Genomic DNA, 122,918 nt, shown 5'->3' on the forward strand with positions numbered 1-122,918 from the left:
AGCATAAGAGATGGCTGCCAACTCTGCAGTGAAAACATTGCAGCCATCCAGAAAGGAGCGCTGTTCAATGCGTCCAGCGTGAGCATAAGCGAAGCCAACGTGACCACCTACCATTGAGCGATCAGTGTAGACTATTTCTCAGCCCCAGAACTCGCCGAGAACAGGGAAAATTTGGCAGCGGAGGGCCTTAGCATGAACTGAGTCTTTTGGGCCTTTCGATCTGTCCAGACAAAGCTGTGGTCGAGGTATGGACCATGGAAGTGTACGTGAGTGGACTTGGAGGAAAGGTGATAGATGGAAAAAATCGAGTTGAGAAAGAAGGAGCCATACATGGACTGCTATCATAATTCCTGTCCCAGGCCACCTTTGCAGGAGATGGATTACCATGATTGGGCAGAGGAGGCAGTAATTCAGATGTTCAGACGAGCTACAGACATGTGCAGCATAATGTGTTGGCGTCTGGTCTGCAATGGAGGAACCCCAGTCTCCATGAGTAGGCTGCTCACAGGGCTAGTTCGGAGGTCCAGTATTCGCAACTCTGAGGGCGATGCCGAACCATAAGCCGGACTCCCATAATCAAGGTAGGACTGTATTAGGGCTCTATAGACCTGCAGAATAGTAGAGTGATCTGCACCTCAGCTAGTGTTAATCAGGCAGTGAAGGGTGTTAAGATGTCGCCAGCACTTTTGCTTAAGCTGAAGAATATGGGGTAGACAAGTTAGCTGGGTGTCGAAGACCAGTCCTAAAAAACGACAAGTCTCCACTACGTTAAATATTTGGTCACCAAGGTTAAGTTCTGGTTGTGGTTGGACAGTACAACGGTGACAGAAATGCATGATGCAAGTCTTGATGGTTGAAAACTGAAAGCTGTGGGTGAGGACCCATGAGTGCGCCCTTTGTGTGGTTCCCTGCAGTCGTCATTCAGCAACACCGATGCTAGAGGAGCAAAAATCATCAGCATATGGGGAAGGTTATACTGAGGACTTCAAAGTTGTTGCTAGACTATTAATGGCAACTAAAAAAAGAGCAACACTCAATACAGAGCCCTGCAAGACCCCATTCTCATGTAAATGGGCTGAATTGTGGAAAGCACTGATTTGACAAAAAATTCTGTATGAAGATCAGTAGCAGGCCCCGAAGCCTCCTCTTGTGTAATGTAGAGAGGATGTGATACCTCATTGTTGTGTCACAGGCCAGTTTTAAGTAAAAAAAAAAAAAAAAAAAAGGTTTCGCTGGCCAGGTGGGTTTCTCTGAGCTATTCTCAGGAACTGATGATGAACATGAAGCCTATGAAGAACAGCTTGTGACACCTTCAGCCACTGGCTGGTGTCCAGATTCACAGCAGCAGAAACCTCAGTAGGTGAAGTCCCGAGGAACCTCTTCCTGGCAAGAGAAGCTGAAGAAGATTGGTACTTCTCCAGTTGAGGTATGGGGAATGATGTCACTAATGGCTGGGGGGGGGGGGGGGGGGGGCAGCAAGCATTGCTCCCAAAGAAGGTGGGATGGAAGTCACAGGAGAAGGAGAGCCCCAACCATCAAGAGGGCAGAAATAGTTTGGCAGCCCTGTGGGCCCGCTTCAAGAGGCGTAGTTGATGGGGATGCTGTTTAATAAAGGGTGTTGTCATTGTAGCCATAGCATATGATGTCATGCATGTAGGATTAAGATAGCCGTACCTCTTTCTTGCCTCTGTGTAGATCACCCTTTCAAAGATCTTATATTCCATTATCTTCTCCTATTTCTGATAGACTGTGTAATCTGGCGAACAGGGGGAATGGTGCTCTCCACTGTTGACACAAATGGGAGGAGGGATACAAGGAATGGTAGTGAGTGACGGTCATCTGCATTCTCGACATGTGGGGCTGGCATTACATCGAGAAGACGGGGAGGAGCATAGGGTTTAACATCACACCGAAATACTATCACCTTGACCCTTTCAGGCAATGGGTCACCATTTGCCGGCCGCGGTGGTCTCGCGGTGCTAGGCGCTCAGTCCGGAACCGCGCGACTGCTGCGGTCGCAGGTTCGAATCCTGCCTGGGGCATGGATGTGTGTGATGTCCTTAGGTTAGTTAGGTTTAATTAGTTCTAAGTTCTAGGCCACTGATGACCACAGATGTTAAGTCGCATGGTGCTCAGAGCCATTTGAACCATTTTTGATCACCATCAGAGGCCAAGATGAAGGCACCAGTAATAACCCTGTTGTCCTTAAACCCACTATATACATGTCTAACAAAGTGCACACTTCGTTGCTGTAGGTTGGCGTGCAACTCGTCATCGGCCTGCAAGAGGAAATCTCCATGGAATATAATCCCTTGGACTATGTTTAATCTCTTATGGAGGGTGACGGAAACTGGAACATCAACCAGCTGCTCACAGGAGAGCAATGCCCATGACTGGGAAAGTAGGTTGTTTTTGTAAGGACTGATCCATTCCTCATTTTGGACATTTCCGCCACTTCCCCAAACTTGTCCTCTAAGTGCCTGCGAAAAACAGAGGCTTAGTTGTTAAAAACGATTTCCCATCAGACCTTGCGTAAACTAAATGTTGGAGGAAGTATGTCTCTCCTTGGTCCTGCGTTTCTCCCACGGTATAGTATCTGTCAGCATTATACTGGCCTTTTCCTCGTGTAGAGAATGCTGGGGCCATTTGATCACCAGCATCGGACAACTTCATCCACTTCATTGCGGGTCATCCACCCTGATGCCACACACTCTGATCAGGGGCTCTCCCCATGGGCGCCACCCAGCCATAGCAAAGACCACATGGAGCGATGGCCATTGCAAGGAGATATGATGCCCCAAGAAGAACGGCATCTACTCCTTGGCATATGTGGGACGTTTGGCTCTTAGGCATCAGCAGCGCGATCCCTGTGTTGTCAGGGGGCTACAACGATGAGGGTACATAACGACCCCTCCACTGCGGACTGGTTGCCATGCTGGATATCGTGTGGAGAAAGATCAATTATTATCATGCGTGCAGGACATGACAGCACATAATGGATGTAAAGTATGTACCCGTAAGACTTTCTGGCCAAAAAGTCTGGTGATGGGTGAAATTACATTTCCATTGCAATAATAGGTGCAGGTAGTCTCAGTGTACGATGGATACATGATGCACCGCGTAAGGAGTCCTTCCCCAAACGGCCTGCACTTCTGTAGAATTAGGAAAGGTGGAGGTCAAATCCAAAATGTACACCATAACTCATGAAGCCGAAAGATAGGAGCCTCATACGACAGGCAGTAATACCGCGGGTCTGTTCTAGCCCCCGAACCCGCAGGGCGTGGCAGAACATGATGAGGGAGACTGCATTCAGTCTTCTGTAACATAAACTAGAAATGATTAAATTATAGGGTTCTCTTCCTATTAATGATAATTACCTCTTTTCTTTCATAGCACGACAATGTCGATGACGATTCGGCGGTCGTCTTCTTGAACATTGTTCGCGTGCATCCGAAGATTTGGCTTAATGGTTCGTGATGACAGACACGGGAATAGGTGTGCTTGAAACTCATAGAGTAAAATGCTTTTCATCATCGAGCTATCCGCCTTTTACTTGTCAGGCGCTTGTAGAACAAGATACATACGTACACCATGGCGGACGAGAACGGAAGAGCTGTGTTTGCAAGCATTAAAACAAGAGAGTTGTTATTGAAAGAGTTGAATGTATTGTGCTTTTAGTTTTTCCGCCGCCCTCTCATGTTATATTAATGCGGCGAATATGAATTAATGTATGTTTGGTGCATTCAACTGGCGCCTATATGAATAAATATAGTTCGTTTTTCTATACAGGTTAACCTTATACGTACATACACACTTTTCGTGAAATTTTTGGTTCACTGTTTCTGCCTGCTTTCTGTGGTAATTAATCTTGTGCAGCTGCCACTGCGTCTACGATGGCGATTTTTTCTTCATCTGCCATTCGCTAAGCTGCAGTTTCATCTACTGTCGCAGCTGTGGTGATTATGACATGGAACTGGGCAAGTAAAGTGATGCATCGTTCTGTGAAGACCATATTCTCAAAATTGAACTATTTCAGAAACGAGTTTAGAAAAAGGTAAAAATAGAGAAAATAATCTACCTGATGCTAAAAGCATTGCGAAATATGCAAAATAATTCCTTGTATAGACAACAGATATATATCCACTTTTAAAGAAGGAAAACCTAAAAACTAAATTATGATTTAGTTATCTGTATAAAGCAAGATTTCGTCTCATGAGCGACACTACTAACCTTCTTCAGTGCATAATTTAAAATGACCTGGAAAGAACTTTTTCAAAAACGTGCAAAATTTGACAGCTGTCTCTACAACACTTGTGGTTACCTCTGGGGTTGAGACACGTTCCTCAACTCTGAAGAGTGTCAAGTATTTTCAGAAGCACAGCAAACGACACTGGCATTATCAATGCTCTCCGCTGGAAAGAACATTATTCCAACCCTCCCAACTTTCAATGAAAAGATTAATAACTTGTTTGTTCCAAAAAGACAGAATACTCGACATTGTGTGCAAGCTTTGTATCGTGTACAAATGCTGTTTTTATAGTAAAATGGTATGTATTTCATATAAATGTCTCAATGGATGTCATGTACATGGCAGATTGTGAATTCCAGTTACAGTGTAGTCGCTAGACACGAATATTAGAAATCTTAGAACATTAATATATCAAAATAACAGAAATTCGCTTGCAAAATTATAATAGAAAGCAAATAGAAAATAATAAAATTAAATAGAAACCGGTACTGTATGAGGAGCAAGTAGCATCAATTATCAACATTAGAGAGGGTGGTGGTGGGGGGGTTTAAAGCATACATTCCAAGCCACATTGTCCACAGACATCTTGCAGTCTGCAGCATTCACATGGACACAAAAAACGAGGAACTATTGAAGCAGAATCACATAAAAATCATTGGGACACTCACTAAATAATTGTTTCGTGATAAAGCCAGAACCAAAATGAAACTATGAATGCAGATTTTGACTTTTGATGGATAGACTGAGAGAGGAAAACTTACTCTCTCGCCTGTTTTTCGTATACGGAAAATTATGAAAGACTTTATTACAACCTGACGCACCTTGAGCGAGACTCTACAAAGTTAACGGCCTGAGCAGATGTTAATGGAGCCTGGTAGGACGGCAAAAGCACGAGGTATTTTTATGGTTCTTAGCTCACAGAAACGGTAAGTTGGGAGTTGAAAGCAATTGGCGGCCAGCCCATCCCTCAGTAAATCTTGCCGGAAAGGCCCACAGCTGTACAAGGCAGACAAAGCACCCCCTTGTCGAGACAGGTCTCCAACAGAACTATGCCACTATACCTGCATTGGCGCCTTCAGCTGGGCTGGGGGCGATGGACTGAAGGGACGTGTCTACAGAGTGGAGTCGTAAACTGGGCATTGTGTGCAGAGCTGGGCTGGCCATATTCTAAGCAGTACCAGTGCTATTAAATGGCGTATAAATTACAACTAACAATACTTTATACACCTTTTAAAGTGGATTCACGGTGTTTAGAATATGAGCCGCATATGAAAACAATTGTGGTATTGTGACGGTGTTTGTATGATGCAACAAGCAACTGTCAGCAATATGTATATGAACATAGCCTGCTGCACAAGGTGCTTTATATTTTTAAATATTTTAGCGTTGACAGACCTTTTATAATGTGCTATTTTTTTCCACTTGAGATCCTGTGCGTGAGTTCAGCGTAAAATGAGCATGTTGTACAACAAAAGATTTTAGGACCTGAACATGATAGCACAGTCTATTGAAACCAGCTGTCTTAAATAAAGAAGTATTTTATGCGATCTTGGCTGTTGAATGGTTTTTAGAAAATGGCATGGCTAACAAAAACTTTGGACTCCAACTACCAGAATCGCTCTTTGGTCAGAAATAAATTAGGAAAAGACCATGCTTATATGGCGTTAATTAGAGTGAAAGGCTTAGAAGGTTGCGATTTGTGAACAACCCAAAAATTCTATAACATAAAAACAATAAACAAAAAAGTCTCTGCAGGCCATACAGTCTATGCAAGCGTGGCAGCGGGCGCTAAGCTAGTAAGTATATTAAAGATATGATAGTGTAACGACAGAAGAAGGCAATTTTTTCAATGTCCATTATTTCAGATCAACTGAAGAAGTACGCCATATTTGTGAATTTCCGATGCATTTTCAGTCGTACACTATCATTAGGCTTGATATTCATTTACCACATAAATAGAACGTTTACTTCAGAACAAGAAAGGGTGGAATGCAGTTAAAAACAAAATTCAAATGACCCATGGGCGAATGCTTATCGTTATCCTGACATTCCTTTGCACTATGTTTGGGTAGATGCTTAAAAACAGAAGAAGAAAGTACATGGTGATGATAAAATTATTATACTCGTATGTATGCTTGCATGTAGTGTCTCCAAGGGATACAGAACTTTTTCTTTTGTTTTCGATTATTCCTAAATCATTTGAAGATATTGCAACTTATAATGGAATTGTTTACAATACATTTACTGGATCATGTCATGCTTATGACCTTGTTCCAAACAACAAGGATTGGCATTAATGTTTAAATGAAGCAAAGGAACCGAATTCATGAAAGCAAAGGCATCATTTATTTGGTGTAATTTGTGTGAATTGAAAGTACCAGGAAAAGCCTTAGCATTGTGACTTGAATTTATTTGTGAATAGTTCTTATGGAAATACAATGAAGAAATTTTTCACAATAGAGCAATATTAGGTATTAATGATATTCTGAGTGGTCATAATTTGACATATTGATTACTTGGCTTACCTGTTCCAATGTTAATGCCAGAATTTCCTGAAGTAGATATTTTAGATACACTCCATAAAAAGTTACAGTTTAATGAACTTTACAAAAGATCTAGCTGTGAACCATGTACTATGACTGACCATGTTATTTGTGAAGTTCAGTACCATGACACCTATTCCAGTGTGTGTTGCTTAAATGCTCATGAAGTTTGTGGTAAAACGTTCACACAAACTGATTATACATAAAATAAATTCACTGAATCTTGGTTGCATTGCAGCAGCCTTTAGTGGTGTAGCTTCAATTTTTGTATTTAGAGGTGGAGTCATACACAGTGTATTTAAACTGCCCATTCCAATTTTGGAAAATTCAGTGCCCATTACAACATCAAACAATACCTATGGTCAATATATTAACTCATGTTCACCGATTCTTATTTATGAAGTTCCCATGTGTCCACTACAAGTATTGAAACTTATAGACAGATTATTTAGAGATCTGTGTAGAGATGAATGAAATTCACATAAAACTTTTGGAGTTTAGAACTGTTCTTATGTGTGCTGATTTTCGACAGATTTTACCAGTTGTTGCACATGGATCACATGCAACTTTGCTTGAGAACTGCATTACAAGTTGGAATGAGTTTCATACATTTCACCATGTTAGTTTAACTCAAAATACGAAGGCTTTGCCGCATTAAGTAGAACTTGTTTTTTTTTAAAACAAACTGATAACAACCAAACAAGGATATATCCACAGTTTGGTGACAATACAATTCAAATATCATAGTTATTAGCCAGTGATCAAAATAATATCGTTAATTGTATTTATAGTAATATTGCAGAAAACATTTTATCGCAGTGCATGTTAAATTCAGTTATTGTAGCGCCAAGAAATGCAGATTGTGCGATAACAAATAACGATATACTCATTCTATGCTAGGTGAAGCAAAAATTTATCACAGTTATGATAAAATAATTTGATAATGTATACAAAATTAATAATTACCATCAAGTAGAATTTTTGAATTCTTTGCCTGTAAGCGGTTTACTACCACACAAATTATGACAAAAATAAATTGCATTATTCGTCTTATTAGAAATATAGATATGAAAGAAGGATTAGTTAATGGAATCTGAATATGTGTCAAATTTTTATGTAATAATGCTGTTGACTGATAAGTTTTAATTGGAATCACACACAATAAGCGAATGTAGAGTCTGCTTGTACATATTATTTATGTTTTATGCATGGTGAATTATATGTTGCAACAAGTAGAATTGGATCTGTCAATGGTTTGAAATTTTATATTTGTGAACATAGCAAGCAAGGACATTCAAGAATGATGAAAGAATATTTACTACAAATATTGATTATAATTAGCTTTTGTATCGTTAAACTGTAGAATAAAGCATTTCTTCCCTCATTTTTGTCTTTCATTGTCTCATGCTTCTGCTTCTCCCTTTCTTATTCCTTTACTCACAGCGTTCATGTAAGACCTGTAGATATGCATAAATTCCAATTACTCATATAAAAAATTGAATTTCGTTACCTTATCAACACAACTTGTCGAATTTCAACCACAGGTGACAGTAATTTATTTAATAACACAAATTTCCAATTTCAGAAGATGATTGTACAAGAGTCCTAGTCTGTGCCAGTCCTTTCTGAGGTTAAGTCTACGAGGTGTATGGGACAAGTAATGAGACTGATTTTTTCTACCGAAGTTTTTATTTTTTCAACCAGCAATATAATCCTCTTCAAAGTAGTTCCATGTGGCAGATATACACCAGTGCAGACATCGTTTCCAGTCTTGGTAGCAGCGCTGAAAGGCTTCAACTGGTAGGGCCTCTAACATAACGCCAAATTCTTTTGAACGTTGTCCTGAGACATAAAATGACGTCCGCTTAAAATTTCAATTTCGGGAAAATAAAAAAGTCACATGGATTAGGATCAGGAGAATAGGTGGGGGGGGGGGGGGGGAGGTCTGTGTAACAACAAGAATATCAATAGAGCACTTGCTCGCGAAAGGCAAATGTCCCGAGTTCGAGTCTCGGTCCGGCACACAGTTTTAATCTGCCAGGAAGTTTCATATCAGCGCACACTCCGCTGCAGAGTGAAAATCTCATTCTGGAAACATCCCCCAGGCTGTGGCTAAGCCATGTCTCCTTTCTTTCAGGAGTGCTAATTCTGCAAGCTTCGCAGGAGAGCTTTTGTAAAGTTTGGAAGGTAGGAGGCGAGGTACTGGCAGAAGTAAAGCTGTGAAGACGGGGCGTGAGTCGTGAATGGGTAGCTCAGTTATTAGAGCACTTGATCGCGAAAGGCAAAGGTCCTGCGTTCGAGTCTCGGTCCGGCACACAGTTTTAATCTGCCAGGAAGTTTCATATCAGCGCACACTCCGCTGCAGAGTAAAAACCTCATTCTGCTAACAAGAATATCTTTCAGGGTCGAAAATTTCGTAATGGCAGTGGCTGCGTGACACAAGGCGTTGTCATGATGCAGCAACCACCTGTCTAGAATCCGATTTCACTCGCTTCACTCTTTCCCCGAGTGTTTCAAAGACATTTTTGTAAAACACTTGGTTGAGAGCGTGTCCAGGAAGAACAAAATTCTTATGGACGATACACCTACTATGAAAAAAGCACATCAGTGCTGTATTGATCATTTATTTGCTCATCCGAGCTTTTTTCGGTCGAAGAGATATCACAGTGTGCAACTCCTCACTTTGCTGCATTGTCTCAGGATCATACTCAGAAACCCAGGATTTATCACATGTAATCACACGATTAAACCATTCGCAGTCATTGGCAGTTCTCTCAAGAGGATGGACACACAGGTTTCTTCGGTTGTCTTTCCGCTCAGTTGGGAGTTTTTTCGGCAGCATTTTGGCACATACTGTGGTGTCACCGCCAGACACCACACTTGCTAGGTGGTAGCCTTTAAATCGGCCGCGGTCCGGTAGTATACGTCGGACCCGCGTGTCGCCACTGTCAGTGATTGCAGACCGAGCGCCGCCACACGACAGGTCTAGAGAGACTTCCTGGCACTCGCCCCAGTTGTACAGCCGACTTTGCTAGCGATGGATGGTTCACTGACTTCTACGCTCTCATTTGCCGAGACGATAGTTAGCATAGCCTTCAGCTACGTTATTTGCTACGACCTAGCACTATTGATATTGTGAAATATGTACCGTCCAGACCGACGTTAATCATTAATGGATTAAAGTTAAGTATTCCACCAGATACGTCCGTTTTTCTCAATTCTAATTCCCTTGTCATGTTCCAGACCTCACGCCAGCCTGCGTGAGCTAAAACGCGTGCATTTCGGCCTCCTTTACTTACACAGTGTTGGCTCTCCTGCCAACTACGACACATACCTTTCATTATCCTTAAGCGACAGCCTGATCTCACAAAAGCAAGCACACGCTCGACGTTTTCGTCGGTTATCTAAGTTGAATGTCTCCCCGAGCGAAGTTCAATTTGAACATGTTCTCGCCATTCCAAAAATGATCTGTGTGGGCGAAAAACTTGTGCTCTTGATAACAAATGTTCCCCATTGGCCTGTTTGAATTTTTCAAAGGTCGCACTCTCAGATTCTCCAAGTTTAAGACAAAACTTGATGACATAACCTTGCTTTAAATACGGCTGTTCCATTTTTGTCGCTCTCAGAAATCACATGGCTGCTGCACAGAGCTGGAATTCGGACTGTACATCGGGAATGAATTAACACACCGGTCTACAGTAGTAGAACAACACAACATTGCCGGTCGCTAGCATTGTTGCCAGTCTCGTTACTTTTCTCGCACACATCGTAGTTTGCTTGTGGAGTCACTTCAGCTGGTGAGTCAGCCTTCCTGTGTAGCTTGTCTGGTTTGAAGGAAGTCTAGCTTGCAGGAGTTGCGACTCAGAGTCGCAATAGTGTACTCTTACCACTTACCGAAGCTCATTTCAGACTAATGCGCAGTGGCTAGCACACTGGACTCGCATTCGGGAGGACGACGGTTCAATCCCGCGTTCGGCCATCCTGATTTAGGTTTTCCGTGATTTCCCTAAATCGCTCCAGGCAAATGCCGGGATGGTGCCTTTGAAAGGGCACGGCCGCCTTCCTGCCCTAATCCGATGAGACCTATGACCTAGATGTCTGGTCTCCTCCCCGAAACAACACCAACCCCCAGACTAATGGCTCGCCAAGTTAAAGACATTGTTGCTGTCTGAAGTGGCAGCTGTGCGTAGAAAATTTTGAACCCTGTATTCGCCATTATTCCTTAGAAATTTAATAACGTATATTCTTTGCTATATACACAACAATAAGGAATATTCCATTATTTTCTATACTTCCTTTGATGCCAGTAATATATTTTCCTTAATACCTTGTGGCATGGTGAATTATGTTGTTTACACGACTTACGGAAATTGTAGAGATTTTACTGATGTGCTATAGACTACAGCACACTGTGCTGACTTCAGAACGTAATTGGCAAAGCATTTTAGTTAGGTATTTTCAGTCTATAGGCGAATAAGAACGAAATGTGCCGATGAGTATGGCGACATAGCAAACGATACTACTATTTAGACAGAGATTGAGGAGAACCATAGACCACTAGCACCACAAAACATGTAAATCAAGTTGTAGCAGCAGTAACGATTTTTAATTTAAAAAGTGTTGCTATCATCAATAAGTATTCTTGCAGAGTTATTTTATCTTAATGCACCAGTTATTAAATTTTAGTGATTTGCAGCTACTTGAAAAAAATAAGAGAGTAACTAGAATGATCACTTGCAAATACTGTTAGATATAAAGTATCACAGTTTTTAAGGGTTCTACCTATCAGTAATGCCCTTGGATGGCAGTTCGAAATGGGTCATTGGCACGTTTGAATACGTATCTGCGTACAGTAAATTTTTATAGCTGTAATGGATGTTTATTCTGGTAGAGATCTTGAGATCACATTTAAAATTTTGAAAAGTGCAACAAATTCAGTTGAGAAAGAATTTTGTGAATATCCTTAGGTTTTTGGTGTATTTTAACTAATACAGGTTTTAAGGCACATTTGCAGGATGGGCGTGGATATATAGGAAAAACGTATATATAAGTTCAGAATATAAATGAAGAATTACATAAGATATTAATTAGTATAAGCGGTTGTATCGATTGTGGCGTGCAACCGCTGAAACATTAGAATAATCACGCAGCTCAGTTGTGTTGCCGAGGAGACGGCACCTTTTTGTTCTGGAAGCCGTCCTGATCGGACGCATATCTGCCATCGCTGCAGATAATTATTTGTCACACCGCCATTATTTTAAGAGATGCAATCTCACTAGGCCTACTCATAGTTGCACACAGCAACAGAATTGATATATAGGGTGAGCACAAAGTCTTGCCCTGATTATAACAATTTATTACAGAATAACCGTTTGATATAATAAGTTACATTTGATGCCGTTACATCGGTTAGTGTCACTGGTTTTTTTAAGACCACTTAACTTAGTAAATCTCAACGTGTGCGCCCTTGGTAGATCGGAGAATGTCGAGGCGGTATTCCAGTTCCCGCGAGGTGTTTCGTAACATGTGTTCTGTCACAGTACCCACAGCAGCTTGTATCTTAGCCTTCAGTTCGTCGACCTCAGCAGCTACTGTGACGAAGACCCACTCTGTAATAAATTGTTATAATCAGGGCAAGAGTTTGGGCTCACCCTGTGAATCTGTAATGAAAACACAACACACACCTCACAGCAAAAACTGTAAACACGCGTGCACATGAACCTAATTACAATCGCGACATTTATGGGGAGCACATTCCTTTCCAGTCACCAGTCGATCACTACAATAATTACAGTGAAAGTAATCGACATTACAGTGCCAAAGAAGAATAAAGTCTGATTAAACATCGGCAGTTTCAACATTTCATTCCATAAAAAGGCACAGTACATCCTGTAATTTTTCTGAACTCATTTAAAAATGCGTTCCCATGAGCATGAAGTGACCTAAAGAGAATTTATTACGTTGTAGGTCACATCCAGGGTGACGCAGCATCTGAGCATATAATGAAGCCGACAGATGCGTGACATATGAGCAATGTGAAACAGCTTTCTTGCCAGGTTTTGGCCGTAGTCGGTACAAGAACGTCTAAGGAAACAGACTGTGGAACCAGAGCCTTTCAATGCTAAACATGGCAATTTGCGCCGGTATTTTGAGGGATATTTGAATATGGGCCACTTTCTTGATGAACCTGTAGTTACGCGCAATATACTCCGCGCACTGAAAGCCTTTTAACATTAAAGAAAAATTACTGCACATTCCAGACAATGATGCAGAATATTTTCTGACTGTACTTGATTCTGGTGATATGTTATATGAGGATCAACGTATCACACGGCAAAACAGCTGCCACCATGTGGCATGCAAAACGCGCATGCTAGCCAACTTAATCCTAGCACGCCGGTCGCTGTCGGTTACGTAGCGCATCAGAATCAACAGCTTCCTTCCGCAAACCAATACACATACCAAAACCAGGAGACATACCATTTATGAACAATAATCACAAAATATCATACACAACAAATGACAAGACGCGCCGCAACAATAATAATGGAAATAACAGAAACTGGAACAAAAACAGAAACAGGTATCAGCCTGTGCAAAATCAACAGCAAAACTGGAACAGTAACTACGGTCATGAGTACCGAAATACTGGTCCACCACCTCAGTACAACATCAACACAAGTCCGTGGCAAATGCCGCCACAGCCTGTACAAAATCAAAATTTGGCTTTACCCACCAATCAGCAGGTAAGTCAAGGTGCTCAACCGCAAAAGCCACAACAGATTGGAGAGTGGAATACACAATACCCTAATGTAAACATAATGAAAGTGTCAAGTGAAACTCCACCTCCGCCTGTATCATCGGCTGCAGCAATTACGACGACGTCAAACTAAAGACAGTCGCTACTGTGTCCCAGGTCGCGGCTGAAGAAGGTTAGGGGGGCGACTTCAGTACGTCCACTGATGAACAACGCAATCATTATGTAGCAAATAGTTTTAAAAAGCGACCTCTGTTATTTATACGCTACAGTCATGATGAGAGCTTATCTTATGAACTATTGCAGGAAAATACATAATGTCGTGCATCTGGCAATGAAATACTTTTAGTTACAACTAGTCGTATAGTAGGAGGTATTCCAACCAGTATTGTTTTGGACAGAGGAGCGGGTGTGAGTGTTTTGTCGAATAATTTTTATAAGAAAAAGACTGAATTTGAACCTGTACCAAAGTTCCCTGTTCAAAAGTGTGAGATTTTAACTGATGTAGGTAATAAGTCTAGTATAGTTACGAAACAGATTTTTGTGTCCATTAAGACAGGTAATGGGATAGTACAATAGCCAATCTTCGTGGTCCAGAATCTAGTTACTAATTGTATTATAGGTTTATATATATGTTATGTGAGAAGGACAGTATTATTGACTTTTCGAAACGTGAATGTTTCCTTAGACATAAGGGCAGTGAAATCACTACTGTCTTGGATACAAGAACTCACCGACATGACAAGTATTGTCAGGGTACAAAATTCATTATTGGTGATGAACGCAATGAGCTTTATCAAGTAATATCTAAGAATACACAGGTCTTCACTAAACGTCCAGGTGTCATTAAGACATATGTTTATAAAATTGAAGTCAAACCTCTATTTTCTATCACAAAACCTATAATGTAGAACTATCTCAACGACCTGCGGTATGGCAAGAACTTAAACAGATGTTAAAGTGGAAGATCATCGAACCTTCCACATCTCCCTACTGTCCATTACTTGTTGTCAAGAAACCTAACGGAAATATTAGAGTGGTGGTGGACGCAAGTAGCATAAATGAATTTATACTACCTGTATGCACTAAACCAGAAGATTTAGAGGAACAATTACATACATTTTTAGATGCTAAGTACTTTTCCACGATCGACTTGACAAATTCGTTTTGGCAAGACGCAATCACGCCTGATTCTAGAAAATAGACTGCTTTCATATTCAGGAGCGAACATATCAATTCTCTGTTCTTCCTTTCGGTTTGAGCGTCGGTTCAGGCGTATTTTTAACTGCTTTGGATACTGTGCTTGGTGATGAGTTAGTTGAGACTGTTACACATTATGTCGCTGATCGTTTGTTAGTAGCTATGACTTGGAATGAACATCTTGACACCCTCGAAAAGAACAACTGAAGTCATTTCTAGGACTGTTCTTTCTTTTGACGTTTCCTATCACAACAACAGTAAGCATCTTCTAGATTTGCTTAAGAAAAATCAGGTATGGATCTGATCTGAGCACTGCAAGCATGAAAACATTTTAGCCCATCCAGACCGTAGTTTAGATTTTTGTATGACGTGTGACGCGTCATGTAGTGGCTTGAGTTGTTGCCTATTTCAAGTAGTTAAAGACGAAGAGGAACAGGTAAAAGTCATTGGATTTGCAAGTTGTACTTTACTTACTTATTCAACCACTGAACTTGAAACTCTTTCTACTGTCTGGGCTTTCAAAAAAAGTTTAACTGTTATTTGTATGGTAGACACAAGAAAATTTATACAGATCACCAAGCACTGACATTTTTGTTAACATGCAAGTTAGTTCGTCCTATGTTATCACACTGGGCTTTATCTCTGCAGAATTACTCATTTGAGATTGTATACATTAAAGGTAAAGACAATATCATTGTTGATGCTTTGTCCCGTCTTCCACAAGGCATTGATGGTTCTAACACTGTATTTGACTAACTATAGCGTCGGTCAAGGATTATTGACGTATACACAAAGCCACACAAAAACCAAATAATAGCACCTAGGAAAGGATTACATGCACTTCATACTACATAACACATTTTTCTGTAAAGCCAAGGCCATATACACACTCGTAACGCGAGAATCCTGTAGGTTCGATTTTAATGTGTTGCTTTAGACGCTTGTCCGTAAGTATACGTGAGCTTGCGCTTGTTTACTGATGTATCGAGATGTGTCCAATCTTTCCAATTTCAGATGACATCATTGCGAGAATGCAAAATTTGGTTCAAAAATCTGTAATGTCTGTAAACTTACGTAAATACTTGTATTCCACATAAAACCAAAATGTAATGTATGTATTTTTGTGTAATTATCTATATTGACGTAAAGCAAAATGTAATATTTGGGTATATAAATGTGATCAGAATTTGTAATATGTATAAAAATGTGTAAAACCACGAGATTTATGTGAAACGGACTGCTTCAAAGACATTCTACATATAGCGCAATGCCTGTAACCGCGATGAAGTATGTGTGAAAAATTGTTAAAAACTATCTCGATGAAATATTTACGTAAAAAAACCTTGTTAACGAACATTCTTTGTACATCTCCAGATAAACTGCGAGCGTGATAGAACTGTGCATGTGAAGTAGAATAACATTTGTAGTGCATCGCCTAACGATATTTACAGTGATGCAACTGTGCAAAATAAGGAATTGGTAAACCACTGAACCTACGGTCGCAAAGCACAAAAGCTCTGAAGACAACTCCAGGGATGGAGGAATTTTGGATGGGACTTCAGGGAATGTAATGTTCTCGGGATACGACGGCCATTCTCACCTGGATAAATCGAGAACTGATGCCAGCATTTTGCCATCCAAAGTCTTGCATCCATTCCTTCACGAAACTTTTGCTGTGGAATGGAAATCCACCGGTCTTCAATCACACTACTTATGACCTAGGAAGAACAGTATTACCATTAAAACAAACAGTGCAACGAGTGAATGTGTCCACATATCGGTTGTCAAATCTGTGAACAGTGACGTCGATATGCAATAACATTTACGTTAAGCAAACTACCAAAACAATGCTCACCTTTGCGCTATTATTGTATGTATTGCGTATATGAACTACAAAAGACGACACGTCGTACAAGGACAGCTAATTTGAAACAGAAATACAATTTAAATGTTATACTTTCCACGAGAGACAATGACAACTAACTAAATGTATTTTGCTTTAACATATGTAGTAGTTTTAAGATTATTGTACCTGTTTCAGATGTTGTTGTGGTCTTTAGTCCTGAGACTGGTTTGATGGAGCTCTCCATGCTACTCTATCCAGTGCAAGCTTCTTCATCTCTCAGTACCTACTGCAACCTACATCCTTCTGAATCTACTTTTTGTACTCATCTCTTGGTCTCCCTCTACGATTTTTACCCCCCACGCTGCCCTCCAATGCTAAATTTGTGACCCCTTGGTGCCTCATAACATGTCCTACTAACCGGTCCCTTCTTCTTGGCAAGTTGTGCCACAAACTCCTCTTCTCCCCAATTCTATTCAAAACCACCTCATAGTTATGTGATCTACCCACTTAATATTCAGCATCCTTCTGTAACACCACATTTCGAAAGCTTCTATTCTCTTCTTGTCCAAACTATTTATCGTCCATGTTTCACTTCCATACATGGCTACACTCCACGCAAATACTTTCAGAAACGACTTCCTAACACTTAAATCTATACTCGACGTTAACAAATTTCTCTTCTTCAGAAACACTTTCCTTGGCATTGTCAGTCTACATTTTATATCCTCTCTACTTCGACCATCATCAGTTATTTTGTTCCCCAAATAGAAAAACTCCTTTACTACTTTAAGTGTCTCATTTCCTAATCTAATTCCCTCAGCATCACCCGACTTAATTCGACTACATTCCATTATCCTTGTTTTGCTTTTGTTCATGTTCATCTTATACCCTCCTTTCAAGACACTGTCCATTCCGTTCAACTGCTCTTCCAAGTCCTTTGCTGTCTCTGACAGAATTATAATGTCATCGGCGAACCTCAAAGTTTTTATTTCTTCTCGATGGATTTTAATACCTACTCCGAATTTTTCTTTTGTTTCCTTTACTGCTTGCTCAATATACAGATTGAATAACATCGGGGAGGCTACAACCCTGTCTCACTCCCTTCCCAACCAGTGCTTCCCTTTCATGTCCCTCGACTCTTATAACTGCCATCTGGTTTCTGTACGAATTGTAAATAGCCTTTACCCCTGCCATCTTTAGAATTTGAAAGAGAGTATTCTAGTCAACATTGTCAAAAACTTTCTCTAAGTCTACAAATGTAGGTTTGCCTTTCCTTAATCTTTCTTTTAAGATAAGTCGTAAGGTCAGTATTGCCTCACGTGTTCCAACATTTCTACGGAATCCATACTGATCTTCCCCGAGGTCGGCTTCTACCAGATTTTCCGTTCGTCTGTAAAGAATTCGCATTAGTATTTTGCAGCTGTGACTTATTAAACTGATAGTTCGGTAATTTTCACATCTGTCAACACCTGCTTTCTTTGGGATTGGAATTATTCTATTCTTCTTGAAGTCTGAGGGTATTTCGCCTCTCTCATACATCTTTCTCACCAGATGGTAGGTTTTTCTCAGGACTGGCTTTCCCAAGGCCGTCAGTAGTTCTAATGGAATGTTGTCTACTCCCGGGGCCTTGTTTCGACTCAGGTCTTTCAGTGCTCTGCCAAACTCTTCACGCAGTATCATATCTCCCATTTCATCTTCATCTTCATCCTCTTCCATTTCCATAATATTGTCCTGAAGTACATCGCCCTTGTATTGACTCTCTGTATACTTCTTCCACCTTTCTGCTTTCCCTTCTTTGCTTAGAACTGGGTTTCCTTCTGAGCTCTTGATATTCATACACGTGGCTCTCTTTTCTCCAAAGGTCTGTTTAATTTTCCTGTAAGCAGTATCTGTCTTACCCCTCGTGAGATAAGCCTCTACATCCATACTTTTGTCCTCTAGCCATCCCCGCTTAGCCATTTTGCACTTCCTGTCGATCTCATTTTTGAGACGTTTGTATTCCTTTTTGCCTGCTCCATTTACTGCATTTTTATATTTTCTCCTTTCATCGATTAAATTCAATATTTCTTCTGTTACCGACGGGTTTCTACTAGCCCTTGTCTTTTTATCTACTTGGTCCTCTGCTGCCTTCACTACTCCACCCCTCAGAGCTACCCAGTCTTCTTCTATAGTATTTCTTTCCCCAATTCCTGTCAATTGTTCCCTTATGCTCTCCCTGAAACTCTGTATAACCTCTGGTGTAGTCAGTTTATCCAGGTCCCATCTCCTTAAATTCCAGCCGTTTTGCAGTTTCTTCAGTTTTATTCTACAGCTCATAACCAATAGATTGTGGTCAGACCCACATCTGCCCCTGGAAATGTCTTACAATTTAAAACCTGGTTCCTAAATCTCTGTCTTACCATTATATAATCCATCTGATACCTTCTAGTATCTCCAGGATTCTTCCATGTATACAACCTTCTTTTATGATTCTTGAACCAAGTGTTAGCTATCATTAAGTTATGCTCTGTGCAAAATTCTACCAGACGGCTTCCTCTTTCATTTCTTAACCCCAATCCATATTCACCTACTAAGTTTCCTTCTCTCCCTTTTCGTACTCTCGAATTCCAGTCACCCATGATCATTAAACTTCCGTCTCCCTTAGCTACCTGAATAATTTCTTTTACCTCATCATACATTTCCTCAATTTCTTCATCATCTGCTGTGATCGCCGTGTCGCGAGTTCAACTAACAGCTACTGCCACACTAAAATACACGCGATTGCGCATGCGCGGCAGCCGCACTACCAACATTGAAATCTTCTGGGCGCACGCAATGTATACCGTGAAATGTGTTTATATATGTATGTAAATATTGTACTGAAAGTGCTTTAGGGTGAATTTTTGCCTGCAGATGCGTCCTTTCGCCTCGCAATTGGGGGGGCAATTTAAAGGCACATTTGCAGGATGGGCGTGGATATATAGCAAAACGTACATATAAGTTCAGAATATAAATAAAGAATTACATAAGATATTAATTGGTATAAGCGGTAGTATCGATTGTGGTGTGCAACCGCTGAAACATTAGAATAATTATGCAGTTCAGAGAAGACGGCACCATTTTGTTCTGGAAGCCATCCTGATCGGAAGCATTTCTATCATCGCTGCAGATAATTATTTGGCACACCGCCATTATTCTCTGAGACGTAATCTGACTACGCCTACTCATAGTTACACACAGCAACAGAATTGATGTAAGTGTCTACATAATTTAATTTAATATAATATTTTGTGAATAGAGTGATATTATTTAATCTTGTGTTTCATTTATGTTGCAAGCTATTGTTCCAATTAAACGGCGTCTTGACAAGGCTAAAGGCTCCGTGTTACAAATTATATCAAAGGTAGAGCACGAACCAAAGCTTCGGAATTATTCAATGTACGAAGTCCAATAAAGAAATATTTTCAGAAAAATCACTCATGATCAAACTTGCAATGAACAGACCTTACGCAAAAAGCCATTATCAAGACCGCTAAGTTTGAATAAACTGATCACATACTATTATCATTACTTATTATTATTTGTTTGTTCTTCGATATTCTCAAACTAGGCAGAAAAAGCAAGGATAAATCAAAAGGTTATGCTATACCAAATATAGAACCTTTTTTGTAGCATCACTGCTACATACTAATATTCATTTCATGCGATGACTCATGATTCAACAGCTTGACTTTTCTTTGAGCAGCAGAACTACGATCTGCGACCTCACCTATAGATAAAGCCAGGTTAAAGCTTAGCAGCGTGCATCAGGACTGAAGGTGGTGCGAGGTGCAGCGAGTAGGGTTGCGTGACAACGTCCAGCAGTGACAACAGATCGCGCCCAGCGACGAGGCAGCGCAACTGTAGGTCCACAGTGGTGGCTGGACAAGCGGAAGGTACCATAACCATATGACACAGAGGGTGAAACACTCTGTGAGCAATGTGTGCATGCTGCAGAAAGTGTTAAGAGAAAGATGCTTCAATGTTTTATAACATTTCTATAAATATTACGTGTTAATGAGTGTAGTATTTGGTATAAAAGAGAAAGTTAAGGAATGCCACTCTCTTATAAAATCGTTGAGCGACTGTCCTTCCTTCTTTAGCTCTCAATCCAAAAATTGGAGAGGAGCAGTCTGATTGGCAGCAAATCTCCCTTCAAGTCTTCTTCTTCACTTCTGTCGAGAAGCTAAATCAGTTCGTTTATAATTCGATGCATGTGCTTGTGTCGTGGTCTAGTTGTAGTTCTTTTGCCGTTGACATACACCTCTGTTAGTTGTTTTAGGAGTCCCTCATGTGTGCACAAACGATCATTCATCCAAACTCCTCCATCTACAATTGTGTTCCATAAACTCCTCTCCCATCCCAGCCATTAAAAGACTTTACCATTCATGATCTTAGCAGTCTAATTGATTTCCAGGATGTGCATGTTACATCACATCACAAAGGAAATCAGTGCCTTCCTTTGCTCTGTCCCCAGAGTCTAAGACTTGCAGCCGTACAGTGATACACTTCTTATGCTTACAGAAACATTTTCCTGATTTAGGCTGTTAATTTTTGTGGTTGATATCATCTTTTTATTGAATCCAGTTATCGCTTGGACACATTTACTTCTTACCCTTCCATCTCTGGTGATGATGCTTCATGAAAAAGCAAATTAGCCAGCATCTTTGTAGGGAACACGGATCTGGGAGTAGTAAGCTGCTGAGGACAAAGAATATCATCTTTAAAAATATTTATTTACCAGATGCAAAATTTAAAAATGCAATTTCTATAATAACACAGAGAATTTTAAAGATCAATCAAAGGTCATTGAATTACGCAATCACCTCAGAGGCACTTACTGGAACTCAATAACCTTTTTAATTTAAAAGTCTATGATCAAAAGACCACAATATGCATACACTTTAATCGGAGAAGAAACTTTCAAGGTAATAGAACGTTCAATCGACAGGGGATCTCAAGTTGTTTCCGTATTTCTAGATTTGCGGAAAGCTTTTGACACCGTTCCTCACAAGCGACTTCTAATCAAGCTGCGGACCTATGGGGTATCGTCTCAGTTGTGCGACTGGATTCGTGATTTCCTGTCAGGAAGATCGCAGTTCGTAGTAATAGACGGCAAATCATCGAGTAAAACTGAAGTGATATCAGGTGTTCCCCAGGGAAGCGTCCTGGGACCTCTGCTGTTCCTGATCTATATAAATGACCTGGGTGACAATCCAGCAGTTCTCTTAGGTTGTTCGCAGATGATGCTGTAATTTACCGTCTAGTAAGATCATCCGAAGACCAGTATCAGTTGCAAAGCGATTTAGAAAAGATTGCTGTATGGTGTGTCAGGTGGCAGTTGACGCTAAATAACAAAAAGTGTGATATGATCCACATGAGTTCCAAAAGAAATCCGTTGGAATTCGATTACTCGATAAATAGTACAATTCTCAAGGCTGTCAATTCAACTAAGTACCTGGGTGTTAAAATTACGAACAACTTCAGTTGGAAGGACCACATAGATAATATTGTGGGGAAGGCGAGTCAAAGGTTGCGTTTCATTGGCAGGACACTTAGAAGATGCAACAAGTCCACTAAAGAGACAGCTTACACTACACTCGTTCGTCCTCTGTTAGAATATTACTGCGCGATGTGGGATCCTTACCAGGTGGGATTGACGGAGGACATCGAAAGGGTGCAAAAAAGGGCAGCTCGTTTTGTATTATCACGTAATAGGGGAGAGAGTGTGGCAGATATGATACACGATTTGGGATGGAAGTCATTACAGCAAAGACTTTTTCGTCGCGGCGAGACCTTTTTACGAAATTTCAGTCACCAACTTTCTCTTCCGAATGCGAAAATATTTTGTTGAGCCCAACCTACATAGGTAGGAATGATCATCAAAATAAAATAAGAGAAATCAGAGAAAGGTTTAGGTGTTGGTTTTTCCCGCGCGCTGTTCGGGAGTGGAATAGTAGAGAGATAGTATGATTGTGGTTCGATGAACCCTCTGCCAAGCACTTAAATGTGAATTGCAGAGTAGTCATGTAGATGTAGATATTGCTAGACTGACTTTAAATTAAGAAAGTCTAAGTCAGTAAGTCGACAAGTACAATTATTCCCAAGAGCAAGCAAGGACCAATCCATAATAATGGGACCGAAACAGATGTGTTACCCATCATATGGTAAATGGCTTGAGCTCAGCCCCACATTCCATACATATGCTCAGTTTATTTCAGATTCTAAGACATACATCCCGATAAAGATGTTAAATGTACCTAATATATAAATGGCAAATAGCATATGGGCACAAACATGACAGAGGAAATGAGGGCACACAATCGAGTCCTTCCTACCGTCAAATACTTTAACAGAGCGGAATTTATATAAACAAGTAACTACAACACACCTGGATCTTTTAACCTTAACTGACTAATATAAAGCTACAGATAACTGAACTTTGAAAATGTTGGCAGTGGTAGTGTAGGTAGAGATAATTTTTCTAGATAAAATAAACTGACAATGGAAATTTCAAACGTATCTAAACCTAGAAAGTGCACGCACAAGAAGCGCAGGTGAAATCGGGGCTCTTTGGATCAAATCTCACACAAGAGATTTAATAAAATTATAGATGCTTGCAACAAAAAACACAGGCACTAGTAGTGCCAGTAAAGGCAAATCTTTGCACATTAAGGCATTAAAAATACCGAATTTAATAAAATACGCACACCACTAGTGTACATAAAATAAACCCTTCACAAAGGGGCTCCTTCTTACTGGGAGGCCAAGTCACGTAAACGACATCGGCCAATTAACGGCCAGTAGAACAAACCAAGATAGCTTACAGCATGAACACCAAATGAAACTCAGTAGCAAAAACCCACGTGCCCACCGTTATTCCTGTTTCAGGTCCAGGATAATTAAGCACTGTGTACGTGGGCACATCCACCAAGCAAGGCAGTAGGAAGTAGGGCTAGATAAACTCCATAGATTGTCTCTGCGCCGCACAAACAAAGGGAAGTGCACCCTCCAGAAGACATTTCATCAGGAAATTTATTATGCTGCTCAAGTTTTCCTCTTCTGTCTTGTAGTTGACCAGACTTCACTTTCAGAAGGGCTCTGTGAATCTTTGCACTGTTAACACAGAGTGTTTTTAGGGACATCTTTTTGCAAACCTTCACATCACCTGATGTGGTAGGAATAAAGTAATGTCTAGTAAATGTTCTTAGGGGATCTTCAGCATTTGATCTTCTGTCCTTCACAATGAAGGAATTTACAGACTGTCCAATCAAAGCTGCTTGTGTTACATACCGTCCATCACTGTAATACATTTAAAAAAATAACTGTCGATCCCGCAGTGAGACTTTTTCATAACATTTGCGACGACGTGTACGGCGGTAGTCCTTTAACGTTTTTCCATTACTGTTTGTCCCGTCGACGATGTAAATGCGTTTCCGCTGTTTTTGCGAGTCTTCCGAACATTCTTTTTCCAGTTATCTGGATTGCTTTTCTTGCGCTTCACCCCAATTGGTTCTTTCGAGTATGCAAAAAATAAAAATGTTTCTTAATGTAAAACTATGGCGTACATGTTCTCCACTTACATAATTACGAATACAGTTTAGCAAGTAAAGTAGTTAAATAAAAGTTGACAACAGATGTGCAGTCAAAACGATGCGTTTTCGTATATTTCATTTGCACAAAGTGTACCAACTACGTTCGTAACGCTGACGGCATTCTCGATGTTCAGCGACTGTAGTAATTGATCAGGAACATGTCCCTATCGGTAGTTGTGAGTATTCCACTACGTAGTTCACAGTTTACTCCCTAGATGGTAGAACAGCACATTATCATGTAGTTAGTTCACTTTTGCATATGACAGTAACCTTCAATAATCGCATTCAACGAAGTAATGTTGTACACCATTCTTAGCCAAATTTATACAGTTTTAAGTATAAAATATACCTTCACTACTTGATTGACGTGAGGATGGCACATATTAATCGCTGGAACGACACTCAATGTCAAAATTACTGTTGTTTGACTCTTCTGAACTCCTGTATGCAACTTCGTCTGCCATTTTGTTACTGGATTTAGTTCACTCTGGCACCAGAGATAAATGTAGATCTGAGACACTGCAGAAGTGTTAACATAAAAAAAAATCGCTCAGTGTCCCTCAAGAGTCCTGGTTCGTTTTGCCATATGAATCTTTATATCAATAGATAACCTAAAATGTCAAAATTTGTAGTTGGTTCACTCTGGCATAGGACCATCCATTTGAAACCTGTTTAAAATGAGTTTTTGTGTTAATCTAGATTAATTCTAATAAGTATTGCTTACGAAGTACTGTTCTGCTTCGCTTTTGAATATTTGGAGACTTCCAGTTTCCTGCCTGGCGTCTACTGGTAAACTTTCAAAGACTTTTGCCTCAGAAAATAATTCTGAACCCTTGGTAGGGACCTCTAGTGAACGTAGAAATCATTTTTACTTCTAGTACTATTGTTATGAATTTCACATTTCATCTAATTTTCACTTTCATTACTAGCCAAAAATACTATGAAAGAGTAAATGTATTGACAGTTTAGCGCAAGAATCCTAAGGTCCCTGAAAAGGCTTTTGATAAATGTTTGGTTTTCGAATTCACATGGTTTTGTTACTGTACACTTATTTGAAATAATTATTTTTGAACCTTAGATACTTTGTCCCATAAGATTATACCATATTACAGTTTTTAGTGAAAGAATGCAAGGTATGTTAGCAATCCATTCTGCAGGTCAACTTAATCAGGGACTATTCTGTGAGCAATGGATATTCTGAGCATTCTGGGTAATGTATCCATGTGCTGGTGCTACCTCAGTTTGGTATGGATGCGTAAGAATTTCACTCATATAGAGTTTTTCGAATGGCGCAATTGATATCTACATTCGGCTCCTGCAAGTCGGTTTTATTTGTCTGGATTCCAAATTTATGAGTTTGTGTAAGACTAAGTATGGAACTGTTTACTGGAATTCATTGTAAACCTGTCACCTTACTTGTTTGTTTGTGTTTGGCATGGATGTGTTTGAGCCTGTTCTGTTATCCACAGCAAACGTCATAGTTTTCCAAGACTATCCATTCCACCTTCAGTAAATCGTTTTTATATGACCAGGACATGAAGCTTACAGGTCACCATATGCAATGTTTCCAAACTCTGAATTTAGTTTGCGTACTGCATCATTGTTAGTAGTAGGGTAAAGAGAATTCTGCCCCACTTTTGACATCAAATTGCTATACAAATTAATTAATTGAGACAGACGATTGATTTATGAACTTAACCTATTATTCGACAAAGTGATTTTTCATGTAATCCCTCCCCCACCCTTTAACATAATGTTATACTAATTGCTTTACAACCAGCTGGGAATAATCTGTCCTTCTGAGAAACCCCAAGCCCTTCCCCATCCCTTAATCTATTGTTATGCTAATTCATTTATGCCTCCATGCAGATTAATTTATAACCCCCTCAGGATAATCTTTTTGGGAAACCCCCACCACATGCCCCCTCCTCCTCCATCCCTCTGGGAAATCCCCAACCCTACCTGCTCCCCCTAACTTACACCAGCACACTTTTGATATCAAATTAACTGACTAATTAATTTAGTCAATAAATTAATTAACCTCTCCCCTCAGGGGAACTGTGTATACAGTATACAATAGTACTGTATATTGACATTTATAACATGTACTATATGTAATATGGTGGCTTAAACCATTTTAACCCTTATCCATGAAGATGGTCCAAGACTGGAACCAGTTGATATTTGGGCTTAAAATAAACGCAGCTGATGGTTCAAATATGCATTTTATACAAACAGTATTTACAATGTGCCTCTGTGCACACTCTACCAATCACCGCAATGAACTGTCAGCTAACAAATAGCTTCCAGAACAGTTGCTGCACGGTTTTAACAACATTCTGCTGCACATCTATTGAGTACATACCAGTTGACTGCTGTGTTTGATGCTTTCCTGGAAAATAGAACCATCTGCCTCTAAATTGACCTGTATCTGAGGTAAAGGATAATAGAAAGTAGATGGAGTAATCAGTTGAGAGGTACAGTAACTTGGTATGATTTAAGGGTAGACTGATGATGCACTCTAGAAAGATGTAGATGTTGCAACAGGTCATTCATCACACATTTCATCTCTTTTTCCATTGTTCTCTCGGGTACACAACTGTGTATTCCATGTGTGACTTAGAGCGTTATCTACCTGCGATGGTTAATAGCAAATTTGTCCATACCGCAGTCAGCAGAGGACTTCGAATGCACATGTGATGAATCTTGCTTGCCAAACCGATGGAAACCTATTTTGGCATTGTCCTCTAGACGAACGAAGATGTATGCGAACTACTCCATTCCCCTGCCACATCTTGGACATAAATCATGTCTTCAGTTTCATAGCTGCAGTGAATCTAAGTTAATGACGGGGGTTTGTGTATACATTTGCTTCATAGATGTCGTGTGTGGAAGAGATAGTCTTCTGTTCAAGCAGTTAGAGCAGCATGGCGTGTGATTTCACATGTTAAGCGTCGCTTCTATGCATTCGTCTATCTCCTCATTAGATGTCGTTGTGTAATGCATTTTTTGAGGCTGACAATCATTTTGTAGGACTGATGCGAGCATAGTACAATTTCCTAACTGTAATCAGATGTGAGCAGTAGGCGCTATATACCTCTATACCTCTGGAAACCTATATAGTGCATAGCTCACAAAGAATCTATGTTTTGTTTTTCCTTGATGTAGAAGGTAGTAGTTTTATTATCTTAAATTTATCATCATAGTAAACGGATAGAAAACTTGTAGGGTGAATGTATGTCACGTATCGAAAATATATTTCCTGCATTAGAGTATTAATAGTATTTCATTCCACACAACTAATGTAACAGAAACCACACTGCTTTAACATTATAGGACGCTTAAGTGCAGAACCATGTAGCCTTAGGAGTGTGTGTTTATGTTTTAAAATCATTTCTCTATTCGCAGTACTTTCCCTGTTGGTTGGTTGGGATTGGTTGACTTGGGAGATGGGACCAAACAGCAAGGTCATTGGACCCATCGGATAACGAAAGGATGGGGAAGGATATCAGGTGTGGCCATTCAAAGGAATCATCCCACCATTTGCCTGAAGCGATTTAGGGAAATCATGGAAAACCAATATCAGGATGTAGGTTTGTACTGTCGTCTTCCTGAATGCGGGTCCAGTGTGTTAATCAATGTGCCACCTTGCTTGGTACCTTCTTGGCATGGAATCCAAACACTACAACAATTCCACAGAATTGATAGCCCAAGTGATTTAAGTAAAATGTTTCAAACTACTTCTGTCTGCAGCTCCATTATGCGTATATCATAAGTTTCTTCTTCATCTTAACCATCACTACTATCAAATGTCTCAGGCTCACATCTACCATACACCAATAATGAGTGATAAACTCCTAAGCATGAAATATCATGTGTAATTGGACAGGTGATGTGAGTAAGATTGTTACAGGACAGTCGTCAGAAAATTGCAGTTACAGTACTGGAACCTCACAGAATGTCAGTTACAGTATTGGAATGAGAATACCAGTCTAAATCACTAGCATCAGCCACAACAAGTTTGCAACACGTTTTATACTCTTTCTGAAAGAAAATTATTGAAGTGTATTGATTACGTGAAACTGAGCTTGTTCTGTTCCTTCATGAGACGTCAAATGTAGTGGGCGAAGTATGCACCTACGTCTGGTTAGTTTCAAATGAAACTAAATACAATGCTGCAGGGAGGGTTGGTTAAAGACAGAAGAAAAGTTACAATATCTCCAGAGAGAGGCCATCTACAGTTTTGCTCATTTCAAAATAGAGGAGAGTGTGCTAGATCTTTGAATCAGCACTTTCTCCTACGAATGTGACAGTAATTTGTGCCTCACATACGAATAGGGAATGAGACAAATTTTAATAAAATCCTACCGAATTTAAAAAAAGTGTTTCAACTAAGGAAAAATACACTCCTGGAAATGGAAAAAAGAACACATTGACACCGGTGTGTCAGACCCACCATACTTGCTCCGGACACTGCGAGAGGGCTGTACAAGCAATGATCACACGCACGGCACAGCGGACACACCAGGAACCGCGGTGTTGGCCGTCGAATGGCGCTAGTTGCGCAGCATTTGTGCACCGCCGCCGTCAGTGTCAGCCAGTTTGCCGTGGCATACGGAGCTCCATCGCAGTCTTTAACACTGGTAGCATGCCGCGACAGCGTGGACGTGAACCGTATGTGCAGTTGACGGACTTTGAACGAGGGCGTATAGTGGGCATGCGGGAGGCCGGGTGGACGTACCGCCGAATTGCTCAACAAGTGGGGCGTGAGGTCTCCACAGTACATCGATATTGTCGCCAGTAGTCGGCGGAAGGTGCACGTGCCCGTCGACCTGGGACCGGACCGCAGCGACGCACGGATGCACGCCAAGACCGTAGGATCCTACGCAGTGCCGTAGGGGACCGCACTGCCACTTCCCAGCAAATTAGGGACAGCCCGCCTCCAGTGGTGTCGCGACAGGCGTGAATGGAGGGACGAATGGAGACGTGTCGTCTTCAGCGATGAGAGTCGCTTCTGCCTTGGTGCCAATGATGGTCGTATGCGTGTTTGGCGCCGTGCAGGTGAGCGCCACAATCAGGACTGCATACGACCGAGGCACACAGGGCCAACACCCGGCATCGTGGTGTGGGGAGCGATCTCCTACACTGGCCGTACACCTCTGGTGATCGTCGAGGGGACACTGAATAGTGCACAGTACATCCAAACCGTCATCTAACCCATCGTTCTACCATTCCTATACCGGCAAGGGAATTTGCTCTTCCAACAGGACAGTGCACGTCCGCATGTATCCCGTGCCACCCAACGTGCTCTAGAAGGTGTAAGTCAACTACCCTGTCCCCCATTGAGCATGTTTGGGACTGGATGAAGCGTCGTCTCACGCGGTCTGCACATCCAGCACGAACGCTGGTCCAACTGAGGCGCCAGGTGGAAATGGCATGGCAAGCCGTTCCACAGGACTACATCCAGCATCTCTACGATCGTCTCCATGGGAGAATAGCAGCCTGCATTGCTGCGGAAGGTGGATATACACTGTACTAGTGCCGACATTGTGCGTGCTCTGTTACCTGTGTCTATGTGCCTGTGGTTCTGTCAGTGTGATCATGTGATGTATCTGACCCCAGGAATGTGTCAATAAAGTTTCCCCTTCCTGGGACAATGAATTCGCGGTGTTCTTATTTCAATTTCCAGGAGTGTAGTTCTTGCACCTCTTCTTAGCTGATGGATATTTCATACAGTAAGAAGCAGTATTTGTGTCATGTGATGTAGGCTGTGTAACAGGATTCACAATATGTCCACATGTACATGATCCTCGCAAGTAATTGTGGGTGTGATTTAGCAATAATATAGCAATTGAGAACCATACTGCAATATCACTGGCTGACAGCATTACGAGATCTATGCAGTGAGACGTTTCGTTAACGTAACAACTAGTCAAGTGTGGTGGTTTGGACTTCGAGTAATTCAGTAAAATGCAATGAAATTACGAAAACTCTGGTAAAATTAATAAATTGATGAAAAACGCCTAACATTGGTGAAAATACAATAAAAATGTGGAGGGATGAGGCTACTTATATGTTCACATGGCTGTAAGAAAATCAAACATTCTCCACCGGTAGTATTGACAGCTGTTGTTGCATACTATCTGTGCTCTGTGGGTTTATGTCCTGCAGAATGCCCTAGTTCCACATGCGATTATGAGCTGTAAGTCATAAAAATGATAGACATAGTGTGCAAAGGTCAGAATGACTACCACCTAGGATTCCAAATGCATCACCAATATGAGGAATTAATTCTCTGGGTCTCTTCAAAAACAGAACACCAAGACATTAGCTACCACGTCACCGAGAAAGATGAGGTTAAACGTAGAGATCATCATCTTTGGATAGCTGTTTGGAAGCACCCCACAATGCTGTAGTCTTCCAATATCCATATATTGAGCTGTCGTCCATATTTTTTTCAATAAGAAGCACCACCTCTGTTTTTTCTGTAAACCATCATGTGTGTTGTGGGAGCAGCTTAACTTACACCATGCGATGTCCAGTTTTCTGTGTGAGCCGATGGATTGAAACATATTAATGTCATTTCAGCACTTGACATAGACCTCAGAGTCAAGGTAGAAAAACAAATGTATGGTGGTATACAAAACTGTAGTCATACACCGCTTAGATGTGTTACAGCAAAACAACAATGTATCAAACTGCTTATGAAAGAACAACACAGGAACCCTCTCATGTGTGTGATGTCCTTAGGTTAGTTAGGTTTAATTAGTTCTAAGTTCTAGGCGACTGATGACCTCAGAAGTTAAATCACATAGTACTCAGAGCCATTGAACCCTCTCATGTGATTGATAGTCTGTGTGATATGGTCCTCCCCCAGCATGGGCGATAAAACTTTACACAGGTCTGTGCAAGCGACTTTCATCACTGGCCACCTGCTTCAGTGAACCAATACGTGTATATATAATATGCTCGACATCAACATGCAGACAGTTTACTTGTTTTCGATGTATCGAAAGAGAGAGATGCAGTAATATCTTATAGAGTTCTCTACCAGATGATGTTAGTGAAGTTTTTATAGTTCATAGTTTTTCTGTGTTGGGTGTTATAAAAATAACGAAGAGAGAGAAAGAGAGAGCAACTGTGCTGTCAGTGCAGTCTCTGACACCATTACACTGTGGTATTTCAAACATAGCGATGATAGGAGTCTGATGACGAAGATCAGGACCTGTATAGGGTGATATTATAGACCGTCATTTGGCAGTGATTAATTATATGCTATGGTTCTGAATTTCTTTCTGCAGTTCGCATATTGTCCTCTTGTACATTAGGGTACTATCTGTGACCGTCCTCTTCCTAGTCAGTGATGGGTGGAGGACTAGACAGCCTTCTAACTAATATAACAGTGCTGTCAGAAAGTGATGGGATTTCGAGAGAATTAGCAGGGGTCTGTGACTTGGCAGGGGACATCTCTTACTCATGGAATTCATGCGAATTCAGATACTATACATCGAGGTCTGGAAGATTCGTGATCGTATGGCAGTAAATGAGACTGGCATGAAAGGAGGGTTGAGAGGTGAGCTCTGTACCACTTCTTCTAAGTGTTGTCGGCAAACATACTACAGCCTCTCATATATTCTTCTAGCGAAATAAGTACAATAAGAAAATTAGGAGCTAATATGAAGATTTTTACTGAGAGACTATCAGCAGCAGAAGTTCTGTCTTTGCTTTCTCAGTAAGTAAGAGGCAACATTCTTCTGTGAGTTTTGCGTGCCTGTAAATGGGTGAACTGATACCTTAATAAATAGATTAAAATTACATTTACATATATATGCTTACTTCACGGTGTGTGCCAAACAGTACCCTGTACCACTACGAGTCATCCACTCGCAAATAGAGCGAGGGAAAAAGAATGCCTATATGCCCCCTTATGAGCACTCTTTCCTTATCTTCGTGGTCCTTATGCGTAATGTTGGTGGTGGTAGAATCATCCTGCGATCAGCTTCAAATGTCGGTTCTCGGTAGTGTTCCTTTAAAAAAAAGAACAACGTCTTCTCTGCAGGGTTTCCCATTTGAGCTACCTGGCAAGAGTAATCCGACTGATGAAAAAAGTTAATCACCATACAAAGTGACCGTCATGATTAATTTAATTAATTAGCATATCAGTTTTATGTCAGTGACATGGGTGGGTGGACCTGAGGGCTAGAGTATCACGGATATGATTAGTAAGTTGTAGCGGTAATCAAGCATTTTTTTGTTGCGACGATATTGTTTAACGAATATTCAATGTTCCATCTACACATGGAGAGAGGACCATCGTAATAAAACGAGCTATGTTACCGAATTTATATAGTGATACATAGTATAAATCTGATATTTACAACTTGAGAAGTTGTACTGTTATCTTCAGAGGCTTCGTATGTGACGAAGCATTTGGTTACTGTAAGAGAGTTCGAAAGTGAGGAAGAATGCTGTGACAGAGGTAGGTCTTAGCACATCATGATGAGCCAAAACTAAGTTTAATATTCTAGGCTGTGATGCAGTACCTAACAGATATTAAAATGATTAGAACACGTTTTTAACTGATGAGAGAACACTTACCGGAAATATACAGTTACAGGACTTTTACAACAAGTAACGATACTTTAGTGACTTTCTTCTGTCTTCGAAAATAGCTCGTATAAAATGGAAAAATCTACATTTCACGTGAGAAATTCGTGATGTGTGGTCAACAACATCCTTTTCTCGGATTGGATAAAATAGATTTTTTTTTAAATTGGGGAAGGCTATGTCGAGGTGGAATTACAATTACATCTATATGTTCAAGCCGCGCCTACCTGTCTCAGCAGCGCGCTACGCCCGGTAGCACAACTGGACATGAGGTTTTGGTCGACCGGAAGTCACGGATTAGCTTACCCTATGAAGGACAGTTAGTTACAAAGAATGCTATCCCTGTCGGCTCTCGCCCGCGGCCGCAATTTTTTTTTTAAATTGGGGAAGGCTATGTCGAGGTGGAATTACAATTACATCTATATGTTCAAGCCGCGCCTACCTGTCTCAGCAGCGCGCTACGCCCGGTAGCACAACTGGACATGAGGTTTTGGTCGACCGGAAGTCACGGATTAGCTTACCCTATGAAGGACAGTTAGTTACAAAGAATGCTATCCCTGTCGGCTCTCGCCCGCGGCCGCAATTTTTGGCGGCGGCTTTCCTGGATGACTGATTAGCAAAGTCATGAGTCTGCCGGGCGAGCAGCGACAGAAGCGGACGTGTGTGTTGTGTGGAGAGACTCAATACGACAGCTGTTTCTGCTGGACGGTTATTGCCACCATGTAATTTGATGTGTTGACCGCTTGGAGACAGTCTCTCCAACCTCTGAGCATTCACTATGGCCGGGGGACGGGCATGCAGCTGCCAATGAGTGTGCCGGTCTTTACTGAGAGGCACCCACCTGATGACACGATGTCCCAGCCGGCAGCACAGCCATGGCTCTCGACAGTCAGCGGACGGTGTTCTTTTCACAATCACGAGTGTGCGAGATTGGTAGCATTTTTGCAGCAGATACGTTTTGTGGAAACCTTGTGATAGAGGAGGGTGCTTGTGTTGTCCAACGTAGGTGTGTACAGGTCCTCGGATATATTCAGCACTACGATCTATTTGTGCCAGAAATTTAATTACTTCATTTGCAAAATGTTTGTGTGTGATTCCCTAACGTTGAAAATAAGTTTTTATTATGATGAAGCATCATGAAATGGTGGTGAGTGTTTTAAGGGATCTATTTGACTCTTGTAAATTTATAAACAATTAATTTGATAGGTTAGTGCAACTGATTTATTTCCCTTTTTTGCCATTGTAATTGTGTCAGCTCTCCCTTTGTCCTCATCATTAGCCAATAGGAACACAATATTCTGAGGAGGGATGATATCCTCTGCCTCCATGTTTGCAGATGTTGAGTCACACACACACAAAGAGGAAGTAGCTCTTGAGAGGGACAGAGGCAGGAAGCGAGTCTGCAATTTCCCACCCACAGAATGCCACCACTTGATCTTTTGTTTGGAGCCGCAAGATTAAAAGAGGCCGACACCTGGTCCGTGCTCGGTGGTATTTTGTGTCGTGATCTGTAGTTATGACATCTGGCAGCTTTTGTCCTCCGTGGCAGCGCCCAAATGACAGACACACATGCGGCAGAACCCAAACGGCGGCTACTACACCGCACTTCATTCCATTCCTTGGTGTTTATAGTTATTATATCTTGGGAGGCGGGCGTGGAAGGTGTAGATCTGAGCTCTGCCCAAATGGGGAAATACAACAGTGCAGCGGAATCACAACTGAGTGACTGAGCTGCTCCGCTGCTGACTTTAAAGCGCACACGCGATCGTTGATAGGCAACCAGGACAGGCGTTGTAAGTAACAAGCGCTGCAGAGGCGGTAGCACGTTAGAAACGTGTCATCTAGCGGTCTTTACCGAGGTCCATGCCTTCCGACAGTTTTTCAGACTTGTCGAGGCGGGATACCAGACTAATTTCCTTATTTCCACAGTCTCCGTCCATCTCGTCCTCGACCTCTCTCAGTCCATCTGATCCTTCTTCCCGCTCTCCCTGTCCATCACATAAAAATAGATGTAATTCGAAAGAATAAATATGTGAAAAAAATTTGGCTAATAGTTTGAATTATCCACTATCGTAGTTAAAATTGTAAATTGGTGGTAAGACCTTATAGGACCAAACCACTGAGGTCATCGATCCCTAAACTTGCACACCACTTAATCTAACTTGACCTAACTTACTGTAAGGACAACAGACACACCCATACCCGAGGGAGGACTCGAACCTCCGACGGAGGGAGCCGTGGGGACCGTGACAAGACGCCCTAGACAGCTTATTTTTAGAACACAGTCGGTTTCACAGAAAATCTGTGCAATGTTGTTTAAAAAATATTTAGTCTATCTCTGTATGAATGATTAATAGTATATATATATATATATATATATATATATATATATATATATATATATATATACACTCCTGGAAACGGAAAAAAGAACACATTGACACCGGTGTGTCAGTCCCACCATACTTGCTCCGGACACTGCGACAGGGCTGTACAAGCAATGATCACACGCACGGCACAGCGGACACTCCAGGAACCGCGGTGTTGGCCGTCGAATGGCGCTAGCTGCGCAGCATTTGTGCACCGCCGCCGTCAGTGTCAGCCAGTTTGCCGTGGCATACGGAGCTCCATCGCAGTCTTTAACACTGGTAGCATGCCGCGACAGCGTGGACGTTAACCGTATGTGCAGTTGACGGACTTTGACCGAGGGCGTATAGTGGGCATGCGGGAGGCCGGGTGGACGTACCGCCGAATTGCTCAACACGTGGGGCGTGAGATCTCCACAGTACATCGATGTTGTCGCCAGTGGTCGGCGGAAGGTTCACGTGCCCGTCGACCTGGGACCGGACCGCAGCGACGCACGGATGCACGCCAAGACCGTAGGATCCTACGCAGTGCCGTAGGGGACCGCACCGCCACTTCCCAGCAAATTAGGGACACTGTTGCTCCTGGGATATCGGCGAGGACCATTCGCAACCGTCTCCATGAAGCTGGGCTACGGTCCCTCACACCGTTAGGCCGTCTTCCGCTCACGTCCCAACATCGTGCAGCCCGCCTCCAGTGGTGTCGCGACAGGCGTGAATGGAGGGACGAATGGAGACGTGTCATCTTCAGCGATGTGAGTCGCTTCTGCCTTGTTGCCAATGATGGTCGTATGCGTGTTTGGCGCCGTGCAGGTGAGCGCCACAATCAGGACTGCATACGACCGAGGCACACAGGGCCAACACCCGGCATCATGGTGTGGGGAGCGATCTCCTACACTGGCCGTACACCTCTGGTGATCGTCGAGGGGACACTGAATAGTGCACGGTACATCCAAACCGTCATCGAACCCATCGTTCTACCATTCCTAGACCGGCAAGGGAACTTGCTGTTCCAACAGGACAATGCACGTCCGCATGTATCCCGTGCCACCCAACGTGCTCTAGAAGGTGTAAGTCAACTACCCTGGCCAGCAAGACCTCCGGATCTGTCCCCCATTGAGCATGTTTGGGACTGGATGAAGCGTCGTCTCACGCGGTCTGCACGTCCAGCACGAACGCTGGTCCAACTGAGGCGCCAGGTGGAAATGGCATGGCAAGCCGTTACACAGGACTACATCCAGCATCTCTACGATCGTCTCCATGGGAGAATAGCAGCCTGCATTGCTGCGAAAGGTGGATATACACTGTACTAGTGCCGACGTTGTGCATGCTCTGTTGCCTGTGTCTATGTACCTGTGGTTCTGTCAGTGTGATCATGTGATGTATCTGACCCCAGGAATGTGTCAATAAAGTTTCCCCTTCCTGGGACAATGAATTCACGGTGTTCTTATTTCAATTTCCAGGAGTGTATATGGCTTGTCATGCCATTTCCACCTGGCGCCTCAGTTGGACCAGCGTTCGTGCTGGACGTGAAGACCGCGTGAGACGACGCTTCATCCAGTCCCAAACATGCTCAATGGGGGACAGATCCGGAGATCTTGCTGGCCAGGGTAGTTGACTTACACCTTCTAGAGCACGTTGGGTGGCACGGGATACATGCGGACGTGCGTTGTCCTGTTGGAACAGCAAGTTCCCTTGACCGTCTAGGAATGGTAGAACGATGGGTTCTATGACGGTTTGGATGTACCGTGCACTATTCAGTGTCCCCTCGACGATCACCAGAGGTGTACGGCCAGTGTAGGAGATTGCTCCCCACAATATGATGCCGGGTGTTGGCCCTGTGTGCCTCGGTCGTATGCAGTCCTGATTGTGGAGCTCACCTGCACGGCGCCAAACACGCATACGACCTTCATTGGCACCAAGACAGAAGCGACTCTCATCGCTGAAGACGACACATCTCCATTCGTCCCTCCATTCACGCCTGTCGCGACACCACTGGAGGCGGGCTGCACAATGTTGGGGCGTGAGCGGAAGACGGCCTAACGGTGTGCGGGACCGTAGCCCAGCTTCATGGAGACGGTTGCGAATGGTCCTCGCCGATACCCCAGGAGCAACAGTGTCCCTAATTTGCTGGGAAGTGGCGGTGCGGTCCCCTACGGCACTGCGTAGGATCCTACGGTCTTGGCGTGCATCCGTGCGTCGCTGCGGTCCGGTCCTAGGTCGACGGGCACGTGCACCTTCCACCGACCACTGGCGACAACATCGATGTACTGTGGAGACCTCACGCCCCACGTGTTGAGCAATTCGGCGGTACGTCCACCCGGCCTCCCGCATGCCCACTATACGCCCTCGCTCAAAGTCCGTCAACTGCACATACGGTTCACGTCCACGCTGTAGCGGCATGCTACCAGTGTTAAGGACTGCGATGGAGCTACGTATGCCACGGCAAACTGGCTGACACTGACGGCGGCGATGCACAAATGCTGCGCAGCTAGCGCCATTCGACGGCCAACACCGCGGTTCCTGGTGTGTCCGCTGTGCCGTGCGTGTGATCATTGCTTGTACAGCCCTCTCGCAGTGTCCGGAGCAAGTATGGTGGGTCTGACACACCGGTGTCAATGTGTTCTTTTTTCCATTTCCAGGAGTGTATATGTGTGTGTGTGTGTGTGTGTGTGTGTGTGTGTGTGTGTGTGTGTGTGTGCGCGTGTGTGTGTGTGTGTGTGTGTGTATGTGTGTGTGTTTATTATACGTCTACATCAACATGATTACTCTGCAATTCACATTTAAGTGCTTGGCAGAGGGTTCATCGAACCACAATCATACTATCTCTCTACCATTCCACTCCCGAACAGCGCGCTGGAAAAACGAACACCTAAACCTTTCTGTTCGAGCTCTGATTTCTCTTATTTTATTTTGATGGCCATTCCTACCTACGAAGGTTGGGCCCAACAAAATATTTTCACATTCGGAAGAGAAAGTTGGTGACTGAAATTTCGTAAATAGATCTCGCCGCGACGAAAAACGTCTTTACTTTAATGACTTCCATCCCAACTCACATATCATATCTGCTACACTCTCTCCCCTATTACGTGATAATACAAAACGAGGTGCCCTTTTTTGCACCCTTTCGATGTCCTCCGTCAATGCCACCTGTTAAGGATCCCACACTGCGCAGCAATATTCTAACAGAGGACGAACGAGTCTAGTGTAAGCTGTCTCTTTAGTGGACTTGCATCTTCTAAGTGTCCTGCCAATGAAATCCAACCTTTGGCTCGCCTTCCCCACAATGTTATGTATGTGGTCTTTCCAACTGAAGTTGTTCGTAATTTTAACACCCAGGTACTTAGTTGAATTGACAGCCTTGAGAATTGTACTATTTATCAAGTAATCGAATTCCAACGGATTTCTTTTGGAACTCATGTGGATCACCTCACACTTTTCGTTATTTAGCGTCAACTGCCACTTGCCACACCATACAGCCATCTTTTCTAAATCGCTTTGCAACTGATACTGGTCTTCGGATGACCTTAATAGACGGTAAATTACAGCATCATCTGCGAACAACCTAAGAGAACTGCTGGATTGTCACCCAGGTCATTTATATAGATCAGGAACAGCAGAGGTCCCAGGACGCTTCCCTGGGGAATACCTGATATCACTTCAGTTTTACTTGATGATTTGCCGTCTATTACTACGAACTGTGACCTTCACGACAGGAAATCACGAATCCAGTCGCACAACTGAGACGATACCCCATAGGCCCGCAGCTTGATTAGGAATCGCTTGTGAGGAACGGTGTCAAAAGCTTTCCGGAAATCTAGAAATACGGAATCAACTTGAGATCCCCTGTCGATATCGGCCATTACTTCGTGCGAATAAAGAGCTATCTGCGTTGCACAAGAGCGATGTTTTCTGAAACCATGCTGATTACGTATCAATAGATCGTTCCCTTCGAGGTGATTCTTAATGTTTGAATACAGTATATGCTCCAAAACCCTACTGCAAACCGATGTCAATGATATAGGTCTGTAGTTCGATGGATTACTCCTACTACCCTTCTTAAACACTGGTGCGACCTGCGCAATTTTCCAATCTGTAGGTACAGATCTATCGGTGAGCGAGCGGTTGTATATGATTGCTAAGTAGGGAACCTAATTGGTATACAATCTGGACCTGAAGACTTGACCGTATCAAGCGATTTGAGTTGCTTCGCAACCCCTAAGGTATCTGCTTCTAAGGAACTCATGCTAGCAGCTGTTCGTGTTTCAAATTCTGGAATATTCCATTCGTCTTCCCTGGTGAAGGAATTTCGGAAAACTGCGTTCAATAACTCCGCTTTAGCGGCACAGTCGTCGGTAACAGTACCATCGGCACTGGGCAGCGAAGGTATTGACTGCGTCTTGGCGCTTGTGTACTTTACGTACGACCAGAGTACGAGAGTACGAGAGTAATGTGTAAAGATCTCAAGAAAATTTTTCAAGTACATATTGAAATTTTTGGTATAAATGTTCCATTCGTACAGGGTGAACATTAATAAACCTGGGACGGATTTCTGATTCGCAATAGGGGAAAAGAGGTCCTATGAACATGTGTCCGGAAATACATCGACGCCGCCGTAGATGATGTTATCAAATGGAATTTCCTCTGGCCATGTGACATGTGTTCCTTGTGTGTTGTAACTGTCTTGATGCAGCATATCGTAAGCAGCAGAATGGTTCGGTATTCAGGTCGGGGAAAAACTGAGATGGTGTTTGTGTACAGCCAAGCAGATGGAAACGGTCGAGAGGCAGCACGGTTGTACCAAAGCAAATACACTCACAACACCAATCACATCACACAACATTTGAAATGTTGTGTGATGTGGTTGGTGTCCGTCAGGGTTCTTGTTTTGTTACAGCCGTGCTGCCTCTCGACCTTTTCCATCTGCTTGGCGATGAGAATACTGGACCATTCTGCTGATTATACTACGCTGTGTCTATCAGACAGCCTACAACACACAAGGAACACATGTCACATGGTCAGAGGAACTTTCATTCGTCAACGCCATTTACCATGGCAATGACGCGTTTCTGGACACATGTTCTTAGGACCTTGTTTTCTCCATTTCCAGTCAAGAACACTTCCTTCCTGTTTGTCGGTTTTATTAATGTTCGCCGGCCGCGGTGGTCTCGCGGTTCTAGGCGTGCAGTCCGGAACCGTGCGACTGCTACGGTCGCAGGTTCGAATCCTGCCTCGGCCATGGATGTGTGTGATGTCCTTAGGTTAGTTAGGTTTAAGTAGTTCTAAGTTCTAGGGGACTGATGACCACAGCAGTTGAGTCCCATAGTGCTCAGAGCCATTTTTTTATTAATGCTCGCCTTATAGCCTACTGTCGCCATTGTCTGTCCAAATGTTTATTAGAGCATGGTGTAAAAATTTGAAGGAAATCGGTCAAGAACTTTTCGAAGTTTTTTGGTTACAAAGTTTTCCCTCAATAAATTACATATTTATTTATATATTATATATATTAAAAAAGGTGTATAAAATACGTAGATATTTGCATGTAAAATTACGTCAAAATTGCAAAGCAATTGGTGAAGAAGTTTAAGAGATTTAAGACTTTGAACAAACGAAGATGAGATTTTGGCTAAGAACTTATCCCCTTTATATATTACATCCATATTTACATACCATATGACGCTCCCGTAGGTATTCGAATGTAACATTGTGTGAAAATTACAAAGCATCGATGAAGAACTTTAGGAGATTTAAGATTTTGAGCAAACAAACATTTACATTTTTATTTATGTAGATGAGACGCACAGTTAAGATGTGACCCTATTCCTGCCTTAACTTCTGTAAATTTTTAGTTTTTATACTAACATTTTATGACTCACACAGTCGGCGGCCTTAAAAAAGTCTCAGAAAATACTAACAGGGTATATTTTCTTGTTCCGTTTTTCCAAAACCGAGTTTGCAAGATCATATTATCACTTTTCTTCCAGGGAATCATTCATGGGAGCTTCAATGAATAGTTATTAAAATGTTATTGTCAGCAAAGAGATTCAGCTTTCTGATGTAAGGTAAATTGAGCAGAAATGAAAACTGATCTCTGCTGGTGGAGTATACTGTGCTTGTCTCAGTAAATGTAATGAATCTGTTTTTATAAAGTATATTTTACTTGTGTAGAGATTCTCGTGGCTATAACATTGACTTGAATGTTAGAATTTTGTTTCAAGCCAGCCGGGGTGGCCGAGTGGTTCGCTGGTTCGACTCCTGCCTCGGGCATGGATGTGTGTGATGTCCTTAGGTTAGTTAGGTTTAAGAAGCTCTAAGTTCTAGGGGACTGATGACCTTAGAAGTTAAGTCCCATAGTGCTCAGAGCCATTTGAACCATTTTTTTTTTTTGTTTCAAATTTTCCATATTGTCATCTTCATATCAATGTGCAGAATAGTAGTCGTGGCCACACTGAGAACAACCCATCGTCAGTGACAGGAAATGCTACTATGTTGAACATAGAAGACTATTTGATACAGATGTGACTGGATCTGCTTTTAATAGCCCATCTTCTGTTTTTCTGTTTTCTGCTACTGCTTGAAAGACCTCCTTGAATTTAGTGGCACATGGCTTGGATCTAACATTGTCCATCTTACAACTACTGTCATCATGGAGATGAACATCACACAAATAGAGCCCATAACACACTTCTTCCCATAGTTCGTCCAGTACAGTCTCTCTGAAAAACTTGCCTGAATCAACATTCATGATTATGTAATTGCGTTCTTTTACCTTATTACTCAACCCAGTTGTTGTGGGTGTTTTAATGCTAGCAATAGCATTAATTTTTGTATTCTCACCTGCTCCGTGAAAGAACTGGGTTTAGAAATAAATCATTAGTTGCTGTTGCATTATGTCCCTTTTCTGTTGAGAAATTTACTGTAGGGATAGAAACAAAGTTAGCTGAAATTAACCTTAGGTGTCCTTGATCAGTGCTAGTCAAGATGAAACCTATATTCAGATTCCACATACAATGACTTCCCAATCGTTTCTGTCCCGATTTCTGGGATGGAGTGTCGCGGAAACGGAAAGCTGTTAGACTGTTCGTACACTACTGTAGTGAACATCAATCTAAAGCAGTTGAGGGACAGTGAACCGACTAGCAGGCAACAGTGTCTGCACTTCGTCACAGAATGTGGAGGTAGGAGTCTTGCCCATTCTGTAAAACAGAATAGATGTTACATAATAATGCTACTGCAGGCACAAGTTTCTCTGAGCACGTTGTTCAGCTCACATTGTTGAAGGATTGCACAGTTGACCTATCAATGTTCCCTTTTGGATACAACGATGTTGTCTATTAGGATTGCAGGGGCACAGGCTAATCGAGATTGCACCATGAGTCATTGGAGGAGTGTTACCTGGTCAGATGTTTCATCAGGTAAGTGGTGATGTCTGGATACACCATCATCCAAGCGAACACCTTCTCAAAACATTCACTGCACCATGAATGCAAACTGGTAGGAGAAATATTATGCTTTGGGAGGACATTCACGTGAATCTCCATTAGACCTGTGGCAGTAGTCCAAGATACTATGACAGCTGTGGACAGTGTACACGCCATTGCAACCATCTGCATCCATTTATGTTTGATTTTTTCCCTGATAGCGATAGCATCTTGGAGCAGAATAACTGTCTGTGTAACAAGATCAGATTCGTGCTACAGTGGTTTGAAAAGCATGATAGTGAACTCACTTTGATGTCTTGGCCATTAAATTCGCCTGATCTGAAATCGATGCAAATTTCAGTGGCGTTATGGGGCACCGGCTGTAATTCACTGGAATTCCTGATCTATGCGTAGACATCGGATGTCACATACCTCAGAAAACTTACCAAGGACTCGTCGAATCCATGCCACGTAGAGTCGCTGCCGTATTGCATATTGGTCCAAATCAGGGCCAACACGCTGTACATGGGCAGGTAGAGGAAGGGGGGGGGGGGGGGAAGGTTGTTGTATTCTGCTTATGACGACTATGTAAAGGAGGTGTAGCGGTCAGGAGTTGTGAGTGGGTATCCAGGGCGGCCGTTAAATGACAGAACAGAAAACTAGGTAAAATAAAGTGAATTTATTTCGGATACCAGGTGTAGGCCAGTCTAGGAGGAAGAACAACTAAATAAGTGGCAGTCATGTCAAGTGATGTTGGTGAACAGTCATTAGGTGCAGAGCCAAGAAAGATGTCTGTTCTAGCCAAGTATGGATCATAAGAGAGTGAAGAAATTGAGTTCTGCACTGCAGAATCCTCCAGAGTCCACACACGTGATCTGTATCTCACGTTCGCTGTTGGCTAAAACCAATGGCGTGAATTAGCAGAGGGCCAACGCGTCTCTTGTCAGCAGCCTAAACCAGACAGAAATGACTCAGTTCTGAAAGCCAGGCAACTAGCGTCACATAGGCACAGCCAAAGATGCTCTGGGAGAAAACTTGTAGATTTCACTGGGCCTTAGAAATAAATTTTTTAAACCAGTTCCCTAAAATATTTCTTGACTGGCTGCCACCCTGTGCAACGCTGTGAAGCAGGTGTTTATACAGCCGTTTTTTTATTTTTTCCATTAGTGTAGTTTCCTGAAAGCAAAACTGTTACAAGTGCTCTGTAATAAGAACAGGTGAAGAATTACCACAAATTAAAAGAACACTTGATATCAGTTCCTGGAGTGTCTGCCGACTAAAATCACCGTGTAGTATGTACAGGGTTACAATTATTGAACTAAATGAAATGTAATCGCCATAACCCCTGAACTGTTTGCGTTAGGACGTTCAAACTGCACGGTTGGGCGCGGGGCATGATGGGAATTAGTATGCGCAAGCATGGTGTGGTTTAACGACGAGGCCCTTTTTCATTTGGATGGATTCGCCAATAAGCAAAATTGCCGCATTTGGGGACTGGGAGTCCGCATTTCGAGATCGAGAAATGTCTTCACGCTCAACAGGTGACTGTGGGGTGTGCAGTGCCCCTTCATGGAATAATTGATGCGATATTCTTTGATGGCACGGTGACTACAATAAAGGCCTTGGAAGATGATTTCATCCCCATGAAATGAAATGAAATGTCGTGTGACGAGGGCCTCCCGTCGGGTAGACCGTTCACCTGGTGCAAGTCTTTCGATTTGACGCCACTTCGGCGACTTGCGCGTCGATGGGGATGAAATGATGATGATTAGGACAACACAACACCCAGTCCCTGAGCGGAGAAAATCTCCAACCCAGCCGGGAATCGAACCCGGGCCCTTTGGTTCAAATGGCTCTGAGCACTATGCGACTTAACATCTGAGGTCATCAGTCGCCTAGAACTTAGAACTAATTAAACCTAACTAACCTAAGGACACCACTCACATCCATGCCCGAGGCAGGATTCGAACCTGCGACCGTAGCAGTCGCGCGGTTCCTGACTGCGCGCCTAGAGGGCCCTTTGGATTGACAGTCTGTCGCGCTGACCACTCAGCTACCGGGAGCGGACAGTTCATCCCCATTATCCAAAGTGTCCTAATTTCGACAAGATCGGTGACTACTCTGAAGGTCTTGGAAGATGATTTCATCCCCATGATCCAAAGTGTCCTAATTTCGACAAGATTCGCTTCATGCAAGATGGAGCTCTACCCCATCAAAGCAGGCCAGTGCTTGATGTCATGGAGGAGCACTTTGGGGACCGTATTCTGGCTCTGTGGTACCCAGAGGTCACTGGCATGAGCCTCAATTTGCCGCCATATTATTCGGATCAGAACACATGAGACTCCTTTTTGTGGATCTGTATTAAAGACAAGGTGTACAGCAATAATCCTAAAACCATTGCTGAGTTGAAAACAACAATTCAAGAGGTCATCGACAGCATCGATGTTCTGACACTTCAGCGGGTCACGTAGAATTTCGCTATTTGCGCCACATCACTGACAATTTGGCAGGCTTATCGAACATCATGTCATAACCTAAATCCGAATATCATTACAGTGACGTTTACTTGTTGAATAAAGTGTGTGTACGCCGTAGTTTGTACCTAATTTAAGTTTTTTTCACATAGTTCAATATTTGTTACCCTGTACATTCTAAGAAAAGAATAAATAAATAAAACGGAGGCGTCATGAAGGAATTAGCTGAATAGAACGAAAATCGATAGGTGTGATACGCTCGTACATGTACAGACAAACAAATGATTACTTTTTCAGAAAAAATTGGATGATTTATTCAAAAGAAAGAGCTTCACCAACTCAACAAGTCAATAACGCATGAATCCTCCACTGGCCCTTATGCAAGCAGTTATTCGACTTGTCATCTGTTGATAGAGTTATTGGATGTCCTCTTGGGAATATCGTACCAAATTCTGGCCAATTGGAGAGTTAGATTGTCAAAATACCAAACTGGTAGAAGAGCCCTGCCCTTAACGCTACACACATTCTCAGTTGGAGAGAGATCCGGCTACCTTGTTGGCCAAGGTAGGGTTTGGCAAGCACGAAGACAGGCACTAGAAATTCGATTTGTTATCCCACCGATTTCTGGGGCGTCTCCACGGAAATCTTCGCTGAACATTGGGACTCAGTTTAAAACGGAACTTACCACTGAAGACAATTCTACTCCAGTCAGTGAGATCCCAGGTCGAAGATGTGTCTGGAGACGTCCTTGACAGTGGTGGGATACCAGTCCGCCTTTCGCCGACAACCAGGAGTGATGGTCTGAAATGCCATTTCTTTTCCAAGTAGGGCCCCTTTGGTTGTCATCTGCGACACCTTTAAGGCAAAGCGGCAGTTCGAAGATATTGTACGCACCGTTTCGTTGCCCTTCGTGGCAAGCCTTCCTGGGCTCACATTTCAGCAAAATAAAGCCTGTCCGCACACGGTGAGAGTTTTTACTGCTTGTCTTTGAGCTTCCCAAAACCTTCCTTGGCCAGCAAGGTAGCCGGATCTCTCCCCAATCGAGAACGTTCGCAGCATTATGGGCAGGGCCCTCTAATCAGTTCAGAATTTTGATGATCTAACGCACCGCTTGGACAGAATTTGGCACGATAAGTCTCAGCAGGATATCAGCAACTCTATCAACCAATGCCAAGCCGAAAAAGTGCTTGCATAAGAACCAGAGGTGGACCGAAGCGTTATTGACTTGCTCAATTTGTGTAGCTCTTTCTCTGGAATAAACGATCCAGCGTTTCCAGATTTTTCTATATATTATGTATATATTACATCTACCGATTTCCGTCGAATTGGGGTAATTCACTAGTGGTACGTCGTTGGTGGTCTTAAAGTGTGGAACAGGACCCAGAGGGCAGCCCGGTAATGCAGCTCTTGCACATGTGCATACTCTCCTAGAGAATGGGGGTGCTCCACACTGATTATTCCTATCCATGTTCACCTCTGCCAATTAAGAAACAAAGGTCTTTGTTGTAACTCTGATCCAGGCCTCATCCAATGTGTCACCTGCTGGGTCATCAGAATCGTGTTTCATGATGCATTGTCTTAATGCACTCTTTTTTAAGTAGAATTTAGTGAGAAATCGAGAGTACAAATAAAGAGATCTTGTATTTTCCGATATGGGCTTGAATGGAATATGATACATACGACTTATTTTCAATGAAGTCCTCAGCAGTTTTCCACTGTAATTCATTAATAAGAATAGTAATTTCTTTCAAATAATCATATCAGTAAATTTACACTGTCTTCCAAAAAAAATGCTAAAAACCTGTTACATCTGTTGCTGAATACGAGTATGTTGGTTGTAAAGTTGATGTGAATCGACGAGGTAATTGTTTTGGTGAAATCGTGACAGAAAAGCACATGAAATTGAATTCCATGGCGTGTTTGTCGACCCACACGCTAAGTTGGCCACGACAGCGGTACTCTGGGGCTCGCAGACTAGCCACAGGGTACGTCTGATAGTGCGTGAACTGCAGCAGCACCGCTCCGAACCTTCCTGGGACGTTGCAACACACGAAATGTCGGTCTGCTGTACCGGGCGAAGTAGGCGACAGCCGCCAATCGCTATGACAACAGCTGACAGGGGCCGCAGAGGTGGTGGCAGCCAGCTAGCGAGCAAGAAACATCGGACGTTGAGAGCTAACGAGATACATAAAAATGTTGACTATATACGTCTTTGTTGAGAGCCCGGAGCCAGGCAGCGTGTTTGTAGAGTCGCGACAGTTTAATGGGGCTTGACCAAGCTGTACGTGGCCATCGTCTACTAGGGGAGTGGGCGGTGTCTTTTGGGTAGTGAATGGTTTTTTTTTTCCTAGTGCCCAGAAGAATACAGCAACCCACAACCAGACGCGAGGAATGGTGGGTAATTTAGAGCAATAGCGGAGAATTTTGTTATTGCAGTATTGTCCAAAGCACGAAGATTGCGGTTTTGTGGCCCACATAAGTTTGTGGGCAGCTGATAGGTTTTGTCAGAGTAAATTAACTAGCGGCAGCTGCCGAAAGTTCTGATGTCAGCCGGTGCCTTTTGTGTTGTTTTCAAAACACTGTGAATTATAAATTATGTGAAGTGAAATCCTGTACTGCGCGTGAAATCCTGTATTGCGCGGCGGAGAGAGTTATGTTTTATAGTACTGTAATTACTGTACTCAAGCAAATATCGTGTTGTATACAGCTGCAAATTTTTCTGAGGTGTGCTGCTTTCCTTTGCCTATACTGGGTGGTCCTTTGCTAGTGACCAGGACAAATACCTCACGAAATAAGCGTCAAACGAAAAAACTACAAAGAACGAAACTCATCTAGCTTGAAGGGGGAAACCAGATGGCGCTATGGTTGGCTCGCTAGATGGCGCTGTCATAGGTCAAACGGATATCAACTGCGGTTTTTTTTTAATAGGAACCCCCATTTTTATTACATATTCGTGTAGTACGTAAAGAAATATGAATGTTTTAGTTGGACCACTTTTTTCGCTTTATGATAGATGGCTCTGTAATAGTCACTAAGGTATAAGTACGTGGTATCACGTAACATTCCGCCAGTGCGGACGGTATTTGCTTCGTGATACATTACCCCTGTTAAAATGGACCAGTTACCAGTTGCGGGAAAGGTCGATATCGTGTTGATGTATGGCTATTGTGATCAAAATCCCAAACGGGCGTGTGCTATGTATGCTGCTCAGGTATAATGGACGACTTCATCCAAGTGTCCGAACCGTTCGCCGGGTAGTTACGGTATTTAAGTACACAGGAAGTGTTCAGCCACATGTGAAATGTCAACCACGACCTGCAACAAATGATGATGCCCAAGTACGTGTTTTAGCTACTGTCGCGGCTAATCGGCACATCAGTAGCAGACAAATTGCGCGAGAATCGGGAATCTGAAAAACGTCGGTGTTGAGAATGCTACATCAACATCGATTGCACTCGTACTATATTCCTATGTACCAGGAATTGCATGGCGACGACTTTGAACGTCGTGTACAGTTCTGCCACTGGGCACAAGAGAAATTACGAGGCGACGACAGATTTTTTTGCACACGTTCTATTTAGCGACGTAGCGTCATTCACCAACAGCGGTAACGTAGACCGGCATAATATGCGCTGTTTGGCAACGGAAAATCCACGATGTCTGCGACAAGTGGAACATCAGCGACCTTGGCGGGTTAATGTATGGTGCGGCATTATGGGAGGAAGGATAATTAGCTCCCATTTTATCGATGGCAATCTAAATGATGCAATGTATGCTGATTTCCTACGTAATGTGCTACCGGTGTTACCACCAGATGTTTCACTGCATGACTGAATGGCGATGTACTTCCAACATGATGGATGTCCGGCACATAGCTCGCGTGCGGTTGAAGCGGTACTGAGTAGCATATTTCATTACAGGTGGATTGGTCGTCGAATTACCATACCATGGCCCGCACGTTCACCGGATCTGACGTCCCCGGATTTCTTTCTGTGGGGAAAGTTGAAGGGTATTTGCTATCGTGATCCACCGACAACGCCTGACAACATGCGTCAGCGCATTGTCAATGCATGTGCGAACATTATGGAAGGCGAACTACTCGCTGTTGAGAGGAATGTCTTTACACTTATTGCCAAATGCATTGAGGTTGACGGACATCATTTTGAGCATTTATTGCATTAATGTGGTATTTACAGGTAATCACGCTGTAACAGCATGCGTTCTCAGAAATGAGAAGTTCACAAAGGTACATGTATCACATTGGAACAACCTAAATAAAATGTTCAAACGTACCTACGTCCTGTATTTTAATTTAAAAAACCTACCTGTTACCAACCGTTCGTCTAAAATTGTGAGCCATATGTTTGTGACTATTACAGCGCCATCTATCACAAAGCGAAAAAAGTGGTCCAACTACAACATTCATATTTCTTTACGTACTACTCGAATATGTAATAAAAGATGGGGACATCCTATTTAAAAAAACGCAGTTGATATCCGTTTGACCCATGCCGTCTAGTGGGCCAATCATAGCGCCATCTGGTTTCCCCGTTCAAGCTAGACAAGTTTCGTTCTTTGTAGTTTTTTCGTTAGACGCTATATCGTGAGATATTTGGCCCAGTCACTACCAATGGACCACCCTGTATAACAGGTAGTCGTTCAAGTCGTTAACATTAGTTGGGTGGCGGCTGGAGGCTGATCCTCGTACAGTGTATCTCTGTCTGTGGCCGTTGCTGGTCTTATCGTGATTCGAAATGCCTACTTGTAACCCTGTGAAGGAATAATTTTATGATATCTGTTTCTTGATTATCACCCACGTGTGATGTCTCATGGCCTGCCGGTTCTAGGCGCTTCAGTCTGGAACCGTGCGACCGCTACGGTCGCAGGTTCTAATCCTGCCTCGGGCATGGATGTGTGTAATGTCCTTAGGTTAGTTAGGTTTAAATAGTTCTAAGTTCTAGGGGACTGATGACCTCAGATGTTAAGTGCTCAGAGCCATTTGAACCATTTTTTTATGTCTCCTGGGCCAAGTAAAATTACTGATTTGGAACATATGGATCTGTTAGAACAAGTTTTTTATTATTGCTTTTGTGTGCCCATCGTAAGCAAGAATGATTCCTGGGCACAATGTTGCTTATTTCTGATTTTATCTGTTTAAGGTATTTCTGTTGGTGTTGCATGAGCATCCATGTTATAATTTACGGCTGTAAATAAACTATTTAAAAATACAACCCCAGCCCAAACGTCACGCCACTCAAATCTCATGCTATACAGCCAACACTTCGACTAAATTGTATATATGATCCTTTATAGCTAATACTGCCATTGGTTCATAGGTCTGCCTCGTTCCACAATCTGGTAGTCGTAAGTAACCAGAAGGTCGAATAAACTGAAATTTAAAAAAACTGTGCATCATTTGCATTCTGCTACATTTTTCGATAATATGTATACGATGAGCGTCTGGTAGTAAGTGTCAAAATGTAAAAGAAATACAAAACTATAAAGCAGAATGTTTTCTATGTTCTTTTGGTATATGAAGCAGTATGGGGTGGGAAATTGATCTGGAAGTGGAAGAATAGTTAATACTTTATACGAATCCTTAACCAAGCTTTTACTGTGTAACACATAAAGGAGCATAATATACAAAGCAGAGAGATACCAAACTAGTTTATTTTTCCAGAAACATGGAAATACTATGTTTATTTGTGGCAAATGCAACGAGAAATGAATGTAATTACAAACAGCATTGGATTGATGGACTGGAATGTCAATACGTTTGTTTAACTTGCTTGACACGATTTCATTGTGCAAGCGATGTTGCTATCATTATGTAGTAGTTCTTGAAGATGACGGGTGTGACGTCATCGCTGGCGAAGTTTCTATTAGGCCTCAGACTGCGGTACGGATTCTGCGAGGGTGGCAAGACAAAGTTCAATGCCCTATGATGCTGCAGCCTTTCTGCATCCTTGAGTACTTCCTCCGCAGTGTAAGACGTAACCGCGACTGGGACACTAGGATCTCTCAACAGCGCTGTCACGGTGTCGGACCAGGAATCTATATCCTTGTGACCATTCGGCCTGTACAGTCCAGCGTTGTAGGCACAGATGATGGTGGGCGGGATGTAGTCCTGCGAAGCGACGTACTCGTGGTAAAAGGTCTGTGGAGGGATTACCATTTCCACGGTGCGACCTTTCTCCTGGCACTGCGGGCACAGTGTGGACTGCTTCTGCAGTAGACCACGTGCCTCCGGTGGCAGACTGCACACCTCAGGCCCGACGAAGACGAGGACTAGAGCTTTCAGGCTGGGAATTAGGTGCAGCAGGAATGCCTCCCACTTGTCGGCTCTTTCCATTTCGAACGACCACTCTGCGCCCACGAAATGGACTACCAGTTTCTCCGTAGTTCCGCTGACTTTATTCGACTTTTGAAGAGCGAAAAGAGCAGTGAGTGGCCCTGTGGCAATTTCGGAGAGTACTGCTCGCTCTAAGGGACTGGCGTCCACACTGCCGGAAAGCTTCAGCAGGTCCGACTGCATGTCACCACTGAGCGGCTGGAAGCTCTCGGGGAGAAACACTGGCAGCTGTGGGTTGATGACGCCGTTTCTGCTCTGGTATATAATTAAACTTTTGTACAGTTGTAGGTCGTGACACCACACGTCGTGGTTTGGAGGCCTGTGTTCAGGCGAGCAGTAGCTCACCATGCTGCACGACTCACAAGTGTGCAGATTGGCAGCAGATGGCAAATGACAAGTATGGCACACATTAGGATACAAAATAATTTCCTGTTCGTATGGCTCCAACTGACGGTTTAGAATAGCAGAACACTCGAGGAGTGCGTTCATTCTATATCCCCTATATTCTTCTGCGGAGAGACCCACAGCTGGAGCGTAGAGATTATCTGTGCCTCTTTCTTTGCACATTTCGCTGACAGCTTGACAAAGATCTTTGTGCGCTGACCAGTCAGATTTCTGATGCTCTTCAGAGCAGTAGCTCATTAAGTGGCACTGTTCACAGACCTTCATCACTTCCCTCTGCTTTGACTCTTTGCAAACGTGGCACGTTGTTGCGAGAAAGGTATTTCTCTGAACCGGTGTGTATTCGTAATCGAATTCTTCATCGCCTGGTTGTTGTAGGACATCTTCCAGTCTCGATGAACGCAGCTTAGTCAGTTCTCGGAGGTTTTTTGTTATGGTTTCTAAGTATTTCTCCGATTTCTCGACTTCTGACAGAGCATTAGATTCAATTTGTTTCTTAATCTTAAGCTGTGCTCGTTCTGCCAATTTCTTATTTAGCATCTTCTGCTCTCTGGCTTCTTGGCTAATTTTCGGTGGCGACACTTTGTTCGCCACTTCTTTCACAGAATCGCCTCCCGCGTTTTCCGTTCCCGTGTTGCCCTCACTGCTACTGACGCTCGCGTCTACAATGTTCTCAGGGCCAATTTTTGACACATTATTAGACGAGGAGAGAGATATAGCACTATCCTCCTTTGCCTCTGACGAATCTACTTTCTTTTTCTTGTTTCTCTTATTCTTCGATTTAACTTCTACGAAATTTTCAGATTGGTCTTCGGTCCCCTCAGACAACTGAGCATCTTGTTGCTGAGGTTTCTCGGGCTTAGTTGTTGGCTTTGAATCAGTTTTCTTCTTATTGGTCTCGTCCGTTTTCGTTTGCGTTGATGGAATATTAACTCTCGATTTTTGTTCTTCTGGTTTACCGACTGATGTTTCTTTTGATTCTGCAGACTTGCTCTCTGGCAGTACGTTGGCATCACCGTCTTTCTCTATCCCTGAGGCCCCCTTCTTCTTGCGGCGGTTCCGTTTCTTAGCAGATGCTGTTTGGGTGGTTGTACCAGAGGCTTGTTTTGCTGGAGTTTCATCCGATGGTGGACCATCTTGCGGCGTTGTAGGAACTGGCTGTGTTCCCTTACTCGCCTTTGTTTGTCCCGGCTGGGAATCTTTTTGCTGACCTTTCGACTTATTTGTTGGCGGCGCGGTAGTTTGTTGTTTCTCCTTTGCTTTGCGTTCGCCGCCGACAGCCGTTACATTCGTATCTTGCTGTTTTCCTCCCTCGATGTTTGCATCGGTAGAATTATCTCCAACTTTGTTCTTCTTCTTATGACGATTTCGTTTCTTTTTCTTTGAAGCTTCTTGTTCTTCGGGTTGTGGCTCAGAATTTATTACTTGTGTTTTGTCTGACGAGTCTTTCTCAGCAGTTACCGGAGACTTCTCGACCGTGGGCGACTTCCCTGGTGAAACTTTAGGTCCTGTACCTTCACTTTCACCAGACACATTCTTTCGATTCTTCTCCCCAGGCGCTGAAACAGTGTCGCGGTTTGATTCCTTTTCCTTGGATGGTGAAGCAGGTGCAGACTTTTTCTTTTCATTGTTCTTGGGCTTGGCAACCTCTTGTGGTCCCTTATTGTCCTTCGCCTCTGACGGCTTAGCGTCTTCTGAAACCGATTTCTTCTGCTGACGACTTTTCTTCTTGCCGCTCGATTTAGATTGTGCGTCATCCTTAATGGGACCTTCTTTGCCGTCTTTGGGATCCGTTGCGATCTTAGTTTGCTGATTCACTTTGCTGCCATCGTCTTTGACTTGGGCCGAGTGATTAGAAGCAACTGCTTCTAAAGTTGGAAGTTCAGTCTCTAGGAGTATGTTAGAGGAAGATTTTTTCGAATTTTCCGTTGTTATGGACAAATTAGGTGCTTCTTTGACTTCTGGCGAAATCTCAGCACCGGTAGCCGTTTTAGTGGCATCCTTCTTTCCGCCTTTGCTTGCTGGCTTCACTTCCTTCAAATTTGGAGCCCCCTCACTCTTGGACACAGCCGTCTCGTTTTTCTGTTTACTTTTCTTTGACGGTGCATTTTTATTAACTTTCTCGTTGGGATCGTTTTTTGGTGATGGTGGCTTCTGCTGATTTCCTGGTGCTGCTGGAAATTTTTGCTCTGACGTCTTTCCATCTGCTGTTTGGTCTTTCAATGCTTCGCGTTTCTCTGCCGATTTTATGTTCTCTGTTGTGGGGGCAGTTGAATTTTTGTTAGAGTCCTTCGGTTTTGGTGCCTCCGCATCCGTTACCTTTTTGGAGACTTCGTTCGTACTATTTTGCTCAATGGGCGTCTCCGACGTTGCTCCAGCAAGCTGATTTTTGTTTGGTTTGTCTTTTACTTCGTTCACTTTTGCTGCAGTGTTGTCTTTCGTTGTTTTAGGTTCACTACTAGACTCTGGTTTTTCTGTTACTTTGTCCTGAGCGTTTTGCTTGTTATCAATCTCCGACTGCTTGTTGACATTAGGATCTCCTTTCTGTACAGAATTCGTTTGGACGCTTTCCTTAGCCACTTGGCGTTTGTTCTGTTTCTCTGTATGCTGTTTAGAGGGCTGTCCATTAGATGCTGCCTTTCCTGCATTTGGCGATACCTTTTTATTCTTATCTGCAAGTTCTCTTCCAGGATCTTGTACCTTGGGTGGAACAATAGGCTGTGAGCTCTTTTCCGTCTGAGATTTTTCTATGGGCACCTCTCGCGTTTTATCACTGGGTGTAGGACTGAGGGAGGGGTCACCGACCAGTGGTTGTGGTAAAGGCTGACTGGTAGGCTGAGGAACTGTGGGCTGTTCCTTCGGAGGTTCACTTTGTACTGGAACACTCGGCTTTGGTTCACTGTTTGAAGCAATATCCTTCTTGGGTGGTGGAGACTTTTCCGCTGGAGAAGCAACGACTCCCAACTGCGGAGGTGCCTGAGCTATAGGAGGCTTATCTGGTGGGGAGACCATGACTCCCAACTGTGGAGATTTCTCGGCAGTAGGAGGCTTTTCTGGTGGGGAGCCCATAACTCCCAACTGTGGAGGTGCCTGGGCTGTAGGAGGTTTTTCGTGTGGGGAGACCAGGTTTTCTGTCTCAGGAGATGCCTGAACTATTGGTAGGGAGCCCACAACTTCTAACTGTGGAGGTGACTGTATTTTAGGAGGCTTTTCTAGTGAGGAGCCCACGACTCCCAACTGTGGAGATGCCTGAGCTGTAACAGGCTCTTTTGATGGAGAGTCCACTACTCCCAACTGTGAAGGTGACTGATCTGTAGGAGGCCTTTCTAGTGGGGAGCCCACAACTACCAACTGAGTAGGTGCCTGGGATCCCATCACAGGCTGCTCCGAGGTTTTGGACTCGTCGCTCTTGGCGTTAGGTGGAGCTGGTGTCGGGATGGCTGCAGCTGAAGCTGGCGAGTCCTTCGGCTTGGCCGCCTCTGGTGGCTGTGGCGCCGACCCTGCTCCTGCTGACGTGGGTGGCTGCGGGGGCGCAGCAGCATCTGCTTTTTGGCCACTGCCAGGACCTGTGCCGGGCTCTGTAGTCTGTTTCTCGGGAGGCGCCGATTTCGGTGGCGCCTCATCACTTTTTGTCTTGCTCTTCGCCTTCTTCGTCATTTCTGCAAAAGAAAAATTTGTATTGGTCAGTCTCTTATTCAAATATTATTAAAAATGAACATTTAATACATGGGTTTCACAAGCTGCGACATTGTCGCGAATAAAACAGTGACCCGTATATACAATAAGTTTCCTTTAATTTACGTCTATGGTCACAAACTTTTTGTTAAAAGATTACTGGTTTCGGTATATAATGACCATCACCAGATCTGTTTTATAAAAGCTAAGTCCTAATGTACTGCAGCCATAGTGCCACTATGGATGCAGTACATTAGAACTTAAAGGAAACTTTTAATACATGGGTATCCTTTCAAGCTTGTGATGGAATATTCTCAGTTCCCATTAAAACATATGTACATCAACGGTGGGCATTTACAATTTAGTCAATCAGCTCCCTAGACCTGAATCAGTAGAAGTAGAGATGTTTTGGCCGATAATCATTTGTTTTTGGTTGCAGCCAACGTTACCTAACTGACAATCTACTTCGTACTGTTTCCTTTCCTTGTGATAGGTGAACGTAATTGTTGCACGTAGGATCTTTATCTAACATTAGCTTAGCGCCCACTGCTTTTCTCGTGTAGACTGTATGGCCGGCACAGATTTTTTTGTTATTCTTCAATTGAAATTTTATATCGTTCACAAATTGCAACACCATCTAAGCTCCCTACACTAGCTGAAGCCACAGAAGCATGGTCATTTCCAATTTTACTTCTGGCCAAAAAGCAATTCTGGTAGCTGGAGTAAAAAGTTTTTGTTCGTTATGCCTTTGGTGTCCTTTTCGAGATACTTCCATAGAATCTTTCACTTCCTAACACATATTTCTTTATATCTAAGCGATTAGTGAAATACGTTTCCATAAATTTAGCTTTGAGATTTTTTAGTATATGTAAACATTTTCTTACAAATTTACGTGCCCTATTTCACCCCCTTAGGGACAGTATTTCCAAAAGGAGCGAAACTAACAGTGTTTTATTGCTAACAGAGAAGCCAAATACAAAATTTCGTAGATTAACCTTCGAAAGTGCTTTCATAATGAAAACATTTCATAAAACTTTTCATCGTCTACTTCACACACTTAGGGGGTTGAATTTCTAAAACCAGTGAAACACATGTTTTTTTTTTATTTCTAACCTAGAAGTCAAGTATCAATTTTTATAGATGTAGCTTTAAAAATACTTTAGTTGTTTCTTTAATAATGATTTCGTTTCAAAAAAACTTTCACCTACTATCTTGCCCTCTTGGGGGTTGAATTTATAAAAATGCTGTAGCACGTTTATTTTTTTTTTAATTTCTCTCCGAGAAATTAAATACCAATTTTCGTAGTTCTATTTTCAAAACTGCCTTAATAGCGACATGTTTTCAAAAACCTTACATCCACTATTAAATCCCTTAGGAGTGGATTTCGAGCACTCTCTCCTTAAACGATGTCTACCGTAAAATATCCACACCCTCTATAAATTTCTACTTAAAAACTGGTACCCAGTAGGAAGAAATAAAAAATAAAAAAATAGAAGTTGTTTCATGAGTAGGAATAAAATGATATTGTGTTCATTAAAGTTAACACTAATCATGTATACATATATCGTAAACTGACTCGTTTCACATCATTTCGATAAAAGAATCGTTCAAATGATCGATGGAATATGATGTAAGTTACTAACTAGCCGAAGGGTGGAGGAGGGAGGGGGTGGCAAATGATATGTTGGTAGTGTGGAAAAAATGCTGCCGAGTCCACCCTGCAGATACACCCCTTGATATGTAACATGACAAAAGAAGGCCATGGCAAACCAACTCCACTAGTACCTTGTCTAGAACGGTGATGAAGGATTGCTGCATCTGCTCCCCAACGCTCATTCCCTAGTATGCAACAATATCAAAAACGTTTTGCATGCCCCGGTTCCTAGAACTTCTGAAGATAGACGTTGACTGTGGATATTGCATCACAGACACAGTCCCTCTGACTGTTCAGAGATGTCACTAAACCCGCCCAAAGATGTAAGCAACCATGCATGAGCAGCGCCTACTAGACCGAAGGGGTCCAATAGCCGATCAGTTCCAGTCATTCCACCAAGAAAGAGGTCCACGGCTCGTGTTGTCTGTAGTTCGACCACTCCTAGACGGTCAATACCACGGTTCGATCGCTTCTGCGTTGCTACTTTGTGCCAGGAAGAGCTCTCAACAGGGGAAGTGTCCAGGCATCTCGGAGTGAACCAAAGCGATATTGTTCGGACATGGAGGAGATACAGAGAGACAAGAACTGTCGATGACATGCTTCGCTCAGGCTGCCCAAGGGCTACTACTACTGTGGATGACCACTACCTACGGATTATGGCTCGGAGGAATGCTGACAGCAACGCTACCATGTTGAATAATGCTTTTCGTGCAGCCACAGGACGTCGAGTTACGACTGAAACTGTGTACAAAAGGCTGCATGATGTGCAACTTCACTCCCGACGTCCATGGCGAGATCCCTCATCACAACCACGACATCATTCAGCGCGGTACAGATGAGCCCAAGGACATTCCGAATGGACCGCTCAGGATTGGTATCACGTTCCCTTCACCGATGAGTGTCGCATATGCCTTCAACCAGACAATCGTCCGTGTTTGGAGGCAACCCGGTCACGCTGAACGCCTGAGACACATTGTTCAGCGAGTGCAGCAAAGTGGGGGTTCCCGGCTATTTTGGGGTGGCATTATGTGGGGCCGACGTACGCCGCTGGTGGTCATGGAAGGCGCAATAACGGCTGTACGATACGTGAATGCCATGCTCTGGCCGATAGTGCAACCATCTCGGCAGTGTATTGGCGAGGCATTCGTCTTCATGGACGACAATTCGCGCCCCGTCGTGTATATCTTGTGAATGACTTCCTTCAGGATGACGACATCGCTCGACTAAAGTGGCCTGCACGTTCTCCAGACATGCATCCTATCGAACACGACTGGGATGCTTGAAAAGGGCTGTTTATGGCGACGTGACCCACCAACCATTCTGAGGGATCTACGCCGAATCGTCGTTCGGGAGAGGAACAATGTGGAGCAACAGTGCCTTGATGAACTTGTGGATAGTACGCCACGACGAATAGAGGCATGCATCAATGCAAGAGGACATACTACTGGTTATTAGAGGTACCCGTATGTACAGTAATCTGCGACCATCACCTTTGAAGGTCTCGCTGTATCGTGGTACAACATGCAATGTGTGGTTTTTACGAGCAATAAAAAGGCCGGAAATGATGGTTATGTTGATCTCTATTCCAGTTTTCCGTACAGGTTCCGGAACTCTCGGAAATGAGGTGATGCTATACTTTTTTTGATGTGTGTATTTTGGCTATGATATGACAACTCCTGTATGGCAATGTCATGTACCACCGTTGAATGCAATGTAATGGACAGACGCATAAATCGAGATGGAGGATTGAATATAATTCGAAGCTCAATTCATGGTCACAAAATAATCTTGACATAAGAGAGAAACAAAAATAAACAATATCCCAGCAAGGAAAAATCATTGAGAAGCGTTGATCCAGCACATCATGGATCAGGTCATCTGGTGAGGATTTGAAGGCAAGTCAAAAATGTTCAAATGTATGTGAAATCTTATGGGACTTAACTGCTAAGGTCATCAGTCTCTAAGCTTACACACTACTTAACCTCAATTATCCTAAGGACAAACACACACACCCATGCCCGAGGGAGGACTCGAACCTCCGCCGGGACCAGCCGCACAGTCCATGACTGCAGCGCCCAAGACCGCTTGGCTAATCCCGCGCGGCGAAGGCAAGTCCAACGCCCTAACCATTACACCAGCTTCCTTAGTAAATGTTTCTCTCTGATACTTCGTCATATGTGTTGCCGATGGCTGAAGTTACCAAGTAATACGCCTGTTGCAAACTTTTTTACCGTGGGACATCTGGAACGCAATATTAGTTGCCGGAGACTTTCCGGTTCCATTGATAAGAGTTCAGTGGCACTGAGGCGTCATCGAGACCCGAGACACAGTTTCCCTCGACGAGTGTTCACGGTGTGGGGTCGTCGTAATTAAGCGCGAGCTGTTTAAGGAGAGAGACATTATTGGCGCCGAGCAGCCCCGAGCCCCGGTGTCAGCGTCCCAAGAATAGCGGCGCTGGCAGCAGGCGCAACCAGTGGCGCAACCCGCAGAGCTCGATTCGCCGAGATACAGCGACGTCACAGCCTCGGGCCCCGCGGTCGCGCGTACGGCCGCTTTTTATATCTCACCTCCGAGTCGCGCGCGCCGCTGTCCGAGCTACTGCAACCAGCGCCTTTCACGCTTCCGACACGTTTTACCATATGTAGATGTTTCTCTAAAAGTTATAGACTTTTGTTACTGTGTTTAACGCACCATACAGTAAACTGTTAAAAGAATGCAACTCCTTCTTTGCTAGGTCACGACTGGAGTGTCTCCACGCTCTTCTTTTCTGACTTATTCACTAATCTGCTGGTAACTTCGTCCTTTTCAGGGTTCCATGCCTCAATCGGTAAAAATGGGACCTTTATAGCAGAGCGGGCCACAGTGTGCCAAACTTAACGCGGGCCGAGTGTGCAAACCGCGTGCAGGCCAAGGTTCGGCCTATATCGGCTTTATTCGTTCTTTTCCGGAAATACTCCGTAGAGAGCGACATTTCATTCAGTATTGCGGTGTGGCCCTTTTCGAACGCCACAACTCGCTTCACTTCGGCAGAAACGAGGTGTCAGAACTGCTTATCTTTCACTATATGTTCATGATATGAAGGGTGCTCAAAGGTCCACTGGCTGTTGTACAAAAAGAGGCTGCCTAGCTATCTGTCGTTACAAGCCTTTAAAAATGAATGAAATGACAGAAGAGAGGAATGAGAAAGTCAATACATATGCATCAAAAAAAGTTTTGCATCACTTCGGTGTCCAGAACTCCTGGAGATAGACGTTGACTGTGGATAATATATCACAGACACAGTCCCTTTGACTGTTCAGAGGTGTCATTCAACCCGCACAAAGATGTAAACAACCATGCATGAGCAGCGCCTATTAGACTGAGGGCGTCCGACAGCTGATCAGTTTCAGTCATTCCAGGAAGGAGGTACACGTTGTCTATAGTTCAACCATACCGGTGTGTACAGAAATCTGGACCACCATTGCTGAAGGTCTCGCTGTATGGTGGTACAACACACAGTGTGTGGTTTTCGTGAGCAATAAAAATTGCGGAAATGATGTTTATGTTGATATGTTGGTCTCTATTCCAATTTACTGTACAGGTTTCGAAACTCTCGGAACCGAGGGGATGCGAGAGAGAGAGAGAGAGAGAGACAGGTGCTGAAAATTTTCTATGAAACGAGCTTGTAATACCATGCAAAAAATTTTAATGATTTAGTTGACAATGAAAGAATACAAAATTACTTAGATTGACACACAGGGTTCATTGGGTCACCAAGAAGTACTTCGTGCTCAATTTGCAGGCATGTAGCACGGGAAGAAATTGATGATATGAATAGTAAAATTTCTGAAGCCGCGCACATTACTTCATTGTCATTTGCAAAAGAAGTTCTCCATAGAGCAGAATCAAGAGCATGGAGACTTCATATACACTGAAGCACCAAAGAAACTGGTATAGGCATGCGTAATCAAATACGGAGATATATAAAGAGGCAGAATACGGTGCTGCTGTTCGCAACGCCTTTTTCTAAAACATATGTGTGGAGCAGTTGTTAGATGTTTACTGTTGCTACAATGCCACGTTATCAAGACTTGAATTTGAACGTGGTGTTATAGTCGGCGTACGAATTATGGGACACAGCATCACCAAGGTAGCGATGAAGTGGGAATTTTCCCGTACGTCCATTTCAGGAGTGTACCGTGAATGTCAGGAATCCGGTAAAACATCAAATCTCCGACATCAGTGCGGCCGGAAAAAGATCCTGCAAGAACAGAACAAACGACGACTGACGAGAATCGTTCAAAGTGACAGAAGTGCAACCCTTCCGTTGACTGCTGCAGATTTCAAAGCTGGGCCATCAACAACTGTCAGCGTGGGAACCATTCAACGAAATTTCATCAATATGGGCTTACGGAGCCGAAGGCTCACTCGTGTGCCCTTGGTGACTGCACGACACAAAGCTTTATGCCTCGCCTGGGCCCGTCATTGGACTGTTGATGACTGGAAACATTTTGTCTGGTTGGACGAGTCTCGTTTCGAATTCTATCCAGCCGATGGATGTGTACGGGTTTGGAGACAACCTCATGAATCCATGGACGCTGCATGTCAGCAGGGGAATGTTCAAGCCGGTGAAGGCTCCGTAATGATGTGGGGAGTGTGCAGTTGGAGTGATATGGGACCCCTGATACGTCTAGATACTGCTCTGACAGGTGACACGTACGTAAGCATCCTGTCTCATCACCTGCATCTATTCATGTCCATTGTGCATTCTGACAGACTTGGTCAATTCCAGCAGGACAATGCGACATTCCACAAGGCCAGAATTGCTACAGGATGGCTCCAGAAACACTCTTCTGAGTTTAAACACTTCTACTGGACACCAGATTCCCCAGACAAGAACATTATTGAGCATATCTGGGATGCCTTGCAACATGCTCTTCAGAAGATGTCTCCATCCCCTCGTACTCTTACGGATTTATGAACAGCTGTGCGGGATTCATGGTGTCAGTTCCTTTCAGCAAATACTTTAGACATTAGTTGAGTCCATGTCACCTCGTGTTGCGGCACTTGTGCGTGCTCGCGGGGATCCTACACGATATTAGGCAGGTGTACCAGTTTCTTTGGCTCTTCAGTGTATTTCTGCAAAGTACGTTGTTTAAGTCAAGGGGCATGCCTGAAAAAAATTTTCTATTTAAAACTCACTATTGTTGAATTTGTGAATGAAAATGTAGTGCAGCGTACTTTACGTGAACATTACTGCACCTGCTAGGTCAGAAACGATTTTTTTCTCATTTGATGGAGGTGCATGTAAAAAGAATATCGCGTTTTAGAAGGGGCACATTCCGACAAACGCAGTCGGGTTCCCTAAGCTCACTGCCGTTAACAAAGACATGAGGTTTGAGTAACTCATTGTGGCCTTAAAAGAATTACAAGGATCGTTTCCTAAACATTTTGAGCACACTGTCAAACTTACATTTAAAAAAATTTGGATGGTGCTGAGCCAGAGTCATGCATATTTTTTGAAAGAATAAACCGCCCTTTGACTGTGTAGTACTGTATTTGTCGTCTGTGATATCTAGATTTCAACTCTTATGCCATTATCGATTACAATGCTAAAAGTTCTTAGACCATTAACATATCATATCTGTTACGGCAGTCCTGCTTTGGACTGCCTTAGCAGATAAGACTTGTTAGTGGTCTAAGAACTTTTACTCTGTGTCGATAATGGTATAAAAGCGGATATCTAGATAGTACAGAAGAGAAACAGTAATATACAATCAAATTGCGGTTTATTCTTTCAAAACATATCTTATGACTGTTTTGAGAGCGTTCGACGTTTCAGTTGAAAGCGCCCCTGCAGATATGCAGAGGTAGCTGATCATCCAGCTAGGTAATTCCCAATTTAATTTTAAATCCGTTTACGCTAAAACTGTCCAGGTCATCGACATTGCTTCCCTCAGGTAGATTCCACGTCCCCATAATGAGTGTTCAAAAGTGCTTCAATGTTTCGATCGATATAATTCTGTGAAGGACCTTTTTCGATAATGAAATTAAATAAGTCATAATTACGTGGCGACCTGAGCGAAATTGTTTGCGTCTGCCGATATGATAACAGTTTGTACCAGACAAAAATTATATCTTTAGGAAACAAAGAACAATTAAATAATAAAAATGTTCAAATGTGTGTGAAATCTTATGGGACTTAACTGTTAAGGTTATCAGTCCCTAAGCTTACGCACTACTTAAACTAAATTATCCTAAGGACAAACACACACACCCATGCCCGAGGGAGAACTCGAACCTCCGCCGGGACCAGCCGCACAGTCCACGACTGCAGCACCTCAGACCGATCGGCTAACCACGCGCGGCCAATTAAGTAATACTTAAAATTTGTTTTCTTTGTGCTCTGTATTGTTGAGAAATGCGAAATATAAAGCCAAATGAAATGCAGTGGAACAGTATTGCTATAGTATTTAAATACGGTGCGTTCATCATTTCCCCCTCATACACCTCCACACTTTCAGACAGCGTGGTGTGGCGGTGAGGGAAGTGTGCAGCAAGACTGCTATGGCACTCATGCTAGGGTACGCCTCGTGCGGGGAATTCTTGTCCACTCCCTGCCTTATAGGATCACTATTTTGTCCGTCTGCATGTCAGCCTATTAAGGCCGCTTTTTCTCAGGAATGGGTGGACGTGCCATGGCCATTTATGTCACATATTTTGATACTCATAAACTCATTCATCAAAACCTATATGGTATTTCCCACTGACCTAGGATCATGAAATTTGGCAAGATTCAGGGTTTAACAGTATAAGTAAAGGAAAAAAAATCTGAGAACTCCTAATTTGTAATTACATCACATAAAAACATTTTTTTACCATTCGTTGTCTGTTGGCTGTCTGTCCATCCGCCTGTTAAGACATTATTAATATGGGATATAGATATAGTGGGAATTAGTGAAGTTCGGTGGCAGGAGGAACAAGACTTTTGGTCAGGTGAATACAGGGTTATAAATACAAAATTAAATAGTGGTGATGCAGGAGTAGGTTTAATAATGAATAAAAAAATAGGAGTGCGGGTAAGCTACTACAACCAGCATAGTGAACGCATTATTGTGGCCAAGTTAGACACAAAGCCCAAGCCTACTACAGTAGTACAAGTTTATATTCCAACTAGCTCTGCAGATGATGAAGAAATTGATGAGATGTATGATGAGATAAAAGAAATTATTCAGGTAGTGAAGGGAGACGAAAATTTAATAGTCATGGGTGACTGGAATTCGTCAGTAGGAAAAGGGAGAGAAGGAAACATAGTGGGTGAATATGGATTGGGGCTAAGAAATGAAAGAGGAAGACGTCTGGTACAATTTTGCACAGAGCATAACTTAATCATAGCTAACACTTGGTTCAAGAATCATAAAAGAAGGTTGTATACATGGAAGAATCCTGGAGATACTAAAAGGTATCAGATAGATTATTTAATGGTAAGACAGAGATTTAGGAATCAGGTTTTAAACTGTAGGACATTTCCGGGGGCAGATGTGGACTCTGACCACAGTCTATTAGTTATGACCTGTAGATTAAAACTGAAGAAACTGCAAAAGGTGGGAATTTAAGGACATGGGATCTGGGTAAACTGAAAGAACCAGAGGTTGTACAGAGTTTCAAGGAGAGCATAAGGGAACAATTGACAGGAATGGGGGAAAGAAACACAGTAGAAGAAGAATGGGTACCTCTGAGGGATGAAGTAATGAAGGCAGCAGAGGATAAAGTAGGTAAAAAGACGAGGGCTGCTAGAAATCCTTGGGTAACAGAAGAAATATTGAATTTAATTGATGAAAGGAGAAAAATAAAAAATGCAGTTAATGACGGAGGCAAAAAGGAATACAAACGTCTCAAAAATGATTTCGACAAGAAGTGCAAAATGGCTAAGCAGGGATGGGTAGAGGACAAATGTAAGGATGTAGAGGCTTATCTCACCAGGGGTAAGATAGATACTGCCTACAGGAAAATTAAAGAGACCTTTGGAGAAAAGAGAACCACTTGTATGAACATCAAGAACTCAGATGGAAACCCAGTTCTAAGCAGAGAAGCGAAAGCAGAAAGGTGGAAGGAGTATATAGAGGGTTCATACAAGGGCGATGTACTTGAGGACAATATTATGGAAATGGAAGAGGATGTAGACGGAGATGAAATGGGAGATAAGATACTCCGTGAAGAGTTTGACAGAGCACTGAAAGACCTGAGTCGAAACATGGCCCCGGGAGTAGACAACATTCCATTAGAACTACTGACAGCCTTGGGAGGCCAGTCATGACTAAACTCTACCAGCTGGTGAGCAAGATGTATGAGACAGGCGAAATACCCTCAGACTTCAAGAAAAATATGATAATTCCAATCCCAAAGAAAGCAGGTGCTGACAGATGTGAAAATTACCGAACTATCAGTTTAATAAGTCACAGCTGCAAAATACTAAAGCGAATTCTTTACAGACGAATGGAAAAACTGGTAGAAGCCGACCTCGGGGAGGATCAGTTTGGATTCCCTAGAAATGTTGGAACACGTGAGGCAATACTGACCTTACGACTTATCTTAGAAGAAAGATTAAGAAAAGGCAAACCTACGTTTCTAGCATTTGTAGACTTCGAGAAAGTTTTTGAAAATGTTGACTGGAATACTCTCTTTCAAATTCTGAAGGTGGCAGGGGTAAAATACAGGGAGCGAGAGGCTATTTACGATTTGTACATAAACCAGATGGCAGTCATAAGAGTCGAGGGGCATGAAAGGGAGGCAGTGGTTGGGAAAGGAGTGAGACAGGGTTGTAGCCTTTCCCCTATGTTATTTAATCTGTATATTGAGCAAGCAGTAAAGGAAACAAGAAAAATTTGGAGTAGGTATTAAAATTCATGGAGAAGAAGTAAAAACTTTGAGGTTCGCCGATGCAATTGTAATTCTGTCAGAGACAGCAAAGGACCTGGAAGAGCAGTTGAACGGAATGGACAGTGTCTTGAAAGGAGGATATAAGATGAACATCAGCAAAATCAAAACGAGGATAATGGAATGTAGTCAAATTAAATCGGGTGATGCTGAGGGAATTAGACTAGGAAATGAGACACTTAATGTAGTAAAGGAGTTTTGCTATTTAGGAAGTAAAATAACAGATGATGGTCGAAGTAGAGAGGATATAAAATGTAGACTGGCAATGGCAAGGAAAGCGTTTCTGAAGAAGAGAAATTTGTTAACATCGAGTATAGATTTATGTATCAGGAAGTCGTTTCTGAAAGTATTTGCATGGAGTGTAGCCATGTATGGAAGTGAAACATGGACGATAACTAGTCTGGACAAGAAGAGAATAGAAGCTTTCGAAATGTGGTGCTACAGAAGAATGCTGAATATAAGGTGGATAGATCACGTAACTAATGAGGAGGTGCTGAATAGGATTGGGGAGAAGAGAAATTTGTGGCACAATTTGACTAGAAGAAGGGATCGGTTGGTAGGACATGTTTTGAGGCATCAAGGGATCACAAATTTAGCATTGGAGGGCAGCGTGGAGGGTAAAAATCGTAGAGGGAGACCAAGAGATGAATACACGAAGCAGATTCAAAAGGATGTAGGTTGCAGAAGGTACTGGGAGATGAAGGAGCTTGCACAGGACAGAGTAGCGTGGAGGGCTGCATCCAACAAGTCTCAGGACTGAAGACCACAACAACAACAACAAGTCCACCCTTCCCCTTAAGACAGCTTGAACTCTGCTGGAGACACTTTCAGTGAGATTTCTGAATGTCTGTTGTGGAATCACGTCACATTCTTCCTCAAGAACCGAAACCAGAGAAAACAGTAGTGATATTGGGATCTGGGATTTAGAGCGAAGTCGACGTGTTAATTTATCCGAAAGATGTTCCATTGGCATCACGATCAGTCTCTGTGAAGGTCAGTCTGTTTAAAGGATATTATTGCTCATAAATCATTGCCTCACGGATGTTGCTTTATGACAAGATATATTATAATGACGATACAAACAATCAATGTTTCCGAAATGTTCTGCTACTGTACGCAGGACGCAGTGTTGTAAAATGTGTGTTTACCCTTCGGCATTGATTTTCCTCTTAAAGGGAGTTGGAACGTCCTATCCCAACAATGTTAAATTTAGTGACTTGGCTTCTCTGTATTTCAGGAACCACTGTAGCCATTGACATGAAACTTTTACAGGACGCCGGCCGCAGTGGTGTCGCGGTTCTAGGCGCTCAGTCCGGAACCGCGCGACTGCTACGGTCGCAGGTTCGAATCCTGCCTCGGGCATGGATGTGTGTGATGTCCTTATGTTAGTTAGGTTTAATTAGTTCTAAGTTCTAGGTGACTGATGACCACAGATGTTAAGTCGCATAGTGCTCAGAGCCATTTGAACCATTTTTTACAGGACATTAAACTGTATGTTCTGAGTCTACTGAACTGCAATAATTGCACTTCAGCCACTGCTTTGAGAAATACAATTTTTTAATTCAATGATTAAAATGTTGTGTACTTTTTTGTACGTAGCGGTCGTGCGGTTCCAGACCGTAGCTCCTAGAACCGCTCGACCATTCCGGCCGGCTACACCAAAACAGGTGACATCGATTTCATCTTCCGAAAAGAGTGTGGGCATTGTTTACTGGGAGAAAGAGGCGTTCCTCCAACTGTTACCTTATAACGGATGAGACAATAACTTTCGACCACTAACGAATATTAAGAACCAACAACGAAAAAGTACGGAGCAGAGCTCCAGGTTAGAATACGAAAAGAAATTTCTTCACTAATTTGATGTACCAATTGTTAGAACAACAACCAGATACACGCACTGAGGCACACAGTGGTTTCCAAGTATTCCCTCATCCAGTCAACTGTGGCTGAAAACTTTTCAGTCCAGAGCAAGGTTATAGCCGTAGATAGGTGTTTTGCTAGTAGTGTAGAAATGTAATTCAAGAATGGAATCTGCTCACTCGGAAGTCGTTGGACAAAAGTGAGCTGATACTATTTTAATAATTAAGCCCGCTACTACATTTTCACTATTATTATTATTATTATTATTATTATTATTATTATTATTATAAAAACAATTAGCAAAAATGGTTCAATTGGCTCTGAGCACTATGGGACTTAACTGCTGTGGTCATCAGTCCCCTAGAACTTAGAACTACTTAAACCTAACTAACCTAAGGACATCACACACATCCATGCCCGAGGCAGGATTCGAACATGCGACCGTAGCGGTCGCGCGGTTCCAGAATGTAGCGCCTAGAACCGCTCGGCCACTCCGGCCGGCAAAAACAATTATCGCGCCTGATAAAATTTGCTGCTTGAATTGTTCGGACAGGAGCTGAGCCATCCAGCTTCTTTCAAAAAATGAATATTTAAGACCAGCTGCGCTGATGCCCATGGCTGTCTACGCACTACTTCTGTCACTGGCTTATATTCCAAGCTGGCTTTCGATATTCTGCAGCTATAAACGGGTCTTACATGGCAAAATCATTTGCATGTACATGTTCAGTTAACGCGTGCATATGCAGCTCATTTTGAACATCTGACTTCTAATGTGGCTCTCCGTTTACAACCTTTAAGAAACTTCCGTAACTCCATTTCAGTTGCCTGTAATTTTTCCTACATCTTTCCTCCCGGTTTTGCATCTTCTCCATCCCAGAAAATATCCTGTCCCGTCCAAGACTGCGAAAGCTACGTTGTCGCTGAGGAGTAAATTCGGTAGGAAGTGAAGCAAAGAGACGAACGAGAGGAGTGAGTTCCTGAAACCTTCAAACTAGGGCACTTCAGCTAACACAACCGAGACAAAAAATCAGGAAGGGAAGAAGGCCTCGATCCGTCCAGCCAAGGAACCAGTTGTGTCTTACACTAATAAAACAAAACTATCCAGAAATGACAACGCTGACCCAAAATTTAGGCCGAACACTAGCACATGGTGGCTAGTGCAGAAAAAGTAAAAGATCAAGATTGAGAGAGGATGAACACCTTACTCAGGGTTACGGATGCAAATGAATGAAGCTTAAGCAAACGTTAATGTATGATAGAGGGCTAAATAAAAATTAGTATTGAGTACAAATATTTCTTTGAATACTTACATGTATTTATAACCATGAAGCTGCGGCTTAATGATTTAAGTTCTTTATCATTAATGGTATGGGTGAAAGAAATTTACAGCATCGTGTGTAGTGCGACAGATACCACCTTTCAATGCACTGAACACATATTTCACGACTATTTGGTGTGTCATCTGGACTCGTTGAAACCACACTCGACAGAGATGTCTCAAGCATATCACAACTCGGCTAACGTCACTACGCAAAACAAGATACTAGAAAACAAAAGGAAATCCGTAACGAGCAACAAATTATTTTACTTAATATCAAATGAAACTTTTCACGGTTTCATCCTTCGTCATCGGACAAGTTTGGACTTAATTTGGCTACACTATCCGATGCGACGTCCATCTGTGTGATATTATTGTGTTGCGAGTGAGAGCACTATGCATCGACATATCAAAATTCACTGTTACTTCCGTTTAAAATTAGACTGTCACGCCAGTTAATTGGCTAGAAATCCATGTAGATCTGACATACATTCTCACCAGTTCGAGCTGAGAATGAACCGGGACTCAAAATGTTTGCCTTTAGTAGGTATCCAACATCAATTGAACCGTTCGCCTAGAATGAAACGAGGAAGGGTGCTGTCGTATTACAGCTGTGTGTAGGGGAGACAAGAATGCTCAGAGACTGACGAAACCTTTTTCATGAAGGTAATTATCTTAGACCATGTCCTGGTCCAGCATACACTTTTAACCAGTCAGGTTAACCAACGAGGCAAATTTCCAAACCAGTTCACATTCCCGAACTTCAAAGAAAAAAGATAATAATTACACTCGTAAAAAAAAAACACTCGCTTGTGTTACTTCTGTGGATCTAGCTAATAACTTTCATTGAAGGAAGGCTCTCAGTTTGTTTTAAATTCACGATTAAGTGTTGGCCCACTACAGCTGACTGTACTCATTCACGTCCGAGATGGGTTTGGTTGCGTCATTCCGTTTGAAAAGTTGGTCCCTACAGACGACACGTGGCGAGCGTGTTCGTTGGCAGCGCGCCACATGTGCCAGAACTGAAGGAGCTCTCGTGGTTCTTCGAGAATTTCAACACTTTAAAAGTTTCCTCTAGTTTATTTTTTTAATAGACAACTCGCTGATAGCGATGTCATCAAATACTTTGATATAGTTCAGTTGTGACCACGAAATCGGTTGCGGCTTGAAAGTATCGGCTAATGGGTCGCCTGGATTGGTTTAGAAGAGCGACTAAAAATAAGAATCAGGACACACGAACCGTGTCTCAACCTTTTCCAATGTAGACCACTACGCCATTATTTCAGTCTTCTGTGTTCTATTAAGAGATTTTTTTTGTTCGTTTATTACGGCCATTCACATAGTTTTCGTCAAGGAATACTTACAGTCCTTTACTGTTGTACAAAAATATTTATTATGAGTAAATGTTTACCGGATGCATTCGGAATTCACTGTTCTGACTGTCACAAAAGATTAATTCTAAAAAAGTAAGACAACTTTTCATTGAAAGTCCATCGTGTTACTACATAACGTAAACAATTAGAACACACAGCATTTGGGTGGAATTTATCAGTTACACCGGCGACTAATACAGGGTGTTACAAAAAGGTACGGCCAAACGTTCAGGAAACATTCCTCACACACAAATAAAGAAAAGATGTTATGTGGACATGTGTCCGGAAACGCTTAATTTCCATGTTAGAGCCCATTTTAGTTTCTTCTACCTACGCTCAATGGAGCACGTTATCATGATTTCATACGGGATACTCTACCTGTGCTGCAAGAACATGTGCCTTTACAAGTACGACACAACATGTTGTTCATGCACGATGGAGCTCCTGCACATTTCAGTCGAAGTGTTCGTACGCTTCTCAACAACAGATTCGGTGACCGATGGATTGATAGAGGCGTACCAATTCCATGGTCTCCACGCTCTCCTGACCTCAACCCTCTTGACTTTCATTTATGGGGGCATTTGAAAGCTCTTGTCTACACAACCCCGGTACCAAATGTAGAGACTCTTCGTGCTCGTATTGTAGACGGCTGCATCAGCGCATCAGGGATTCAATGCGACGGAGGGTGGATGCATGTATCCTCGCTAACGGAGGACATTTTGAACATTTCGTGTAACAAAGTGTTTGAAGTCACGCTGGTACGTTCTGTTGCTGTGTGTTTCCATTCCATGATTAATGTGATTTGAAGAGAAGTAATAAAATGAGCTCTCACATGGAAAGTAAGCGTTTCCGGACACATGTCGACATAACATATTTTCTTTCTTTGTGTGTGAGGAATGTTTCCTGAAAGTTTGGCCGTACCTTTTTGTGACACCCTGTATAATTCGGTACGACTGACGAATTCGTCACACGACTGGTGACATCAGTACCTCATTATATACGAAGAACGAATAAAAATCTCTGACGTGATGGTGTGTAACAGTTACGTAATGCTACTGAGGAAATGCCTTACAAAATACTGGGCTTATATTATAAATAAACCTGTTTCCAACTGCAGTTCATGATACACTGTCGTTGCTGTGTTCTTCGCTCCAGATACTAGTTTGATGCAGTATTCCTAGCTACTTTATTCTGTGCAAGTCTCTTCATCCATTCATAACTACTGTAATCTACATTCAATTGCAACTGTTTATTACAGTCGAGCCTTGGTATACAAATTTTACCTCTCACATTTCCCTGCATTCGCAAACTGAGGATTTCTTTATACCTCAGAATGGTCCTATCAAACGATCTCTTCTTCTAGTCAAGTTGTGCCACAAATGTCTTTCCTTCCCTATTTGATTCAGTTACTCTTCATTATTTACAAGATCTACCCGTATAATCTTCAGCATTCTTCTGTGTACCATATTTCAAAAGATTCTATTCTCTTCTTGTCTGCTACACTCCAGGTAAATATCTTCACAAAAGCCTTCCTAAATTTAAATTTCTCTTTTTCTTAAACTTTCTTGCTATTCCCAGTCAACATTTCAAATTGTCGCCACTTCAGCTATACATAGTTATTTTGCTGTCCAATTAACAAAACATATCTACTATTTTTAGGGTCTCATTTTCTAATTTAATTCCTTTCATGAATCAGTTAAAAGGTCAGTTTTGAAATGCTCCGCCATCTTGGTTTATTGGTACGGAAAACCAGCAAATATGGCTACAGACAGTTTTCTAAATCAATTTATCGGACTATCACAACTGGTCCCTCTTGAATACCGCAACAGATCGTTTGTATGTACGTCTACATTTTTATGCCATGGGCCTTCATACGAAATGTAGTGTAGGACATACACGAACTTGTGCATCAGTATCAATTTTAAATGTAAGCCCCGGTCTCCTGTATTTGACGTCTCTGCCATTATGCAGGACGTATGTGAGAAGAAACTTCTTGGCATAGTCAAACTGTGGATCGAATTGGAATCTTGCCTTTCTTAATGACTGAACAAGCCAGTAACGAATCACGGCCAGTCCTCGCAGCTTTACTTCCGGCACTACCTCGTGTGTCTCGATAGCTCATCCAGTTACAGAATTCCCGCGAAAGGTAACGTCCCGGTTTCGAGGCACCGTCCGGCAGACGATTTTAATCTGCCAGTTAGTTTCAAACCAGTGTACACACTTGCTGCAGAGTGAAATATTATCCCGAAAATACTCCTTGACTGTTATTATTTTTAGAGAAACGTTTCAGTCAGCATAAGGTCTGTCGTGTAGTGTCATCCAATGGATTTTGTTGAGCATTACAGTGATCCTCACCTGCGTCCTGAGTGGTCAGTGCTGCTGACTGCCACGCAGAGGACCTGGGTTCGACTACAGGTACTGCAAAGAATTTTTTCTTGGCAGGAATGCTGGAACGGGATGCACTCAACTTCATGATACTTATTCAGGAGCTACTTGACTAAGCAATAGTGACTCCACGTCACGAAACCAGGCAACGGCCGGGATAGTGTTGTGCTGACTCCATGCCACTCCATACCGCACCCAATGACACCATCGACGGAGGATGGCGCGGCGATCGGTCGTTACCGATAGGCCCGCCAGGGCCTGTGGGAGTAGAGAACACGCGTGCGTGCGTGAGAGAGAGAGAGAGAGAGAGAGAGAGAGAGAGAGAGAGAGAGAGACCGGTGGGGGGGGGGGAGGGGGGCATGAAGAATAGACACGCGAGGATACGAGTTCCTTATCGTTTCCAGCCTCAGCAATCGCTTCCGGTAATCCAAGTTGGTAGGGTACCAAAACTAACGAACAATACTTAAGAACGGATTACTGGAGACTTCTGCAAACGATCACCTTCTCAAAGGAACTATCCTTGCTATGGCTAATTTTAAGGATTGATGCCCACAAATTGATTTTTAGCTAATCTGTTCATTGTACAATGACCATTGCAATCCAAAATTAAGAAAGTCTAAAATCCTAACATTATGCTTAAGTAACAGGAAAGTCACGATCTTTGACAACGAAGAAAGTAAAGAACAATATAATGTAACATGTAGTCGCCGTTGTAGCTGGTAGAGATGGAGCAGAACTACAGTCACATGTCCGTGTCATGTCTGAGCGAACGCAATGTACCTAAAAAATTACTGTTACACGCCAAACAAAACGCAGTAACGCAAAATTCTCGAGAAAATTTCGATTTTTTATCACGTATTTGATTTCGTGAAATTAAGTAAAATACTATCCACAAAATGACTTTCAAAACGTCAGGTAAGCTGTATGTTTAATAAATAAACACACGCATTAGGGCGAAAACGTAGAGAGCCGGAGAAACAAATCATTTTAGGACAACGAAAATGGCAATGTGAATTTACTTCTGTAGTAACAACCACTTCAGGGAAGTAAACTGTCCACAAAAAAGCAACAAGTTGAAGATAGAAACAGTTAAGAATAAATTATTTTTCACCTTATATGTACTGGGTAACAAAACTCTATTTTTCAAGTAGCACTCGAGTAATTTAGAGCTCGTGAGTCTTACAGCGATGTGTTCTTACGAGAAATATTAACAGTTTGAAGACCGGCCACTTAGAATATTGGCCCCAGGAAACCGGTCATTTATGTCGTTTTTTAAAACGTACTGGTACATAAGTAACTGATGTATCTTAGGAGTAAAAGGTAGTAAATCGGCCAAGTTTAAAGATTGATTTTTCGTGCCTACTTTAGTTCCTTGATATACAGGGTGAAGCGAGATTCGCGCACTTGAGCTTCGCAGCGCGAATCCTCAAATGCCAGTGATAAAAAAATGTCTGTCACAAAATTTCGTCCGATTTGCACATCAGGCAGAAAAAGGAAGTTAAAGGGTGGCAATCTGGCAACACTGTAACCACATATATTGTAGCTACCTCTGTTAGCAGATGTTTGTGCTGTTGTACAGTTGGTGCACTGGATAGAGCTTTGGGTTAGCTTGCAGGAGGTCGATCGTTCAATCCTGTGTTGCGGCATGTGTTTTTAATTTGGTAAATGTGGTCCAGGTGGTATGTTATCTGGCATCTTATTCGTCAACAGCCATTGCAGTGGGTCCTCAGAAAACATTTGCTCTTATAAAATACAGTCATAGAAATGGAAGATTGGTCAGCTTTGAAAGAAGTCCTTTCCTTTGTCATGGGCGCGAATTTACTTGCAACACTTCATCTACTAGTTGTGAAATCTGTTTTCTTTCTACTCGCCTCCAGTGGTCCCATCGATTAGTACCAACTATTATTCTTGTCTCATAGTCGTCCATTACAATTCGTTAGGGTTCAAATGGTTCAAATGGCTCTGAGCACTATGGGACTCAACTGCTGTGGTCATCAGTCCCCTAGAACTTAGAACTACTTAAACCTAACTAACCTAAGAACATCACACACATCCATGCCCGAGGCAGGATTCGAACCTGCGACCGTAGCAGTCGCACGGTTCCGGACTGCGCGCCTAGAACCGCGAGACCACCGCGGCCGGCATTTCGTTAGGGCCTTAAACCTGTAGGACTAGCAATGTGCTTTGCGAATAAGGTCCAAACTCGGTTACTATTTGTATGTGTTACCACCATGATCCCACTAATTATGCCTTTCAACATTGAGTCTGGTAACCGCATGCTGTTTAGTACGTATCTCAATTCATTGTTATTATTATTCTGTCGATTAGATTGTGGAAACATTGTATCTGTTACCGATAGGGAAACAATGTAATTCGAAACCGAACACTTCACAATTAGCGGTGTCAGAATGAATCATGGAGAACAATATGTGTCAGAGGGGTAACGCGCATTAGGTGGAACAGCGTGCTGGACTGACGGCATGTTTATACTGTCCACCAGACAGGGGCTAGTTGCAAGCGGAGTACCGCGCCCGTGACAGACTTCATGTACAAGCATACATATATCGAATTTTCTCATTGTAAACCTCTAAACCAGTGTGGCAGAGGTATGGCATACACAAACATTGAATATGTGGATACGCTTCTGGTCCTTGGTGTATCTGATAAACAGGTTGGTGTTGCCACTCGTGAATATGCTGCTAGATAGCCTCGTCGATGCAATCCAGATAAAAATGTGTTTCTTCGTCTGGAGCTGCGCCTTTGGGAATCAGATTCTCTCCTTCCACCATTGCATGACAGAGGTCGTCCACGTACCCGCCGTACTCCAACTACTGAGGAAGCAATTCTGGAGGTCATACACCTAAAACCTCAGTGATGTACACGTAGCCTAGCAAGGCAGCTGCTTGTCTTGCAATGCACGGTCGTTAACGTATTGCCCTATCATTATGCTTTCACACAACACCTGCATCCTGCAGATAGCCATCGCCAGAAGCAATTCTGTGAATGTTTCCAACAACAACAGGAAGCCAACGATGACTTCATGGACACCGTAATGTGGTCGGATGAAGCAGCATTCACTCATGAGGGTGTCTTCAATATGCACAATGCCCACCATTGGTGTGAGGTTAACCCGCAGATCACCTACGACCGTGGATATCAAGTTTACTTTGGTATCAACGTCTGGCGTGCAATATTGGGTGACAGGTGTTTGGGTCCCTGTCTGTTGCCTGACCAGCTGACTGCATGAAGCTATCATGTATTCCTCTCAAACTATCTGTCCGATACGTTGGAAGTGTTCCACTACATGTTCCAACATGATGGTGCACCTCCACACTCCTCCACCTCCACACTCTGGAATTAATGTGCGACAATATTTGGACAGAACATTTCCAGGGAAATGGCTCAGAAGTCCAGTTGTATGGCCGCCGCGTTCACCTGACCTAAATCCCCTGGATTTCTTCCTATGAGGACTCCTGAAGGAGCACATGTACTCTGTTCCCCCAACGAATGAGGAAGAACTGGTAACGTGTGTTCGTGCTGCTCTTGTTATTGTGGACGCAGCTTTGCTGCGAAGGGTCCAGAGTTGTATGATCCGGCAGGTTGCACAATGTTTGGACGTGCAGGGAGGTCGCTCTGAGCATCTATTGTTCTGAGGACAACGTATTCTGTTGTGGAGGTCTGCAGTCATTAATATGGACATTATTACTGTCGCTGGTTGCTAACAAACGACATCTGAGCACTCATATTACATGTAGTATAAATGACAAGTAGATGTTGTGTTATTGTACTGTGCTATCATCTTTATCATCTCGACATTGACATTGTTTTTGTATTTACTCGGTCCTATGACAAATAATTTGCTTCAATTGTCTGTTTGTTGTTTGTCTAACCACGTATTTGTTATGTGCAGCGTTACAAACTGTTGCACATTTAGGATGCATGTGACCTAAGAAACGGTGTATATTACAGTATGAAATGTCAGAACGAAATAAATAAACAATTAAAAAAAATGCGCCCCAATGTAGGGTCGAACACATGACTTCTTGCAGGCTAACCCTAAGCTGTATCCACTGTACACCACAACGAATCCGTGCTGACAGTGGTAGTTGCCATACATGTGGTTACAGTGTTGCCAGATTGCCACTCTTTAACGTCGAACGATCATTCACTTCAGATGCCGTTCGAATAGTAAAAATGGCAGCATTTAGTCTTTGAACAAGATCCAGTTTGCTGTCTATCCCAACACCTAGAAATTTGAACTGTTCAGCTTCACTAATCATATGCCCATTTTGTGAAATTAAAACGTCAGGTTTTGTTGAATTTTGTGTTAGAAATTGTAAAAACTGAGTCTTACTGTGATTTAGCGTTAGTTTATTTTCTACACGCCATGAACTTAGGTCATGCACTCCACTATTTGAAACTGAGCCAATGTTGCACGCAACATTCTTTACTACCAAGCTAGTGTCATCGGCAAACAGAATTATTTTAGAGTTATCTGTAATACTAGAGGGCATATCATTTTACCACACTCAGATCCCACATCACAGCCATTCTCAACATTGTGAATAGTGACCTTTTGCTATCTGTTGCTAAAGTAAGAGGTGAACTAATTGTGAGCTGCTTACCATATTCTGTAATGGTCCATCTTTTGGAGCCATACTTTGTTAGTAACACAATCAAACGCCTTAGTTAAATTTAAAAAAAAATGCCTAGCATTCGAAACCTTTTGTTTAACCCATCCAGTACCTCACAGAGAAAAGAGAATATAACATTTTCAGATGTTAAGCGACTTCTAAAGCCGAACTGTACATTTGATAGCAAATCGTGTGATATAAAATGATCAATTATTTTTACATACACAGACTTTTCAATAACTTCAGCAAACACTGATGGCATATAAACAGGTCTATAATTGACTACATTATCCCTTTCTGCCTTTTATAAAGCGGCTTTAATACTGAGTGCTTTAATCTTTTGGAAACTGACCATTCCTAAAGGAAAAATTACAAAGGGCTAACATGTGCAGCACAGTACTTTAATATTCTGCGAGGGACTCCGTAACCATGAGAGTCCTTTGTCTTCAGTGGTTTAATTAATGACTCAATCTCCCCCTTGTCAGTATCACAGAGGAGTCAGTCTCGGAAAGGTATTTGCTAAGAAAGCTATATGATTCCCTGTAGAAACTAAATTTTTATTTAATTCATCAGCAATGTTCAGATAATGATCGTTAAATACTTTACGTATATCTGATTTATCAGTAACAAAAATATTTTTACTACGAACTAACTTTTTAAATCGTCGACCTTGTGCTGCTGACCAGACACTTCCTTCACAACTGACTATATGGTTTTAATTTTGTCCTGTGGATTAGCTATTCTATTTGCATACTACATACTCTTTGCCTTACTAATAACATTGAAGGACCTTATAATACTGTTTGTAATGAGCTACTGTAGCTTGACTGTGACTACTTCTAACATTCTGATATAATTCCCACCTTGTTTTACATTATATCCTTATCCCACTAGTGAGCACCCATGCTTCCTAATACTGCTAGCACCCCTAAAACGTTCTAATAGAAGAAAGCAACTCCCAAAGAGCAAGAGAAATGTGTTAAGAAAAGCATTGTATTTACCATCTATGATATCAGCACTACAAAGATCCTGCCACTCTTGTTCCCTGACAAGGTTTAAAAAACTCTCTATTGCTTTTGGATTAACTTTCCTCCAAAGTTTGTAATTACATGTGACATTTGTTAGCGTGCAAAAGCCTATTAGTGTTGAAATTTGTTCATCTTGGTCTGGAAGGCCATTCACCCTTTTACTGACAGAATGCCCATCTAGTAATGAAGAATGAATAAAAATATTGTCTATGTCTGTGCTACTGTTCCCCTGCACCCTAGTTGGAAAAAACACAATCTGTATCAGATCATATGAATTTAGGAGATATACCAAAATCCTTTTTCTTGTACCATCATATTCAAAATTTGTACTGAAGTCACCACATATAACTAATTTCTGGTACTTCCTACAAAGTGAACGAAGAATGCTCTCTAGCTTGAGCAGAAATGCTCTGAAGTCAGAGTTAGGGGACCTGTAAACAACAACAATTAGACGTTTAGTTTCACTGCCCCTGCACAACATTCAGAAATCTGTTCAGTGCAGTGCTGTGATACGTCTATGGACACAAATGGAATATTGTTTTTTGTGTACATAGCCACTCCCCCACCTCACAAGGAACTCCGTCCAGAACAACCAGTTAATCAGTATCCTGGTAAAGGAAGCGTCTGAATTGTCGAATTATTTAAGTGGGGTTCCGACATACCAATAATTTCAGAGTCAACCTCTATAAGCAGTTCACTAACTTTATATCTAATACCTCTTATATTTTGATGAAATATGCAAATTCCTTCTCTACTTGGAAACATGACATACTCTGAAGTTGAGCACCTACTTAGAGGAACTTCCTTTAAGCAGGCATACCTATCAGCTGACTTCAATCTAAAAAAAAGGTGCAGCTCTAACACCAACCACTACAGGAATTTTTCCATGGAACTTGTCGTCCGTTTATTTGTGTTGACTACATTCTGTTCCCTCGTTCACGCCAATAAGAGTGAAATGTCACCGAAACGGTCACAAACGACCCCAAAGGGCATTGGATACGACATTAATTTCAGTCATCTTCGATTATTTTTCGTCACCTCCCTCTTACCACCACCCAACAATAATCCCTACACCTAGGGTTGCTAGATACGTTTCTTCTTTAGTATTTTTCAAAATATGAAATTGTAAGTATGTCGAATGTCCTAATCCGTCGCACAGCCTTTTCGCCAAAATCATGCAACGGCTTCAAGAAAGAGGCATCCTCGCCTTCAGCAGTCGTGACTGTGGTGCTCCAAGGAGACGCCGCATGTCCCAACTGGGAGAGACTATACTGCATCATGTCGAAGAGAACCCGTCAACGAGTATACGAGCAATTTTGCGTGCGATGGATGCTGCTGCGAGCACCATCTGGTATGTTGTGGATGACCAATAACCACATACGTACCATCCCTAGTGCTCCATACAAGATTTAACAGTCACAAGGCACGCGAATGAGGCACGAACCAGGTGAGAGAGGTAGGATAGACGTCAGATGACATCAGCCAATCCGATTTACGCTATCCCCACCGTGACCACCCAGTTGCAAACATGTTTTTAAACGGCTGTAGCACAGGTATGGATTCCTAGTCAAAATACAGGGTGTCCCAAAAAGAATGACCCGATTTTAACTTGTAATAATATTGAGACAAATGTCACTAGGTAAAATCCGCTAGATGTCGCTTTGAGAGATGACCTGGAGCGTGCAACCAGTCTCGCGCAATATGGCGTCCGCCCAACAGAAGGCGTATTGTGTTATTGAATGTAGTCGTACTCACTGATCGGAGTTCAGTGGGAGTTTCATATTCGATTACGTGCTAAGCCACCATCACCAAAGAACATTCGACGGTGGTATGAACAGTTTGAAGAAACAGGATGCCTCTGTAAACGCATAAGTCCTGGCCGGCCACGCGTTCCTGAACAAACAGTGGGACAAATCCGACGAGCATTTGAGCGGAACCCCCGCAAGTCTACGCGTCGTGCCAGCCGAGAACTTGCGTTACCGTGCAGGACAGTGTGGCGTGTGTTAGGGTGTCGTTTAGCCCTCATTACAACTTGTACGAACTCTTCGAGATACTCACAAAATGAAGCGAGTGGACATTAGCAATGCTATTCTAGAGGACATAGAAGAAAAACACTTTTATGTCACGGCTGATATTCAGCGATGAGGCAACTTTCCATACTAGCGGCAAGGTTCACCGTCATAATGTGCGTATATGGGGGCTCGAAAATCCTCACGAAACAATTGAACACGGATGTGATTCACCTAAAGTGAATTTTTTTGTACTGTTTCGCAAAGCAATGTTTACGGACCCTACTTCTTTGAGGAAGAAACCGTAACAGGACAATCATATCTTGCGGATAGGGCGTACAGGACCGCGAGACCAGGCTTTACACTCTTGGCCTCCTAGGTCCCCTGACTTAACACCATGTGATTTCTTCCTGTGGGGATATGTTAAACAAAGTGTTTACGTTCCTCCAAATGGTTCAAATGGCTCTGAGCACTATGGGACTTAACATCTATGCTCATCAGTCTCCTAGAACTTAGAACTACTTAAACCTAACTAAGAACATCACACAACACCCAGTCATCACGAGGCAGAGAAAATCCCTGATCCTGCCGGGAATCGAACCCGGGAACCGGGGCGCGAGAAGCGAGAACGCTACCGCACGACCACGAGCTGCGGACTACGTTCCTCCCTTACCTCGTGACATTGATGAACTAAAAACCAGAATATCAGCTGCTGTAGCCTCAGTGACAGAAGACACCTTACATTCAGTTTGGGATGAATTTAGCTATCGGCTAGATGTCGTCCGTGCAGCCAATGGAGGACAAATTGAGCATTTATGATGGATTTTTATAAAGTTCTGTCTTTTCTGAGTAATTTGGTATGAAATTTGTTAGTGTTAAGATCTTCTTCCTAAGCCGGCCGGTGTGACCGTGCGGTTCTAGGCGCTTCAGTCTGGAACCGTGTGAGCGCTACGGTCGCAGGCTCGAATCCTGCCTCGGGCATGAATGTGTATGATGTCCTTAGGTTGGTTAGGTTTAAGTAGTTATAAGTTCTAGGGGACTGATGACCGCAGATGTTAAGTCCCATAGTGCTCAGAGCCAGCCAGCCCTTCATCCTAATAAATAATTCTATTTAAAATCGGGTCATTCTTTTTGGACACCCTGTATTATGTACTTACTCCCATCTACAAGTCCTAGAAGTTTGTGTCATTAATTTTCGAACACCCTGAATACCTATCTTTTCTTTCAAACTATGTGAAAACTTGTAAGCACATGCATTCAGTAATGTGTAGCTACAGTTCTGATACTGCAGAGACTTCCTTATGAACTGATTAACTACTTTGTTTCGAAGTTACCGTTGTGAGGCTGGAGACAGCATTTGCATTCAATAAATCTCACTACTGGATGAGGTGTCGCGTAGTAGGGCCATCACATGTATTTTGTGGCTTGTGTAGTCGATAGGCGAAGCATGAAGCTACTTGGAATATCAGTGTAATTCTCCTCTTCGAGAGAACTAGCCTGTATTCCTAGACACCCAGAAGCAGCTAGCAAGCAGAGCCAGGGAGACGCGTGTTATTTTAGGGGCGCTCGTAAAAAAGTGGGCTTGTTGTAGAGCGCAGCCTTTATTGCCCGCACGGGCTTTGAGCGTGTGACAGCGGCTGGCGCCCCTCCAAGCTGACAACGAGACGGCGCAGCTCGCGATCTCCCCAGCTACCTGCTGAGTCACGTTCCGCACTGTACACAGGTCCTCCGTCACAACAACAAACACGCCGTACATGCTTAAGCCGGGCAGTGACAAATGCGGCCGGCTTCTCGTTGAAGAGCGGCCAAAGCTGCCGTGCGCAGTACGTTACTGCAAGAAGTCCGAAAAATGTACAGTATCTGTGTCTTTACTTCGTGCCTTGCAAGGGGAACGTATGGACTTCTCCTCACCGATTTGATTCGCATTTACGGGGCCGCGTGGGATTAGCCGAGCGGTCTCCGGCGCTGCAGTCATGGCCTGTGCGGCTTTTGTCGGCGGAGGTTCGAGTCCTCCCTCGGGCATGGGTGTGTGTGTGTTTGTCATTAGGATAATTTAGGTTAAGTAATGAGTAAGCTTAGGAACTGATGACCTTAGCAGTTAAGTCCCATAAGATTTCACACACATTTGAACTTTTTGAAGATATTTATGGGCTCTATAGGCCACGACTAGGGCTTCATCAAATACAGGGTGTTACAAAAAGGTACTGCCAAACTTTCAGGAAACATTCCTCACACACAAATAAAGAAAAGATGTTATATGGATATGTGTCCGGAAACGCTTAATTTCCATGTTAGAGCTCATTTTAGTTTCGTCAGCATGTACTGTACTTCCTCTATTCACCGCCAGTTGCCAATTGAAGGAAGATAATGTTGACTTCGGTGCTTGTGTTGACATGCGACTCAGTGCAATGTTTGCAAATGCGGAGTTGGCAGATGCCCATTTGATGTATGGACTAGCACGGGACAAGAGCCGTGACGCGGTACGTTTGTATCGAGACAGATTTCCAGAACGAGGGTGTCCCGACATGTAGACGTTCGAAGCAATTGATCGGCGTCTTAGGGAGCACGGAACATTCCAGCCTATGACTACTGAGGAAGACGTAGAACGACCAGGACACCTGCAATGGACCATGTACGGCATGTGCAGGCACTATCAGCAGCTGATTGACCTCCACGGGTACACTTCTGCGAATGGTTCATCCAACAATGTGTCAATCCTCATTTCAGTGCAAATGTTCTCTTTACGGATGAGGCTTCATTCCAACGTGATCAAATTGTAAATTTTCACAATCAACATGTGTGGGCTGACGAGAATCCGCACGCAATTGTGCAATCACGTCATCAACACAGACTTTCTGTGAACGTTTGGGCAGGCATTGTTGATGATGTCTTGATTGGGCCCCATGTTCTTCCACCTACGCTCAATGGAGCACGTTATCATGATTTCATACGGGATACTCTACCTGTGCTGCAAGAACATGTGCCTTTACAAGTACGACACAACATGTGGTTCATGCACGATGGAGCTCCTGCACATTTCAGTCGAAGTGTTTGTACGCTACTCAACAACGATGGATTGGTAGAGGCGACCAATTCCATGGCCTCCACGCTCTCCTGACCTCAACCCTCTTGACTTTCATTTACGGGGGCATTTGAAAGCTCTTGTCTACGCAACCCCGATACCAAACGTAGAGACTCTTGGTGCTCGTATTGTGGACGGCTGTGATACAATACGCCAGCGCATCGGGGATTCCGTGCGACGGAGGGTGGATGCATGTATCCTCGCTAACGGAGGACATTTTGAACATTTCCTGTAACAAATTGTTTGAAGTCACGCTGGTACGTTCTGTTGCTGTGTGTTTCCATTCCATGATTAATGTGATTTGAAGAGAAGTAATACAATTAGCTCTAACATGGAAAGTAAGCGTTTCCGGACACATGTCGACATAACATATTTTCTTTCTTTGTGTGTGAGGAATTTTTCCTGAAAGTTTGACCGTACCTTTTTGTAACACCCTGTATAAATAGCTACACGCAATTCTCAATCGTTTTCCAGAAAATCGAGTTTGTACATTTTACATGTGCTTACATAAACTTGTAATATCTCTTTATATTCGATGGATATTCTGATACAATTCTATCCTTGAATGACGTTTACTAATTTGCTATCTTCATACTCGCAGAATCCATGCGCAAAATAGTTTCATACAATAGCTATGGCATGAGCGCATAATTATTCTTTGTAGTACTCACTCTGGTAGTGCTTAGAAGAAAAAAGCTTCCGAGATTGTCTTCATGCCGATTAGCCTGAGCTTTGTTTTGATGACCTGTAATCTGATTATTGAGATTTATGACAGAAGATAACTTATACGAACTGTACGATTAAAAGGGAAATATATATATGGCTCCTTCATACAAAGGTGTGTATTTGACAATTGAGAATTAATGATATTAATCGATATATTGCGTAGTTGTTAATCAGAAGGGAACTTCCGAAAGACTGGATACGAACCTGCATTTAATAATCCAAGAGCTCCATTACTTCTTCGGAAGGTTAAACTTCATCAAAGCCAAATATCCGCTTGATCTGAGGTTTCCCGACTGATTATACAACGCTCCCAAAATTACGAGGCATTTTATTTGTACAGATTAGCAGACTGCCGCAAAGCACGAGCCTGCAGAGAAGAAGAATCATCGCCTGATTTCTTTCTAACAAGTAAAATTTCTGAATCATTCTGAGTGACTGAGCTATGACTGTGTTTCCTATTATGAATGACTGATTGCTCGAACGAATTGAGAACTACATAGATAGCAGGAAAAATTACAAACTGAAGAGCAAAAGAAACTGATAGACCTGCCTAACATGGTGTAGAGCCCCCGCAAACACGCACGAGTGCTGCAACATGACCTGGCATGGACCCGGCTAATGCCTGAAGTAATGCTGGAGGCAATTGACATCATGAATCGTGCAGGGCTGTCCATAAATCCGAACCATACGTGACTGGAACAGAAAAGGCGAGGTAATGACAGTGGCACGTAAAGTGCCCTCCGCCACACACCGTTGGGTGGCTTGCGGAGTATAAATGTAGATGTAGATGTGAGTACGAGGGATGGAGATTTCTTTTGAACAGCCGTTGCAAGGCATCCCAGATATGCTCATTAATGTTCATATCTGGATGGTTTGGTAGCCAATGGAAGTGTTTGAACTGAGAAGATTGAGCCTGGAGCCACTCTGTAGCAATTCTGGACGTGTAGGGTGTCGCATTGTCCTATTGGAATTGCCCAACTCCATCGAAATGCATAATGGACATGAATGGATGCAGGTTTTCTGACAGGATGCTTACGTACGTGACATATGTCAGAGTCGTATCTAGAAGTATCAGCGCCCCATACCACTACAATCGCACACTCCCCACACCATTACAGAGCTTCCGCCATCTTGAACAGCCCCCTGCTGACATGCAGGGTCCATGGATTCATGAAGTTGTCTCCATATCGTATACGTCCATCCACTCGATACAATTTGAAAGAGACTCGTTCGACCGTGCAACATGTTTCATCAACCGAGCGTAAAGCCTAGTGTCGTGCAGTCATCAAGGGTACACGGGTGGGCCTTCGGCTCCGAAAGCCCATATCGATGATGATTCGTTGAATGGTTCGCACGCTGACACTTGTAGATATCCCAGCATTGAAATATGCAACAGTTAACGGAGGGGTTGCACTTCTATATTGTTGAACGATTATCTTCTGTCGTCGTTGGACCCATTATTGCAGGATCTTTTCCCGGCCGTAGCGATGTCGCAGAGTTTATGTTTTACCGGATTCCTGATATTGACGATACACTCGGGAAATGGTCGTACGGGAAAGTGCCCACATCATCGCTACTTCGGACATGCTGTGTTCCCTCGCTTGTGCGCCGACTTTAACACAACGGTCAAATTTACTTAAATCTTGATAACCTGCCATTGTAGCAGCCGATCTGACACGGCGCCAGACACTTACATAGGCGTTGCCGACTGCAGCGCCGTATTCTGCCTGTTTGCGTATCTCTGTATTTGAATACGTCTGCCTATACCAGTTTCTTTGGAGCTTCTGTCTTTGGTACGGTCGCTAATGACCAAAGATTCCGAGCCAAGCGAGGAAGCGCTTACAATCATAAGCGCGGTCTGTTGCTCAAACCTCGCGTTAGGTGCTGTTTTTTTTTTTTTTTCTTTCATTCCTACGTAATGCTAACAACAGATATGCATGGTAAGAGGCGAAATTGTGTGTTGACTGAGAACCACTTACGACTGTATCATGCACAAGCAGATATTCGGCATTAACTGCAAGTGCTGTAGGTCGCTTCTGTGATCAGTATCATTCTGATACGTACAGTGCTCCTCCATAGGTTACTACACATTATACTTGCCGTCCATACAGATAAAATTATACACACATCAAAAAAAAGGTTTGCATCATCTCGCTTCTGAGAGTTCCGAAATAGAGACCAACATAAACATCATTTCCGCCCTTTTTATTCCTCATGAAAAGCCTATATTGCATGTTATACCACTATACAGCGAGATCTTCAGAGGTGGTGGTCCAGATTGCTGTACACACCGGTGCCTCTAATACCCAGTAGAACGTCCTCTTACATTGATGAATGCCTCTATTCGTAGTGGCATACTAACCACAAGTTCATCAAGGCACTTTTCGTCCAGATTGTCCCACTCCTCAACGGCTATTCTGCGTAGATCCCTCAGAGTGGTTGGTGGGTCACGTCGTCCATAAACGGCGCTTTTCAATTTATCCCAGGCATGTTCGAAGGGTTTATGTCTGGAGAACTTGCTGGCCACTCTAGTCGAGCATTGTCGTTATCTTGAAAGAAGTCATTCACAAGATGTGCACGATGGGGGCGCGAATCGTCGTCCATGAGGATGAATGCCTCGCCGATATGGTGCCGATTTGGTTGCACTAGCGGTCAGAGGATAGCATTCACGTATCGTACAGCCGTTACGGCGCCTTCAGTGGCAACCAGCGGCGAACGTCGACCCCACATAATGCCACCCCAAAACAGCAGGGAACCTCCACCTTGCTGCATTCGCTGGACAGTGTCTCAGACGTTCAGCCTGACCGGGTTGCCTCCAAACACGTCTCGGACGATTGTCTGGTTGAAGGCATATGCGACAGTTATCGCTGAAGAGAACGTAATACCAACCATGAGCGGTCCATTCGCGCATGTTGTTGATCCTACCTGTACCGCGCTGCATGGTGTCGTGTTCGCAAAGATGGACGTCGGGAGTGAAGTTGCGCATCATGCAGCCTATTGCGCACAGTTTAGGCCGTAACACGACGTCCTGTGGCTGCGCGAAAAGTGTTATTCAACATGGTGGCGTTTCTGTCAGCGTTCCTCCGAGCCATAATCCGTAGGTAGCCGTCACCCATAGCAGTAGTAGCCTTTGGTCAGCCTGAGAGAGGCATGTCATCGACAGTTCCTGTTTCTCTGCATCACCTCCACGTTCGAACAACAACGCTTTTCTTCATTCCGAGACGCCTGGTCACTTCCCTCGTTGAAATCCCTTCCTGGCACAAAGTAACAATGCAGACACAATCGAACCGCGGTATTGACCGTATAGGCATGGTTGAACTGCAGACAACACGAGCCGTGTATCTCCTTCCTGGTGGAATGACTCGAACTGATTGGCTGTCGGGCCCTTTCCGCCTAACAAATGGTTCAAATTGCTCTCAGCACCATGCGACTTAACTTCTGAGGTCATTATTCCCCTAGAACTTAGAACTAATTAAACCTAACTAACCTAAGGACATCACACACACCCATGCCCGAGGCAAGATTCGAACCTGGGACCGTGGCGGTCGCTCGGCTCCAGACTGTAGCGCCTAGAATCGCACGGTCACTCCGGCCGGCCCTCCGTCTAACAGTCGTTGCTCAAACATGGTTGTTTACATATTTTGGCGGGTTTAGTGACATCTCTGAAGATTCAAAGGGACTGTGTCTGTGATGCAATATCCACAGTCAACGTCTATCTTCAGGAGTTCTGGGAACTGGACTGATGCAAAACCTTTTTTGGATGTGTGTATAAATAAAATGGCTACATCGATTTGATTGAAACTTCTTGTGCTTCCTTGTGGCGTGACACGGGCAACGCTATGATCGGATATGGGCGCCGCTGGGAACTGCTATCAGATCCACTCGGGTCTCATACACCAGTCATAGTGGCCAAGAGGCAATAAACGACCCATCATAAGCAATCAGGTGATGCTACGGTAAAAATAAGCAGCAAGTGAAAAAAGGTATCCTTACGCTCGTATGGTCATAATTGACATCCCACTACCGAGATGCTGAATCGGCACGTCGCGAAAGCCTATTAAAAAAAAAAAATAAACCGAACAGTAATACTGCGGAGTGATATAGCAAAATCCTGCCTTCATTGTGTTGTAATCTGAGTGACAGACTGTGTATGCATGATACCATTGCAATGGTAAAATTGGAGAAGAAAAAGGAAGACTTTAACAAATTTTATAGAAATGCATATAGATAAAATTGAGAATGTTACTTCTCTAAAATTTCCGGTTATTTCGAGCCCAAGAATTCGATACTTTCAGAAGCATTGAAAACTTCTTATTAACATATATATGTTGTTCAAGATGATTAAAGTATACCGATAATATTCTTTGACATGTTTCCGGCCAGTCTAAAATTGTGTGGTGGCAGTGTGTGGATAGCCACGGCGCCAAAAGCACTACGCGAATAACATGTGGAACGTAACAGGGGTGCGAATTCCTACACGAGTCGCCGGCTGGTAGTGATATATTGACGGTAGCCAAAGCCAACACAGGAGTTGCCGCCTGCTGGCACTCTCTCGCGGTCTTGGCGCTTTGATGCTCGCGGCTTCAACACCAGTTGGCTGACAGCGCCAGCGCTTATCCGTTCCAGACATCGCTACTTGCAGTGCAGACCGAAGTTCCGTAAACGGTGTTAGCACCAATGTTTTGTTTAGTGTCCTGGACCATTACCATTAATGGAAAACTCGGGCTTATCTAGTATCTTCTTTTTTTTCTCTCCTGTGTCATCATCTTAATCTCAGAGTAGCACTTGCAATCAACGTCCTCAGTTATCTGCTGGATGTATTCCGATCTCTATCTTCCTCTACAGTTTTTGCACTCTATAGCTCCCTCTAGCCCTGATTTCCTAACAGATGTCCTAGCATCCTGTCTCTTCTCCTTGTCAGTGTTTTCTACGTATTTCTTTCCTCTTCCATTCTGCGCAGAACCTCCTCGTTCATTACCTTATCAGACCACCCAAAGCCTCGATTCTCTCGCTTCGATTCTCCTCTGTCACGGTTTTCCCACAGTCCATGTTTCACTATCATACAATGCTGTGCTCCAAACGTATATTCTCAGAAATTTCTTCCTCAAATTAAGGCCTATGTTTGATACTGGTAGACGTCTCTTGGGCAGGAATGCTCTTATTGCCAGTGCTATATTATATATATATATATATATATATATATATATATATATATATATATATATATATATATAATATATAGCACTTATATATATATTATATAAGCTATATACTGGCTTATTGCCAGTCTGCTTTTGATCTCTTCCTTGCTCCGTCCGTCATTGGTTATTCTACTGTCCAGGTAGCACAATTCCTTAGCTTCATTTACTTCGTGACCATTAATCCTGATGTTAAGTTTCTCGCTGTTCTCATTTCTGCTACTTCTCATTACTTTCGTCTTTCTTCGATTTATTGTCAGTCCATATTCTATACTCATTATACTTTCCATTCCACTCAGCAGACCATGTAATTCTTCTTCACTTTAACTCAAGATAACGATATCAACAGTGAATCGTATCACCTTGAATTTTAATTCCACTCCTGAACGTTTCTTTTATTTCCATTATTACTTCTTCGATGTACAGACTGAATTGTAGGAGCGAAAGACTACATTCCTGTCTTACACCCTTTTTAATCCGGGCTTTTCTTGGACGTCCATTCTTATTATTCTCTCTTGACTCTTGTACATATTGTATATTACCCGTCTCTCCCTATAGCTTAGCCCTATTTTTCTCAGAATTTCGAACATCTTGCACCACTTTACATTGTCGAACGCTTTTTCTAGATCGGCAAATCCTACGAATGTGTCTTGATTTTTCTGTAGTCTTGCTTCCATTATCAACCGCAACATCAGAATTGCCTCTCTGGTGCCTTTACGTTTCCTAAAGCCATATAACACATTTAATATTGACTTTGCGGATAAAAGCCGAGGCCGATGTCAATGTGGGTGTATTTACGGATGTTCGCAATAATGATTACTTTGAGGTTCAGTGTTAAAGGACATTAGAATATTACGATTTTCGCCTAATTTCTTGACATGCGCTTAAATGATTGTTGATATAAAATTAGTGAATCTATCAAAGTTTGTCATAAGTATATTTACAAGTACGCGGCGCACGTTAAATTATTTAATACTGTTGTGAATTAACGTGCGTTTCAATAACGAACCATATGACTAGTATTTAACAGTACCCAAGATGTGATAACAAGTTTCAAGACGACTTAATTTAACTTCCCAACATTGTGGAGATTATTCTGTTTCAGTAATTGCGACAGATCGTTGTATTTTATAGACCGTATCAAGATTTTGACGCGGTATGTTACTATAAAATGTGGCCGTGCTTGGCCTCTAGTTTTTTTAATCATGGCGTGTGAATCACAGGGTTGTCTTCATTGACCTCAGCAAACGAAAGTTCTCTTGCCATACGCAACACTACCGTCAGAGTCCCGGTGTACTGAACAGGTTAAAGCCGATACAAACAGTTAATTTCTACGATTATGCGAGTGCGATGAAGACAGTTCTCAAGACTAACTGCAATGTGTCTTGTAAACAACACTAGTCCCACATTTCCTGAAGAAACACGAGACCAACACGTTATTCAAACAACAAGAAGCCATACGCCCTCATTCACATCGCGTCGTTAACCAAATCGCACAATCCCAAACGCGAAATGTCGTAGCTGCATACTCATAAGGCGCGGAATAGAGGCGCGAAGTAGCTCACGTATCCAATAGATAATGAGCTGCGCGATTTTTTTTTTACTGCCCACCTCTGGACAGCAACTGCTAAACTTATCCAGAAACGAAGATATTAATTGTTTGTAAAGCATTAGATTCAGTTAGGGAATTCTGCTACCTAGGCATCAAAATAACCTATGACGGTCGGAACAAGGAGGACATCAACAGCAGACTAGTATTGGCAAAATGGGCATTCCTAGCCAAGAGAAGTCTACTACTATCATACATAGTACTTAATTTGGGGAAGAAATTTCTGAGAATGAAATTTGAAGAACTGCATTCTCGATTGTGAAACATGGACTGTGGGAAAACCGGAATAAAAGAGAATCGAAACATTTTAGATGTGTTGGTTCAAATGGTTCAAATTGCTCTAAGCGCTATGGGACTTAACATCTGAGGCCATCAGTCCCCTAGACTTAGAACTACCTAAACATAACTAACCTAAGGACATCACACACATCCATGCCCGAGGCAGGATTCGAAACTGCGACTGTAGCAGCAGCGCGGTTCCGGTCTGAAGCGTCTAGAACCGCTCGGGCACAGCGGCCGGCGAGATGTGTTGCTACAGAAGAATTTTGAAAATTAGATGGCCAGATAAGGTAAGGAATAAGGAGGTTCTTCGGAAAATCAGCGAATCATAGTACTAGATGGAGGTGTAGAGGGTAAAAACTGTAGAGGAAGAGAGAGATTGAAATTCATCCAGCAAAGAATTGAGGACCTAGATTACTAGAGGTTGGCACAGGCGAGGAATTCGTGGCGGGCCTGTCAAACCACTCAGCACATTGAAGACGAGAAAAAGATAATAATAAAATAAAATAAAAGTAAAACGCGTTCAGTACACCGGAACTCTGACGGTAGGCTTACCCCTAACAAAAGAATTTTTGTCTGCTGGAGTCAAGGAAGGCGGCCCTTGTAATTTACATCCCATGACTAAGTAACCGCTCTAGTAAACTGACATACGACCGGGAGAACGGTGTGCTGACCACATACCCCTCCATATCCGCAACCAGTGATGCCTGTGGTCTGAGGGTGACACGGCGGTCGGTCCTTCATGGCCCGTTTGGGCAGAGTTTTTTATGATTAAGAAATACAGGCCAAATACGACCACATTTTAAGATAAATAACATCATATTCTTGACACGACACGTAAGTTACAACTTCTTGTGGCAATTACTAAAACGGAATTTATGAATTTTATTGAAAAACGTCCGCAATTCGGGAAAGTCAGATGAACTCGTCTTAAAACTTGTCGTCACATCTTGCATACGTTAGTTCACAGTAATGTTAATCATACAAAAGTGCTACACTTCTCAGTGTAATGACTGTGCCATGTAAATATTTTTTAGAGAAACGTTGATGGATTGTGCATGTAAGGCAATTATGCTGATCACAAAATAATAATTATTGCGAGCATCCTCAGATATTCATATCGACCCAGGCTTATATCTGCAAAGTCAACATTATTCCGGATATCCACCAATTTCCATATCTGCGTAGCATTTACCCTACAGTACTGGCCTCTAAAAACTACGCTAAGCCATATCTGTACACTGAACTCAAGAAGGCAGGGAGCTTTGTTACAGGAGGGTAAAACAATACTGGATAACTGTAGAGGAAGGTAGAGATTGGAATGCATCCAGCAAAGAATTGAGGACCTTTATTACAAGAGGTTGGCACAGGAGAGGAATTCGTGGCTGGCCTGTCAAACCACTCAGAACGCTGAAGACGAAAAAAAAAGAAAGAAAGAAAAGTTTAACGCGTTCAGTACACCGGAACTCTGGCGGTAGGCTTGCCCCTAATATTTTTCATTAATGGTAATGATCCAAATGTTACACATGACAGGCTCAAAGCGAACGAGCAATAAAAATTGATGCAGAGTTCCTTGAAGAAGGTTTTTATATACACCATAGATGGGAACAAATATACATCAAGCAAGCACAACAGCAGAGCAAACCTACCTTAACACCCGCAGTAAAGAATCAGTTTTCGATTTGCTCCGATGAACGTGGAAGACAGATGATAGAATCTGCACAAATCACGGAGTGTACAAGGACTTTCTTTACAAACGTGAACAAAGTATTCCCGGCACATCGTGCAGTTGCGGTGAGACACCTCAGAGCATCCAATACTTCGTGGAGAAGTGTGCTTTTACGTCTCTTACATTAAATGCAAAAGACTTTTCGACACTAACGTTGTGTGTTGTTGACCAGATTGAGAAATGAAGTTCAGTATCACAAACTAAGCACCATACGTATAAGATGCATTCACTCTGTGTTTTGTCTGTTTTCCCCTGATACCACTGTATTACATCTTCACGTAAGTCTGGCGCAATTGGGACATTGGTGTTTGGACGTCATGGAATGCGAAAGTGACTCTTATGCTGTCTGCATGTGGAGTGCCTGTTTACTGCAGAGTGTAGTTTGTGCTCGAGGGAAGTGTCAACAGAACTGTAAGCAACATATCTTTTTCGAGGAGAGACGCCTTGATATTAATTTTGTAAGGAACACCGAAAAATCTACCCCCCTCGCTATACTGAAATGGATGACTGATGATGTGCAGTTGCTTGATGAGCAAGTTGTAGCTATTCAAAGAAACAGTGCTGTGAATTGTATGAATAGTACATAAATAAACAACGAAAAATGCGAAAAAATAGTCAGAAACACCGGTGGTAGCGTAAGCATAATGCTAGATCAGCCAGTACAGCTTCAGTAACTCACGCAGGTATTGGCTTGCGATCTGCGTGAGTCTGTAATTTGCCGTTCATATTGATGCTCGAAAAGATCAGAGAAGACCTTAGTTTCTTACGAGACAACCTACGGTTTCAGGAAAGTAGTGTGGCCTGAAAACTTTTGACATGGCAAGTTCAACGGCAAATGAATAGCCGAAGTAAAGCTATAAAAGCACATAGCCTCTTTTGTGGCTGTAAGTTGTGTACGAAAACAAACCTGCACCTGCCGCATTTGCAGGTCACTTGATCATTGTGACCGTAGCCCTCTATGGGTAAGTCGGGGCCTGTAAGTAGGAGAAGTGTGAATTGGAAGAGCATATGGAAATGGAAGCAGGTGTTAGCGAAACTATCGCGGCACAGCATGGGAACGGAATGGAGCGCATCATAGAAGACTATAAAAATAAATCAATGGAAGATGCTATCATCGTCACTGACAACATACGAGATGAGAAACATCAGAATGCAACTACGGCAGTGGAAGAGAGGTATAGAGACTACAGCAAGCGATGGTGAAAGCAATGAACAACTGAAAAACAGTGGAAATAGCTATACTGAATACGCACAACGCAAATTCTACGCAGTATCTATGGCAGATGAAGGCACTATGCAGGAAAAATCCGTGGAAATTGGGCCCACTAACAAGACCGCGTCTACAATGCGACAGACTTCAGTATATTCTTCGCGAAAATACTAACCAGCATCAGTACCCTGTTTATAACACATTAGGCAAGCAGCGAGGAAGCTGAGAAGAATCCAAACTCCTGTATCAAAAATCAGACATCGTAAAAGGGAAAAAAAGGGCAATGAAATCGCGCCCATCTTTATATTGCGTGACAAAGAATTCCATGAGCTTCAAATAAAGGCTTGGGAGCAAAATATTGTATCCTGGGCAGATGACCGAATGCACCCGCAGAACGAAGCCTAACTTCGACGGTACAGTAGGAAGTAATGATTAGCTGACGGAAAATGACAAAAACTATCCGTCTAACAAAAAGAACTGCCAAACTTAATGTAACAAAAAGTAAAAGTTTTCACAACTATCTAAAGCCGGCCGCTGTGGCCTAGTGGTTCTAGATGCTTCAGTCCGGAACCGTGCTGCTGCTACGGTCGCAGGTTCGAATCCTGCCTAGAGCATGGATGTGTGTGAAGTCCTTAGGTTAGTTAGGTTTAAGTAGTTCTGAGTCTAGGGGACTGATGACCTCAGATGTTAAGTCCCACAGTGCTTAGAACCATTTGAACCATAACTATCTAAGGATAGAAAGATGGAAAATACTACAGAATCTAAAACTAGCAACAATACACAACCCATACTTCTACACAGTTATGTACAACCAAGAATAACGAGAAATATCAAATACAATACATACGTAAAGCCCACCTAACCGCAAAAGACATTTTAGGTTAACAACACAAGGACACAAAGAGTGTTAATTGAGATTTACACTTACGCTGGAATACGAAGTTATAATTTACAGTTATCATTCTTCAAATATTTTAATCATCTGCACTAAGTTTCTCACAAAAAGTGGGAACATAAAATTCAGCTCGTCAAGTGGCCGTTAATTTTAAATTTACCTTCCTTTAAATTTTTTCCGATTTAGAAAGTGTTATTTGCCTAAATGGTAGAGAATTTTTTTTTAATTTATTCCCTGTGAGGCGCAAACTTAAATGTAATCAGAAGAAGGATTACAATTTTATCAATGTAAGTATCCTTTTTCTATATTACTCCAATTTCTAAAGGAGAACACACAGTTGTAAAGTACTGACAGACAATACCGGATATTTTTATAAAATGTAGCGATGAAGCTCGCCGATGAAGATAAAACTGGAAGGCGAAAGGAGGAACTAGAAGAGGTGGTATGAAGGCCCGAAATAATGATACAAAAAATTAGGCTGGGGTAAGTTACTTTAAAGGTTGGACGAAGAAAACGACGTACCACCTCCAACAGGAGGGTGATGCCTAGTGTAGCACTGTGGTAGTCTTACTTTGTGTGTTCGCCATGCGCTGAAATGAAATATCGTGTGACGAGGGCCTCCCGTCACTAAATAAATAAATAAGGTCCTCTGTCGTCGACGATGCGTAGCGATCAGTCATTCCACAGCTCAGAATCTGAATAGCGTCGTAAAGCACATTCCAGCATTCGTTCTAAAAGTATACACGTAAATCTCACGGTGGCTTGCGGTTCAAAGACATCCTACTACGTCACAAATTTGTTCAAGTTCTCTTACACTATGAAATCGAGTTCACACCTCTTACCGTTTTCTTGGTGTGACGAACTATGATGTTACGGGCGTTACAGAGATGCACAATGGTACTGAGTAGGCCGAAGAATCTTCTGGACCCAATACTGTACTCTCTCCTTACAAGCAACAATATTAAAGTTTATAAGGAGTGCTATCTGATTCAGAAACGATAATAAATCGTGTCAACACATACTACCCCCACGCATGGCGCTAGATTGTACGTTACGGCGGAAAACTTAATGCGTGTGTCTTGTGTACCAAGATTGATTGGTCGAACTACACAATTCGACGGCATTCTTGCGTCCAGCTATACCGTCAATCATAAGCCGCAAGATAGTGTATATTTTCAGGGCACAAGATGCCTTGCACAGAGGCGAGAACGCATAAGCAGAACATTCGTGGCAAACTACATGGCGATTTGGGAATAGATTCCTTGTACTGGTTTTCTGAATATTGCTCTTGCCGACACAGTTGTCAAGACACGAACCACAGTTCCAATCCGATAGTACGTCTCTCCTACTTCTCAAACCCTGGAGATGCTTTCCTGCACAGCAAACTAGCAGCTCTTGGAGACGGTACATAGAGAATAATTGCTGAGCCAAAAGATTCTTGCAGCTGTAAGGAGGTTCGAAGGTCGTGCCTGCATTGTACACTCGGTAAGAGTTATTTCCGTCGAAGGACGGGAGTGTGGGTTCGAATGGCGATACAGCGCGTAGTTTTAATGTCTATGGAAGTTGCCCGCCTCGCGGCATGAAGGAGTGCTCTGAATGAAGCGTCACTATTCTCTACCAGACGTCGACTGTGTGCAACCGTCTCTATAGCCGGCCTGGGAGTTTTGCTGGGGAGAAGAGTGGGGGAGGGGAGGGGGGGTGGAAAGGGGGATGGAAGGGGGAGGGGACTGCGAGGGGAAGAACGGGGGAGCGGAGAGGGGGGGGGGGCTCATACATAGTCTCCTTGAAGTGCGACAATCACGTATCGTCGCTAATACTACGCGAACGACCGAACAGCTTTACGTCAAGTGGTAGATATATGACGAACCGACAATACACTGTTGTTCAAAAAAGTGTAACTGCTGTTAATTAGCTCAACTACAACACTGCGGAAGATTTGCTGAGCGTCGTAACTCGTATACGTCCACCTCACCAAGAGTTTTATGGAGCGTCGTTCGCTGGACACCGTTTGTAAAAAGAAGCGAAGCCCCTAGAAAAGGATAAGTGATGTGATTTCAGTGATTACAAAGTGGACTCAAATTTACAAAGATATTGGAAATATGAGCCCACTTACCAGCAAGGCTGGCATAAAGCTGTTATATCCTCGTAGCTGGGTCTTGATATCCTGGATATCCTAAGGAGGACATATCTGGGGAGCTTACTGGCCATGGGAATAGCTCAACATCACGCGGACAGTTCGAGGAGATACGTGACAAGTGTGGAGGAGCATTCTCCTGTTGAAAAATGGCACGACGAGACAGTAATACTGTATGTGAAGTGATACATGAGGACGCGGTATGTCCGTGACGTACTGTTGTGCCGTCAGAGTTCTGTCAATCGCTACCAATAGAGGCCTGAAGTTAGGAGGCCGAACGCACAATAACCCTGGGTCCGGTGTGGGGCAGCGGTGAGGTGGGTGGAGTGCTGTGGCGTGTCGTGGGGTTGTGAACCACTGAGGGCTATGGCGGGACGATGCCTCTTCCTCGTTCCTAGGCCCCCTGAACAAATTTATGCGTTAGTATAGTCAACAGTAGCCGCGCTGGATTAGCCGAGCGGTTTAAGGCGCTGCAGTCATGGACTGTGCGGCCGGTCCCGGCGGAGGTTCGAGTCATCCCTCGGGCATGGGTGTGTGTGTTTGTCCTTAGGATAATTTAGGTTAAGTAGTGTGTAAGCTTAGGGACTGATGGCCTTAGCAGTTAAGTTCCATAAGATTTCACACACAACATTTTTATAGTCAACAGTAAATTGCATTAGTATGGCTTAGTAATCTAATTATACAGCCACATTCAGGTTCCATACAAACCTCAGTGTGCAGAGTGCACTGAACGCAGCTGGATGGAACCTGGATATAGGAAATGTACTAAAATTACTTAACTATACCACGGTATTTTACTGTTGACTATACTAACGCAGCCAGGCGGGGTGGCCGAGCGGTTCTAGGCGCTACAGTCTGGAACCGCGCGACCGCTACGGTCGCAGTTTCGAATCCTGCCTCGGGCATGGATGTGTGTGATGTCCTTAGGTTAGTTAGGTTTAAGTAGTTCTACGTTCTAGGAGACTCATGACCTCAGAAGTTAAGTCCCGTAGTGCTCAAGTCATTTGAACCATTTTTTAACGCATTTTACTACTTACGACAGTTTCGGTGACACACGATGACTTTTATTTTATTTTTTACGTCATTATGAGATTCGTTGCCATATTGGCTGATGTATGTAACTTTGCGGTATGTGTTGAACATAAATAATAAATATTTATTTCAACAGCAGCGCTGGGTAATTCTAAAATATGACTTGTGAAGCACTACGTGTAAAAAAAAAAATGTTGTGGGGTTCTGTGTATCTTAGTTTTCCATTCGACACTTCACAGTCAGATATTTTTTCCCAAATGTGTCTCCCGCAACAGTCTTTACATTCTGTATCAAAATACACTCCTGGAAATGGAAAAAAGAACACATTGACACCGGTGTGTCAGACCCACCATACTTGCTCCGGACACTGCAAGAGGGCTGTACAAGCAATGATCACACGCACGGCACAGCGGACACACCAGGAATCGCGGTGTTGGCCGTCGAATGGCGCTAGCTGCGCAGCATTTGTGCACCGCCGCCGTCACTGTCAGCCAGTTTGCCGTGGCATACGGAGCTCCATCACAGTCTTTAACACTGGTAGCATGCCGCGACAGCGTGGACGTGAACCGTACGTGCAGTTAACGGACTTTGAGCGAGGGCGTATAGTGGGCATACGGGAGGCCGGGTGGACGTATCGCCGAATTGCTCAACACGTGGGGCGTGAGGTCTCCACAGTACATCGATGTTGTCGCCAGTGGTCGACGGAAGGTGCACGTGCCCGTCGACCTGGGACCGGACCGCAACGACGCACGGATGCACGCCAAGACCGTAGGATCCTACGCAGTGCCGTAGGGGACCGCACCGCCACTTCCCAGCAAATTAGGGACACTGTTGCTCCTGGGGTATTGTCGAGGACCATTCGCAACCGTCTCCATGAAGCTTGGCTACGGTCCCGCACACCGTTAGGCCGTCTTCCGCTCACGCCCCAACATCGTGCAGCCCGCCTCCAGTGGTGTCACGACAGGCGTGAATGGAGGGACGAATGGAGACATGTCGTCTTCAGCGATGAGAGTCGCTTCTGCCTTGGTGCCAATGATGGTCGTATGCGTGTTTGGCGCCGTGCAGGTGAGCGCCACAATCAGGACTGCATACGACCGAGGCACACAGGGCCAACACCCGGCATCATGGTGTGGGGAGCGATCTCCTACACTGGCCGTACACCTCTGGTGATCGTCGAGGGGACACTGAATAGTGCACGGTACATCCAAACCGTCATCGAACCCATCGTCCTACCATTCCTAGACCGGCAAGGGAACTTGCTGTTCCAACAGGACAATGCACGTCCGCATGTATCCCGTGCCACCCAACGTGCTCTAGAAGGTGTAAGTAAACTACCCTGGCCAGCAAGATCTCCGGATCTGTCCCCCATTGAGCATGTTTGGGACTGGATGAAGCGTCGTCTCACGCGGTCTGCACGTCCAGCACGAACGCTGGTCCAACTGAGGCGCCAGGTGGAAATGGCATGGCAAGACGTTCCCAGGACTACATCCAGCATCTCTACGATCGTCTCCATGGGAGAATAGCAGCCTGCATTGCTGCGAAAGGTGGATCTACACTGTACTAGTGCCGACATTGTGCATGCTCTGTTGCCTGTGTCTGTGTGCCTGTGGTTCTGTCAGTGTGATCATGTGATGTATCTGACCCCAGGAATGTGTCAATAAAGTTTCCCCTTCCTGGGACAATGAATTCACGGTGTTCTTATTTCAATTTCCAGGAGTGTATCTTTCGTGCTACATGTACAAGTAAAAGACTCAGAGCTTACCATGTTGGTCTTCGGTAAAGCGTAGTTACACACGGCGTACGATGGAGGAGAAACCTCTATCTCTTGGAAACTGATCTTATAACGTGTCATTCTTACACCTCATTCTGATCGGTAAACGGCACGTTGCTTTCATCACTTCCCTGGGCAGTAAAATGTCCTATTATTCAAATTTCGGAACTATATTTGTATAGAAGGCTTAGGGCAACGGTCCATGCGCATCATGGCGAGGATTATCTTTTTCCGTAGTTGTTTCCACCCGGAGATAATATGTCCACGAGTGTAGAGTAGTTAAACAGATCCGAATGGGGGACTATTTTACCTCCGGAATATTTTACCCAAGAGGACGCCATCATCATTTAATCATACAGTAAAGCTGCATGCCCTCGGGAAAAATTACGGCCGTAGTTTCCCCTTGCTTTCAGCCGTTCGCAGTACCAGCACAGCAAGGCCGTTTTGGTTATTGTTACAAGGCCAGATCAGTCAATCATCCAGACTGCTGCCCTTGCAACTACTGAAAAGGCTGCTGCCCCTCTTGAGGAACCAGGGGATATCCCGGCAATAAATGCCATACGATCATTTTATTTCACTTGCAGAGTAATGATGTCGATGTAGAGGGAGACGTTCATAGAAAATATGCTGGTCATAGGCTTTCTCGGAGAGGGGGCTGGGCAATAAGGGCATTATTCACAACAGAATTCTCATACACTTCCAGAAGTAATTTCTGTGATTTCGCAAAACCTCTTGTTTAGCCAGCTATATACAGGGTGTTTCAAAAATGACCGGTATATTTGAAACGGCAATAAAAACTAAACGAGCAGCGATAGAAATACACCGTTTGTTGCAATATGCTTGGGGCAACAGCACATTTTCAGGAAGACAAACTTTCGAAATTACAGTAGTTACAATTGTCAACAATAGATGGCGCTGCGGTCTGGGAAACTCTATAGTACGATATTTTCCACATATCCACCATGCGTAGCAATAATATGGCGTAGTCTCTGAATGAAATTACCCAAAACCTTTGACAACGTGTCTGGCGGAATGGCTTCACATGCAGATGAGATGTACTGCTTCAGCTGTTCAATTGTTTCTGGATTCTGGCGGTACACCTGGTCTTTCAAGTGTCCCCACAGAAAGAAGTCACAGGGGTTCACGTCTGGCGAATAGGGAGGCCAATCCACGCCGCCTCCTGTATGTTTCGGATAGCCCAAAGCAATCACACGATCATCGAAATATTCATTCAGGAAATTAAAGACGTCGGTCGTGCGATGTGGTCGGGCACCGTCTTGCATAAACCACGAGGTGTTCGCAGTGTCGTCTAAGGCAGTTTGTACCGCCACAAATTCACGAAGAATGTCCAGATAGCGTGATGCAGCAATCGTTTCGGAAAAATGGGCCAATGATTCCTTTGGAAGAAATGGCGGCCCAGGCCAGTACTTTTTGGGGATGCAGGGACGATGGGACTACAACATGGGGCTTTTCGGTTCCCCATATGCGCCAGTTCTGTTTATTGACGAAACCGTCCAGGTAAAAATAAGCTTCGTCAGTAAACCAAATGCTGCCCACATGCATATCGCCGTCATCAACCCTGTGCACTATATCGTTAGCGAATGTCTCTCGTGCAGCAATGGTAGCGACACTGAGGGGCTGCCGCGTTTGAATTTTGTATGGATAGAGGTGTTAACTCTGGCGCATGAGACGATACGTGGACGTTGGACCGCAGCTGCAACACGGCGAACGGAAACCCGAGGCCGCTGTTGGATCACCTGCTGCACTAGCTGCGCGTTGCCCTCTGTGGTTGCCATACGCAGTCGCCCTACCTTTCCAGCACGTTCATCCGTCACGTTCCCAGTCCGTTGAAATTTTTCAAACAGATCCTTTATTGTATCGCTTTTCGGTCCTTTGGTTACAGTAAACCTCCGTTGAAAACTTCTACTTGTTGCAACAACACTGTGTTCTAGGCGGTGGAATTCCAACACCAGAAAAATCCTCTGTTCTAAGGAATAAACCATGTTGTCCACAGCACACTTGCACATTGTGAACAGCAAATGCTTACAGCAGAAAGACGACGTACAGAATGGCGCACCCACAGACTGCGTTGTCTTCTATAACTTTCACATCACTTGCAGCGCCATCTGTTGTTGAAAATTGTAACTACTGTAATTTCTAAAGTTTGTCCGCCTGAAAATGTACTGTTGTCCCAAGCATATTGCAACAAACGGTGTATTTCTATCGCTGCTCGTTTAGTTTTTATTGCCGTTTCAAATATACCGGTCATTTTTGTAACACCCTGTATATAGCTGGCTAAACAAGAGGTTTTGCGAAATCACAGAAATTACTTCTGGAAGTGTATGAGAATTCTGTTGTGAATAATGCCCTTATTGCCCAGCCCCCTCTCCGAGAAAGCCTATGACCAGCATATTTTCTATGAACGTCTCCCTCTACATCGACATCATTACTCTGCAAGTGAAATAAAATGATCGTATGGCATTTATTGCCGGGATATCCCCTGGTTCCTCAAGAGGGGCAGCAGCCTTTTCAGTAGTTGCAAGGGCAGCAGTCTGGATGATTGACTGATCTGGCCTTGTAACAATAACCAAAACGGCCTTGCTGTGCTGGTACTGCGAACGGCTGAAAGCAAGGGGAAACTACGGCCGTAATTTTTCCCGAGGGCATGCAGCTTTACTGTATGATTAAATGATGATGGCGTCCTCTTGGGTAAAATATTCCGGAGGTAAAATAGTCCCCCATTCGGATCTCCGGGCGGGGACTACTCATGAAGATGTCGTTATCAGGAGAAAGAAAACTGGCGTTCTACGGATCGGAGCGTGGAATGTCAGATCCCTTAATCGGGCAGGTAGGTTAGAAAATTTAAAAAGGGAAATGGATAGGTTAAAGTTAGATATAGTGAGAATCAGTGAAGTTCGGTGGCAGGAGGAACAAGGCCTCTGGTCAGGTGACTACAGGATTATAAACACAAAATCAAATAGGGATAATGCAGGGGTAGGCTTAATAATAAATAGGAAATGTGTGTAAGCTACTAGAAACAGCATAGTGAACGCATTATTGTGGCCAAGATAGATACGAAGCCCACACTACTACAGTAGTACAAGTTTATATGCCAACTAACTCTGCAGATGACGAAGAAATTGATGAAATGTATGATCAAATAAAAGAAATTTTTCAGATAGTGAAGGGAGACGAAAATTTAATAGTCATGGGTTACTGGAATTCGGTAGTAGGAAAAGGGAGAGAAGGAAACGTAGTAGGTGAATATGGACTGGAGCAAAGAAATGAAAGAGGAAGCCGCCTGGTAGAATTTTGCACAGAGCACAAATTAATCATAGGTAACACTTGGATCAAGAATCATAAAAGAAGGCTGTATACATGGAAGAAGCCTGGAGATACTGACAGGTTTCAGATAGATTATATTATGGTAAGACAGAGATTTAGGAACCAGGTTTTAAATTGTAAGACATTTCCAGGGGCAGATGAGGACTCTGACCACGATCTATTTGTTATGAACTGTAGATTAAAATTGAAAAACTGCAAAAAGGTGGGAATTTAAGGAGATGGGACATGGATAAACTGAAAGAACCAGAGGTTGTACAGAGGTTCAGAGAGAGCATAAGGGAACAATTGACAGGAATGGGGGAAAGAACTACAATAGAAGAAGAATGGGTAGCTTTGAGGGATGAAGTAGTGAAGACAGCAGAGGATCAAGTAGGTAAAAAGACGAGGGCTAGTAGAAATCCCTGGGTAACAGAAGAAATATTGAATTTAATTGATGAAAGGAGAAAATATAAAAATGCAGTAAATGAAGCAGGCAAAAAGGAATACAAACGTCTTAAAAATGAGATCGACAGGAAGTGCAAAATGGCTAAGCAGGGATGGCTAGAGGACAAATGTAAGGGTGTAGAGGCTTATCTCACTAGGGGTAAGATAGATACTGCCTACAGGAAAATTAAAGAGACCTTTGGAGATAAGAGAACCACTTGTATGAACATCAAGAGCTCAGATGGAAACCCAGTTCTAAGCAAAGAAGGGAATGCAGAAAGGTGGAAGGAGTATATAGAGGATCTATACAAGGGCGATGTACTTGAGGACAATATTATGGAAATGGAAGAGGATGTAGATGAAGATGAAATGGGAGATACGATACTGAGTGAAGAGTTTGACAGAACACTGAAAGACCTGAGTCGAAACAAGGCCCCCGGAGTAGACAACATTCCATTGGAAATACTGACGGCCTTGGGAGAGCCAGTCCTGACAAAACTCTGCCATCTGATGAGCAAGATGTATGAGAGAGGCGAGATACCCTCAGACTTCAAGAAGAGTATAAAAATTCAATCCCAAAGAATCGGTTGGTAGGACATGTTCTGAGGCATCAAGGGATCACCAATTTAGTATTGGAGGGCAGCGTGGAGGGTAAAAATCGTAGAGGGAGATCAAGAGATGACTACACTACGCAGATTCAGAAGGATGTAGGTTGCAGTGGGTACTGGGAGATGAAGAGGCTTGCACAGGATAGAGTAGCATGGATAGCTACATCAAACCAGTCCCAGGACTGAAGACCACAACAACAAACAACATCCCCTTCGTTTTTCGGCCTCCGTATTGCAAGTCTATTTAGTTGACACCACTTCGGCGACTTGCGTGTCAATGGTGATGGACACACAACACCCAGTCTCCTGCGGGAATCGAATCGGGGCTCACTTGCGTGGTAGGCTGCAACGCTATCGCTGCGGTACGGAGAATTTTCTTATCTCACGATGTTGCAAACAAAGAGAGCCAATACATATAGTGATTGCTAAAGTCACAGTATTTTCTGTCCGGCTAGCAGTGCCAAATTTACATTTCAGTAGAGTCGCTGATAACCATTCCTAGAAAGTGTGAGAATTCTGTAATGAATAAGAAGCTTGTCCAAGATTCCAGGAGGAGGCCAGTGCACTCTCCTGCATCCACCCCCCACCCCCCTCTCATACCCTCTGTCCTTGTGGACACTTATGTTAACCGAGCAGCTACAATGTTGCGGCTGGCAACAGTTGAAAACAGGAGCAGAGCTATGGAGCAAAGTGACACTGCTCTGGGGGAAAACGATAGCACCTGTTGTTTATATAAAATCTTGTGGTTTTATTGTTTTGATTATAAGAAATTTATCTTTCACAAACCTCAATTTCAGAACAGTATTTTGTAAAAACTGATTAATCATTGTAATTTTCATCACAAGTTTTCAAAACTCTATTGCTGTTTGTGAGTGGAGGGGGTGGTGGTGAGGGGGTTGGGGGGGGGGGTGGGGGAAGGGGGCGTTCTGTGGTAAAAGAGGTGCGTTCCGGCACCTAAAAGCTTAGAAATTAAGCACTGCATTGAGGGGATCATATCTTTTCAGTATTTTTTCCGACGTCCTGAAGGACCAATGGAGAATATGATCCCGTCGACATCTAACTTCTAGTTCAATTAAAGGAAACAAGAGAGATTAGCGAATAGAACCCCTCTACACCGAAGTCACTGTAGACGGGGCAAGTTCGGACAGGGGATGCCTGACGGTAAGGAAAAACAAGTCCCCAGGGAATAAATTAAAGAAAAAAAGGAATAAAGGGTATTATGAAGAACACCAACACAAAGCAGACCGATATTACGCGACAGACACGACATTACCTCACGGAAATATGTCGTTCTGGGAGAAGATTGAAGTTGCGTTCATGGTGAAGTTTGCACTCTGTGAGGACGAAATGGCAAGAAAGGCCATTCACTAATAAGCACTGCCAACACGAAAAAAATAACTTAAAATCGCTGTGTTATTTGCTGTCGCTCATCAGCTCGGTGCACCCTATCGCGAGCGAAATAAATTCGCGTCGAAGTTTCTATGTAGTACGAAAACCAAACAGCAATTATTTACAGCAAAAATTAAGCAGGACACATACCACACCATGATTCCATTCACATTAAAAAACTGTTGCCGAAGAAGAGTAAAATATGAAACGAAACATTCAAAACAGTAGCTAGTTATTGCTATAGCAAATATTTCCTAGCATTGCAGGGTTCCATAAGTTGTTATATACAAAATCGCACTTACGAGCAAGGCTCAATAATAAATGACAGTAAGTGACACATTCAGCGTAAGTGAGATATAATATTGCCTGTAACAGACCACTTTCTCAGTCGTTATTTGTGACAGCTGTCGCTACAAATTAAATCTTATTTTACTTAATACCTGCTCAAGTGGGATTCAGATTACACGAACATTAACTAAAATTGTATATGTTCAGTACCTCTTTTGCTCCCATCAGCTATGAATCCTTTTCCAATCACAGGATTATTGCTTTCCTAAATTACAAACAGATTCCTTCAGTGTATCGAACTTTCGTAAGAGTAGCTTTCTCAGGCAATTACGTTTAATTTGTTCATGTTTCTGTTAGAATCGTATTAATACTTGTGAAAGAGGGGATATTACCTGTGATTTTCTAAATAAAAATAATTTACAGATGAACCTTGATTTGGATCGCCACAACACCAAACAAAAGATTAACTTCCATATTGCATGAACATTTTTCTAGGGGTGAAAGTGTGGTTCTGTATAACCGTAGAGGCGTTTGTAATAAACTGCCGGCAGACTTAAAGAAAGTGATGTTTGGACCCACAATAATTATGCAACATCATCCTAGAATTTCATTCCGATTTACTCTAACCCTCAGTAAAACATTATGCATTTTGATGAAATCGTTCCGGTAGATGAGGACTCCACACTCGCCGAAAACAATCAACACTATTGTTATGAAAATAATACTTCGATATTGCCGCTATTTAGATGCTTCCCTTTAGGTTCAAGTAAAGATAAAAATACTTCCAGTCCGAAACATAAGTGACTTTTCCCTTGACGCCTGACATACATTTCAACCACATATATAAAACATTGGGCAATGTTTTTAGAGGTAGGGAAATATTTATCGCAACGAACACGGCGGTGAAACACTGTAACAATAGCGCTCTGTCTTTTGAAATTCTCTGGAACTTGTCCAGGATCGAAAATAGACGAAGGCCCCCAGTGGCTGAAACAGCTGATGATGACCATGAGGTGATGCCATCCTCAGCACACTTCGGCGAGACCTCGATAACATCAGGTGAAACTCTGAATGATTTCACAGAAGTGGCAGCTTCAGACGATTCTCATCCAAGTTAACTACAGCGACTGGACTTCCTGCATCCCTTCGATAAGAACTATGGGAAGACAATTTCGTATTTAATGTCTAACACACTTATAACGGCAAAATTGTTGGCATAATCACTCTCACAGAACGTCCGGAGTGATTCCTTCGAATATTGTCCTGCCTGTAGATATGCATTCCCAATATGGCAATTGTTCCATTCCCCACTGGTTCGGATGTGGAAGAAAACAACCAAATTCGTTCTGTCTGCTTGGGTAAAGAATGAAAATAATGTGAACAGTCGTATCGTCTAGCGGATCGATTTTCTGGAGTAACTCATCACTTTAGAAAGAAAGTATCGAGTGTACAAATGCGTGCAATAAAAGTAATACGTGTTGTTAACCTGCTGTCGTCATGTAGATACACATACAAGAAGTAAACTATTTTAACTTCACGATTACAGTTTGTATATTCGCTAATAAAAATCGTCATAAATAATGACCCACCTCAATCTGAGACGACCAGTGATATCCATCCCAATAACAATTGAGGAAAAAATGACCATTATTACCTGTTATTAAAATGTCAGTGGCTCGGAAAGGAGTTCAATATGCAACAACAAATATTTGTGAATATTTGTCCAGTAACATAAAATGTCTTGACAGGTAGCAAAGCAAGTTTTAAGTCTAACGTAAAATCATTTATTCCGGACAACTCCTTCTGTTCTAAGGACGAATTTTTGTTTGAAAGCTGGTAATCTATAATAAAAATCTTCCATAATATTAACATTAGCCACGTACACATATGCTGTAAAATTACTCGTTTCACATCATTTCGATGAAAGAATCGTTCAGATGCTTTATGGAACATGTAACTGACTAACTGACTAACTATCCTTCTCACTGACTGCGTTACGGAGGGTGAAAGGAAAACTGGCACGGATTATGCAAGTCTTACGGGCCATCTAAATGAAATAATGCGTCAATTACAAAATACGAACAATTAAATGAAACAACAAGTTTACTGTTACCAGTCGCATCAGTGACTGGGGTTGTTTCATTTAATGTCAATAATAGTCACGGTGAAGTCTAACCTAAAATGTTCGCATTTAAAGAATAATTAACATCTTGTTTCTTCACAACAATGAACTTTTCTACAATACTTTGATAATAGCATAACGAAAGAGCTTTAAGTAGTTGGAGCATTCTAGTTAATCAACTTCTGATTTCCATTTATTTCCATATTTGTGCCGGGACTATGTTTTTAGATTAGTGCAGATGTTATAACAGCTGTAGACGAATATTTTTTAGATTGTAGAATCACAACAAGATTTTCATACTGAGTGCCGCAACCACAGATTTATTAAAAGAAAATTCATTTTCTACTTTGGCTGTATTATGATCCTAGCTGATTTCGCTGATGTGCCATTTACAAATGCTTACTCGCATTCTCGTCATTTTACACCATAGTTCTGTGTGGTGTATTAAACATACGGCTGTCATTTAAGTATGTAATTATTAACGTATTAGATTCAAACAAGGTTCCATACTCGTCAACGATTTAAGAAATACTAATGACCGGTCGTTGTGGCCGACCGGTTCTAGGCGCTTCAGTCTGGAACCGCGCAACCGCTACGGTCGCAGGTTCGAATCCTGCCTCCGGCATGTATGTGTTGATGTCCTTCGGTTAGTTAGGTTTAAGTAGTTCTAAGTCTAGGGGACTGATGACCTCAGATGTTAAGTCCCGTAGGGCTCAGAGCCATTTGAACACTAATGTAGTCGTTGCATACGTACATAAATATAAAAACGTATGATACATTGTACACAGTTTTATTTGACATTGTGGTTTGGAGTGTGATGTGCCAAAACGACGGTACCACAAGGGGACACTTAACTGCATGAAGTACAAAATTACGTAAGGGGTCATCCTTCTGTATGCTCTGTATGAATGAAATGGGAAGAATCTTCCGCATTAAACTCTTCACTATTTCTACAGCGCTTGTCAGTGAGAACGTAAACAGACGAACAATCTCGTCATTTTTTCTGAATATGAGTTACACGATGGCGATACCATGCGAAGAAGAATAAGAGGAGTTACTTTCCATTCGAGCGTTGAAGTCACCATAAGAGATTAATTTTCTACAAACGCCTTTAAAGTATTAGCACGTCACTTAGACGATCGGGGAGTTACTGTGATTTAGTGAGTGACTCATATGCGAGCGGAACAAAGAGTGACGTCCGTATTGTTGTCCGTCCATCCCGATATAGGTTTTCCGTGTTTACCCAGATAATTTTAGGTTGTAACTTCGAGAACTCTTCGCTCGATTTCCTCCTCCGGTTAATGCTATGCGTTCGCTGTCAACAAGCGGTTGAATTCTAACCTTCCTCCATTCTTCGATCTCAAGCATCCATAGTTTGTAATGGTTAGACCACTTGTTTCTCCTCGTCGTGTTGCATCATTCCATTCACTTCTTTGCTTTATGCCCTCCACTGAAACTCTAAATCTGATATTCATGTCTTAATCCGAAAAAGAAGCTATCTTGTATATGTGTTTCTGAAATGTGTATCTCAAGTGGAAAACGCCAGAAAGTCTTGTGTTAACACCAACGTAAAGAAAATGATACATACAGCTACTGCGGGTGACAAAATAGTATTGCATGCGATGTATACACATACCTATACATTTCGAGACACAGTGTGCTAAGTAACCACCAGTTAACATAAACGACGTGAGTTTACTAAGGTTTTTAAACTAGGCATACCTGTTGCACACGAACCTCACGAACACCTGTCACACACTACGTTTTATCGTAGGTTGCAAAAATTGGTCCTATTCTGTTGCTGCATGTTAGATGCTGTAAAAAATCACCATTGTCGTAAAACTGCCTTATTAATATTTAATCTGATTCTTCCCACAGTGATATTAATGGCAATCTGCCAGTTGCATTGGAAATGTAGACAGATCCGCTCCACCCTCCAAGCATTCACGGTGCTTCTCGCGAATCGTAAATTACATTCCAACGCTACGTGCATCTCCTCTCTCCTAATATCTACCACCTACAACACAGAAACAACTGCCCACGGAATAAGTCACAGTGTACTATATTTTGTTTGTATCTGTCAGACAGAAGACGAAACCAGTGGTAATGGCATGTAAGCACAAGACACTTTCAATTATTTATTGCACAAGAACCAAATATTGTACAGATATCATACATATGCTATTTTGAAGAGAAAACCTAAAAGTTATTTCATATATACCGCCACAGCGTAGTTTGGTTATTTGCCGATAGTCAGGGCTAATCGCAAACATGGGGAGTTCAGGTGCGGAGCGAACTGTCTGTTGCTGGAGTTCGACATAAAAAGTGTGCTGCAGCTGATGCCTCAAATGCAATCGGACTTTCCGTTCATCTTTCAGCAGGATGGGGCTCCACGCATCCGGGGTGGGGGGGGGGGGGGGGGGGGGGGGGGGGGAAATTCACTGTCCATAAGCTTCCTATTCTTGCAATGCAACGTAATGTTACAGAGAAGCTTTCTGGTATATGTGTTTCTGAAATTTGTATCTGAAGTGGAAAACGCCAAGAAATCTTGCGTTAACACCGACGTAAAAAAATGATACAGACAGCTACTGTGGGTGACAAAATAGTGTTGCATGCGATGTATACATATACCTATACATTTCGAGACACAGTGTGCTAAGTTGGTTGGTTGTTTTTGGGGAAGGAGACCAGACAGCGTCGTCATTGGTCTCATCGAATTAGGGAAGTGGGGAAGGAAGTCGGCCGTGCCCTTTCAGAGGAACCATCCCGGCATTTGCCTGGGGTGATTTAGGGAAATCATGGAAAACCTAAATCAGGATGGCCGGACGCGGAATTGAACCGTCGTCCTCCCGAATGCGAGTCCAGTGTCTAACCACTGCGCCACCTCGCTCGGTAGTGTGCTAAGTAACTACCAGTTATCATAAACGACGTGAGTTTACTAAGGTTTTTAAACTAGGCATACCTGTTGCACACGAAACTCACGAACACCTGTGTCACACTACGTTTTATCTTAGGTTGCAAAAATTGGTCCTACTCTGTTGGATCGTGAAGTTCGTGGGTACCTGAACGCGAAGGTGCCGCATCGATGGATCGGCCATGCTACAAAAGGAGACGTGAAATGGCTTCCCCGATCACCGTGTGACATTTTTCTGTGGGGACACATTAAAGATCTGGCCTATGCACCGCCTCTACCACGTGATGTAGCAGAGCTCCGGGAGAGAATACGGGAAGCGACTGCCACAGTCGACGATGCCATGCTGGGACGGGTCTGGCACGAATTCGATTTCCGTATTGACGTCTGTCGGGTCACTCATGGTTCGCATACTGAATGTCCGTACAATGTTTAGTTCTTGTGCAGTAAATAATTAAGGGTTGCCGGACTTTAATGTACACCCTGTATTTATTGTGACGGTAATTCAGCACGAGAAACGTGCAACGAAAGCGTTGTATTTAAATTCAAGACAACGTAGTTGACATCACTGTTAAATTATTTTCACTTTCATCGCTGATATTTTCTTTAAATGTCATGTAGAAACCTTAAGTAAGTTTTCGCCTGGTATGATCACACAACAAGTGGTCTTCTAATAACATAGGAAAGCGATCTAATACATTTAGCAGTAGGTAGAAAACTGCGACAATCAGATTTTAAACGAAGCAAACAGCTAATTTCGTTATAACAGCATTCTCCATATCTCGGATGGAATAATCACAAGTATATTATAAGGGACAGTAAAATAACCACGTGTCAAGATCTTTATGCTCAAAAAACACCTATAGGTACAACTGACAATGCGACAATTGAGTGACCTTGAGTCGTGACGCCATTCACCGTGTCTGTTTCTAGGAATACAACTGACGAAAGCGACACGAAACTGCTTGCTGCCGTCACTGAGCAATATAAAAAAAATCATTTCGCACTAAATTACTCCTTAATTGTAATTGCTGCTATCAGTAAAAATCTTCGTTGAACACACTGTGATAAACACAACCACAATACAAGACACAAAAATTATTTCTGTACAGATTTTTCCTCCTTATCTAGGATTTCGAGGGGGAGAAGGGGGTTTCTGTATTTCAGTGCAAAACTGTTCAAAGTCTTCGTTTATAAGCGGAATCAAGCTCGATTAGCAGTTCTGTAAGCTTTGCGCCCTCAGAGTTTCAGTCTGATAGGTACTAGTCTCAGTGCAAGTGGAAAAACGGTTAGATTCTCGCACGTGAGGGTCTCTCCAGATAGCTTGAGGCGACAGAGATTCTGTAGCTTTTATTAAGGTACATCTTATCCGTGGTTGTTAGAATTCTTGCCTTACACCGTGTCGCCTTCCAGTCATCTGACTGACAAAGAAACAAACACATTCATGGCTATAGCAACCTCTTGCTGCAGGTTTGCCTGACTAGCAAGATTACCTTTTGTTTCGACCGTTGATCAAAATATGATGCGTTAAGAAAATCTGATGTATTATAATTATGGACACATATGAAAGGCACTGACAAGAAGGGGCAGGGCGACAGGACATGTTTGAAGTCATCAGAGAATAATTCCACGGTATAAGAAGGGACTGTAGAGGGTAAAAACTACAGGGGTAGACAGAGGCTGGAATATATCCAACAAATAAATGAAGGCGTATGGTGCAAGTGTTACTCATGAGAGGAAGAAGTTGGCACACGGGAGGAATTCGTTGCGGGCCGCATAGAGCCAGCCAGAAGACCGATTTAACAAAAATGACGTCAGTGCACGTTGTTTTAAGGACTGTAATGTAATTGTGTGGAAGCGGGCGGCTGATACACGCACAGTGGATGGACACAGACGGAAGGGGAATGTCTACGAAGAGCGGGAAAGACTCAACCATTCCACGAACACAAATACTTACGCGGTAAACACATTCCTCCTTACATGCAGTCGTGAACTATCCCATTACGAATGTATGACAAGTTGCACAATATCAACAACTCCGAAAACATTGTTTTTATGCTCAAGTTCTTTGGAGGATTCAGTCTGTTCTGACATCGAAATTCTGTTATTAGCACTGAGAAATATTGGAATCCACTAATGAATGTAAATCTTGGGCTAAAGACAACATTACAGTTTGTCTCAGAATCAAAACAGTCTGACTGTTATCTGCGGCTGTACTTAGATAGGTCGATCTGCAAACAAGAGACCACCCACATCAAACGAAAGGTACGGGAAATATGTTATACCTTGCGGGAACAATAGTTTGGTTCCACATATAAATTTTTAAAAGGTTCCTTAGAATGAATGTCGGAAGGAAACAACAGTTGACACTGGGCTTGCCTTGGTTCAAATGGCTCTGAGCCCTGTGGGACTTAACATTAGTGATCCTCAGTCCCCTAGAACTTAGAACTACTTAAACCTAACTAGCCTAAGGACATCACACACATCCATGACCGAGGCAGGATTCGAACCTGCGACCGTAGTGGTCATGCGGTTTCAGGCTGAAGCGCCTAGAACCGCACGGCCACACAGGCCGGCGACTTGCCGTGTTTAAAAAGCTAGCACAGCCATGTACGTGTGCTCCAAACTTTGATCATTTGCCACTGCGGACTTCTACATTGGAATGCTGCTGTATAGCTGGTTTCAGTGTGGCTTTACATGTTAGTCATGGGAAGATTTGCCTCTGTTCAATTTCCGCGTGATACATTCACTCGAAAACGTGAAAATGCAATTTACCTTACACAAACAGCCATTCTGTCCTACAAGCGTATCGATGCCCAGGCTTAGAAAATAATCTACCGAAACCGACAGGGGGAGTACTAACAGAAAAATAAATTTAAAGTATTGAAGACAAGAAGTTTCTTCAGTCCGAGCGCGTGTTCCTTCGACAGCAGGTTAAGCCATGATCTTGCTTCCTTCGTTAACACGGGAAAATATTGGTGAGGGGACATGATGGAGGAGAGTAAGACACTGCAAATTCTTCTGCAGGATGTCTATCGATAGCTCGAGAATACGTCCATTCACACGAAAAGTATTACGCCCTACACTGATTTTAAAACTAGATTTGTTCTTCAGTTTAAAGATACGTAATCGGAGATATCCGTAAGTATTTTGAGCCACGTAAAAACTGTTCAGTCTTAGATTTAAACTGCAAAGATACTATTTTTAAAAGCTCATGGCTCGCTGAGTTTGTAATGTAACGTTTCATAGTAGCGTAGAGATATGTGTATTCGAATTCGAAAAGATCCAACTAACTTCTTGGCAGACACACGCACAAAGACGTAAGTAGCTGCACTTCCTGTGCAAGGCACTACAACGGATGCAAATGAGACTCCTTGTAGGAACGCCGATGTTGATGACTTTTCGAAAAACTGAACATTCTGCATACGAAAGCCACTTCACAACAAGCATCTTGAAAAGAAAATTTTGCGGGATATACGACATTGGCATATGTCGTAGGAAACATAAGCCAGAGTGTAGAACCGGGCGGAGTGGCCGTGCGGTTCTTGGCGCTACAGTCTGGACCCGAGCTACCGCTCCGGTCGTGTAGGTTCGAGTCCTGCATCGGGCATGGATGTGTGTGATGTTCTTAGGTTAGTTAGGTTTAAGTAGTTCTAAGTTCTAGGCGACTGATGACCTCAGAAGTTAAGTCGCATATTGCTCAGAGCCTTTTTGAATCGGAATGTAGAGCAGGAAACAGAAACGTGACTATAATTCGGAATAACTGTCAGCTAAAGTGGCGATGAAGAAACAAAGCCTCTGTAACTGCATGGCCTAGTTTATAGCAAGCGAATGATATAGAACTTATTTCTGTGGCAAAACTAAGTGACCACAGTGTGAGTGTACCTAAGCTCTGAATAACAGCCCCAACTCGATGGGCCTCGAAGGCGGACACGTGAATGTTTGCTTCAACTCTACACCTCCGAATTGCAAAACCGGGTGTCCTTCGACGTAAGTAAAGACAGGTGAATCTCTTTGCTAATGGTTGGCGTAAGATGGATCAATTGTTGCACCAAGAGCAAAAATTCAAATATCGGATGCGCACTCCACGTTGTGTATTTTCAACAAAGGTCTGGTGAGTGTCATTGGTTCTCGCTTTGATTTGTATATACGACGTCGAATCGCGAAAGTGGTCAATTTATCTATCGGATCTACGGAGAGACTCTCGAATGTGGTAAAGTGTAAACTCGGCCATCGCCGGTGTTTAGTCTGCGTCGAATGGTGTGGAACAGACACTCTGGTTGTAAACGATGTACGAAAATAACACACGAGGTGTGCAGCTGCCGGAGGCCTTCTGTCGCCGGAGACTTACTTGCTGCGTTGCGGCTGCTCGTCCTTCGGCGTCGTCGGGAACAATGAGGAGCGGGGTGGCACGCGGCTGGCGCACCCAGTGCGCATGCGCGCGACGGGGCGCCTATGATGGTGCGTGGGCCGCGATGCCAACAATCTAGACGCGAATAGAGCGCGCCCAGATGCTATTGTCCGCCTGCGCTTGATTGGTGGCCGGAGAGCGCCAGAGCTGGACCGCCGCCACCGACGACGCCGGCCCCGCTTTGCGACACAACTCAGTGCCTCAGAGTGCTTTAGACTGTCTTGCAGTAGAGATGGGCAAACTGAAACACGTAACTGTTTCGAAACAAATGAAAAAGTACAATGTAATGTTTCGATACGCTGTTTCGAAACAGTGAAACAGTTAGTGTTTTGTAATCTAATAAACCTACACATTTTATCATCTTGAATGTCTACTCTATAGGTATGCCCATATAAACACAAATGAGGCGCGAGAGCGCTAATCATATCGCAGAAAGCATGAAACTATCACTAGGTGTCTTGGCAGTTTCGTATTTCCTGCAGCAAATGAGCTGCTTTCGTGTGGTGTGACTTTCATACTTTTCAGTCTTTTCAGAACTGGAGGTGGGAGGAAACTGCAGAAACAACGGATATGCTACTGGGATTCCCACATTCTGTTACTATGGGTAATATACCTATCCTGCTAATTTCCATTCACACAAAGGGAATCCTTGTGGATAATAGGCACAGTGACTATAGACTCACAAATAACGCCAAATAATTCGAATAAATAACAAAATATAACAGAAAAAATTTGTCTTTCAAGGTGTCTCGAACCGTTATTATAAATTCACCATGCTTCCCAGCCCTTCCCGTTCACCATTACACTATCAGTGATACGTCAAACAGATTGCTTGCAATTATACCTATATCAAATTTATGTATATGTCTAATAACTGTCACTCTACGCCTTTTTTTAATCAAAAAGTTGTAGGCTTACTTGCGTTTCTTAATGTGATTACTGTACATAAACAGAGAAGCGTATATTATAAAAAAAGTGTAATTTAACTGAATGATTTTCACATATTTATTATTTTGAATGTGAATAGTATGCGTTGTTTTATTGTTTGGTTAGTGTTTATAAAGCGGATGTTACGCCACTTCGTAACAGGACAGTCAGCTAGAAACGAAGCTTTATTTTCGGATATCTTAAGCTTCATGCTATTGCTTGTCAAAAAGATTTCGACACTCTTGGAAGTGTTTCATAAAGTGTTATGTTGTGTTTCAGTACCTGTGCCGAGCCCGAATCTCGTCCTACACAGAGCGGAATGAAACATCACTGTTTCGATACAATTAGTCCGTTCCAAGCACAGGTGGACTGAAACAGCCTTATTTTGAAACAACGATATAGTTTCTGTGTCTGGCTCGAGATCGAATCTGGTCTGGTTATCCGAGGCAGGGGCGGAATGAAACACCACTGTTTCGAAACAGTGAACCACAGCCGTTCCGAAACACTGAAACAGTTCCACGTATCGATACACTGTATCGGAACATAGAAACAGTGGCCAAGTCTAGTCTGCAGTAATCTTCACACATTTGCACGTGGCGGATGCTTCGACTGGGTCCGCAGCTGTTTGGCGGTTCTTCTTTCTCTACCAAATGCCCACTGTGAGATTAAATTAGATTACATGTACTTTCCGTTCCAAATGATCCATAGTCAGTAGATCCTCCAGGCTGTAGAACATGTCAAAAGGACAAGAATAATAATACACAACAAATATTTACAGTGAGAAACAAATGCGAGTATGCTAATGTACCTTCCACAGATCCCAAGTGGAATGATCGTCATGGATGTGGAATGAGTCACAAAAATTTTAAGCAGATTTTGATTTATGAGATAATAAACACTGAATAAAAAATCATTTTACAACACTTATTTACAATTATCGCATTACCGCTCTGATTTTGTGCAGAAGTCAGGGTGTACAAATATTCACGTTATCTTGTATTGCCGGCCGAAGTGGCCGAGCGGTTCTAGGCGCTACAGTCTGGAACCGCGCGACCGCTACGGTCGCAGGTTCGAATCCTGCCTCGGGCATAGATGTGTGTGATGTCCTTAGGTTAGTTAGGTTTAATTAGTTCTAAGTTCTAGGGACTGATGACCTCAGAAGTTAAGTCCCATAGCGCTCAGAGCCATTTGAACCATTATTTTGTATTAATAGCAACACACGCACACATATCAGTTATTTCTACTAAGAAATTCATCAGTGGAGTAGGAATTGACCGCCGATAAATCCTTTCGGCTCCTGTTAAACTGAACTGTATTGATAGTTAAACTTTTTTATGGCTGCTGACAAGTTATTGAAAATGTGTGTTCCTGAATAATGGAGCTCTTTTTGGACCAAAGTAAGTGACTTTAAATCTTTGTGCAGATTATTCTTTTTTCTAGTATTGATTCCATGAACTGAGCTATCGGTTTGAAAAAGAGATATATATTTTAATGTCAAATTTTATTAAGGAATAAGTATACTGTGCAGCGGTAGTTAACATCTCTAGTTCCACCTACAGGCCTCTGTAGGATGTTCTCGAGTTCGCACCACGAATAATTCTTTGCGCGTTTCTGTACCCGGAAAGCTTTAGCTTGACTTGATGAAGTACATCAAAAAATAACTCATATGACATTACGGAATGAAAATAAGCGTACTATGTCAGACTTCTCGGATTGGAAAGGAGAACCGCAAATATACAACACGTCTTTTTTTAAAGAACAAATGAAATTCAACTTAAGTTTCGAATGTTTATGTTGTACTTTTTTGTGACGAATACGGACAACTATTCAAGAAATAAATTTTTGGGCAACAATAATCTGCTTCACTGGCTGTAGTGGCTTGGACCAGAATATTGTTTTATGTTGTCTTTTTTTACTACTGCACATTGTCGGATTAATAGCCATTTTCAGGAATCTGAAACATATCAGAATATATCACGAAATATAAAACAGTCAGAGGCGATCTCGTTGACATAATAAAGTTAAAACGAAATAAAAGATGACGGGCATGGTGCATGGTAGTATGTGGGAAGCGTACAGTTTTCAAATGAACAGTAGTATGCTGATAGTTAAGAAAAAACTGTAGTTTATGCCAAAATTACACCAAAGAATGTCATCCAAGTGACGCACATTGTACTGAATATAATTTCGACAATGCCATCTGTTTCCTGTGGACCACCATGTATAACCTGTCTAACTAATACAGACACTCACAATGAACGTCGGTCCTACATAGTGTACTGACGTTGTGAGCGTAAAATCACACAGCAAAATACCATCTTCGTCGTCACGGAAACTAAGTAATTTCATTGTACGCTCTCTCTTTGTTTCTCTCAATGCTTTCTTTTAATAAATGCTTTTGCTGGTTCCTTTATAAACACGAGAGAAAGAAACGCGCAAGAGAAGTTAGCAGGGGTGACGATATTGATCAAATTCATTATATCATACAGTGAAAGCTTTCTCGGCCGGATGTCATAGTTGCTGTTGAATATTCCTGGCTGTATGACCGGGGTCGGAGAAGCTTTTCGGTTCCTGATGTTTTGTACACAGCTGTCCTGGACAAGCTGAGTCTAACTCCAGGCACCATTCTCAACAAAAGAGAGGTGTCATTAAAAGACTTGTTGACAGAGCCAAAAGAATTTGTGCGTCGGAACACGTGGTCGCCGAATTATAACATCTGAAGCAGGCTTTCGAGAAGAGTGGGTTTTCAGGCAAAGGAGTAATTAAGGTTCTACGACAGAATAACGTTAGTAAAAAGAACAACGATAGAACACAGCGCTGGAAGAACGCGGTTTGCCTCTCTTTTATCAAAAGAGTAACAGACCAGGTCGGCAAGATTTTACGGAAACATGACATCAGACCGGTTTTTAGACCAATTAAGAAAATATGTCAAGTCCTCCAATCTGTAAAGGACAAACCTCCCCGCTCTGTCAACAAGTGGAGTATACAGAGTGATTTTTTCCACCTTGTACAAACTCTAGGGGTTGATCGCTGAGAGGATACGGAACAAATAAGGTCTAATAAACTTCCGCTCGGAAATGCATGGTTTCCATGCTAGAGACCATTTATTCAATTATACTTTGTTACACAGACTGCTGTATAATAAGCGCTGTGCCGCGCAGCCCAGTTACAGTACTAGCGCACTCTCCTCCCATAGTAATTGGTAATACTCTGTCCGATTCACTTCTCTTGCTGATTCACCTTGTAGTGGATGTGATACAGCGTTGAACACAATGGTTCCGCATTCGAACCCTGAGCTTGCCCATATGATGTTTATTTGCTGAAAGGTAAACGGCAACGGGCGGCGGGCAGCAACGTTGTATCAGAAGACGTATTCACGCCCACAACAACCACAGCAATCAGTGTTTGCAACAGTGTTTCGCTGTTTGTCTGAGACAGGGTCGTTTCATAAAGCAGGAAATCATGAAGGACGTACCCGAAATGTTTGGACACCAGACTGGGAGGATTAACACTGTGGAAGGCGACCGCCGTGTCAGTACCAGGCAGTTGGCCAGCCAATATAGTGGAAGTCAGACAACTTTGTGGAACATTCTCCATGACAATTGTTACTACCCTTATCACGTACAGCGTGTACCGGGCTTACTAACGACAGTCTTTGCACATCGGGAGCAGTTTTTGTCACTGGCTTCTTTACCGGGCAACGACGATTCGGGGATTTGTGTCATCCATTCTGTTCCCAGACGAGGCCACCTTTAACTGGAGTGGTATCTTCAACTTTCATAACAGTCATCTGTAGATCGTATGCAGAACCCCTGTAGTAAGGTGATAGTGAATCTTAAGCATCGGTGCAGCAGGAATGTGAGAACCGGGATAATGGGCGACCGAATTCTGGGACCAGTCTTCCTTCCACGTGGCCTAACAGGCAGGTACTATCGGCGTTTCTTGTGTGTAACTTCTTCCAGAAGTGACATTGATGATTCGAAGGGTTATGTGGCTGATACATAATGGTGCTCCAGCCCTCTTCACCGTTAACGTCCGGACGCATCTCAATTGTGTCTTTCCTGGTCGATGGATAGGACGAAGAGGTCCAATTACATGACCGGCTCGTTCGCCAGAACTCAAACTGTGCGGTTTCTTGTTATAGGACCATTTCAAAAGTACTGCGTATACAGAGCCCATTCCAGATGTGGAGACACTGGAGCAGCTCATTCATGCTGCCTTTGAAACTGTTCGGATGCAGCCTGGCCGGTGTGAACGTGTGAGAACGTGCTACGGCGCGTACACGCGTGTGTTGAGGCACATGGAAACCATTTCCAACACTTACTATAACTGAGGCTGCATGGTACAGCACGTATTACACCACAGTCTTTGCAACAATGTATGAAAGCATCTATTTCCGGACATAAGTTCATTAGACCCTTTTTTTCATATTCTTTCATCGATCAATCTCTAGAGTTTGTACACGGTGGAAAAAATCACTGTTTATAAGATTCCGCGTAGTTGTGGAAAGGTCTGCTTTGGAACTACCAATATAAGTGTGAATAAAACTCTGTAAGTACTTAAAAATCTTTGCCGACTAGGGGAAAACAAGAAAAATCGGCTGTAGCAAAGTAGGCACTTCGGCCAGGAAATCATAAAGTGAAGTTTTTCGGAAGCAAAATTTTATCTACTATGACAAATTATCATCCACGACTACATAGAGAAGCCATCGAAATATAAATAAACAAAAGAAGAAGCCATGAAATTCAATGATATACAGAGTGGCCCAGAAAAATATAGTCAGTCGTTGATAGTCAGTTTTAATGGGACAAATTGACGTTCCGTTTCAATTCTTGCACACGGTGCAGGGCGGTAGGTTATTTTATGTGTTCAAAGTAACCCCCATTAGCAGCCAACAACATCGATGTCACTGAACTTTGACCGAACTACGACTGTCAGTGTTGCCGGTTTGATAGCCGCACAAGACACCTCGACAGTTTTTCATAACTCGTTCAGCGCAGCTGGCTTCTGTTGATCAACCACATTTTTCAAAGTCCGTCAAAGATAGGTGTCAAGAAGTGTAAGGTCTCGAGGCCGTTTTGGGTACTCAACAGCTCCACTTCGACCTATCCATCACTCAGGTAGATTTTCATCCAAGTAGGCTGGACATCTCTGTGGTAGTGAGGCGGAGCGCCATTATGTTGTAGATGAAATCTTTCATTTCCAAATACCTATTGGATGACAGGTAAATCGATGTTTGCGGCTTATGAAGATACACTTCACCAGCTACGGTACCTTCAAAAAAGAATGGGCCAATCAGACCGCGCGATGACAGACCACGCCACACATTAAAACCCGGTAAATTAACATGTTTGTCTAGGTGAACGTTAGGATGTTCAGGAGTCCAGTAAACGCAGTTATGGTTGTTTACAGTACCGTTTAGTTTGCATTGCGCCTCGTCAGACCCGATTACCATCCCTACAATCCGTTCATCCTTGCGAAGCATGCTTTCAAACCACTCGCATCCTTCTATCCGGATCGTCCTCGTTCATGCAGCGATCTTGGAATGTATACTATTCACTTAGCAGCCTTGAATTGGTCGTACGCTTGATCGGCTTCCCCGGTTACACGTGCACCCTGCTTCACAAGTTTTTGAGGTGACCTAATAAGATGTTGCAACACAGAAACACTGGAAGCTGCACTTGTTGATGTTTTTGGTCGGACAGACCTTTCCTTATGCACGTCCTGAACAGTACTGTCAGCGTCAAACTTATGCCGAATACGATAAATTGTTGTACATTATAGTGGCTGAGATCCGTACCGGTACGCATTACGCCATTGCCGTTGTATCTCTACCATGTTTTCGTACGTCCAGAACCACTTCAACAAGACCTTGCATTGCTCAAACTACCATCTTACTTCATTCATTGCTGCACTGTCATTTACTGCAAAACGAGCGCCATGATCTGACGACAAAACAATAACTACGCTACCACGCAAAACTGCAACGATATGTCATTTTGTTCCAAAGGTATTAATTATCAAATAATGTCTATATTTTTCTAGACTCTTTCGTATGGACAGTGGCTTTCCAGAATCGATAGATAAGTTTCTATCCTTGATGGGTGACAATCGGTTGTTAAGTTTTATCTCTGACAAACAATATCTTTG

General features: G+C 42.9%; 1 protein-coding gene across 1 annotated transcript; it reads right to left on the reverse strand.

Annotated features, from left to right (window-relative positions):
• Nucleotides 1-50,725: 50,725 nt before the first annotated feature.
• On the reverse strand, nucleotides 50,726-116,025 carry LOC126266987 (nascent polypeptide-associated complex subunit alpha, muscle-specific form-like). Its single transcript, XM_049971727.1, has 2 exons — nucleotides 115,782-116,025; nucleotides 50,726-55,486 (listed from the first exon to the last, which is right to left on the reverse strand). The coding sequence occupies exon 2, from the start codon at nucleotides 55,482-55,484 to the stop codon at nucleotides 50,874-50,876; it is 4,611 nt and encodes a 1,536-aa protein (XP_049827684.1). The 5' UTR covers nucleotides 55,485-55,486; nucleotides 115,782-116,025; the 3' UTR covers nucleotides 50,726-50,873.
• Nucleotides 116,026-122,918: the final 6,893 nt, after the last annotated feature.

The sequence above is a fragment of the Schistocerca gregaria genome, chromosome 4, assembly GCF_023897955.1.
Source record: "Schistocerca gregaria isolate iqSchGreg1 chromosome 4, iqSchGreg1.2, whole genome shotgun sequence".
Lineage (NCBI taxonomy): Eukaryota > Metazoa > Arthropoda > Insecta > Orthoptera > Acrididae > Schistocerca > Schistocerca gregaria.

Coding starts and splice junctions, on each gene's coding strand:
- LOC126266987 (XM_049971727.1), bottom strand. CDS start 55,484: ATGACGAAGAAGGCGAAGAGCAAGACAAAAAGTGATGAGGCGCCACCG.